The sequence below is a fragment of the Mixophyes fleayi genome, chromosome 1, assembly GCF_038048845.1.
Source record: "Mixophyes fleayi isolate aMixFle1 chromosome 1, aMixFle1.hap1, whole genome shotgun sequence".
NCBI lineage: Eukaryota > Metazoa > Chordata > Amphibia > Anura > Limnodynastidae > Mixophyes > Mixophyes fleayi.
The window spans coordinates 372252816-372396994 of record NC_134402.1 but is presented as its reverse complement, the minus strand read 5'-3'; the positions used below and the strand labels follow the sequence as shown (position 1 = coordinate 372396994).

General features: G+C 37.8%; 1 protein-coding gene across 3 annotated transcripts; it reads right to left on the bottom strand.

The window, feature by feature from the left end:
• Window positions 1-26372: 26372 nt before the first annotated feature.
• On the bottom strand, window positions 26373-101741 carry ZNF608 (zinc finger protein 608). Of its 3 annotated transcripts, XM_075178988.1 has the most exons (11): window positions 101543-101741; window positions 99582-99851; window positions 97992-99071; window positions 73686-73941; window positions 37370-37457; window positions 34774-37195; window positions 33933-34341; window positions 33137-33312; window positions 30909-31062; window positions 29217-29298; window positions 26373-27460 (listed from the first exon to the last, which is right to left on the bottom strand). In XM_075178988.1, exons 3-11 carry the CDS (start codon window positions 98856-98858, stop codon window positions 27454-27456), a joined length of 4461 nt encoding a protein of 1486 aa, XP_075035089.1. In that variant the 5' UTR covers window positions 98859-99071; window positions 99582-99851; window positions 101543-101741; the 3' UTR covers window positions 26373-27453. The 3 variants fall into 3 exon arrangements, with proteins under 3 accessions (XP_075035089.1, XP_075035107.1, XP_075035098.1); XM_075179006.1 differs by lacking the exons at window positions 29217-29298; window positions 101543-101741 and having other exon boundaries at window positions 99582-100275; XM_075178997.1 differs by lacking the exons at window positions 26373-27460; window positions 101543-101741 and having other exon boundaries at window positions 29213-29298; window positions 99582-100274.
• Between the last annotated feature and the right edge of the window lie 42438 nt (window positions 101742-144179).

Below are 144179 nucleotides of genomic sequence, written 5' to 3'. Positions count from 1 at the left end.
CTATGGAGAAACACTGGTGCAGTGCACACGGCCATGTTAGTAAGGCAGATGACAGTGGAAAATAGATAATTATCTACTTTTCCCAGTCTCTGTTCTGTCTTCTACAATGGTAAGACAGCCTTGTACAATGCACTGGCAACTCTTCATAGAGTCCAACAGTATCAATGTGAGACTTCATCTCCCTTCCATTCATCTGTTTCAAATGGTACAGGGATGAAACCGAATTGATTCATGCATCTGTGTACATAGTCCTAATGTGCACCACTGCTGTCAACAGTCACACTATGGGCAGTAGTTGACATGTGCTTTTTTTTTCCATAATCACTACTCTATGCATCAGTAGTAATGTGTATGTGATGTTTGGATGAGAGACAATATGTTCTACAACCCTGCTGTAGAACATTGGAAAGACCTTCTTAGAAAAATGCCAGCTGGAGAATCTCTAGTGAGGATCTCCCCACTATATTAATTTGAGAAATATTTAATTTCCACAAATTTAGAGTTTAGAATTTCAATTGTGGAATTTTTGCTCAGCTTATTATTGCTAAACAACAGTGCTTTGGTGTTTGTTTTGATTTCCTTTGTTACTGAAACTTTAATAAATGTGGATTGGTATCAATGGCGTTGAATATTGCTACAAGAGATACTAGTGGAAAACATTGACTAATTTGTTGCAGAACATTTAAAACTGACTTTAAAGGGTTTAAGATGTGTTGACCAGTTTTTACAGTATAATTTTCAATGTCATAGATAAGAAATAATGTAGTATTTTAACATTTCTCATTAGTCATCGTGAAATATTTTACAAATAACTACATACATTAATAAAGACGACAAAACACTTCACAAAGTGTTTACTAAAGTTGGTACTTATAATATTAACAACTATTTTAACAACTACTTTATAAAGTGTTCTATCATAACTAAAACTATAAATGCATTAATCTATCAATATAATGGTTTAATACTAAAAAACATTTTACTGTAAATTTCTAGGAAAAAATCAATTGTAAAAAAAAAAAACATATTTAGTTTGACTATGTGTGTGTTCATTGTTTATGTAATATTTATTGAATGTACACAATAAGCTTCACCTGCATCAATAACAAGTGTTGTTTTATTTTTATTTTTTTATTAATAGCAATGCATAGGAGAATAAATGGAATAAACACATTTTACACACATAGGAATGCAATCTTCACAAATAAACCAAGAAAGATATGGCTTAAATTCAGATAAAATCGTTAATACACAGACATGCTGTTGAGGTAGGAAGCGAAATGGAGCTTACTTATGTTCTTATCTTCATCTAATTGTGTATTAGTATTTATTTAGGTCAAGATGAAATAGAGCAGGTTAGAGATTAATAATGCACACAGAAATCAATAAGCCATATTATTAGTCACAGTGGAGTCAGATTTGATGTTCAATAAAGAAAATCAATTTTGATTTTATTAATGGTAGATTTACCACAGTTATGTATTAGTGCCAATTACAACAGCCTGGTATCTTTAATTGACCCTCTGGTAATGCTATGCAAAGCACATGAGACTGTGCTTATTTTAAAAACATGTTCAACCTTGCTTAATTAATAATGTGAGGATCATGATATGTGAATCTTAGTGAAATGGGCAATTATTAATTGTTTATTATTAACCACACAAATAATAAATTATTAGTAAATTGATTTTCCTAAACAAGGGATGCTTATAGCACCAGAGAAATTATTTTGCCGTTGTTTAATATATTATTGTTATTATTGTTATTATTATTATTATTATTATTATTATTATTATTATTATTATTATACTGTTTCTTTATACACCTTTAGTCTTTTCTTATTCAGATATCATCTTACACTCTCAAAACTGAAACACCAATTACATATGTTATCATCGGTCTATCACATATACTTTGCTTTATGGTAATCTGTCCTTTTTTAATCCCTTTATTCATTAAATTTATCATAGGTCTCTTGTTATAAAATAAAATAGATGTAATCAAATGTCTTAAAATTTAGAACCAAAAAACAATCATATGTCTATAATTTTCTAGCTCCCTCTTTCTACCAGCTACTACTCAACTATCTGATGTTGCATGTTTGGATTCATGTGCAGGTCCACAGATAGCCCCATAAATTGCAGTCTCCATATCAAATATATAAATTTACTCCAAAAAACTTAATACAAATTCAAGTCTCAAATCATGCATGAGGGCAAGGGCACTTAATAATCCTTTAACAATGGTACTGCTTGATTTGACTGGCAGAAAACTCAGGCATATTGCATATTACATTATTAATACTAAATTATGCATAGTAAGCTATCAACTTTCACGCAATCCTAGTCTAGTATGGTGCAAATTTTACTATAAAGCAACACAAGTCTGACAACATTTCAAGTAAGTTCATGCCCCTTTCCCAACAGGTCATGTCCCTATTGACCGCCAAATTCGTAACTTACACAAATACATTAACATTACATTAAAATGTAAGGTTTTCAAGCCACTGATTCTACTTTAATATACTTTATATAATGTGGCCACATACAGCCATCTAAAATTTAACAGCTATTTGAAAAAAATAAAATAAATACAAGAAGAAAAAAATATCTTTTTTGTCCCCTGTGGCTTTGTTGAGGAACGTAGCAAGTAATCGCCAGCCTAGTACTGAGAGACATGCCTAAACCCCAGGAGTACGATGTGAAATAGAGTATTCATTATTTGCTACCCGTCCCTTCTAGATGGAGTGGTGTTCAAGGATTTCTGTTCAGCTCCCAATCTGTTGCAAAGGAGCAATAAAGAAGCCATACCATCCAACTCTGATGCTTGATGGGTGGAAGGAGCAGTGTATTATCTACTACCAGCTGGTGCTGGATGGGGAACAAAATTATGAACCCTAGCATAAGTTGCCATTGGGGGTGGATAGACTTAGGAAACCTCTGGCCACAGGTTGCTGAAGCCTTGAAGGTTGTTTTGAAGGTTATTTGATCAATTGAGAGATAATATTCTTCAATTTTTTTTGATCTGCTGCAGTCCACAGGAATAAGGGGAAGAAATTTCAGAAAATAAAATGTAACAAAGAGAGAAAAACATCACCTCTATTCTGTGCACTGGGAAGGAAAGGCCTGAAGAGATCCTTTGATTGGTTGAACAGACTTACTAATCAGTGGTAATTCTCTTGTATTTGAAACTGTTTATCACACTGACATAGGATTTTAGTAAGAGCAGCAAATATGTTTTGCTGCAATAAAGTGGCAGTCTAGAATAACAGGAATACAAAAATATAGAAACATAAACTATCTGCAGATTGATCTTATAAAGAGTCACAATACTAAAGTATATCAGGACTCATGTCTGTTGGAACACCAAGAATTAGTATTTATGAAAATCTAATAACATAATAATGCAAGGATCTGTAAAGTGAACTGTGAGGATACCGGGATTATCTGGCCTAATGCTACCCACTTCGCACTAGCTGGCCACCCACGGTTGCCTTACTATGCCAGAGAAGTCTACCCAGTACCTTCTAGGGTTCTCAGTCACTCAGGCAATACAGTTAGAAAGTAAAACAATACATTTATTGTAATCAAAACAATCACTAGATTATAATGTACACGCAGTAAATAAATGCCAGGCAAGTTTACCACATCATCTGTCTCTTACCCCACTAGCTTAAGAAGTTACAGTCACCTGGCTGTCCAGACTTGACGACCCATGGATCTCTGTCAGCTGCATATTTAGACTTTGGTAGAGAAAAACAACTCAAAAAACAGACCTTGCATCTTCTATGAATGAAATCCCAGAATGAACACCACCTCACCCCCTGGATTGGCTCCTTATATCTAGGGTCAAATTTCTTCAGTGCTTTCCCTCCCTCAGCAAACTCCTGGGTCTCTCTCTCTCTTTTTAAACATTGGTAGGTCCTGGACCAGGAGGTTGGAGGGGGGGAGTGGAGATGAGCTGTGCTCCCACAGAAGCCCCCTGCTGGGATGCAGACAAAACATCTGGACTAGTCCTATGGGGAACAATGGATACTTCCCCCACCTCAAAAGATAGGGTAGCAGCCAGCCCCTCCTAAAATTAACCCCTTACACTACCTTGTGGTGTCACAGGGTCCCCAACTGTTCCATGCTTCCTGTAGAGGAAGGAGGGGGAGAATGAATGCAGCTCCAGCCCCCTTACCTGTATCCTGGACCCCACCTTATCTTTACCCATAACCAACCCGGAGTTACTTTAAGGACAATGAATAACAACCTCACTGCCACATCATCAATATACAATACACAATATACATATTTACGAGCTACAATCTCCACTTATCCACAAGTAATTAGACACTGCAGTGGTATTCTAATGAGCTGGGGAACAAAAGCAAGGGCTATAAAAAGTACATGCTATAATCCACTTTATGTGAGAAATGAGAAACAGGATGGTTAGTGTTATCACACTTGTTTCGTCACACGAACTACAATAGCGATAAGACTGAAGAATTACATAAAAATATTACTGTAAGACTAGGACTTCACATGTTCCAGTTTTCAGAGGACAATGTCACTGGAAATATTTAACTTAGAACTAGAGATAACCAAAATCTTTCTGATATTTCACCCATTTCAAGTGATGCATTGGCTACTTCGCAGAGGTGTAAGTTCCAACAATAGAATCTTTCAGGTCCACCATTATGCAACATGACATTCTACACTGTATGTGTAAATTACACACTTTGCAGTATTTATAGTATATGAATAGTGCTGGGACAATGATGGCTAATCAATTCTGCTGTATGGTATGGTCAGTAGGATTGGGAACTTTTAAGGCAAAATTTTGACGATCAAATATGCAACATTTTGCATCCAAATGTGGAATAAAGCACTTTTGCTGCTTGTCTCTACTTGGAGTGCTAATTAATTTATTTTCCTCAAAATAACCCATGGCAGCTATTACAATGGGTAGAATCCATTTCCAGTTTAGATAGAGACTGTTAGAAAACACCCCCAGAAGGTATTTAAGTCAGCTTTTCCTCTTCCCTTATGTATTTGAGTGACTTCCCAAGCTTTCTCTGAAAAATATAAACATGTCAAGCATGGGTGTTAAACCAGGCTACCATGGAGTATTTCAAGAAAAAGAAATTAATTATAAGCATAATTTGCATTTTTCCTCTTTGATCCTCCATGGCAGCCATTACAATGGTATGTAGCCAAGCAATGGGATGTACCAAAGGGTCACTAAAAAAATAAATTAGCCACATATGCTACAAAATCATGAATTTATATAGTGAATGTGTGGAAGACATGTCTCCCAAATTGAGAGTCAGTGGAGGATAAGATTATTATTATTATTGTTATTATTATTATTATTATTATTGTTATTATTATTATTGTTCTTTATTTATATAGCGCAACAAGGTTTCCGAAGCGCCATACACAATACAAAATACAAGATACAGTATAAACAGTAGACCAAACAGGGTACAACAGTACAGAGTAAAACAAGTATAACCAGGTCTTCAATAGCTCCAAGCATAGCAAGTACAGTGACGGAGGAGAAGAAGAAATGGTATTGAGTCAGAATGAAAGAGGGCCCTACTCATAAGAGCTTACATACTAAAAGGAGGGGAAACAGACAGCAGGCACGAGAGGAGTCAGTGGAGGGGATCAAGCACAAGTGGAGACAGGGAAGTGGGAGGTGAGGAGAACAAGGATGGAGAAGGTTATGTGGATGGCTGGTAGGCCTTGAGGAACAGATGGAATTTGAGAGCCCGTTTGAACGTGCTAAGATTAGGGGACAGACGGATGGAGGTAGGGAGGTTGTTCCAGATAAGGATAAGATATCGAGATGATAATGACTAGCAAAGGTATGGATAAATGTACATCCAGCTACTTTGCAAAGTTCTGTTGCTGAATATTTACCAAATATGTTGCTACTTCCCATGCTAAGTGGGCCCTCAGGATCTCTGGCATATTACACCCATTTTTCTTTTATGCTTATACAATTTTTCCCTTGATTCATTTGCAAATAGCTTGTTTAAAAGGGGCACACATTTTTCAAAGTCCTGCAGGAAACACAATCTGTCCTAGATAGATATATGAAAATTACCTTACCAAGTCCAAGGAGTGCAGTTTTATTTCCTTTTCATCATTAGGTTGTGGACATAAGGATGGCATTCAACCTCCATATTAATGTGGAATATAGATATTGCTTTAGGCAAAATCCCTGCAATAGTTATAAGTAAAACTTCATCTGTATAGACATTCAGAAAGTGCACCTTGCACAAAAGCAATTATCCAGCTCTGCAAGCAGAAGTAGTTGCCACCAAGAACCCATCCATCTCTAAGAAAAGCCTTGTAGTAAGTCCCATGGAGCTAAAGCATCTGTTAGAAAGATGGGCCCTTTTCACTACTTGGAAGAAACAACTAAGTCTTCTGAAGCTAACTTGATATCTAGGAATACACTCAAAACAGATACTTGTACCTTGAGTGCAGACAAAGCAAGAATGCCCTCCAGAAAGGACCATATCATGACTCCTTGAATCTCAATTCCACCAGCGTAACTAGCATCTTGGTAAAAGTTCTAGAATATGTTGCCAGCCCAAAGGACCGACAGGTGAGCTGAAAGTGCTGGCCCAAGATGTAGAACCTGAGGAATTTCTTGTGATGAACTGCAATAGGGATATGAATATAGACTTCCTGAAAGTCTATGGATGCAAGACAATGACCTTTGCTGAAGACCACAAAGTGAGAATTCACAGACTATATGCAAAAGTGTCTGCTATGGACATACTTGTTCAGCCAATTCAAATCTAGAACTGTGCAGAAGTCTCCTGATGACCTTCTGACAAGAAAAAGTCTGGAATAGAAATCTGTGCCATCCTGGGCTACAGAAATTGCACAACATTCTCTTAAGGTTTGTAGACTGTATTGCAAGGTTATCAGTTCTATTAGGGTTGACTAAAACATTGTGGCAGGGTCCTAGCGCCGGGAGGGTTAATACCCAGCACTGGAGGGGTTAAAGCACCAGCGCTAGGCACTGCATGCAGGAGTAAATGTTTAAAGGTTTTATATGAATAAAATATGTTTCTTAATGTGTGCACTGCAGCGCTGGGAAGGGAGTACCCAGTGCCGCAGCATTCAATGGGTTAAACCTGGGTTAAACCCCGGCACTTGGCGCCCGGGAGAGTAAGAGTGTTTTTAATGTATTTAATGAATTAATGACAAAATGTATATGTGGAGGCGCTGCAGCACAGGTCATTAATCAGCATGCAGCGCTGAAGGGGTTAGCTCTTGGTACTAGGCTCCAGAAGTGCAAGTATGTGAATATTAAGTGTAATATGTGTAAAATGTATTTAAATTAATGAATGGGCATGTGTATATAAAATAAAAATGCATTTACCTTGGTCCAGTTGGGGCTGCAGCCCTGGATCCTTCACCTCCCCCCTCCGGCAGCACCTCATGGGGGACCCAGGAGGCTAAGTTGCTTGTTGGCGCTCAAAGAGCTGGCTGCTCTCCCCTAGTACAGTTTTCGGCCAGGGGTAGAGCCAGACCGCGGTACAGGGTCCCTGGAATTAGTTTTAGGTGGGAGATTTAAGAGGTAAATCTCTTGTCTCAGACAGTATGGCACCAGGGAGGTAAGTGGGCTTTACTCCCTCTTACTGGAATCTCATGGACAGGGGGAAGTTCACTCCCCCCCACTGCCACTAGCTTCGCTGTTAAAAGGTGTTAACCTCTCTGGGCTGATTCACGTGTGGGCTGCATGAATTAGTCCAGATTGATTAAATTGGCAGGAGGATGGATTACCTACTGCCAAACTAGTCTCCAAACACTGTATAAAAATAGACCTGTTTTGTACTGAAATTTTTCCATCTGACCTTCTGATCACTGATACCTTAAACCAGTGTGAACTGTCCTTATTAGGACACTTGAGCTAATAAACATCATTTGCTTCAAGATCCTGCTTGACAACTTCTTTCCTGCTGTAATTCCTATGACCTGAAGATTAGACCCAAATCTAAACCGTTTTCCAGCTGTTCTGAGGTTTGCACCCAAGTGTCGAGTACCACCACTCTGCCCGCTACCCAGCAGCTCTGGCCAGTGTGACAGGCCAGGGGGGAAACCATCAAAAGCAAATCTGATCTACAGGAAGAGGGCTACCAGCCCAGGTGCTCCAGTGAGGGGGTACACTAACAGTGACAGTTAACCAGAAGGTCACGGTTCTGGATGCCGCTAAGGAGTTCAGTGGTGGCTGCAGCTTAAGCCCCTCCTATTGTGGTTAGATATGCATTTGGGATAAAGAAAAAGGACAGTGGCAAGGCAAGCCCAATCGGTCCCCAGCAACACAACAGAGTGGCATAGGCAGTCCATCCTGTTACAGAAGTGGATTGGAAAAAAAATACCCCCTGGGACACTCATGAAACTATCTTGTAACATGAAACCATTACTCTCTACGCAAGACTGTCTTGGAGAACCGTGACCTGCGCATCACTTGGCGAAAACCAGGGGTGCGTTAGACTCTACACCTCCTTGTACAGTAGTGCCAATACCGGTTAGTAGCTCCATCCAGCTCACAGCCCTGACAGTATACTTTGGCACAATGGATGGACAGGGTTACCCGTCTGCGAAAGACTTGTTGCTGGATTTAGCCCCGCGTGTGGAAAACCAAGAAGCTAATCAAGCCCAATTGCTTCAATGTATCCAGGGAGTGGTTTCCTGCCTGGATTCTCTTCAAGGATCCCTGACCACTCAGAACCCTGTTCCGGCTTTCACAGCACCTACCACTTCTACTATCGCTGCTGCCGTCAATTTCTCTCCCGCTTCCATGGGTTTGCGTATCCCTGCTCCAGAAAAGTATGATGCCAATCCTAAGAATTGCAGAGGTTTCCTTAATCAATGTTCCATTCAGTTTGAACTATCTCCAGGGAATTTTTCTTCCGAAAGATCGAAAGTGGCTTATATCATCTCCCTTATTACTGGACCTCTCCTCTCTGGGAACATATTGATGCCTCTCTATACAATTCTTCGGTCTTCATTGATAATTTCAGGAAAGAATTTGATGAACCAGGTTGTGTGTCCTCTACGGCCTCTAGCCTGCTTGCTCTGCGACAGGGATCGCTATCTGTCGGTCAATACGCCGTTCAGTTTCGGACCTTAGCCTCGGAGTTAATATGGAACACTGAGGCCCTGGTAGCCACCTTCTGGCAGTGCTTAGTTGATTGCACTAAAGATGACCTTGCATCCCGCGACCTTCCTGCCAACCTGGATGATCTCGTCTCTCTCAGTATTAAAGTAGACATCCGCCATCAGGAACGCTTCTTAGAAACTTAGAAATAGACAAGGCCCCGCGGTTCCTTCTGCATCTGGCTCCTCGTTTTCAAAATACTGCTTCTCCCGCAGAGGAATCCATGCAGATCGGGCGCTCGTGGCTAACTCGTGAGGAACGGGAAGGTCGCATTAATCATTTGTGCCTCTATTGTGGGGAATCCGGTCATCTACTCACTTCCTGCTCCAATAAACTGGGAAACGCTCCCTCCTAGGTGATGAAAGGGGGGGTCGTCCTAGCATCCAGTTTTCACACACCCCTGTTCCCTCAAGAATGCAGATTTTCTTATGCCTGTTACCCCCATTACTTCAGATGACTCCTTTTTCTGCTCTGCTTTCGTGGATTCTGGATCTGCTGGGAATTTCATTTCCGCTACCTTGGTATCTATATTCCATCTGCCTTACCATTCGTTGCCGCAAACTCTGGTCCTCACTGCAGTGGACGGTAACCATGTCAACAACGGTTCCATCTCCTGTATTACGAGTCCGGTCCGGTTGCAGGTACGAGTTTGCCACACGGAGTGGATCAAGTTCCTTATTCTCCCGCAATACATCAATCCTATAATCCTGGGATTACCATGCTTAAGGACACATACTCTGCAGTTCGACTGGACTCAGGCCCAAGTAATGTGGGGTTCCTCACTGCCTGTCCCAAGTTCTTCCTAGTATTGCTCAAGTTCCTTGTCTATCTGTATCTACCCATTCGACTCTTCCTGAGCATTATATGGAATTTCTGGATGTTTTCAGTAAAACTACTTCCGAGAGACTGCTGCCACACCGTCCTTGGGATTGTCCTATCGATTTGATTCCCGACAAAGCCATCCCCAAAAGACGGGTGTTCCCTTTACCTTTACCTGAGACCAAAGCCATGTCTGGGTATATATCTGAGAATCTGTAATGAGGCTTCATAAGAAAATCTTCTTCTCCGACAGGAGCAGGGTTCTTCTTCATAAAAAAGAAGAATGGGTCCTTGAGACCATGTATCGAATTATTGTAGTCTAAATGCATATACGATTAAAAACAGTTATCCTCTCCCTTTGATTCCAGAGTTGTTTGACCGAATTCGTGGTGCCCACATTTTTTCCAAGCTAGACCTGAGAGGAGCCTATAATTTTATACGAATCCGCAAATGCGATAAATGTAAAACTGCCTTCAATACTCTGGCACTACGAGTACCTGGTGATGCCCTTTGGGCTTTGTAATGCCCCTGCGGTTTTTCAAGAATTTGTAAACGAGATTTTTCATGACCTACTTTACCACTCTGTGCTAGTCTACTTAGACGATATTCTCATTTTCTCTCCCGACCTCATCTCCCATCGCAAGCAAGTCAAGGAGGTTTTTTCTCGTCTACGTTCCAATCACCTTTACTACTAGCTTGAAAAATGCCCGTTTGAACTCTCTAAGGTACCTTTCTTGGGCTACTTGGTATCTGGATCAGGTCTTCAGATGGATCCGGCTAAAGTGGAGTCAATCCTTAACTGGCATCAGCCCAGCAGTCTCAAGGCTACTCAACGCTTCATTGGGTTTGCAAACTACTACCGCTAGTTTATTGAAGGTTTCTCCACATTAATTGCCCCCATCACCACCCTTACTAGGAAAGGGGGTTTTTGTAAGGTATGGCCTTCTGACGCAGTAACGGCCTTTAAGACTCTCAAAGAGGCTTTTATTGCCGCCGGTTCTCAAACAGCCTGACCAAGATAAACCTTTCTTTCTCGAGGTTGACGCCTCCTCTGTTGGCATTGGAGCAGATCTCTCTCAAAGGGCCCCCCTCGGGACTTTTCAAACCCTGTGGCTTCCTTTCTTAAAAAAATTCTTTGTGTGAGAAGAATTACGATATTGGGGACAAGGAACTCCTGGCCTTCAAGTTTGTATTGGAAGAATGGCGCTATGTTCTGCTCAACACCCAGTTACTGTCATGACAGATGACAAAAACTTGGCGTACCTTCAGGAGGCCCTGTCTTAATCCTCACCAGGCCTGCTAGTCCTTATTCTTCTCTCGGTTTGATTTAATTTTGACCTATTGTCCTGGCAGTAAGAATTTGCGAGCTGATGCTTTGTCAAGATCTTTCGATCCCTTTGACGGTAATCCTCCTGCAGCTCCTCAGACCATTCTTAACCCAATCAAGGTTGTGGCTTTGACAGGTTCTTCGGTGGATCCCAACTTCATCCCAAAGTCTTGAAGTGGGCCCACAGCTCTAAATTTGCCGGCCATGCCGGGGCCAAGAAGACCATTGCCCTTATTTCTAGACATTACTGGTGGCCTTCTCTTGGCTCTGACGTCCGTGAATTTATACAAGGCTGTCATATTTGCGCTCGGCATAGAGTTCCCACCCTCCAAACTGCTTCAACCCCTTCCTATTCCAAATTTTCCTTGGCCCAGTATCTCTATGGATTTTATAACATAATTAACTCAGAGTCAGGGTTACAATACCATTTGGGTGGTGGTGAACCATTTCTCTAAAATGGCCCCCTTCATTCCATGTAAGGGTCTACCTTCCTCTACTGAACTTGTATCTATTCATCAAAAATATATTCAGCCTCCACGGTTGTCCACAAGATATCATCTCAGACCGCGATGCACAGTTTATCTCAAAATTTTGGAGGGCATTTTGTAAAAATCTGGGAATTGATCTTAAATTGTCCTATGGTCACCACCCACAGACTAACAGGCAAACCCAACGGGTTAACCAAGAACTGGAAGCTTTCCTACGGTATTATTCCTCTGAGCACCAGTCATCCTGGAGTAATTTCCTATGTTGGGTCGAGTTTGCCCACAATAATCACATTCATTCTCCTACCGGATTTTTTCCCTTCTTCACTGTGTTTGGCAGACATCCTGTCCTTCTCAGACTTGCAGAGGTTCCCGTCTCCTCAGTTCCTTCAGTCGATACCTTAATTCGTGCCTTTTCTCAGATTTGGAGTAAGACTCAGACGAGACTCACGGAGACTGCTCAAAACTACAAATGATCTGCCGATTACCATTGCATGAATCTGCCAGTTTTGCATGTAGGGGATCGTGTTTACTTATCTACTCACAACCTCAGACCTCGTGTTCCTTCCATGAAGCTGGCTCCTCGAGTCATTGGTCCTTACTCCATCACCCAAGTCATCAATCCGGTCTCCTATAAGCTTCATTTACCTGCTTTCCTCAGAATCCACAATACATTCCATATCTCGTTGTTCAAACCATTGGTCATCAACAAATTCTTTAATTAACCTTCTCTCCCTCCTCGTGTGAAGACCTCTAGTGGCGAGGAATATGAGGTGGAAGATATCCTTGACTCTTGTGTCCTTCAGGGTAAGTCTCAATTCTTGGTCCACTGGAAGGGCTACGGACCAGAAGAAAGATCATGTGTCGATAAAGAGAATTTGCATGTCCCTCGTTTATTATCTAAATTTCTGAAAAAGAGAGAGGGGGAGAGCACTGTCAGGCGCCATCCCTGCATCGCAATCAGGAAATGAGGACAGCTCTGTCGCCTAGCAACAGAGAAGCTCTCTCCCTCAGCCGTCTGGAAGCTCTGTTTGGGCAGGCGCAGTAGTGTGCCCAGGTGCCAGGCAACGGGACGCTATGTTCTAGCACTGGTCAGCGGTCTATGATGCCCTGATCACTGACCAATCATTCCCTTAGTCCCTCTATATAAATCTGACTCTGGTACCATTAGCGTTCTCTGTATGTTTGCTTCCTTTCCTGTATTGACCCGGCTTGCTTGACTTCTCTCCTGGATCCTGTTTTGGCTCCTATGCTCTCCTGGCTAGACCTCAACTGTTCTGACCATTCTTGTGATTCTCCCTCTGTACTGCATCGTCCTCTTGGTTTGACCCGGCTTGAACTGACTACCCTATACGCAATTACACCGGTGATCCCTTGCAGCAAAATACAAACCTTCTTGCGGTGGTCCCTGGTGAAAACCAGGGATGTGTTAGAATCCGCACCTCCTTGTACAGTAGTGCCAATACCGGTTAGTAGCTCCATCCAGCTCGTAGCCATGACATCCTGACAATTGTCATTGTGGTGTCTTCTGATTTTCTCCTCCCTTCTTTAAATCTGAAAGCCCCAATGGACTGTTTAGTTATAACAGGAATATTCTGCCTGACATATAATCTTCCTGGCTTATAACTTCTCACCTCTTGCTGATGACCCGAGGAAGATTAGAGGCACTTAGACCCACTTATGACAAGTGGCTAGAATTGCCCCCCAAAGACTTCTGTATGACAGTGTCCAATTTGTATCCAAAGAGCAGGGACCCTTCAGATGGGAGATTAGTTAGACTTTTATTTGACTGAGCATCTGCTGCACAATTATGCAACCAGAGAGCTCTCATAGCTGCTGCTGTTGCCATATTGCTTGCTAAGGAAGCAATAATAATAATAATTATTTGCCTCTTAGCAAAACCTGTATTGTCTGCTCACATTTTTTCTTGGACATCTTTATAAGGTGTATGTCCCAACATATGGCCACTAAGGCTATAGCAATGCCAGATTTCATCTGGTTCCAGATGAAGTTTGAAGCTTCTAAAAACAACTTAATCTTCCTATACATAGGATCATTCAGGAGACAATCATCTACAATAGATAGTAGTAGTAGTAGTAGTAGTGAATGACAAACTAGCTACAGATTCATTCACTTTTGGGACCAAGCCCCTTTTCTGAGCCTCTTCATCACTGAATGGACACATATATTCTAATCTCTTTAAGTAGGACTGACATTTTCCACCTGTGCCCATGCCTTATTAATAAGTTATTTCACCAACTCTTCGATTTCTATTGATATCTTCAAAAAGGAATTTACGAGTCTCTGTAGCAGTTGGTTTCTCGTCTATATCCATTGATTGCTATATATGCTTAGGTAAAATCTCTAAATTATCTAAATTAAACATAATATTTGTCTCTTTAATTTCTCTGAATTCATTACTAGAGGCATTCCCTGAAGAATCACATTCCCAGTGAAAGTAAATAGTAAGTAAATCCATGCTTGTTTGACACCTTGCTCTCTTCTACCCTTGTATAGCAAACAGATCTCCTTGGTTATGGAAGACTCTCTCTTACTGGTTATAAGCTCCGCCATGGTCTGAGATTCAGCACCAAATTAGAATATCCTACACCAGATCTGCTCCCATAGGTAACAGCCTGGAAGCCCCAGGTAACCAGCCCCATTATCTGATTACAACATTTGATGCTGTGTTGCTGGAACCCAGGAGAAGGTAAGCCCCTGCACTACAGAACACAATAAAACGTTACCTGACCCACTATTATTATCATCATCATCAACATTAATTTATATAGCGCCAGCAAATTCCGTAGCGCTTGACAATTGCGATTTTTACTAGAGACAAGATAAGATATAGAGGAATACGATAAGCTGCCATTGGGGAAAAGGATTTACTAACCTGTCTCTACCAAAATTGGAAAGGTATTCTTCCCACTGAATGGCTGCTAATTAGTATTGAACAGGAAAAATGGTTTGTGTTGCTTTGTGATTCTGTCATTGCTACTGTGTACAATGTAAATCAACATTATCAGACTCCTAGGCATCACAAATATGCACCCTTATATCAAGTGTCTCCAGCGACACTACATACTCGGCATAAACTCAGACTTGAAATGGTATCATCTCCATGGACAAGCAATCGGCTCAATTCCTTTGTAGCACCCTCTGACACTCTCTCTTCATTTGATCCTAAAATGAAGAGGAAGTTTCTACTCTCTTCTCATCTCCTACTCTACCTCCTGTCCTCTTGATCCCATTCCCTCACAAATGAGTAGGTCCATGTCTCCTGTGCTCATTACCCCTCTAACTAAAATCTGTAATCTGTCTCTTTCTACTGGTATTTTTCCATCACTATTCAAGCATGCAGTGATTACTCCCATTTTAAAAAACAAAATTCTGAACCAAACTCTCTCGCAAATTACCGCCCCATGTCTCCAAGCTTCTCGAGAGAATTGCCTACACTCGCAAACAACCTACTGGAACCTCTTCAGTCAGGCTTTCGCTCTCAACACTCCACAGAGACTGCACTGACCAAGGTTGTCAATGATTTGATCACAGCAAAAAGTAAAAACCATTACTCTCTTCTAATTCTTCTGGATCTCTCTGCTGCATGTGACACTGTTGACCACTCTCTCCTCATACAAATGCTACAATCCCTAGGTCTCGAAGGCACTGTCCTATCCTGGTTCTCATCCTAAATATCTAATTGCTCTTTCAGTGTTAATTTTTCTCGATCCACCTCTACTCCGCTTCCTTTATCAGTTGGAGTAGCACAAGGCTCAGTCCTAGGTCCTCTGCTATTCTCTACACCACTTCTCTTGGAAAACTAATAAGCTCCTTTGTTTTTCAGCATCATCTCTATGGGGATGATACACAAATCTATCTATCCTCTCCTGATCTTTCACCATCTGTGTTGTCACGCGTTACTGACTTTCTTTCTGCCATTTTTCGTCTTGGATGTCTTCTCACCAACTCAAACTCATCTTTCAAAAACTGAATTAATAATATTCCCACCCAAAAACAGAAGCTTCCTGCCTGACATTTCTATTTCTGTTGATAAGAGGACCATAAATCCCACCCCACAAGCTCGTAGGTGTAATCCTTGACTCACAACTATCATTTATTCCCTACATCAACTCCATATCTAAATCATGTTACATACATCTAAAGAACCTTTCCAGAATACACACATATTTCACCCAAGACACTGCAAAAACCTTAATTCATGCACTCATCATATCCTGCATCGACTATTGCAATTCCCTCCTTACTGGTCTTCGCAAAGTCAGACTTGAACCCATACAATCTATTATGCATGCAACGGCTAGATTGATTTTCCTTGCAAACCGTACTTCCTCTGCTGAGCCACTCTGTCAGTCTGTATATTGGTTGCCTGTATTTCAACGAATCCAATATAACATTCTTCTACTAACATACAAGGCTGTCAACAAAATTGCACCGACATATATTTCCTCACTAGACTCAAAATATCTCCCAACTCGCGACACTTCTGTTCTGCACAAGATCTGCGTCTCTCTTCCACTCTTATCACATCCTCCCATTCTCGGTTACAGGACTTTTTTCGGGCTGCACCCACTTTGTGGAATTCCCTCGCACAGTAAGACTTTCCTCTAGTCTTCAAATCTTCAAGCATTATCTGAAAACCCACCTCTTCAGAGAAGCTTATGATATTCCTCAACCACCATCTTAATCTCCTCTATTACCACCCTCTACACAGCTAACACAAGACAACAACCCTCTGACCAACATTGGTACACACTCAGCCCACTCAGTACTTTTACCTTTGCATTCTAGCTGGTCCAGTGTGCAATATGATGTAGCACATGCGCTTGTGTTTCAAACTCCCATTGTCCCATAGATTGTAAGCTTGCAAGCAGGTTTCTCTTACCTCTCTGTCTGTATGTATTACCCAGTATTGTTTTATAAATGTTTGTTCCCAATTGTAAAGCGCTACGGAATTTGCTGGCGCTATACAAATAAATGTTGATGATGATAAGGAGAAGTCGGAACACATCTAAAAGACATCTATCTAATTATGTGTGTACATTTTTTGTGCATAATTGCTGACTGTGTACACTTGTGAAACCAGCAATACAACATATAGACTTATGAGATCCCTTGGAATTGGGATGTTGCCTTCTGATTAAAAAAGTTTTCTCACATCTCCCCCATAGCATTTTTTTTTTTTCATTTTTAATATACATCTTGCTCTTGTAATAGCAATAGCTCAGCCTTACTAGTAAGAAATGAAAAGGAATAATGTGTGTACTATACTAGATTTTAAATATTAGCTATTAGATGGAAATATTGAAACATACAGTACATTGTAGTTATATTGTTGTAAAGAAAATATTACAGCTGAAGTTTTCCTTCAGCGCTTATTCTGATTTCCCCCAATGAGTGGACACAAAATGGTTAAACAAATGTAGATACCTCTTCTATTTAGTGTGTTTGGCCATTTCAGTCACACCAATTGCTAACTGGTGCATAAAATCAAGCATACAGCCATTATTACCTCCATAGTCAAACATTAGCAGTAGAATGGGTCAAACTGAAGGACCCAGTGACTTTCAACGTGGCACTGTCATAGGATGCCACCATTTCAACAATACAGTTTGTCAAATTTCTGCACTGCTGGAGCTGCCTGGCCAATTGTAAGTCCTATTATTGTGAAATGGAAACATTTAGGAGAAACAGCGTTAGGCCACATAATATCACAAAATGTGACCACTGAGCCCTGAAAAGCATAGCCATAGAAATCAACTGTCTTCGATAGCAACACTCACTGCCAAGCTCCAAACTGACTCTGGAATCAACTTCAGCACTGTTAGTCATGGGCTTAATGTACTGGGTTTCCATGGCCAAGCAGAAGAACTGAAACCTTAGATCACCATACTCAATGTCATACGGTGTAGTGTAATACATACCACCATTGGACTCTGAAGCAGTGGAAACCCGCTCCCTGGAGTGATAAATTACGCTTAACTTTCTGGCAGTCTAATGGATGAATCTGGGTTTGGCGGATGCCAGAACGCTTCCTACTTGAATGTGCACTATCAACTATAAAGTTTGGTGGAGGAGGAAAAATGGTCTGGGGCCGTTTTTTATGGTTTGGATTGGGCCTCTTAGTTCCATTGAAGGGAAATACTAATGCTACAATAAACACTGACTTTGTGGCAACAGTTTGGGGAACGCCCTCTTCTGTTTCAGCATGATAATGCCCTGTGCACAAATTGAGGTCCATCAAAAAATGGTTTCCAAAGTTTAGTGTGGAATAATTTGACATAGCCCTAGCCCCAACACCATCAAACACTTTTAGGATGAACTGAAACACTGACTGAGAGCCATGGCCTTATCACACAGCATAAGTGCCCAACTACACTAATGCTCTTGTGACTGAATGGATGCAAACCATGCAGCCATGTTCTAAAATCTGAAAAAAATATAGATTGTGTAATGGGCGCAATAAGGGATAGGAATTTGGGGTACAAATAAGGGAATGATTTCTACTGATGATATATATACCCCTGAAAAATATGTATTCCAAAATGTATATATAAAAAAGGGGGGGAATTGTAATACGTTATAACATTTCTTAGTATGACATTAATAAAACACGTAATATTATTTCAGTCTCATAGAATATATTGCAAACTATGTGCGACTTATCTGATTGACAGATCTATGTCAGTCCAAAATGTCTTTGATCTTCATATGTTGATCAAAATAACATGCTGTGCGGTTCAAACTGCTTCCATTCCCATCGGAGCTTGTGATGTAAAATGTACTCGTGTGTTAGAACATGGGGAGAAGGAAGAGCAGAAAAACATATGATGGTATAGTACGTTTTAAAAAAGGTTTATTAAAACATTAAAATCAGAACTCACATTATATGTGAAGTAACGTTCCTCAAAAGGTATCTTTAGAGTCCTTTCTGTATCCCTTTACATGCTCCTCCAGATAGCGACAGAGCGTTCACCGGAGCCAGCCGTGCTGGCTGTGTGTGCGAGCATCCAGGGAATCCCGTGATGTCAAAGGGGCGTGTCAATTGTCTGGATTGGTCCAACGCGTTTCGTCACTCACTGTGACTTCATCAGGGGGTGTGACTCCCAGGTATAGGGGTTTACATCTAGCAAAGGCTGGCTGGAAGGTTTTAATTTTTTAAGTTATGTTCTAAAATCTATTGGAAAGCCTTTCCAAATAAGAGGAGGCTTCGATAGCAGCAAAGGGAGAATCAATTCCATATTAATGCCCATAGTTTTGGAATGAAATGTACATATGGGTGTAATGTTCGGGTGTCCACATACTCTTATCCATATAGTGTATGTAACAGAGCCAGCTCAATGCATGGTCTGACAGGGGGGGCACCCTGTAAGCGCTGCATGCTGGGGGAGCCAGCATCAGGACTTGCTCAGTTGTGAGTCTGACTAACAGTAGAGCAGATATGGCAGCACTGGCCATATGCTACATATTATAATGATACACTGCCATTTTCTGAAAAAGTGGAGATGTTGCCTATAGCAACCAATCAGATTCCAGTTGTCACTTTGTAGAATGTAATAAATAACTAGAATCTGATTGGTTGCGGTAGGCAACATCTCCACTTTTTAAAACCTGCAGCTTGATAAATTTACCCCCTTGTCTGCATCTGATAACATGATGGTGCAGCTCTCAGTCAGAGAGAGGTCAGCACAGCACTGAAAACTCCAGTCCATCAGCATCTGGCAGCTACATCATCATCATCTGAATATCAAATACAAACAGAGTCTCCTAGGTTGAGAGACATTGACATGACGTTACCTTCCTCCTGCTACTCCCCGCTCTCTCTGCACCTATTTCTCACTTTTCTTTTACTACCTCTTTCTCTGTGACCCTCATTTACCTCACCCATCTCTTCCCTCTTCTTCTCCCCCTCCCTCCATCCCATTTCATACTTTCTTTTACCTTCACTCTGCATGGGCCGGGTCCAACCTCCATGTTTCTGCACATACAGATAAAGTAAGTGTAGTGGTGAGTATTACTGTTCTATGGAGAGTGGGGCAGGGTATTAATGTAATGTAGTGTAGGAATTGGTGTGGCTATCAATGAAATGCAATGAGGCTCTTTATGTAATATGGGAGTTTGTGGGGGCTAGTAATGTAATCTGGTAGAGGATATTAATGTAAGGGTTATTCAAGTAATGTTTCAGCAGGTTGAGCATATTAATTTAATATGTAATCCCTATTAAGTGAAGGGATAACTAATGTAATGTGGAGAATGGGAGTCATTAATATATTGTAGGGGCTAATAATGAATATTGGGCCTCTGTACTATATATAGGGAATAATAATCTAAAGATGGGGCTAATTGGGAGGAAGAGAGCCTATTTATTAAACGTAAATATTATTTATATAATTTTGTGTCTGGTTGTGGGGGAAGATTGAAGCCTAGAGTGTTCATTTGCTGGTCAGCATTCCAGGAGTTGAATTACCTATACCTTTTTCAAACAGGGCACCAACATTCTGGAATTTGACGAAGCAGCAACAGAGCTTAAGACACCAGTAGCAGCAGTCAGAGCTGCAAGAACAGGTAGGAGAGAGCAGGACAGTTTGCCAACTGTTCTGATTTTGGTGGAACAGACCTGATTTTAGGGAACTGACCTACACAATCAGAAATTTGGCAGGGGGCATGCCCTGCTTTCTGCTGCAGTGGTCTTCCCAGCATGTCCCATGTCTGCAGTTCTAAGTGGGATGGCAGTCTAGCAGGAGTTACCAACACTCTGCACAATGGTGACACCAATGCTACGTACAAACTGCCCACATCATGGAGTCAGAGTGCTGCACTGTAAACTGTGTAAACAGTTAATGTTGCTATTACAAGAGGTGCTCAGTCTGTGCACAGCTTCAGTAACATCATCAATAGGAGTCAAAGGCGCCCTGCACAAAGTGCCATCCCACATAGAGCAGATGTGGGAGCTGCTGTGAAGACCTCACAGCAGGAAGAGTGTCGGTGACACCTACGGATGATGTCACTGGTACTTTGCAGACTGTTCACAGAGTGCAATCTCACATGGAGCAGCACAGGTGGGAGCTGTTCTAAAGACCAGAGTCCTCCTCCAATGGATATTGCTGCAGATAGTGTTGGGGGATGTTACTTTTGCACAAAGGTCTACTACACCCCTGGTTGCAGGGATGATGAAGGGCAACAGGAGTTGGGAATAGTAAATAAGATTGGAGGGGGGAGATTAAGGGAGATAATGAAGGTCTGATTAATTATTGGGAAGGTGGTGATGATAGAATTACAGGAGAGGATTGTTGGGCTATAGGGAAAAAATCATTGAGAGTGAGATATATATAACATTTTGCACAAAATGTTATATTATATATACTTATTTATCTATTTGGCAGTGTATGATATATGTCAGTGTAACCAATTTCCCCCTATTTGTTTTATTATCTGAGGAGTTTCAAAGGGGAGATGTGACTTGAGGGAGGCCATTAACATCATAATGACATTCGACAGCAGGATGCATTCTTCTGTACCAACCATGATGAGGGGAGCAGATGCCATGACTACACCACAAAAGTTAAACACTAAAAGCACTCTCCTGAAATAATTGCATTTTGGGCAGGGGGTGCCAAAAGCACTTCCTGTCTCAGGCTGCAATGGTCTAAAAAAGGCCCCGATATGTAGCTATATATTTAGAAAAAAATAGCATTATATTAAATGTAATTTTTACTTGGTATTTTATTTAGTGGATAACACCAACCAAAACTAAATATACAGATTTGGGTGAAATTGTGCAAGATAAATAAAAGAAAATCTCAGAACCTAGTTTTTATTGTTTGTTTATTTATTTATTTATTTTTTTAATATGTACTCTGCCTTTTTATGTGTATGCAGGACATAACTTAGGGTTCAGGTCGCCCTAGGCTAATATGCTTGTAGTACCCTTTTGCTTTTCACGACAGGCTAAAAGTAAAAATTAACTCATCCTTTATTTGAAATCAGTCGTCTTTCACCTCCCAACCAATGTTTAGACTTGCATGTTTTTGAAACTTAGAGCCACTTGGCTTTTTAAACGGGTCACAATCAGGGCCCTCTTAACAACATTTTGGGCCCCCGGGACCCTATATATACATATATATAAAAAAATAAAATAAATGATTATATATATGGGCCCTGCAGCCCAGGGGGGGCCCTCGGAGGCAGCACAAAAAAATAAAAACCTGAAAAAAAAAAGAGGAAAATACTTACCTCGCGGTCAGCTGGCGATCCGGCTCCCTCCCTGGTCTCCTCCTCCATCGCGCTCCGCAATGGATGTCGGGTGGGCGTGATGACATCACGCCCGACATGCACTACGAGCGCCGCACAGAGGAGGAGACCAGAGAGGGAGCCGGATCGCCAACTGACCGCAAGGTAAGTATTTTCCTCTTTTTTTTTTTCAGGTTTTTATTTTTTTGTGCTGCCTCCGAGGGGCCCCCCTGGGCTGCAGGGCCCCCGGGCACCTGCCCATTGTGCCCAATGGGAAAGACGGCCCTGGTCACAATAATCTTTCATTCATTTCGTTTTCATGAAAATCAGAACTGTATAATGGAACAGAGGAGTGAAACTGAGTGCAGTGGGCTATTGCACCTGCACCTGTTACAGTCCTTGTCTCTACTACTCACTGATCTTAACTTGCCCATCTGAGAATGACTCATTGTCTTTAGCCTTTACCTTGGGAATACGTCAAGAATAAAACCTGACCACATTTTTCTTTCAAGTTTTCATTTTACTTTAGAGAACCACCTCTTATATATAAAATGAATTTCAGCTTATACCTCCCTCTGTCAGAATATTGCACCCCAGGCTGCAGCCTAGTCAGCCCATTGGATAATCAGGCCCTGGGTGTGTATGGTCAATATACCCTTTCTATTGTGTGATCTTACGAATTAGCATTGGTTTCCAAAACTAACACACTGTAAACAGCCAAATGTCAGATCAAGAAGAGTTGCAGTGTACATATTGCAAATTGAATGGTTTTCTGTAAATTATATATTTCTTACCTATTCCCAAATACTGTACTACATCATTCACAAATTGCAGATTTTAGCCACAAGTGTTTTAGTAACTTTTTCATATTTAACTAAAGCCCAACCTAAACATTAATTTTAACTCTGCATTCAACTACACTTACTGGAATATTCGCCATAAATCAGACTAAACAAAAATAATATATTACTAATTTAAACTTTTTATCCTGCAATGAAGCTTTACAATTGATAACGACAGACACTTTTGCCAGTCATGTGATGAAAAGATTTTAAAAGCTGGGCATTTTAAAGAGATATATAACATGTACTTAATGATGACAGAAGATGAATTATTTTTTTCTGAAAGACTTTTTGATTCATACAGCCATGCTCAGCCATAGCCTGCAAAACAAATCATAAATTATTGATTCATTGACAAATGTGCCCCAAATCAGAAAAGGCTAGGTGACAAAAGGCTATAAAACCTTTATATCAGCAGACAGCTAGTGTAGGTGTGGCCACATCCTTTATCCATTATTAATTTAATCTTTGCGCAGCTTAACCTTCAATGCCACTCTGACATTCTCAGATCCTGAAAATTAAAGCCCTAAGTTTAGAATATGGATATTTAAAATTGTTGTTAAAAATACTGAAAACAAAGGGGCTAATTATCAAGGGACATAAATCAGACTTGTGTAAATGAAACAAAGGAAAGATATCAACACATACTCAAATGTGGAAATGGCTTTGGAGCACTTAGATGCAAATGGGAATTTGCTTGTATTGCATAATATGAAGAGAGAGACACAATGTTAAGAAGCACCAAAAAAAAGTGAATTGTGAATACATACACATAGTTAAAGAGCAAGTAATAGATCAAAGCTTATACTAGTTAACTTATCTATATATATATATATTTATCTCTATATCTCTATCTATGGGGCATATACCGCGGAACCTGCGCAGTATTGATGGTAACACGGTACCGCAATAACGCATATTTTCCTACGCAACCCTATGGGGTGTGCACGAAAATCCACGTTATTGCAGTACTGTGAATTGACTTTGCGGCCCGTTCCGGCGCGTTCCTGCAGAACAGAAACCTAATTGAATATGCCCCAATATACATATATATATAGATCTCTCTAGGAGAAGTTTGTTTTTAGGTGAATATCTTTGACACCGCTGCACCGATTGGGATGAAACCAACGTAAGTTGGTCCAGTTGAATCCCGGGGAGGTTTTAAGGGGGTTAGGATCCCAGTTGGACGCTGGGCAGAACTTTGACCTAGGGAGCCTGTTCTGAGCCTTCCACTGGATGGATTTGGTTTGTCTGTCCTGTCCGGTCATGCACTCAGACTCCCCATCACCGATTGGGATGAAACCAACGCGAGGTGGTCCAGTTGGATCCTTGCCAGATTTTAAGAGGGTTAAGGTCCTGGTCAGACCTCCCGTTCGTGTACATGGGCCAGAACTTTGACCCAGAGAGCCTTTTCTGGGCCTTCCACTGGATGGATTTGGATAACATTTAATATAAAAAATGACACTTGGCAGCCACCTAATAGGTGTTGGAAGAGCTTCTAAGCTGTTAATTATTTTTAAAATGTTGACAGTTACATTCAACTCATTGTTAACTTAATAACTTGAAGATTTAAACACAGACAATGCCGGGTGCTTCAGCTAGTTAATATATAACTGAAACAACAAATGTGTTTTTGAATAAATACCACCACCATTCTGTTTGTTCTATTGTTAAGAGAAATCAGTAAGTGTTGTGGTGCTTCTCCATCTAGCAGCACAGCAAAGCCAGAGGATTTGAGATTGGCTTCCAAGTCTCAGAGGTAACAAAAATACCCTGTAAAGGCTGCAGATTATTGGATGTATATAAAGGGGTCTGGCCACTGATGTCACAGGAAGCCTACACAGCTATTGTGCAATTTTAACTTTTTTCTTATACCAGATTAGACAGTGTGGTTTGGCTTCAGCTATCTGTAATTCAAGGTGGAGGATCTGCTCAATCCTACTTTACTTATACCCCATTCATATTGCACCAAAAACCCAGGTTTTTGCAGAGGCACGCTGAAAAACCCGGGTCTTGGTGCAGTATGAATAGTCCAACCACAAAATCCCGGGTCTAAAATCCCGGGACTTAGACCCGGGATTTTGCGAGGGGTAATTCCCGGGTTGGACCCCGCTCGCCTGCAGTATGAATGGTGCAACCCGTGTAATTCCCGGGTCTCACCATTCATACTGTAAAAAAAATAAAAATGGGGAAGTAAAAAAAAAAGATTTTAATTAATAAAAAATACATAACAAATGTTTACTTAACTTATTTTCAGCCAGCGGTGTCTCCGGTGCGTTGCCGGCTGTCAGGGGGACCTCTGGGTACTAAAATGACGTCATTTCTAATGGACTAGAAATGACGTCATTTTAGTACCCAGAGGTCCCCCTGACAGCCGGCAACGCACCGGAGACACCGCTGGCTGAAAATAAGTTAAGTAAACATTTGTTATGTATTTTTTTTTAATTAAAATCTTTTTTTACACTTTTTTTTTTCTAAAACCCGGGTCAGGCAGGTGCAGTATGAACCCGCCCGACCCGGGAATCTTCTTATCTATACTGCCCTGTGCCCCGGCAATATCCCGGGTTAACAACCCGGGATATTGCCAGTGCGGCAGTATGAAAGTGATATTATTAACAGAACTGCAGGAGATTATCAGGGTAAGACTGAACAGTAACTTTTCTTCACATAGGAAACCTTCAGTTTTTGGGTTTAGTTATCCTATACTGGTTAAGTATTTATAATAGAGCAGTAGGAAATGTGGATATATTTATCATTAGAAGTTGTGAATACTTGCAAAAGACCATGCAGGGTAACTGCCATGAAGTTGAGAAGCGAGGGAAATAATAATAATAACAATTTTAAAAAAGTGAGGAATGAGAGCAGGAAGTTTCTGTTGGTAAAATTTTGAGGCTATTGAACCCAAGTGTACAAACATGAAATCTAGGTTCTTTAACATTTGTGTGAATATTCTTCCATGTGGTCAACTTACAGATAAGTCACTGAGGAGGTGAGCTCCAAAAAAATACTAGTAGGTATCAAAATTGACCCTAGTCTCTCTCTCCCTCTCTCTGTTTGTGTGTGTGTGTGTGTGTGTGTGTGTGTGTGTTAGGGAATTTAGACTAAGCTCCAATGGGGCAGGGACTGATGTGAATGAGCTCTCTGTACAACGCTGTGGAACCTGTGGTGCTATATAAAAAAACGGTGATGATGATGATGATGAGCTGCAATGAGTATTTAGACAGATGAAAGGGTAAAGTTTGCATTCTTATTCCAGAAATATTTTACCCACAACCTGAGGGCTGCCCTTGGCGAATATTCCTATGGCAAACAGACAATAATTATGTATGCTAAGTCTCCGGGACTAATGTGGTCCCCTTTGCTTGAAAAAACATGCAGATGTGTACATCAATATGTCATACTGCATAAATATTTACTAGCACAGAAAATCAAAGACTAGCAACAATTAAAGTAACAAAACCACAATGGACAAGACCATACAAAAACAACTTCTTTTATTCTGATTGCCAAATTATTTAAGGCAGGTATAAAAAGAAAGCATTCAATATACATTTTACATAAAATAAACTAGATTACAGCATAAAACAAGTAACCAGGCAATGGCATTATATTCTCTTTTCTAAAACCGGATAATTGTAAACATTAAAAAAGACTGCAGGACTATTCAAGTAATAGAACAATCACAGATGTCTTGTGGTATGCAGGTTTTCGGGTTATTTGTCATTCAAGATTAAAAGACATATTTTATTATTCACAGATGTTCATTATTTACTTATTTTTACGTTTATACACTATGTACAGTTTAATTTTATTTATTTACTTTTTACTGTGGTACTGGCAACCCTATGCCTTTCCGTATGTATATTATCACAATACACAATTACAATAAAACATTTATTACAGTAACATTTTACACTGATGCATCTTAAAAGGGAGCCACCAAATAGACATCTACATTGTACCAAAGTGTCGTCATTACAGCCTGCCTCTTATAGCCTATGGCAAATATGATTAGTTTCTGCAAATTTCAGGCACATGGATACATAACATTATTTACAGTATAGGGAAAAATTCAACAGCAATTTGTAGTAAACACTATCCAACATGACAAATACACTTTAAATGGGTGAGGTGCAGTTTTAGCAGCAGACCCTACAAGTGTGCGAGCCTGGTTACAAATACAAAAAAAAGTAAAGAATATATATATTTAAATATATATATATGTATATATATTTTTGTGTGCATGTCAATATACAAACATAAAGTCGTGTACAGCGTGTATGTATATGTATATATATATATATATATATATATATATATATATATATATATCACACAGACACTGTACTTGCACACATACATCTAATTACAGAAACATGTTACTCTGTTATAAAACAAAAAATCTGGAATTTACAAAAAGAAAAACAAACAAACAATTAAATGACTTTTTTTTGCCTGCCACTTAGGCATTCTTAGATAAACACCATGGAACTGATGTCTGTAATAAATGACTCCCATGTGATCCAGTCACATGATTTAATGTACATTTTCAATATATTCATTCCCTAAAATAGAAAGAAAAAAAAAGTAACATTAGTTATGTTAGTCTCCTAGATTTCGCACACATTTGTAACGCACAGTACATAAAATATGCAACTGAATACGTGGGGACCTATATATTTATATCAACGGCACATAACTTGTGTCTAATTACAGAGAAAGCATTTGAAGGTTGAAAAACACATTCCCTCAGTCTCCGGGCACTCTTTACCCAGTCATAACTACAGGCAGATAGAGTTCCATGGTTGGAACAGTTCCCATCATAGATACAATGTGTGTGGTTCAATCTGTCAGTACTTGTAAATCCAAGTGACAAAGTTCTAAGACCATATGGAATCAAACAGTGCAAGGGAGTTTGAACTAGTTCAACAATGATCTAAGGTATAATTTAAATAAATTTGTCATTTCGGAAGACAAATTCAGTGATGTTTTATTAAGTCATCAAGGGTTTTTTTCACTGTTATTTAGGACTATAGTATTTGTCAATACCCTAAAAGTGTGAACTTATTTGGCATATATCTTTGTCCTTATTTATTGTTTTTTGATTAGTCTATATGGATTCACATAAAATTTTACACAAGTGTGTAACAGCACTATAAGCACTTTATGTAGTTATTATGTGGTTATGATGTATTTGTACCCTGCAGGGCAAAGACTGATGATTCCCCTTCTTTAACTGGCTCACTCCATCTAGCCCCATTCAGTTGTGTCTCTTATGGGACCTCTGTTACTTGTATTGAGGTCCTGTTTCTGCCACATCCATCAGCATGGAGAAGAAAGAACCATTCATACTAGTGCAATGAACCCATCTTAGCTGTTTAAACAGCTAGGATGGAGGTATGCGGTATATGCAGAACCTAACTGGACTGTCCACATCCTTTACTATTAGGAACGACAATCAAATTACACCTTCAGTGATGGCCTTTTAAATCTAAGACACCCCATTAGTGACATCTCTCCCCTCTACATACTGTCAGATGCATAGACACTAAGCCCTTGTATAGAACTGCACCAAATGGCATCAATGGGAAGGGGGGGGGGGGCTGGTATGAAAGTGGACAAACCCTGCAAACCATTATTGTTCTTGAATGCCCAATTCCACTTTATGTTGGGGAGTCCCATTGTAAAGTTCAATACTGGTTTTTGTACGATACTCAAACTACTCTGCCTGGACCATTCTCATTATTGCAGGTATGATTAACCCAGTTTACATTGTACTACACAAACAACTGTCATCTTGTACATTTGTGTTCTATCAAATGTTCACAAATTACATATAGGGAACTTTTAAGCATTTCTTTTAACAGTATCTTAAATTACTACTGCAGAATTTTTATTTTTTATTTCAAAAGAAATAAAAATCCTATAAGGTTTACAAGTAGCTGTACAGTAGCATAAAAGGATGTCCTTGACAGGATTCACTGCTTACGTTTTGCTTAACAAAGCTTACTGCTGCTGAATAAAAGCTTACATTGGTATTCCAAAAAGGGAGATCTTAGAAAAGAAAAAAAATACTCTAATCAATGGTGCTCATTTGCATCTCCTCTGTGACTGGATGTCTACAGTTGACATTAAAAAAAAAATGCAGAGGACAAGCAGTTGCACTGAAGACATTTTTTTATGGCTCGCCAATTAACCAATACTGAAAAGTTCCACCACTCACTCATAAATGTGTGAAAGAGATAGCGAGAGAGAGACAGAAAAAGAGAAAGAGACAGAGAAAGAAACACAGTGCCATTTACTAAGATACACTCTATTTACCTTCTTTGTGTAGGAAACATACCGGATGCAGATGCCTGAGCAGCCACCTGCTGAGTGGCAACAAGGGTAGCAGAGGTCAACCCTAGAGGAAAAGCCCCGTGTGAGTACATTCACTTGAATGCAGTGCACATGCATCACAAACTCTGTTCCCTTATTTACAAATAAGATAGTCACACCATCCAAAAAAGTATTTTTGGAGGCTGGTGGACTATGGAGACAATTCACAGAATCACTGTACAACTATTTTTTGGGTGGTTGTGAGATTTACTTTTAGTTATTACTTACTGAAATAAAAAAAGAGTGAAGTGTAGTTTTGTGTTCTTCATAATGTAGTTATTATATAGTTTTTAATCTGAATTTTGATTGTTGATGAATACTTCCATAGTTTAATTTTTTCTTATGTTTGCACTATTTCTTATTAGAAGCATAACATGGACATATTCAATATGTTAGGATACATTTGAACATACATGTCTTGCTGCATGCTTCCTTAAATTTATATTATAATTCAAAGTTGGGTGGCAATGGTGGCACAATTGTTAGCATTGCTGCCTCACAGCACTGGAGTCATGAGTTTGATTCTGACCACAGTACTATCGGTGTGGAGCTTGCTAGTGTGGGTTTCCTCCGGGTGCTCCACTTTCTTCCCACAGTCCAAAATCATGCTGATAGGTTATTTGGCTTCTGACAAAATTGACCCTACTGTGTGTAGTAAGGGATTTAAGCTGGGTATACACTACAGTGTTTTCAGCCGATTATTAGGTCAATCATAGGATAAACACCTGGTTGGCCAATATCACATTAGTATGTACACTGCAACAATGAACGATCATCGTTCCAAAGCCCATCATATCGTTCAAGGAGAGTTTTAAACTGGACTAAAAATCTCTTTCAACGATGGAACGATGTCCTTCTAATTCTGCAGCATGTCTGTACTCACGATCAGGATCTCCATAGAGTTTACAGCAAATGGCTATGACCGATGAAGAGCACAGATCTGAGGGTAAATATTTTAAAACATGTATAGTGTGTACACATAAATTGGCATGCAGATCGGGACTTTTTTTTTGGTCGTTTGTAAAATAGATACTGATATGTCAACGGGAGAAAATTTCTGTAGTGCGTACCCGGCCTTAGAGTGCAAGCTCCAATGGAGCAAGAACTCAAGTGAATGATTCAATACGCCCTGGAACGTATAAAAATATGCACTCTTTAAAAGTCTATAGTGTGATAGTGATGCATATTTTAATTTACTCTACTAGTTAGCATGTGCCACCCAGGCTTCTATGTGAACAAAGAAAGACAGAGCTAAATTATATTTTAAAACAATAAATATCAAACACCCATGATAATGTGATACAGATGCTGCTGGATGTCTCCAAGTCATTAAACTGGCAATTTACTCTGCTTCCTGCACTATTGCTGACATGCATACAAATGATTACACTTTGTATGTGCTTGCTTTGTTTTGTGAATAAGCAATAAGAAAGCAATAACCTTTTAGAATGCAGCAAATATCAGCTTGTTGCATTCTAAAGGGACTTCAGTATCTAATACTCAGTGATTTCTGGTCAAATACAGCACTAAGCAGAAATAATTGCAAAACAGAACTGCTAAAAAGAGTTAACCAACCATTAACTAAAGGCAATGATCTGTGAATGAACACATATTTAGTAGATAGATGATACTAACCTTGAAATGGGTCATACTGTCCAGGTATCAGAGGATATCCCATCCCAACATGTGTGTGGTGATGCGTATGAAGATGCCGCTGGCTAAAAGGGGAGTGACGATCTCTCTCTCTTTCAGTTTCTCGCTCACGTTCAGATGAAGCTTTTTCTGCCAGCTGTGAAACCAACACAATAACTATATAAACATACAATTCGGTATTCTGACAGAACAACCTTAAGATGTAGCCCTTATATGAAGTCTAAAGCTGTTCGTTATTGTCAATAAAGGATCTTACCTCGGGCACAAAAGACAATACACAGAAATATATTTTACACAGTCAATATTAAGACTGAGTGGTCAGCTGAGTTAGGGTGGTGACCTAGTCAATTACAAACACTCATAGAATGACCATGGGATAGAATTTATTACATGTATAGTTCATATTTGTCTACTCTCCCAGGAGATCAGGCCTCCCTCCCAATTCACTACTGAAGTGGGCAGAGGCGGGGCTTGATGATGTGATCTCATCATCATAGACTCGGTCGTCATCGCACCATGCACCAAACTAGAACACGAAAATGCGCGATTGTATTGAGATAGTTGTATAATCAAGGTTCACATTTTGAATTATAATAGCAGGCAGCTTTAACCGCTATGCGGGAATCCATCTGAAAGTTTCTTATAGATTGGGATAATATGTGCATTCTCGGGCAGTCCTGATATTTCTAGTGGGTAACTCATTTTGTCCTATCTGTGTGTATATCTCACGGCTGGGTCAATCAGTAGAGAGACTCTCTTTCACTTGTGGATACTTTCCAATTATACCTATAGGCACTCTTCATGTATATAGTGCCCTTGTGAAATTATCACGATCAATAAAAGCCTCTATTATTACCACTATCTATTTTCAAACAAGCCTAAAACAATCTCTTCCTCTGGGTAAAGGATGTAGAAATAAATACATGAAAATGTCATATAGATATACATAATCACATCCTTACCCATATAAGGTTAATAATTATGGCTGTATAATTATGTGTGGAAGTATTACTTACACTTATTGCCATTGGTTGGGGATATAGTGTCCTCATAAAGTGACAGATATAAATTTCTGCCACTATCAATTTGCCATAAACCCATGAATCTCTTCCTATAGAATATAGGATATCTCAATATTATATGAGAGTGTCCTATATTATATATGTATATGTATATATATATATATATATATATATATATATATATATATAACAGCATCCCAATATATATGGGGCTAATAATAACCCTATGATAGCTACCAAGGTAGCTGTATCTGCTATGAACCAATACCGTGATTAGACACAACATATTAATCTACAGTGGTCCTATATATAAATAAAGAATCCAATTGGAGATTAGATTAATCCTTATGTATGAAACTAAAATACGAATCTGATATATAATAAGGATAGCCGGCTTTCCCTATGGGTCATTTTTAATTCTCTTACACTTTATTTCAATCTTTTCACCTCTATATTTTAAAATTCGCAGACTCACAAGATATCTGGTTATTTATCCAATTCTCTTTTTAATAATTGTTACTAATAAAGTTGATTTTACATTCATGACTTTCATGGACAGGAGTGCCTCACATACTACTTTGTTCAGCTGATACTTAGTATCAACTGTATCCTTTCGATATCTTGAGTGGAAAACACAATGCCTGGCCAAATTTCATATTTACTCAACAAAATATTTAATTCATGAATCTCTCCAAATTTGCCCAAAATTAGGCAAATACCACCTTTAAATTCTGGCAACGCCATCCCATTTACAAAGCAGCAGTGATCAGCCCCCTAGGTGGTGCTTTTACGGGAAAGAGGGGCTGTGAAAAATGTTATTTGCTGAACTTTTGGCAAATCTCCGAAAATTCTGACAACTTTCAGAATCAGATGAATCGATTCACCCATGAAATATACGCATGCCGATTTCAAATTATAATCGAAGGCAAAAATAAAACAATTTTAAAATAAGTCTTACAGAAAATAATGATGAAAACTGTTGTGTTTATTATGCTTTCCAAAGAAAAAGATACAAGGTCGACTGTTATTTTGCAGACCTAAAAAGTCAAAACATTCACAGTAGAGGAAAGGCGATGGACTAAGATTCCATTGAAAACTGGTATTAAATTACAAAAATATGTCAATGCCAAGGGGACAACACAAACTTGATCAACATCACAGAGCAACAAAACAGAAAAAAAAACTCACAGCAGGGGACTTGGTGCGGTACTGATTGGCATGCTGCTGCAGTAAATCTAGTGCTTTAGATTCAGAAGATGATTTTGAGTTAATGCTGGGACTCGTGCTGGCTTTCTCTGATTCATCTCTTCCCGACACCTTCCCATAAACAGAGTAATGAGGAAAGCCGGGAGACAGGTAAGCTCCTGTGCCCAAAAAATAAAAAATATTATTTTTTTTATACAACAGTATCTTTACTAATCAATTTAAATAGTTTGACTTTTACCACTCCGACACTTCACAATGATTTCTTAATTTGACAAAAGCTTCCTACATGATAAGATGTGAAAGACATTTGTGCTTCTGTAGCGATCAAGATAGCCATGAAAATAAAAAATAAAAATCTAGGAAATTGCTTTTGCACTTGAAACATGTTATATGCAAAGAATTTACATTTTATGCTAATAAGTTTGTACATATTTTATGACCACATTTCTGTAGTAAGGAACTCTGCTTATGGTATATCAGAAAATAACTCTGGCTGGGGGAGAAGCAAAACTCAGTCGGGTTGAAATGAAATTTTAAAACAAAATAATGAAAATTGTTTTTATACCTGAATAAATAACATTTATATATAGTCTCCAAATGTTTAGCCATATAGGCTTTATATTGTATGCATTGCTCATAATTTTAGGTGATATTTTTCTTTTAAGTAGTATAATTGATAACAAAACTATAAAAACAAAACAAAATAATACCTAACCCCTCCCACCACCACAAAGGCATTCAGTTCTGTCACCACTTTATTAAACAGTTAAAGACTTACCTGGATAACTATGCATTAATACTGGAGACACTGCCCGATATGCTGGATGATTTGGGTCATACATCTGTGTATATGGGTAGGCATGCAAATATTGAATATATGATTGATGCTGACTCATAGGCGAGGAAACTGCAACTCTGGCATTTCTTGAATCCTTCCAATTTACAGGAGTTTTCCGGTCATCGTTTTTAGTCTTGTTTTCTTCTACTAACTGAGATTCTTGGCGCTTGACCTCTTTGGTCTCCTCTTTGGTGACTGATAATGCAACTGGTAATACAGTCTCTTTATTAGGAGTTTTCCTTGAGCTTTCCTCTTTTGCTTTTTTCTCTCTATCTATTTCTTCTGACTTTTGCTGCTCAAGGTACTTTGACTGGTAAATATAATGATGCCAAGATCGTGAATCAGAGTCCTTAAGAAGAAAGAGATGTTTACATTAGGCTGGGTATTCAATGTAGATTAGCATGTAGCCAAAAGTGTATGGCACACGTTGCATATAGGGAAATATATGAAATGTCCAACTATATAAAACTTTTCTCTTTTTCTTTTATTATTATAGAGGGCATAGCTCATTGAATAAGTACCAACGAAAACAAACACTTGTTTAATGTCACTCAAAGACTTATCAAGGATTATTTATCTGCTGATAACTCAAAACACTTTAAAATAAGACAAAGAGAAAAAGGTTCACATTGTGGTCAGCCATTGAGTCAACCGCAATATGCCCAGCATATACAATCCATCATTGTTCTAAGGATCAATCAACATAAAATAGAGCAAGATTTTTAAGTTTAACACTACTTTGAATACAAATGGCTAAATAATTGTTACCTTCCAATCTTACCTGTTTAAATCTCGCCGTGGGATCCACTCCAGTCTGTTTCATTGAGTCCATTACAGATTTCATTTCCACAGCCTCCTTTATAAGCTGATGGTTCTCCATTTGCTTTGCCTTGAAGCTGTCACACTGAACTTGCTGATGATTTGGCAACATCTGGCTTTTCACAGTCTCTTCTGGTTTATTGGCAATACTCATTTTCAAATTCATCTTACTTGGATCTGGAGTTGAAGGTGCTTTTGAAATTGTAGCAGATGGTATATTTTTAAGTTTGCCATCTTCTTTCCCTAGTTCCTTAGTTGAATTGTCCGCTTTCCTTTCACATTCTCTTCCAGTTTGTGCCATTTTTTGCTCAGCCATTCTCTGGTCTTCGTAATACTTCTCATACTGTTGTCTGTAGGCAGGGTTTGAAGCAATTAAAGACTTTTGGTCCATATAGAGTCCATATGCATACTGTCCATAGTAAAGTGACTGGGCTAGTGCAGGATGTCGCTGAGTGATAACAGACTGATGTTGAGGTGGCAAATTACTAGAGCTGACTTCATTCTTTTTGCAATCTAAACTTTCACCTTTATCTTTCTTTTCAACTTCTTCCTCTGCTTCTCTTTTGCTTTTCCCACCCTGTGAGGGATTAACATTACCAGTTACAGGAGTATTGAGCTTTCCAGGGTGCACATAGGTTGGTGAATAATAAGGGTCATAACCATGGTAATATGGAGAATGAGATTCTTTCACTTGAGAGGATTGTGAAATGGGTGTAGAGTGACCCTTAACAATATTGTCTTTATTACATACAATATCTGAGGGAGAGCTGGCCTTTGACCTCATGCCCTCTGATCGGCTATCAGAGCCCCCGTCATCAGCAGCATCTGAAATATCAGAGTATGCTGGACTGTTTGTTTTAGTAGCAGAACTGTCTCCGCCGTTTTGTGTCAAAACATGCAATGGTGAAATAGAAGATTGTCCATTTATCACAGTGCTGCATTCAACCCTAGAGGCACTTCCTATAGATGGGCTTGGTGCATTGTCCGTAAATGTATAGACCTTATCTGCCTCGGCTTTGATACTAGCCATTCTGCTTTCTGTAGTTTCTGTCAGTCCGTTAGTTAGAGATTCACACTTAAGATGATCTTTTAAAAAATGCCCAGATAAATCCTTCCCAGATCCTTTTAAATCCTCTACTTTACAAACTTTGTCTGCTTTAGGGCTTACATCATCTTTACTTTCCTTGTCCTTCAGCTTCCTTTTTTCCTTTTTCTTTTTGTCTTTGAGTGATGTGAGAGACGGATTTACAGTGCTTGGCTCTCCCATAATTGTAGGCTTTGGTTGAATAGGTTTTAATGGGGGGCTCTTTGGTGTTGACTGACCAATAGTAGTTGTTAAAGAGGGTATTCCTGATATTGTGCCTGTTGTAGTGTTTGTAAAAGCTGCATTAGGGATAGCTATTAACTGAGGAGGGGTGGGAGCTGGAGCTGGAGCAATTGGCCGAGTGGCTTTGAGCTTAGAAAGGTTTTTCTCAACTTTACAGTTGTTGGATTTTTTACCCTTTTCATTTTTCTTGTCAATTATTCCTTCAGCTTCCAGTTTTGGCATTTCTACTGTTAGACTGCCATCTAATACTGCACAATTGTCCAGTGTAACCGACATGTTAGAAATCACAGGAAGGCTATTAAGTTCCACGTTTAGACCTTTCTTTTTTCCAGAATTTTTGCCAGTTTTTGAATTGCTAGCTTGATTTGGACAATTGTTTGCCAACTCTCTTTTCCCCTTTGGTGTCCCAGGGGCACTCTGTGAACCCGGAGACATGGGCGCTTTCAGTTGATCCAAACTTGTGCTTAATTCATTGCATTCAAGTGCTACATTGCTTAGTGCTTCCTCACAGTCTGAAACTTTGTCCTCGCTGTCTTGCTCAAAATCCAGTTTGTTTTCTGAATCCAAATGTGCATGTGCCTGGTGATACCGTAGTCCATTGATGTGCTTGTACTTTTTGTTGCAATTTGGATGTGGACAGTCTATTAAGACTGGAGAAGAGCAGCCTTGGTCCAAAAAAGTAATATCATTTTTTCCCTGTGGTGTTGTTGGCATGCTTCGAGAGTTTGTTCGAATCCTTTTCCCTGATTTGTTGTCCTCTGAACTGGAATTCAGATCTAGCTCCATTGGAGGCTTATTTTTTCTTTTACTAGCAGGAGAAGGACTTGCTTTAACATCCTCCATGGCACAGTTTGGTGGTGTCCGGCGCCCACATGTATTAATACTTCCACGTCTCCCTTTCCCATTAGCCCCACCTCTGTTTTTATTTTGAAGTCCTCTTGCTTCTGTAAAATTTGTATCATTGCCTGGAGCAACAACTGTTGCTGTGGACCTTGCCCTCTTTCCTCTGCCACGACCTCCACGCATTTCAAGGTCACTTGTAGGTGAATCACAAAACCTGTGCAAAAAATGTCAGTATTTTAATAACACTTTATCCATTGTTCTGTATAAGATTTAACAGGAAATAAAACCACATCATAAAATATGAATTAATATCATTTTTAGCATGTTTAAATATAGATCAGCACTTTATTTCTGGACCTCTATGCTTTTTCGGAAGTCAGTAGCTTACCTAGGGGGAGCCCAGTCATGTTTTGTGCAATCCAATAAAGTTCCAACGTATGTCTTATTCCGCCATGTGACATTCACAACCAAGACACCTGCAAGTGGAAAGGAAATTCTATTGAGTTTTTTTGCATTTTTGGCAGTTTATGAGCACATACAGAGGTTCAGATGAATAGGTTTTTAATAGCTGTGGTTGGCTTGCTTCCTTTTTTTGGTTTTAGTGGCCTCCCACAGGAAATTGTGTATATGTATGCACAGTCAAGATAGAATTGACAGCAGGAAACAGTTTTTGCCATATCCTATTGTAGGAGACTACCTTTTAATGTTACTATTATTATTCATAATTGCTTTCACTTAACAGCCAAATCTAAGGGCCAGCATAAATAGGAACAATAAACATGATCTCTTGCTTTTAGCACACAAAGGTGAATTAATTTTTTTCCATATGAATTTTAGCCCACACAGAAACAAAACTGCTCTCTGGATACAGCATAGTGGGTGTGTGATTAAATGACATCACTGTGCAACAAATATATACATACTTGTTTGTAAAAAATATTTTTTATGCTTTTAATGCATGTTATTAGGGGATTATTTTCCCATACATAAAAAAGGTGTCTATTGTGCCAAAAAAATCCACTTTCTGCATATTATTGCTACAGTCCTGCATTAGACTTTATAAATAATATTTGCACTGCTGTTAATAATTCTTTGTAAAAGGTTTTTGTTTTGATTTTTACATAAATGTGTATAACTATCTGGCAACATCTGAGCACATGCAGCTTAAACATAACATTGGAAGGCATGTCTATACCATGAGTTCTTCACTGATCGCTTAAATGGTTGTAATGTATACTTATATTTTATTTATATCATCATCGAACCATGAGATACCTAGTGTGTGCCTTAGTGTCCACTGTATTTCAATGCGAAACATATAATCACTTCCTAAATAACCAAAATGCCATGCAATTGTCATGCTAAAAAAAATATATGTATTTAGAGTTAAAACAAATCCCTGACAGAACAGAAAGTAAAATATACTTTAATATATACTGTTTCCTTAATATTAGGGAACATAAGCAAAGCCTTTTAAATAGTCATATATAAAAGATAACTGCACCCCTTGAGTGGAGAACTAGCAAATAAGCCCTCGTCCTTTTTGTTCTCCCTCATCATAAATGTGTGGGTCTCAGCCATGTAGAGGCTCATTAAGCGCCAAGCCTACACAAAGAAGGTCCAGATTTGGAGTAGTGTGCAAATAGCCCTAAATTGGCCCCACATCCTGTTCCCATCATCACACCGCTTCAGTAGTCAGATGCAACAGTACCCTGGAATCCTGGAAGATGGCAGCCATAAAGGCAAGGACAGAAGTGGTCGGTAATACTCTGTTTGTGGCCTACACCTAATTAGGCTCTCCTTTGTGGGGGCACAACTTATTTGTGGAAATCTACAGTGCAGAAGATGAGGGCCCCAGAGGAGGTATTCCGGTTGTTAAGGTATGTCTTAGGAAGAGGGGTGGCAGTTTACAAACTATTTTATCCAAAACAGTAAATTTCTCCTTTAACATCCCACCCTAGCTAAGTGATGACAAAGATCTGGAACATTTGCTTCCCAGGCCAGTATGGAGGCCACACCACCTTCCAGCTTCTCATTCCTAGACTCCCTTCATATTTATAGCACAGGAATACATTTATGCATTTTTAACTATAGATACAGCAAACTGGATTTCTGTGTTACAAAGTCTCTGATCTAGCACATATGTATAATGAAAACTGCTTAGAAGAAAACATAAAAGACACAAGCACACCATTCAAAGACTAATAAAAACCAGAAAGCTTGCAGAAATACTTAAGCTGAATCCTCCGTAAAAGGCTTTTATTATTTCCTTTTCCCTGAGGGCTTCAACATTCTCAACATAAGCCAATGAGAGATTGGTCAATGATTGCTGCAAACAATTCATTGTGACTTGTTGGATTAAGATCTATAGCTGAAGCCACAACAACAAGAATATACAACTGTGATATTTAGGTTTTGTATACAAAACAATATTATTGCTTATAATCCCAGTATACAAAGTTATGCTTTTTACCTAAAGATAAAAAATATATTTATCATGTACAAGATTCTAAAAAAGGACAAAATCTGAAAATGTTCACATATGCCAAATAGTGCTATATTCATTGTTTTTGACAGCTAGTAACGAGACATATTTTGACAATACAGATTTTCATTTAAAATATACAAGCTCCTAATTAACACAAATTTGCAAGCCAATATATGCTTACAATCTACCATTGAAGGGATGAAGATAGGGTAAAGGAGGTATCTGTGAATCCTAGAAGGTCTGCAGGGTCATCAAACCCTTGTAATAATGGCTCTTTTCTTTGTTACAAACAGCCACTTTCATCAATAGAGAATATATATATATATATATATATATATATATATATATATATATATATATATATATATATATATATAAAAATAAATAATCTTTTTTTATTATTATTATTATTCTTTAATTTATAGGGCGCCACAAAGGGTCCGCAGCGTCGTACATGACATATACAGAAAACAGTGATCCGTGACACAACATGATAAAGAAAGAACAAGAATGAAGAACAAAAATATATACACACACAGCCCTGTGAAAGTCCTGGAGATGGGAGTGAGAAGAGGTGTTCAGTGAAGTAGTGAAGCGGCGGTCACAGGCAGAGCGGAGTGGGCGGCTAGGAGTGTAGGTAGAGATGAGAGTGGAGATATAGGGAGGCGAGAGATTACAAGCGAGTGAACAAGGGTTTTCGTAGCTTCCGTGGTGAGAAAGGGGCGTATCTTGGACATATTCCGAATGTGGAAGTAGCAGGGTTTTCAGAGGGACAGAATGTGAGGCTTGAAGGAGAGGGAGGAATCAAGGATGACCCCAAGGCATCGGACTTGAGGAATAGAAACGAGGGTAGTGTTATTAACAGAAATATAGAGGGGGAGGAGGAAGAGTCCTGGAAGGGGGGAAAGACGATAAGTTCAGTCTTGGAAATATTGAGTTTAAGGAAGCGTTGAGACATCCAAGATGAGATGGCCGAGAGACAGCAGGAGACACGAGACATTCAAATACAGCACTTATGATACCCTTTATATATAAAATGCTTTTTTACATTGAATAAACGTGTGTTTTAAAGACCTTGTAGGACTAGAGTGACAATTGTTTTACAACAAAAATAACGGCAAAACTGTGGAAGCATACCTATGTCACACAGGACCAGCCCAAATAATGCTGATTGTTAGACTAATAGCTTGCTAAATAAACACAATGATGCTTGCACTAACAAAGCTTTGCAGGGAGGTGAAACTCCTGCAATTTATATGATTCCCTACAGTGCTGTTCAAATATCAATCTAAATATATTCACAACATAGTTACTCTTTTAGAAAAACCCAAACATATTTGTTTGTACAAATTGCTCCTATTCCCTAGACTGACTTTTCTGGTTAAACATTTTACAAAATGCTAACTCTAAAAATTAACAATATTTCTGCTTTATTTCAGTAATAGAAAGCGAAGCACTTTTCAGAACCCAGGAAATATTTCAGCTCTACATACCCTTAGATAGCAGACAATGAGATCATAGAGGAAAACAGTATATTCACCATGTGCATAAATAATGCTGTTAATTACAAGAATGTATTACATTCTTCAACCCTATAGCACTTATTTGTAAATCACAAGTATTTTATCAGTGACATGATATTTTAGAAGCCATCATCACAAACTGATAATCTGTTGTTGGCAATAAAGATAATGTAAGTAAATCACATACAAATTAAATCAGATCTTCTTCCTTTTCCTTAACTGCATGTGATGCCATTTCATTTTTAATCATTTCCATCACATAAACAACATTCAGGACCTCCAGTTCTTAAACAAAAAGCAAGCAAAAGTGGGAGGAGGTGCAACGTATTGATCAATAACCAACCTAGCTGGCAAATACATCAGATTAACCTTTTCTTCCTTCAAAAAGATGCTTTGCTGATGTGATTTATCGTTTCAGAGATCAGAACCCATACCATAGCAAGCAGTATCAAATGCTGCACAATTAAACATTTTTAATACTAATGAATACAATTAAATTATTGTATACATTTTAGACTCAGAAACTCCGATTTATGTTTTAAATATCACAATTTTAGTACTGAGAAAATATCTGAATTAGAATATAATAACAGTGCGCTGTGAAGTGTGACCCAATAAATGGCAACCATTATATATGGTATAATGCACTCCCTACTATAAATAAGTGGAAGTTAGAAATCAGAAGGATTTCTCTGACCTTATAAAGGCACAAGGCTGTACGCAGAAATTCAGAGGGGACTTCCAATAACCTTTTTAGAAGGAGGGACCATTCCTTATAATACATAAGAGGATATATAATATATAAAGGCGTTGACAGCAGAAGTCACTATTCATACAGATATATGAGCTTATACCTATATTAACATTATTTGTGTATTACAAGTCAATATTTGCCACATCTGGATGCAAAACTGAAATTCCACATACAAGTGAAGCAAAATGTTAAATGTGCCAGGTGACCAGAAAGTGTAATAAGGCTTTTTTTTTTTTTTTTAAAGAGCCCTACTGCTGAGCCAAGTGTTTGAAGAATCATTTTAACCACATCCTGTAATCAAACCATCTGGAACACAGTGCTGCGATTAGTCACCCTGAACATTGGGCTTTATCTGAACAAATAATGTACTGCAATGGAGCTCAGGAGATAGGGCAGAGCTGACAAAGAGAAGTATAATGACACACTTTATGCCCTAGTGAGCTGCAGCTACTATAGTCATAAACCTTTGAGACACATTGCTCTGGTGTTAATGTACTAAGCACAGAGGGCTTAGGGCTAGAAATTGCTGGTTTAGATAGATTTGCACTGTAGGTGGCTAGAGAGGATAGACTTTATTCGACGTTTATTAATTACATCTCCTTAAGCAATGAATAGGCTAAACTGTATAATTCTCTATATTATTGTAAATAGCCAATTTATAACATACAAAAAAAGGCAGGCAATGAAGTGCATAGGGATATTTCTAGAGGCTTGTCATTTATTATTTCAATCCCTGTACAAGAAGGTAGCCAGAAAACTGCATTGGTTTTATACAAAGAGAAAAATAATAATAATAACAAAAAAAAGCCTTCCCAGCCTTTATGCATTCTTTACAACAAAAAAACAAGATCTTTGAAGACCTCCTCTGAAAGCAACACACAGAGAAGGCAATGAAAAGCATAACACAGACTTAGCTTTCCCCTGGGTCTGCCTGCTCTTAAACACAAAAGAACCTATCACCACCTCAATCACTGTCGCATCCCCCGCAGCCTTTGTTCTGAAGCCTGATGAGCTGTATTGATTTGGGAAAATCGTTCAGCTTCTTGGAAAACTAGACTCAAGCTTATTCACTACCATCTATTTCTTCCTCATGAAAAGACAGTTGGTCAATATCCAGTTGACTGGTCAGCTAAAAGCATCTCTTGCTGCTTTCCTTTTTCCCTGCTTCCATAGTAACAGTATCCCCATCCACAAATGTAATGAATTACATTGTGTCAATAGGGAATGTGGCCTGGTGGCTAAAACACAGTGCACTATACATCTTGCTCAATATTAAATGAACTAAGGGAAGACTGCAGTCTGTCTAAATTAATAAAACATACTTTTAATGGAAATTATGGATAAAGCATAATATGCTGGTTTTGATACGGTCATCAAAGTAATTGCTAAAATGTAGCCAAGAAAAAGACACCAAAAGGAACAAATTGAATGCATTTAAACAGCAACATTGTATATTTGTAGCTAAAAAGGTTGATGTAAAGCAACTTGAAAGACAGTCCCGGTACTGAAACGGTTAAAGTGGTTTGTCTAATTATCTCTTTACACAGTAGAGTGCTTTAGCATTTGGTGATATTTTATTTATTTTTTCACTTGCACTAAAAATTTATTTTTCAAGACAAGCTTTCGAGAGATCCTCTATCTCCGTCAGGTCAGCAATACTGCTTGCCTGTAATTTGTACACCAATAACTACCTTTTGTCCAATAATCGCTCAAATTAACGATGAAAGTCAATGTTACGGAGGAATGCATTACAAATGCAATACCCATCTACGCAAATGTACGCACATATCAGCAGATGCTCAATACTTAAACGATGACGTAATGATGAAATTCTAGAAAGAACAAAGCAGTATCCATTCTAGCAAGAAGCCTACTTCCCTGCTGCAGTGCTGTGAAACACATGGTTTGGAGATTTCTGCTGCAGAGCAAAAAAAAAAAAAAAAAAAGCACACAATGTTTTCTCCAGAGTCCTGGTCCCTCAAGTCTTTTAAGACAAGCAATAAAATGCAGACCCATCAGCTTATCTGACAGACTAGTTTCCTGTACTCTGCATTAATTACAGGATCTTTATGGCCAGATATTCCTCTATCACACAACATCCTTCTTATAAAAGAAACATGGAAGAAAAAACAAAGTCAAAGGGAAATTGATTTTCCATTTCACATGTATGGAAAAACTCCTATAAATTGAAAGATAACTTAAGTAATCAAACTCAAAACTACACAAATTATAGCTTAGAGAATTAGATAATTGAGTTTCTCATATTACTGTGGCTCATGTTTTTGCAATAATTAATAATAAATGGATACACTCATTAGTTTTACTGTACTAAATAATTGGCAGTCAACTAGCCTCCTTAATCTATAAATCTGGCGATAAAATACAAAGCAAAACAAAAAAGCATAACACAAAAACTATCAGATCCATTAATTTATTTTGTATTCTACGTGGAGTAGTGCCTATACAAATTTGTTAGATCTACTTATTGGTGATTTAAAGCTTCAAAAAGTATTATAACTATGCTGCAATGACTTCTGCTATGCAAAACATTCAAGAATACCATGAGTTAGGGTGGATTGGCATAAATAATGCCAATCCACCCTAAGCACCGGGCAGCACGATAGCTTAGACATTAGCACTTCTGCCTCACGGCACTGGGGTCATGCGTTCAATTCCCGTCCATGGCCTTATGCATGTTGAGTTTTTATGTTCTCCCCGAGTTTACATGGGTTTCCACCCACACTCCAAAAACATACTAGTAAGTTAATTGGCTGCTATTAAATTGACCATAGTTTCTCTCTCTGTATGTGTGTGTGTTAGAGAATTTAGACTGTAAGCTCCAATGGGGCAGGGACTGATGTTAGTGAGTTCTCTGTACAGCACTGCCAAACTAGAGGCGCTATATAAATAGATGATGATGATTTATGACAGGTTTACTCTATGAACCATTATTGTAAATGCTTAGAAGGATCACTCAAAGTTTACAGTAAGGATATAACTTTATTCTGTTCCGGGAAGTGTTACCGATTTTTGGAATAAAAGTTTCCAAATGCCTACAATGACCTAATAATGTTATAAATCTGTGTTACATTTTGTGTAGGTGGATGTAAGAGTAAAGAAAAGAGCCACTGGATGACAGACATGGAAGGTATCATAAGATGGAGGTGGTGTGTTATTAATGCATGTATGCGAGAGATGCAAGTGGAGGGGCTAGGACATAAAGCTCCATAAACATGTACACATTAATCTAGTACTCCTCAGTACGAGGAAGTGGAGGCCCAGCATGTAAAAGGAGAAATGCTCAGGCAGTAGAACTAATCTTCCTTCCCAGCCTATTGTAGACCAAAAAAAAAGATGATATAATCATGAGGACATTCAAATGAATACCACAGAAACACATTGTTAGCCTTGTGTATTTAGCGACCCTATGACATAATATTTCCATACATTCTCTAGAACCTACTTTTAATATTTAGTGGCTATTTTTTTTTTTTTAATAATAATAATTGACTGATATAGTGTATTAATCCACTTGATAACTGACTTTTCAGTACTTTAAATTGTTTGAAAGCTGGACAGTTCTGGCAAGAAACCGCTTTTAAGAATCAGAGTCATTTGAATTCTAAGTAAAGTAGTTTGCTGATGTCTGTTTTGATGGTTGAAAACCACTGAGCAGCTTTTTTTCCCACTCCTTTGACAGAGTATTAAGCTATTATATGTCACTTTTCTATTCACTCCTCAAACAATCTTGCAGGAAATTCTTTAAAAAACACAGAGTTCCATCTGAGTGGTTTCTAATGTTGGCCACACACACTGCAACATCTCTGTGTATACGGCCCTGAAACCAATGCAAGATAATGATCTGATCAAATAAATACGATCATTACTGGTCATTTTTGTAAATACAATTTGTAATATGAGATCAAAAGCTGAGTGAATGACACTTATCAGTTTGGCCGAAGAGGCAGGATCGCTTTTGTCAAAATACCTTAAAAATGTAATTCTTTGGAAATACATAAATTATATATGCTCAATGAACTAAAAGTCAATTTTACTACAAGCTTTATTATTTAGCTATATTAGTTTATACTCCTTGCTAAAGCTTGTACATAGACTCCATATGCTAAAAGCAGTCAGTGTTTATTAAACTCTGCAGAGCAGAAGCAATGTCTTTTAAACACCTCCTGCTAAATTATCTACCCCACCAATTCTGTGCTTTAAAAAAAAAAAATAAAAAAAACAACTAAAATCGGAACACTTATCCTACTCTAGCTATGAAACATTCATTTTCATGTTGGAAAAGAAAGACATTTGGAGCTCAGTATAAAAAGGTCATGTTGAAAAGCAGCAAATATTCTGTGCTAAAGCTGTTATCTATTCACGCTGTGCTGGAGAGTGTGAAAGCAGTCTCATAAATTATGATGTTTTAGTTAAAGTCAAAGCATTTATTTGCTTTTTTGCCAGTTCTAGTTCCTTTTCATCTTTTTCTACCAAGCCCCAGAGAACACATTCCTAAACCTCTGCTGGCAGCCAGCTGAGACCTCGCTGAATCATGAAGGCTCCTAATAAGCAATTCTTTAAAGAGCTGCAATTGCATTTACTAAAAATGATCATTCTCCATTAGGTCTTTAGGTGGAATTCAGAGCAAGGGAAACATTGTGTTGAAAGAAAAGAAGCTTTATTTGTCCCACACAAAGAGAATACTGCATTGTGAAGTTTGAATAGATGGTAATAGTTCAGGAAAAGAGAAACTATGCCACCATTGTGCCATGGGGAAAATAACAGTGATAACATTGGGCTGCTTATTGGAGCATTGGTCTCTTAGAAGGAAAATGCAGGTTGATGTAAAAGCTCTCTGAATAAAGCTGGGTAAACACTATAGGTTTCTCAACAGATTATCGGGCTAATCACACGATAAACGACTGTTAGCATGCATTAGTGTGTACGTTCCCACAATCATGTTTTATTGTACCAAAGCAAATTGTATCGTTTGATTTGATTTTTATAACCAAAAAATCTCTATTAACGATGTCAAGCATAATTTTGAAGGGTGCATGCACTCACAACCAAAAGTGTAGGAAGATCTCCATAGAGTTTACAGAGTCAGGATCTTTTCAGCCGATGGTTATGACAGATGAAGAGCACAGATCTGAAGGTAAATCTTGTAATATGTGGATAGTGTGTACACATGAATCAATCAGCATGCTGATCGGGAGAAGTTTTTTTGTAGTGTGTACCCAGCCTTACAGATCACCCCCCAATAAAGTAGCTAAAGGTCTCTGGGTCCCAGTACAACATTTGAGCAGAGATCCCCCAGCTATGTGAAATCATCTGCTTGGCCTGCTTAGTAGAAGTGTTTCTAATCATGACTTCTCACATCATCATCATCATTTATATAGCGCCACTAATTCCGCAGCGCTGTACAGAGAACTCATTCACATCAGTCCCTGCCCCATTGGAGCTTACAGTCTAAATTCCCTAATATAGACACACACTGACACAGGGAGAGATTACATTCAATTTTGATAGCAGTCACAAACATGTTGTGTAGTGTTGTCATTGCTCAGTGCTTCCAAATTAGAAAGCCTTCTAACTATCCATGATAATACCACAGTTGCAACCATCTCCTACATATTATACAACATCACACAATGTATGGAATTCCATTTGCAATAGCAATGATGTACAACCAGTGTTTGTGTAATTTTAAGCATCTAAGATAAACTATTTAAATCCTATAGCGCTCAGTGATAGAACATATAACTTCACATATACAAACTGCATATCAATTAACATTTGTCAATGAAAACGTGCACTGGGTGGACCTTGGTTAGACCCATGCACTTGCTAACATGCAGCAAATACCTCTTTGGGGTGATCTAGTACATTGTTTGAATTAAATGTGGAATAAAAGCTGAAAGAAGCATGAACCAGATAATAAATGGTTCCGTTATAGACTAAAGTCTAGAAGACAGTGTTATGCCACACAATAAATCACGGGAGAAGCCTTGATGCTGGCAGGAATTTCTTACGGATGAAAAGTACATGGATATAGAGGACATAGAAGAAAAACTGGGTTCATGTAAAAGCACTGTCGGTGGTTGTGATTATACAGTGTCCAACGCTGGAGGATCTATTACCATATACGAACTACATTACCCAGCATTACTCACGATCCTTGGATTGGACACTGAGACCACCAGCAGCGCTCACCACCGGGAGGTTGAATTTCTATCCAGGAACACAGCTCGCCCAACCGGATGATACAGCTTCACGGAACTTGGAAGACTGATTTATTGTGTGGCATAACACTGTCTTCTAGACTTTAGTCTATAACGGTACCATTTATTATCTGGTTCATGCTTCTTTCAGCTTTTATTCCACATTTAATTCAAACAATGTACTAGATCACCCCAAAGAGGTATTTGCTGCATGTTAGCAAGTGCATGGGTGTAATCAAGGTACACCCAGTGCACGTTTTCATTGACATATGTTAATTGATATGCAGTTTGTATATGTGGAGTTATATGTTCTATCACTGGGCGCTATAGGATTTTAATACAGGATTAATATTGGGTTCTTGGGACAGAGTCTCTCTATGTGCTGCTTGTGATAGGGTGTGTGTTTTTACTTCTGGATTTGAGCGCTTGTTCCCATTATATATATATATATATCTAAGATAAAGTAGACTAAGACTACAGACCTTTGACACAGGAAAAGCTGGCTGCACACACATTATGAGGGAGCAGAGTTCTCCATGAAAGAAATATTTAAATACCTGAAAAAGATAGGTTGTGGCTGCAATTAAAGAACATGAGTGTGTAAATATATTTGAATTACTATACATTTTATATCTTTTCTTTAGAAACATACTCACAAAAAAACAAAAACCCTCTTTACTTTACTAGTAGTGTTTATATAGCCGGCCAACGGTCTCTCAAAGAACACTTAATGGAATAAGTAGTGTAATCCCCCAGGGGCAAAAGCTAAACCCCCTTTGTATATAAATGTCATACTGGTCATGTGAAGAGGTCATTATTATCAGTGAATATTCTCCATGGTACAGGATTTGTTTTCATTTATTTGAACTATAACAAGACCACTTGACAAAATGACTAACTACAACTGCTCAGATTCCAGTGGCTTGGCTACACAGTTTGTACCATAAGTAATACTGGACAATAATACTTTCAAAAATATATTTTGAAACACAACCACACACTTTTGGAATTAAATAAGCTAAAACAAAAAGCTTATACAATATAAATGCATGACTGATTACATTCAGGAGAATCTAAATAGTCAGGGACTAATGGTGTAAGAATGATGGAAATATAAAGTGTTCTGCTGGTTGGTGGAGAAGGGACTTTTGCTTTGCAGGTAAACAAGTTTAATATGCACTTTAAAGTATTCCCATATGTATATGTGTGTTTATGAATGAATAAAAATTCAGCATGATCACCTGTTTTTAAGACATGAAGAAGACTGTCTGGGTAAACCAATTGATTCCTTTGTTCCAATTAATTTAATTTTTTTGTCTAGCAGACCCTGTGATTTATGACTTGGTCATTACTCCCTCACCCAGTCCCCAAAGGCAGCACCACTAGCAAAATTCATGAGCATTATTTAGCTATTTAATGTTTTGATTTGTTGTAGTTCATAGGCCCTTAAGCAAGATATTCACTCTTGCGCTACGCCTTTAGTCTACTTATTAACACATTAAGCACTGTTTATTTTAATTTCATATTATAGGTAATACTATATGCTACACATTACTGAGAAAGCTGCTTAGAAATTGCGTGAAAATTTCCTTTATAGCACCATCTACTTGAATTCCTTCCAGCCAGCAGCTGGGTTGTTCTATAGGGACAGATTTGTGGGTATAAGGCCAAGAGAGCAGTACATGATAAAATACAAAATAATAATGCCCTGATTTTTTCATAATTGCCTAAACACCTATGTAGGTCTCCACACAGAGGTGCCATTCTACTCGATACCCTAAATTTACCATAAACGAAAGTTCACAATCCATTTAAAAACAGTTTTTTCTACTTCAGATATTCTCTACAATAGAATCCTCTAAGTGCCGTCTCCAACAAGCATCCACATTCCAGACTTCCTTATCTTTACAAGAAAAACAGCAACACATATCAATACCATGCTTAGGGACTAGTTCTACTCTGTAAACAGTACTAATGACCTGTGTCTAATTGTGGTCATCTGAAACAAGAAAAACAAAACAATTACTGCCGATACTACAGAGTCTTCGTAGCAGCAACAATAGGACAAAAAGTAACCCATAAATGTTTTTCAAAAACATCAACGTGGGTATACATAATTTTGGGCAAAAAGTCATAATTTACGGCATATTTGCACTTATTAACATGAAGACATGTAGTGAAAAAGAAAAGTTGACTGTCAACAATAGATTCCAACACAACAGTGGTCCTGTAGACTAAATATTATATACAATGTCAGGACTGGCTTCAACAATAAATAAGATTTCCTTTTTATAAGTGAAGTTTCAATACGTTGTTCATTCAAAGAAAAGCGATAAATAGAATATATGAGGTTCCCAACAGCAAAACATTTCCCAAATTTCAGATTTTCTCAGTCTCTGTAGCCTATGTAAAGATAGATTGGTCCGCTTAGGATCAAATTGTACTTTAATTAAATAAATAAAAGCATTAGGGGTACAAGATGTTCTTTCAATTGTAAAGTCGCAAAAATAACAAACATACCCATTTTATAAATCATTCTGTATATATAAAGATCTTTATAAATATTATTTACATGTTAACAGTAGACTAAGTAAATTATTTTCTGTTTCGTAGACAACAATGCTGATACAACAGATTCAGCTGGTTAAAGAACATTACAATCTCATACCGCAGATGGAAGGCCACAGATAAACTCACTGGTTTATCATTTAAATATGCCCAATGAATTTCACAATGATTAACTTTCGATTTCCTTAATCAGCACAATCTTGTGAGGCAGTTTCAGCTGGATATTGATATACAACTCTCATGTGAAGGCTTTCAGATTCATACATCCATACTACATGCCTACTTAAATGCTGAATAAAAAAAACAATAAAGACATTTAAACTAAATAAAACCCAACATCAGTCAGCAACTTTGTTTTCAGGTTTTGCTGAAGAAAGAGATCACAGGAGCACAGCAGGTCTATGTTTTGTGACTTGCTCATTTCTATTGGAAAATAAAACATTATAGGGAATTTTGGGGAATTAGGGATGTTAAAAACAAGCAAATTGTACAGTTATTTCTATTGCTATTACAGATTATGATTGACTAATTGAGGACAGGGTGGCAGAGAAATGAGATAGGCTGAAACATACTGGGCCATAGTAATTTCAGTAAGGATAGATTTCTGGCACCAAAGTGCTAAAAAATGATCTTGTGGTTTTCTAGTATGTATGCGAGTAATGCTAACTCTTCTGGCAGATGCACTCCAAGCACTTACTGTAGATAACAGTGCATTATGGGTAGTAATTTAGACTGAAATATCGGCTTTTCCAGCAGATAATCTGTAACACTGAGTGGCACATGAAATCCTCTCAGAAAGAAAACAAGAGCATTATTACTTTGCTCTGGGGACTGCAGAGTAGATGCCAATCAATCAAACCCTTTGACAGTTTTTAAAGCCTTGTCCTATTAGGCCTAACTTAAACTGCAGGGTTTCTATTCAGATTATTTCTCAGTTTCTTGGATAAAGTTAAGGCAAGTCCAAGGCTTCAATGAGGAACAAAATAAATCTGCCATTGTAATCCGCTTACCCTGCACTGATTTAGCCAAAAAGCCTTCCCCTTGTGGAAAGCAAAAACCATAGGACTTCTAATGAGTCATCCCCATGAGAACATGTAACAGTTTCAAGGAGAATTCAAATATGTTCTTTGTAGCTTTCATTTGTTGGTAAGGTCTCTGCTGTATTGATTCTCATGGAAATGTATTTAGGTCAGCGAAGGAAATTAGTGATATAAAGTGCAGTATGTCCTAAATAATATTTCTGAAGGCCTAGATTCACATGCAGATAGCTGAACATGCTTAGTGAAGGTTTAGGTTATTGCTACTGTTGAAGTGGTTTTGGTATATTTCAAAATACATTGACAACACACATTTACAGGAAACAGAAGTTACAGATATAGTGTGTGTGTGTGTGTGTGTGTGTGTGTGTGTGTGTGTGTGTGTGTGTGTGTGTGTGTGTGTGTGTTTCCCTCTGGCTTTATCTCAAAATATTGCCTTATGCATTTTACTCCTGTTTCTCACAAAGGAAAAACAACCTAATTTTTGGGCATTGTAAAAATAATGCTCTTATAACCAACTTTAAATAGTTTCTTTAGTAATACTAAACCTAAATTTTGAAATAATCAAATGGTGATGTAAAATTAGCATAAAACAGTATGTATGCACCTCACCAAACTTATGACTATTTCACACTTATTCACTGATGCTGAGATTTTCAGCTGCTAAAGCTGGGTACACACTACAGCAGGCCTGTCCAACCTGCGGCCCTCCAGATGTTTGTGAAACTACAAGTCCCAGCATGCCCTTCCAGCTATCAACAGGTTGTCTACTGGCAAAGCATGCTGGGGCTTGTAGTTTCACAACACCTGGAGGGCCGCAGGTTGGACAGGCCTGCACTACAGGGTTTTCAACTGATTATCGGGCCAATCACACTATAAACGACCGTTCGGTCGGATATAGCAGTTACACTCCAATGATGAACCAATTGTCATTCCAAAGCACATCCTATTGTTTGATTTGATTTTTTGAACTGAACTAAAAATCTTGTTCAATGATGGAACAATTTTGTTCCAATTCTGCAGTGTGCATGCAGGACTGGCAGTGTCCATAGTCGATGGTTATGACATATGAAGAGCACAGATATAACTGTAAATCGTACAAAACATCAATAGTGTGTACACAAGAATTGGCATGCTGATCAAGAGACTTTTTCTTTCCAGTTATTGGTAAAATCATTAGCTATATCGCATCGGGAGAAATTTTCTGTAGTCTATACCCAGCACAGTACCTGAAAACTTCTTTAAAATAGGATGAATGGATTCCGATTGGCACATTCCCACCACTGCATTCTAAAATTTTAATGCCACGATTAAAATGTTAGAACACAGCATGATCTATGCCTTATGTGTTAAACGCACACTTTCAGTATGATGGATTGTATTGGAAAAGCGCATGGAAAAATGTATTAAAAGCTTCTCTCTAGCACACATTTATTGTATGCATTAGTTTCTGTGCGTTCTACCCTTTTTCCCAGCACATGCGCAGAAGTCCACAATGACCATGAATTAAGAGGTTATTAAAACCTAGACTTCTAAACAAAGCCACAAATGCAAAAAAGTGCTGCAAATTATAACATTACTTATTGTACGGCGTCAGGCTGAACTTAGCAAGAAGTGAAGATGTACAGTATCTACAGAGATTTGTACAGCAAATGGAAAAGTGAGGGTGGGGGAGGGGAGTTGTCAATATCCCTTGAACAGGAGAACAGTTGAAAGGTATGGAGACATGCTAATGCTTTGTAAATAAAGGCTATTATTAAACATTGTTTAAATATACTGTATAATTTAAATACACTGTGTAATTATAGGCATGTAGCCATTAAATTTCCTCTACTTTCCCCTACAGATATGGCATTAACTGAGCACTTTTCTTTCTAATATAGGAATTGGCAGCCTCTCAAAGGGTTTTCAAATTGGAAAGTGCCAAGAGAGATAAAGTCTCCTTTAATGTTTCCGGAAACCAAAACTATTCCTTTCAGCCATCATTCATCACGTGATTCCAGTAAAAAGAGGATCAACTAAAACCTTTAAAGCCGAGCATGTCCTTCAAAAATTAAAACACCATGACAACAGTATAAGATCAAAATGATACACTCACAAGCAGTGCCTATAAGATTTAATGTTACTCTACATGATAAGTGCTTCTGAATATTTTTCCCCCACAGTAAGTCTTGTTTCGTTGTTCTGCTTTCATTTTTAAATGAATGAAATGAGACATGATTTTAAGAACAATATCCTTCCTTATTCAATCAACTGAGGATTAGTGCAGCTGCATGCATGCCAACATTTTTCTCATCTAAACGGGTTTTTACAAAACAAATGACAGAAGCTTAAGACATAAGAAAGCTTTTTGTTTTCCAAATTAAATACATATTAACTGGATGCACGGACATTGTATTTGTCAGTTAATGCATACAGGGCTGGTAATAGTCTAGCTAACAAATACTGGAATGTTGTATCCATATTATTTTTAACTGATATTTTTATCTGATTTATTTATTTAACAATTCATAGAGAACAAAAAGGGACCAACCTATAAAAGGGGCATAAACCACAAAACAAAGTCAAATCTCCAGTCTTATGCTGTCCCCATACTAGGGGCGTTCAGTGCTTTTCAGCACACTGCTGCACTCCTAGGACTCTGGTCACTCACTGCAGGAGAGAGTACGGTGGTGGACACAGGGGGCCCAAGTCATTAAGGAAAACAAAGCATAAAAAAGGAGCATTGGAGGGGGAGGAGGAAATTTAAAATGTGGGGACAGATTAATAGCTGGGAAAGGGCATGTCCTAGATCAACTCTAAGTTTCAGTGTAAACATAAAGCTATCAAGTATGTGTGTGCTACGTGGAAAAAACAGCCAGTATTTAACTTATTTGCAAAATAATGAACTAATTTGCACCCCTTACATTGTAACATGGTTTGTGCAGGAGCAAACTTACTCCTTTTTTGCTTTGCTCTCCTTAATGACTCAATGAATCCCCTCCTCTTTACTCCTGTCAGTCACAGCAGGAAGGAGAGGTGGGGAAATGCGTGTTGTGGGCCAGGAGGCAAGAAAAGAACTCCAACTCTGCAGTCCCTAGATTGGAGCCATCTGGGACAAAGTTTCTAATCCTCTTCTGGGAGGTGTAGTCATGCCCCACGAACATAGATTGAGTTAATTTCTTAGGTAATTTTTTGTTGCCAAATTGGCTAACAATTGAAGACAGTGTGACCTTCTTCTGAAGGATCAATATCAGATCTCATCAAGTAGCACAGAAAACCACTCAGCCTATAATAACCCCCATCTGTGAGTGTACGTTTATCATATCATTATGTCTGACAGGCTACATCAGTATACATTAATGTACTGATATAGAATTGAATGCAGTTTACACTGAAATCATAAGTGTTAATTGCATCCTGTAACCTACACAGGATTTCAAGTTGCACATATCTTTAGATTCAGGCAATGTAGAATACTATGCAAATTGCACAAACACACCCCTTTATCTGTCTTATGGGTCCACGTGCACGATACACTTAAGTATCCGTTCCACCAGCCCTGTACAGCAACTAAATAAAAAAAAATGAAATAAAAAAAAAAAAAAAAAAAAAAAAAGTGCTTCCCTCCTTTCTCCCCCCAAACAGCACTAGGGCTGGTGAAGCTGTTTTTCTTTTTTAAAGTATAATTATTTAATTTTACATCAATTGTTTATATGGAAAGGTGTGTTGCACCAGGAAAAAGCGCCACAAAAGATACGTCTCCTATCTGCGGCTGCTTTCAACTTAACATAGCGTGTAAGGAGCGTGAACATGCCTTTATATTGCTAGGCTCGCCCATCACCATCCCTGTCCTCTGTACAGCGCTGCGGAATTAGTGGCGCTATATAAATAAATCATAATAATAATAATAATTTCTCGAAGCGCAGGGAGGTGCAAAGGGGAGATTCATCTCACTAGGAGTGACCTTTGGCTAAAAATGCTTTTTATGCTGATCAGTTGGACTAGCCTCCAAATCTACAGGATGCCCTTAGTGTACATGTATATTTAAATATTTAACTAAAGAAAAAAAAAAAAGAATCAGACCACCTGAGAGGTATAACAGGTAATGGGCGAGCCTAGCAATGGCCAGCACGTTGGCTTAGTGGTTAGCACTTCTGCCTTACAGCACTGGGGTCATGAGTTCTATTCAATTCCCCCGTGTTTGTGTGGGTGCTCTGGTTTCTGGTATCCTCCCATACTGCAATAATATACTGGTAGGTCAATGGCTGCTGACAAAATCCAAAATTAACTCTAGTCTGTGCATGTGTGTTGTGTTAAGAAATTTAGAGACTGTTAGCTCCAATGGGGCAAGGACTGATGTGAATGACAAATATTCTCTGTACAGCGCTGCGGAATTGGTAGCGCTTTATAAATAAATGACGATGATATTTTGCACATATTTGCAGATCTCAAACATTATAGGTAGTGACATGTTAACATAAACCACACAATCTATTCACTGACGTATACACACACTTTAAATGTAGTTCCCATTTGTATAGCAGTCATATAAAAACAGCTTGTATAGCACAGCATGGGTTAGAAGAACACTGTTAGAAAACCCACTTGCAAACAGATGTCTGGATCTACTAGATGTAGTTTGCATTAGATTGTAGGCACCAGCAACAGAAACAATGTTAACATACATTACAAAATATAACAAACATTATATAAAAACACTGTTACAATTCATTGATGTTAAAGGGCGTTATTCATTATGCCTTATTTGTGTGGAGTTTGTATGTTCTTGTTGTGATCTGTGTTTTTTCACCAAACATGGCATTGTGCATCAACTCCACTTTGGTCTCATTTGTCCACAGAACATTGTTCCATTCAGAAGCTAATTTATAAATCAATGCCTTGCTTGATTAGTCTTGCAAATAATATTACTAATGTAGACTTGAATTTCTTTGTAAATGGCCTTTTCTGACCGATGACCAGCAACAATTGCTGAGATAACTTCAGATGTATTTTCACAAACACAAACCTGAATGCCCTAGATCAAACTGACAAAAGGTTCTGCTTATAATCAAATTATCTTCTTTATATGGAAGCAATAAGGGTGTACTTAACTTTTTCTCATATGGCAATATAGAGCAAAACAAAATAATGTGATCAATATACAATTCTGGTTCTCAGAAGATTTAGGACAGAGCTTATTCAGAAAATATATTTGTTGTAACTGCATGTTTAATAATCTTTCTTTTGAGTAAATTTGGGGTATACTTAAGAAAACTGGTGTACATGACAAAGGTGATATGATCCATAGCAACAACGTTATTTATTCTAATTCAGTTTAGAAACTGAAAGCCAACTCATCCCCTAGTAAGTGTTCAAGCACTTTATCCCCCAGAAAATTCAGTTTGAATTTAATGTTTGATATATTGTAGTTGTTCTTGGTACATTATATTTTCTGTCACTAACACTGACTAATACACCAGTCTTATTATTGGGTTTGTCTTCAATAGTAAAGCACTACAGAGTATGTTGAGGCTATATAAATAAATGTATTTGCACTTTATTATTAATAACAATACACACAAAATTAATGAAAATGTGAACTATTTCTGCAACACATGAGATTTGTTTAGAATGTTTGACAAATGCAATGATAAAGATTAAGAACTTGTACATCAATCATTTTAAAGCTTCTAGAAATTGTGTTCCTAGAAGTGTGTTTTTCCTGACCTTGCTTTACTTTACTAATCATGTAACCACGATCTAACTATGTTTGAACATTATACACGATGCAGCTGCATCAGAACAAAATATACATGGGGAGTGATGGCACAGTGGCTAGCATTGTTGCTTCAAAATAGCACTTGGTCCATGGGTTTGGTTCCAACCAGGGACCTATCTGTGTGGAGCTTGTATGTTCTCCCCGCATTTGCGTGGGTTTCCTCCAGGTGCTCTAGTTTCCTCGCACACTCCAAAGACATACTGGTAGATGCGAGTGAGTTTTCTGTACAGCGCTGCGAAATTAGTGGCATTATATAAATAAATGATGATGTAGGTTAATGTGCTTCTGGCCAAATTAACCCTGTGTTTGTGTTAGGGGATTGTATGATCCACTGTGGGAGGGACTGATTTGAATGCTTGATTATTTTTAAAGCTCTGGTTAATATGTAAGCGCTATATAATTGTTAAAAAATAAATACAAACCATTTAAAAGAATGGTTTATTTCCACCGTTTTAAAAAGCTATTCAATGACTTCTACAAGTATATCATGATCATTTATTTATACAGCACCAGCATATTGCACTATATACAATAATCATCATCATAGGATCAGCACAATGTCTTTGTGGTTAGCACTTCTGCCTCACAGCACTGAGGTCATGAGTTCAATTCCCAACCATTGCCTTATCTGTGTGGAGTTTGTATGTTCTCTCCATGTCTGCATGGGTTCTTCCCACAATCCAAAAACATACAAGTAGGTTAATAGGCTGCTATCAAAATTTACCCTAGTCTGTCTGTCTGTGCGCGCTAGGGAATTTAGACTGTGAGCTCTATTGGGGCAGGGAATTAGTGGCGCTATATAAATAAATAATGATGATGATCAGAGCCTCAGTGCTTCACTGAGCAAGTGAAAAAGAAAATCAATTATTAAATAAAAACAAAAAAACAAACACCCAAAGTAGTAATAGAATACGTATTTTGCTTGTCAAAGCAATGACTAATAATATATGTCATGGACATGGGATTATATTAGTTTAGTTTTATTCACCAAGAAATGTCCTAGAAAATGTAATAGTGTTTCGTTAAAATGTCCCTTCAGTGAATCCCAGCAGAGCTTCTGACACACATATTGTATTACATATAGACACACACACCATGCGAGTGCATAGTTCAACCTGCTCTAATTTTTGTGGCTATAACACAGGTCTTCAAGATTTGTCCCCAATAGAAGATTTGCCACATATCTTGTTCAGTAGTTGTGATATGTCCAATTCTCAATATCTGTTCATGTTATTTAATGTTCGTATTTAAAATACTATATTGTTATGTTCATTTGTTATACCGTATTGAGAAGGTTTAGCTGCCATTTGTAATGTGAGTACTTGCATATGTTCAACAGTGGCCCCCAGAAATGTTATTCAATTATTGACAACTATATAAATAACTATATAAAACTTCAGAAATAATTTTCAACTAACAACTGTTTATAATTACACTAGCCTTGTGTAAATAACTAGCAAATGTCAATAATTCACGGCTCAATTTTATATTCTAAGAACACAAAAACACTCCACCATGTATTTATTAACAAGTGTTAAATGTTTATTTCATTTGTTGGCTGCATTATGTTGAACAAAATCTTTATAGGGCAATAAAGTAATCATTTTTAAAAAAAGAAGTAAAAAAAAAAAAAGTCAAAGGCAAAAAATAAAAAAAAAAATATATATAAAGAAATGCCATATCAACTAATATTCAAAGCTACTGTTTAATAGTACAGAACAATGGGATTTACACTACTTTCTTTATTGCAAAACCTTTACAAATATTATATTTTCTGAATTTGTTATATTTTATTTTCCAGTCAGGTTTGTATACATTTTCAATGTGTTCTATAAACCCAGCATAATACATACTCATATCCGAAATGTATATCATTTCAAGATATAATTTTGTCAGTTTGCAGATGTAATCTCAATGCTTCACATGAGGAAGCGAAGTGGCAGTTAACCAAGGCAGTTTGCAGTCCGCTTTACCAGGAATGACTGACAGCCACAGATTAAAACCACAAAGGTTTAACTTAAATATATCAACATCATTTTCTTACATGCAAATCCTTCCGACTAATAAATACAACATTTTTATTTTCAACCCTAGCACTTAAGCCTTTCAACAACATGACTCACTGATACAGAGGGCTGAGAAATTAAAATTGTCTGGGCACCCTGGAGTGTAGTTCCAAGTATGTAGGCAAGTTTGCTTTAAAGGTTTAGCCACTAATGGTTTCTTATTTGATAGCCTATGTTTCTTTTCCTTCTTATTTAAAGGGGAAACACATTTTAATGCATTTTTTTCCTCTAAGGGACATGCTACTGAAATGTGTTCAATAGATGATTTGTTCAAAAATTACCAAGGAAGTGTACTACTATTTACATTACATTATTGGTCCCTGGGAGATGCTTCATAGGAGTTTATAGATGGCGCTTCCCTTTCTTTTCAACTGATGCAGCACCCATGTGAGACACATGTGAGAAAATAAAGATCTCTGTTTAGATGAAGTTATGCCCATGGGTTCTGCTTAACATTCAAAGAAAAAGAGTGTAATTATAGTCTATTAAAAAAAATAAAGGTAATTTAATCAGCAGTTTAAAGGTAATTTTAATAATTGTACTTAACAGGTTTCAAGCAAACATGAGTCTTCAGATTTCCTCAAATGAATGTGAACACCTACAAACGTATGTATGGCTACAAGATTCTGTAGGAGTTGCTAAAGAGTTCTGTAGATACGTCTCCATATAAGACAATCAGTCCGATTCTACATACAGTATAAACTGCTGAATGCAGTGGAAAGTACTAGGGATGGAAAGTAATGCAATATACACAGCCCAACTCTCTTTATTTATCATGTACTCTTCTATTACCCAAACATTGCATGGATGTTAGGCTAGGGAGTTGAAATAATAAGAAACAATCTTTCAATCATACTAGTACACTCTGAACGTGTCACATTTTTTTCACAGGATTTTCCTGCAGCTCCTAATAAGACCTTTGAAGTGTGAAGACATCAGAACACACCCTTCCCCCACACATGCCCCTATTTCCTGCCAAGGAACTCCTCATTTCCATCATAAACACATCCTTGACTCTCTCCAAATTCCATAGTAAATTCTGTTGCATTCCGCAAACTACTCAGCAGAAACTAAAGGATACACCACGTACCTATATATGCAACAGCATGGTCAATATTTGATTGAGAACCATTCTCAAAACAGCTGACATTCTTGCTGTAGCTCCATTATTATTAGCATTGTTTATATAGCACCAATCATATTGTGCAGTTCCGTACAGAGGATACATATTTTTAAATCAATAAGGACTAAGTAGATAAAAGATATGCTTAGAGGGCCTATACTACATTACTTTTACATATAGCGTATGGTAAAGAGCTTTATGTCTAGAAAGGAGATGACAATATATCAGAGAGCAAATGGAGCAAGACAGCATTCTGCTACCAGTTTCATAGCCTAGTAGTGCTATATATATATTAAAGAGGAACATCCTGAAATAAAGGGGCATATCGGATTACGTGCATAGGTTTAAAGGTTTATATTTTTCAGAATTGTCAAGAAAATAAAAGCAATTTGCAGCCAGCATATACACGATTGTTGCTTGAAAATATCACTATGGCTTTCCTGTGCTAATGAGCTCATTATTAAATAATAATAGCTTTTGCATAAATGCTAAAATACTAGTATATTGCAGTGAGTAAACATTTTCTTATTCAATTATGTCAAAACGTACCTTTATTTTATACAAAGCATTTATTCCTTTAAAGAAAAAAGTTCAATATTTAGCTAATTTTATTTTTCCCTGCAAGTATTCTATTATATTTAAAGGGAAGATGGCTCCTACCATAGTAGTATTAATAAAAATGTCCATTTCAAATTTTTAAATTACTAATTAACCTAAAAAGCATAAAATTGGCACCAACTTCCTAAGTGCATACTGAGTTGATCTTGTTTATCTCTGTAGTTGTGCAACAGTGGTCAGGTGACTACTACAACCTTGTGTCTAACACTGCAACATTAGTAAAGTGTATGTTATGTTCTGACACAATTTATCTATATCCTCTCTGTATTTTGTACTTGCACTATTGTCTTTATATACATTTCACAATATACACTGCGGTGGGTGATGCCTAATGTTGCTAGGCAACAGTTTGGCACTTTTTTTTTTCCAATAGGGGAGGGTAAAAAACTGCAAGGGCTATATTTCACTTATTTAAGTTCTGTGAGTCCACTTAATAGGCAGCACGGTGGCTATGTGGTTAGCACTTCTGCCTCACAGGACTGGGGTCATGAGTTCAATTCCCAACCATGGCCTTATCCGTGTGGAGTTTGTATGTTCCCTGTGTTTGCGTGGGTTTCCTCTGGGTGCTCCGGTTTCCTCCCACACTCCAAAAACATGGTGGTAGGTTAATTGGCTGCTATCAAAATTGACCCTGGTCTCTCTCTGACTGTGTGTGTGTGTGTATATATTAGGGAATTTAGACTGTAAGCTCCAATGGGGCAGGGACTGATGTGAATGAGTTCTCTGTACAGCGCTGTGGAATCAGTGGCGCTATATAAATAAATGGTGATGATGATGATGTCTGAAAGTTTGCAATAAAAAAGTAGCTGAGAGGACCGAGAATGATTCTAATACTATTTATATATACTAGGTGTAATCGAATTTCATCTAGCTCCAGTTTACTAAAATTATTAGCCAGGGCTATTTGAGAATCTTTACACACATAACATGTAGGATGTCTTTTTAAGTGCACATGCTAAATGCATTAACGTTGTGATTTAACAGTATATGAAAAACTATCTATATTCATTGTTGCTCTAAGGTCCATACATGCCTTCATTTTAGAGTAAAAAAAACTTTATTTAATTTGTCTTCCTATTTATTTTTTTCACTTCTGTCATCCAAATGGAAAACATATGCAAATAAGAAAAATAGATTATTTCAGTAGCATTCTGTAGTGTTTACTGAAATGAAGAGGTAATTTCAACAATTCCTTTCTGTATTTAAATATAGAATGCATGACCTCCTATGTAAAAAAATAAAAAAAATGACAGGGTCCGTTATATTGTACATTAAATTCCCTAAAGCATCACAATCATATTAAGTAGACTATTGTGCCAAGTTGAGAGAATTTACACCACATCTGACAAACTAGGTGTTATGTTTAGAAATACAATCAATCATTCACAGTAGGTATAGTTCTGTTTTGTGGAAACAGATGTCTGATATTTTCAACATTAGTTTTACAGTAAGGAATGATAAATAAGGAATGAAGAAACACATTTGTGTGTTGAAAAATAAATAGGAGTGTGCAATACATTTAAGTAACAGCTCAGATGCATACCAGAGGCTTTACAGAACAATACTATTAATCCATCAAACCCTTATCAACTTAAGTAATTTGGGCTCTATTTACAATTTCGCTTCAGCTACTTTTCCACTTAAACCTTCCTCCTCCTTTATCTGCCAGGAAAATGTGGTTACCATAGTTTCTGTGTCATGCTGAGACTTGATCTGTAGAGCTGCTATTAAGCTGCTGATAACAGTGTTTCTGTTGCAATTTATGAAAAATGTCAGTTGAAGGCACAGAGAATTGTACACACTATATTTTCCCAGCTGGAGACATCTATGAATGGAAAGGGAAAACATGAATACACATGTTCTGTAGGTTAGAAAAGGCAGCAGCCTACATTTGCTGGGTGGTTGATTGTACAAATAGTAGTGAATAGGTTTAGGAGAATTACATTTTTTTGTCACATTAACACAATTTAGTGTGTGTTCACGTGGCTTAGCTGTCCGAGTTATCTATGGTTTTCATTGTATACATTGCTGGTGTATTTAAAAAAAATATATATTTCTGTATAAATTATAGCATATGCTAGATACTTCTAGTATATTATGGAAGCTTAATCTACAGAATGTTAAACATTCCATTCAGAACTCAAGAGAACAAAACTTCAAACACTAAATCACAAATCTATTATATCAACATTTAGGTTGGCCCCACATAGTGCACTTTTGATTTGTTAGCTTACGATATTCAAATTGACCATCCAATGTACCATGTGTAGGGAAATTAGTTCCAATTATAATCTTATCATTGCAAATTGACCATCCACAACTATGGGACCAAATTAGCCAATGAATTGCAATATGCTACACCACTGTATGTGTGGGGTTTAAAACCATGGTAACCATCCAGCCATGGGCATTTCCACACACACACAAAACACATTCTCCACTTTTTCTTTGTTGCCTTAAGTATATAGGACAGTCTTGCTCTGCAAGTTACCCAGTTAACCCCCTCCCCTCCTTCCTGAGGCTGGATATTCTCATTAATATTTATAACACATTATAGGCAAATACTGGATACTACATTTAGCTTTTCTATCAACAGTCTGGCATTAGCTTGTGCAAACCATACTAATAATTATTAGTATAATGTGTACATTACAAAAATAAATGATATTGGAAACATTAGCATGTATACAAAATAATAGTATTTTTCCACCCATATGACCTAAGGAACATCTCATTAAGCTAAAATGGTGAGATCTCAAGTAAACTAAATTTAAAAGTGTTATTTACTAAATAGTAATAAGTCAAAGCAATATAAGTTGTTGGTGGTTTTGATTTGAAGTTTGCTATTTATTGGAATTATAGGAAATAAACTCCAGATCTGTGCAGGCTATTGAGCTCGCTGATGTCATACACTTCCACAATTCAGGGTCAACATCTATTTAACAAGAACACATTTTACAGGAAACCAAGGATTAGCTTTCCTGCAGACCTTACAGGAAAGCTCTTGCAAACAGGGAAAAGGAGAATGGTTACTTATCCGTACAAATCAAAACACACTAAACGGTGGCAAGCAGCCAGCAAAACTATTTCTGATTTCTTATCCCATCTGGTTGGCTTGTAAGTCATTGGAATATACATGCTAATATCTACTTTAGAAACAAATACTCACTGGGACTCATAAACGTCTTGGTGTGCAGTTTATTATGACTGCATAGCTTGTGATCCATAGAGAACAGTCTTCCGGCACTTGCGGGGATCTTAAGAGTTAGCCAAAGTACCTCAGCAGCAGAACAAGAAAAGATGCCTTGACTATTCCCATGGCCAAAAGCCAAGAAGCTCTCACAGATCAAGCAACAAGTAATACATTTTCAAAATTCTGTTAGCAAACCAAACCCTACTCTCAAATCCTGTGGTCTTAGTATATTGTAATTGAGTGCAGACTGTTCATTTATATATACATATGTGGCATAAATTTGGCAATCATTTCATGCTACAATGCAATGTCAACAGCTGCTTAAAATAGATTACACTGGCTTTAATATATTACATATAGTTATTTATTTTTACTTTTATGAAACATAACCTTAACTAGTTCTGTATAAAAGGTAGACCAACCAGAACATCTGCTCAATCCCAAAACCATATCAAAACACTGAAGCCATTTAATTGCGTTCATACTGTATACCCATTTTGATTACCATCATCAATTCTCTCTTGCCGCCTGGATAAAAGAATATGCAGCTATTCTTAGGGATACTTAGAATCAGGGACCCATGGAATCCACATAAGCTGTTATTGCTATAGTAACACTGCATTGATTCTTCTACAGTCACATCAATATACAAATCAAGGAACCAGGTAGGATCACATTTTTAACAAACTGACCATTTTGAGGTAATAGGGTAATGAATATAGTGGGACAATCCCAATTTCCTATTCAGGGGGCATGGACATTCAAGTTATGGGTGTGGCTTAGGTAAATTGTGAGCACACCTTGGTAGTGTTTGGGAGAATTTGAAGCAGGCTCTGGTTGTATTATCTTTAGAGACAAGCCAATAACCAATATAAATGGAAAAAACATGTGTAAAATATGTCTAACTAAATGGCGAGTTTAGCAGCTAAAAGATGAGAGGAACGAATGCTTAGTAGAACAATTATTTAATCCTTTAGTTATGTTTCATATTCTGAAGCACTTTATTATCATGTATTTTAAAGAAAAACCAAGAGAAAATCCCTACCAAGATATAGCTTTAACCTAATATGTGTTATTCACTGGTGCTTTATAAAGGGAAAACATGACAGTCAAACAAATATTACTACTCTAGAAGGAAACAACTGCTTCACGGTGCTATATACCACTGAATAAATTTGCCCTGTCTTCAATACAGATATAAATGAAATTAAGTGACCCAGGCACTAAGGAAAACTAGATGACACATTTACAGCGTAGAACAATATGTTTAGAATAATGATGTTCTGCTCTAGCAGTTTTGCATTAGGGAGCAGTGAATACAGTCTAGTTATATCACATTTGTGATTTTGATGACACAAAGAAAATGGTTTATGTAATAAATTTACCAACACAGGTACAACAAAATATGGTCTGGTCTTTCAAATGGGTAAATAGTTCCTTACTAACAAAAGTAGCATGGCTGAACAAGCTAAATTATTAGGTTATAGAAAGATGAATAGTAGACACAATATTAAATTTCTAAGGATGTAACTACTCCGTTATAGTACACATTGGATTATTTTTGTATTAATTTACTACTGTTCATCAGCTTGTTAAAAATTTTTTTTAAAAATGGACAATATAATCATTATATATAATATCTGTAATAGAGACAATATTTGCCTGTGTTTTTCCTTTAATATTGTGACCCAAGAAATACCCTTTGCGGGAGGTCTAAAGTAACCTATTAGCAGTTTTTGGGCTTTGTATCTTTTCAAATGGGGGATTGTCAGCTTGACCTGTGCAATGATTGTGGAAATAAACTAGACCACCATAAACTATTTTATTCATAATTAATTTTAAGGAAACTAATCAAGTAATTAATAGATAAAGGCTATTATCTGTGCCCAAAAAACTAACAATCACTTAAATTAGTGACTAAAACAATTACAATTGTACATAAAAGTACCAACATTCTTAATCCACTGGAGGTCCTGAAATGAGCAATTACAATGGCTAGACATACCAGATTATCAAACAATTGAAAGTCAATGTGATTCTGTGAAAATAAAAAGAAGTGAAATTTTAATTTTATGATATCCTATAAAATTCATATAAGTTTACAATAAATCTTAAACTGCAGCAAAGTAAAAGTCATAACCCAAGCAATTCGAGGGTAAAATGTGGTACAAAAGTGGAAGCTGCTCAAATCAATTTATAGGCCATAACAGGTGCTTGAAAGGGTGGGGTTATCCTGCAAGGAACATACACACAACATTTTTCCCCCCAGCACACTGCTATAGCCAGCAACAGATCTGCCATTTCTACTGTAGATAAAAATGCAAAAGTCTTTGTTGGACACATTTGCAAATGTATGTTTACAATAAATCTTAAACTGCAGCAAAGTAAAAGTCATAACCCAAACAATTCGAGGGTAAAATGTGGCTCTGCATATTTCATTACCGAAAGTCTACAATATTAGCATTAGCAGTAATCCAGAGTCAATGGATCCACTGAAACTCAGAACCCTTTGTGGAAGCACCCCTCAAAAGTCTGTCCTCGGTGGCAGCCACACCACAGCATTGTAACTTGCAGACCACTATGGGTGGTGTGTCCAAAACGCAGGTGCTTCTGGGCTACAAGCTGGGTTGTTGATGTGGTTTAGATGCGTCTACCTCAAACACCAACATTAGATCCAGGGTTATCTGGATCAAATAGAAGCTCACATTTAAGACGCTATAAGAATCAGTTAACAACTAGTAATCTTACCATGTAGAGGAGATCCTTCAGAACCTCACTTCACTTTTGAAAGGTCTCCAAATTTAAAGAAACAATAACATAAAAAACCCAGAATAAATCAAAAATTTCTTAAATGGCTTCCGCCTCCTGATACTTGTCCTTCCACTCTCTGCCCTAAATAAGATTTAGGATCTCTTTGAAGTCACAAAAGGATACTAGCCGTGATCCTGCCAAGTGTATTATGTTATTTCCTGCAGGGAAGGATCTTCAAAACAATGCTTTTCATAATCCATATTGGAGAAGATCTCTGTACAGATCTATAACTAGTACACCTAGGCCCATTAATTTACCTGTCAGATAGTTTAGAGTGCAGTTTGAGATAAATCAGGGAGTAACTGAATACTTATTAAAAAGCTCTTGAATCAAATCTTTGTGGTGTGTGTTTAATAGTGTGTGTGTGTGAGGAGATTTTAGTTAATTTTAGAGAAACCATGTGGTTTGGTTGATTATTCCTTTCACCCCCAACATGTCTAACATGCCCAAGTGGATGTTGTCATGACACTAACTAACTAGTAGAAGAATCGTGAAAAAGGGAATCTTTTTCTTACTTTTTTCCTACATAATGCCTACAAGACAAATATATTTATTCTACCATATGGAGGCTCTGTTGCCAAAAAAACCCAAAAACAAATAAAAACTCCATAATATAAAATTCACTAAAGTCCCAAAAAATTGAATTACCTGTAAAACTTGATCATCACACAGAACATGAAAATTGATATTATCAAAAATGGGAAAAAATCACCTAGTTATGACGGTGTTAATATTAAGTTGATTTTTTTTAATATAAAGCAAAGATTGGTTAGCTCACCTCCCTAATGTTCCCAGCCACACAACAGTATGTTATACCAACTCTACAACTTCTATGTGAATACATAAGCTTGGAACTTGTGTAAGTTCTGCTATTTTGCCCTTTTGACTTAAGATAATATAACATTGTCTCAGCTTGTGGCAAAATTGACATAAAAATACTTGACACTTTTTTTTTCTGCTCTCCTTCCTCCGACTCCAATAACAGTAACAGGCTATGCTGAGAGAAGAAGAATGTCAGTCTGTGGATGTGAGAAGTGTGAGGCATGCTGACAGCTTGTTCAGCACACAAAAGCTGCAAAGTGAAAAATGGCTGCCTGCTGAACAGTTTTCAAACGCACAAATTACCAGACATGCTAGAATTCAATCCGAGCCACAGAATAGCTCAAGCGATTGGATGGATGTTTGTAGCCATAATATTTTCTATTATTTTGCAGAAAACACAAACAAACAAACTATTCTTTTTTTGCAAGCTCTAATATAAGCATTACATTTAGAGTTGTTAAACTTACTGTAGCACACATACTACTCAAGTAAATAATTCACAGATTCTTGGTAAATGTTCGGTGCTCTTTACACTAACCCCTAAAAAAACAGATGTTCTGGACACAAAGAGGCTGATTCAAAAAACTGCATGTTACCGTGTGATGCTCAGAGGTGCAAGAAAAAGTTTCCATTACCGTAATGTGCATATCAACGTAGCTATGAGGCAACTAGAGAAATGAATCAATTCCAAAGACTAAACATATGCAATAGTAGAAAGCATACAAAATTCTATAATACTAGCAAACCCAATAACCAAAATGGCAATGAGCCTCAACACCATCCCCCCCACTAGCTGATCCAAAGGAATCTGGGGACCCATCCCATTATCCCATTTGCAGAATAGTCACCTTCTCCCTAAACCATTAGTTGCTCAAAAGTCAAGTTGGAAATTCAAGCATTCTAACACAACTGTTATGATGAGACAGCACCAGCCATACACTCAGTTTTTCCACACAAAAAAAGTTCTAATGTGTCGAAGGGCTTGAAGTCTGCTTCAAGGCTGATAATTAAATGATGCAGTTGGACAGACTTGCCATTTACTCACAAAAGTGGTTTTAATTGCTTTATATATATTCACTAAACACCACTCAGAGTCAGCAATATGTAGGCTTCATATAACATAAAAGCCCTTTGCTATATAAAATCTTATCATCTCATATCAATTTCTCAAACTAGGATATGGGTGGGGGCACAGGGGTTAAGTTGGCAACATATATATATTTCTAAATAATATACTCAGATTCTAAATACTCTGTACACTGTAATTTTACTCAGCACATGTAATTTTATATGCAGAAAATCCAAACCACTGGTTATAAACAAAGTTCTGACTAAAGCAAAGAAAATGGACTTCCCCACAACACATGGCCATGCGAAGGATAGATTATTGCAGTGGGAAAGATTACAACATGCCAAAAATAACATGCTTTAAAAAAGGAACAATGGACCTGAAATAAAAGAAAATACAAAAAACACAAATAAAATAAAATGTTAAAATATACAAAACAGTAACAGTTATTAGCACTTCTGTTTTCTCTCCTTCTTTTGGGGAGCTTTTCATCACTGATTAAGCTATGTTTGTGTTAGATGCATTTATAAATATTTTCATATCACAACAGAAATAACTTCAGTGATTTTATGTTTACAAAGGCACTTTGTAAGCAGGTTGTAGAAGGACAGTGCAAACTTTTTTTGCAAGTCCTTAAAGAAAAACACACCCTCCCCCCTGTACCAATTTATTATGCATTGCTATTGTGTGGACATTGTGCTTTGAAAAATAAACCGATGTAACTCTAAACTTAGGCTTCTTTATCTCCCTGAGGGAAAATGAGAAATACAACAGTGTGTGACAAGGCGAGTAACAGGTCTCATTTAATAGGAAAAACCTCCAGCGTATTAGATTCCCAAGCCCAAGTCTCTGACAAAAGCAGGCACTGGATTTAGTGGAGGTCAGAGAACCCTCAAAACGCAGCCTTTTATTTTAGAACACAGTTCTTGAAGTTGAACAATTTCATGTTCCCAGTAACTGTAAACAGGCAACTGAATCACAGCTCTGAGCAATCATATGGTTTAGGATCCCCTTGGCCCAGATACAGAAGCATTTTAATTAGCAGTAAACAACTCATTTACATAACTTCAAACGGTGCAATTGGATTTGCACAGATGAAGTGGAATAGGCACAACAGCAGTTAACATCTATGGTGATCAGAGCTCATATAACCAATTCAGTGCTCAAAGGCTTGCAGAAAGAGGAGATAAAAAAGAAGGGTTTGTTAATAACAGGACAACTGCTGAATTGTATTGTGTTTAAATTTAGATTGAATAGCAAACCAATGAGCTAAAAAAAAAAAAAACGACCAAGGAGAAGAAGGATAAGAATGTATTAGAGTATAATGTGCATGAATTAGCCAGTACCAGGAAATCTGGCTACACATTTCTACAATGCCATGTGTACCACAAATGTTACAGTGTAAACGTTATGGAAATTCTTCTATGCATCTGTGAGCAATTTTACACAATATTTTCTCGTGCCAATGTACTTTTAAAACAGAATAGATCAAAAAGCAAGAAAATCCAAAACATCCTCAGACAATTTTGTGTATGAGCTGAAGAATTAAATTGTCTTCCAAGTTAGAGTTTTGTTCTCTCTCTAGAGCAACATGAATTATAGAGATGTCTGCAACAACTAGTTACACTTTGACACAGCAACAATTTAATTGTCATTTGCCAACCCGTTTTACTTAGATCCTATAATCATTCTTTGCAGTAGAAAGCTTAGAGCATTTAAATAGATTGTGGTGGGATAGAAAGTAATTGAAGTTCTCCACCGTATGGAAAATACAGCACAGATGGAGCTTTAAATTGGCATCATTGATCTCTGTGCCAAATAGATCGCCCGCCAGACGTTAGAGGAAATACATGACAAAGCACTGATGCAACTTGCACTATTTTCTTGCCACATTATTTTGTCCCATAATGTTGTGTATGGACCATCCATTCGGTACCACATGATTAATATATCCCCTTTAGACTCTGCATGTGAACTCAACACAGCTCTGATACATTGGACGTGTTTCAATTATTGTCACCTGGCCACCTGTAAATAGTTTTAGGAGGCAACATTGTATAATACTCCTAACCTTTTTAAACCAAGAACCAAATTATGTCTGTGAACCAGCTTTGCACCCCATTGTTCCGTTTTTAATTAATAACGTACTTCCTTTAATTTATTTTAGTGCATATCAAAATGTGCAAAGGGAGAGAAATCGGGCCAAAATAAGCACAGCCCCGATTCCTCAAGACAGACATACCCCCCTCCCTCCCCCCTTCTGAGGTCCAAACACATGGACTGTTCCACAAGAAGCTAAGCATTCTGAAGGTGTTTTATGGTTATCTTCAAATTAAGAATACTTCTCTGTAAAATACTACACACCAGAACTTAGAAAATAGCAATATTAAAGCAGTACATTAGCTGGCCATACACAATAGAATTGCAAAGAGAGGAAGATCATGAGGACCCACCATATACTATATGGCTTGCCAATCACATTTTCACCCATTGGGTAAGAACCCCTGTTATACACTATTAAACGCACCATTCTGGTCTTATCACATTGTTAAGTCAAGCACTCTAATTGCATCAAATGCTCCTGCTCTCTCTGCTAAATTGCAGGCTACAAAGCACAATGCGATTTGCTTCTGGCACATCTGTAAATAGAAATGGTCCAGCAAACAAGCACTTTTTAATTCAATAAAAGGTCAGAACAGTTTAGTGTATTCAACTGGAACGACTCCTCCAATAGCTAACCTGCTTTTTCTTCACAAGAGTAAACAACTGCTTATCACAGCACTGATTAGCATAAGACAACAGAGAAAGCAAAAAGGTCAAACCCCTATTTTATTAACTTCTACGTTATAAAGACAAACTAAATGCATTTTTTCAGTACTGGGGCATAAATAATACAGAATTCCCTCTAAACATAAAATCTACAATTCCCACTTTCTAATTAATTAAAAAGAAAAATAAAGACTGGAAAGAACACAGTACATTGTTCAACATTATAAGTCACTTCTCAACCGAAAAATGTCTGTTTTTTTATGTTAGATATTATCAGCAAAATCAGACAGTTTTTTGGCAGAAAAGGTATTTTTAAAATTGTGAAAATTTCCGCCAATACAATCGCTGAATTCTGCTTTTGCGTTGCCATTCTCCACAATGTCATCCACACTATATTTGTAATTTACAGTCTATAAAGAAGGTTAGAAACATTATGGTAAATGCAAATTGCTCTTTTGTGTTGTTGGCGTAGGATTGGGAACTCAAAGCCAAATTCCGCTGGTGAAATGGTCAAAGTTTTGCTGCCAAATAACGAATGCGGTAAATATTTTGCAGTATAGTTGATGAAGAATGTTGCCTCTATTAACCTGCTGCTACAATGGGGAATAAATTCTCATCCAGCCTTTGTCAATACTTGTTAAAATGGACAAAATAACCAAACTGATCAACCAAAAATACACTGTATGTTGCCATCGTCAACATCTCAAAGGGTGTTTTAAACAAGGAAAAAAGAGTGTATGCTATATTTAGCACACATCTACACTTTTACAATATTCATACATTAAATGTAATGTGTCCTAGATTTAAGTAAACTTTCTCAAGAATATAGCTATAAATATGGATACATATATCAAGCTCACAGATGAAGCATATTCTGATTGAAGTTTTGGCACACATCATCTCAGGTTTGGCATTGGTAATACTACCAGTGCCGGACTACCATACCAAATTATGAGAGTACGCAGTTATGTTATTAGCTTAGAAACTATACATCCTTGACTCCATAAAGGCACTCACATTAGAGGAAGACACATTAGAGGCAGACACCCATTTTTAGGGCTGAAGCAATATTCATGAGAATCACTAGGTATCAGAAACCTCACTGAAGCACTTCGTGACCAATATTCATGAGACATGACCAATATTCATGAGACATGACCAATATTCATGAGACATGACCAGATTTTATGGGCCACTGGTTCACAGGCAATGGACTGCAACTATCTCATGAATATTGCTTCTGCCTAGAATATAACTACCTCTATTATGTGTAGGCAACAGATGCTGTTTAATTATTCCCATCTGTCAAATGTGCAAAAAAATAAATCAACTTATTTTGAAATATTAATTTTACACTACTGTCAAATCTGTATTATGCATAAAATAACATCACAAACAATCAAAATGTACAAATGGCAGATTAAACATTCAATATAGAAATTAAACTACAAGCAGAATCAAATTGTGATACTTAAAATTAAATTCTGGAAGCTGTCTCCAACTATCACAAAACACTAAACATGCACATCACTGTCAATGCATTGCTGACCAAATTCACAATGAGGCAATTCTTGAACACTTTGATTTTTGTTAATATCTTATTAGTTCTTAATTTACAATATTCCTATGATTGCTATTCTACAAAAATTCAAATCATGCCTAAAATGTACGATCAGCTAGCTTCCTTTGCATAAATTAACTTAAAAATGGTTCTCGAAATCACAAACCAAAAACATAGCAGTGGCTAAATAGAATATACTCAAAGTATACTCAAAGTTCCTTAAGCAGCTAGAACACATTTTTTATGTGAATTAGTAATCACTGCATGCAACAAATACATCTAATAGGACTTTGAAATAATTCATATAAGCTTAAACATACCTTCTTCAGTTTCATGCCAGACAATCCCTTCCAAGTTGACACTGGTGCCAGGTTCACAAGGTCCAAGGCATTCAGGTTCGGTTACTAGTCCAACATCACATGTGTTTACACCAACTGATCGAGTCCGTACTAACAGCTGCTCTACTGGTGCAGCGATAGTTGAAGATGGTGAAAAGTAGGATGGCAGAATCTGAGAAGAGATGCTGCAAGAAACTGGTGGCGGCGGAGGGGCAGGCACTGTAAACAGGGGGTCAACCTGGTGAAATAAAACACACAAGTTGTTTGCAACATTTACCATTAAATACTTATATAGATTTTTACTTAACATACTACTTCTTCACAAATATTATGAAATGTTGGAAAACTAAAGCTAATGCTTGAGTCTTGTTGGTGTGTTGAATACCATGTCTCTCCCCAACATATGCACCTTGGTAACAGGTGACAATCACACTAAATTTCCTGAGAATTTTATAGCATTCTGTTGGAAGCTATGGAGCATATATACCGTATTTCCCCATGTATACGACGCTCCACTGTATAAGACGCACCTATATAAATCATGTGAAAAAATTGAGGATAAACATCCTCAATTTTTTTTCACAGAGTATTTGTGCAGCTTATACAGAGGAGAGACATTGCTATAGTGAATTCTGACTTACCCTGTCAGATTATTCCTCTGTCTGGTAAAGTCTTCTGTCTTCTCTGCTTGATCCTGATGCTGGAAACCCGATTAAGGTCCTCTCTGCGATGTCCGGATGTCCTTTCAGGACCTTGACAATTCTTTCAGGACCTCAAGGATGCCTTTCAGGACCTTGTCAAGGTCCTGAAAGGACATCCGGACATCGCAGAGAGGACCTTAATCGGGTTTCCAGCATCAGGATCAGACAGACAGAAGACTTTACCGGACAGAGGAATCATCTGACAGGGTAAGTGCTACTACCCCTGTATAAGACGCACCCAGTTATTAGACCCAAAATTTTGGGGGAAAAGGTGCGTCTTATACATGGGGAAATACGGTAATTTGTCCTAAGCACAGTAAACATAAAAACACCTCCAAAGTTGTATAATTCTTTGTACATAACACAATATGTAAGTTTTAATAGACAGTTATAGATAACTAATGTAGGAAACATAGTTCCTGGGCACACTTCTGAAACCGGAGACCTTCAGTAACAGATCCCACTGTGGCAGGAGGAAAGTGGCAGCATGATGTTCATTCATAACATAGACCCATGCACCCTGTTGCTGAAAGGTAAAGGTCCATAGTACAGAATATAGAATTAACATGGGGTGGGTAGGAAGGGTTATGTTACTGTCTTTACTTCTTAATAAACATATTTGAAGAGCTAAAAACAATTTGAACCTACAGATGTGTACAAATGTTTTGGCAACACTGGTCAATATACATGTTTTTCTGAATCTTTAAGCACAACACATCTGTAGGGTGGAAACTTAAACATTACATATTTCTGCACAATCTAATGTACAATTACTATTTGTTTGAGGAATTCAATAGATAAAAAAAGCATAAACAAAACAAAAAACAAACAGTGAATGTGGCACGTACAACAATTTGGGAACTTTGGAATATTTCTGAACCACTGGTTGCAACACAATCACAACACCTCCGTGCTTAGCATTGGCTGGGTATTCTTTTCTTCAAATGCTTCATTTGGTTTTCTCCAAATGTAGAGATAGTTTTTGCATAAGCTACAACATACAGTGACCTGTGGACCATTACTTCAGTGGTCAGTAAAATGTTTTTGCAGGCCCTTTGCTACAATCAGTGGTGTTCTGCTTTGCATTTCTGACCAGTTTTTAAGCCCATCAGAGAGTATTCTGGGTCTTCCAGAACCTGCATTGACTTCAACTGTTTCCCTTAAAATCTATTTCTTATATATGTTGCAAACAGCTACAATTCTAAGCTGGAAGTATTTCACTATGTTTTTTTATAGCCTTCCCCTGCTTTTGCACAGTCATATGTCTTTATTTTCAAGTCCTCATATAACTGCCCATAAATGTTGAGTAGACAAAACAAATTTTTAGGCTTTAAAAAATAAATGAATTATCTGTAAGGGTGCTCAAAGAAAGTCACAATCATGATTGTCTCGGATCAATCTGCTATCTTCAGGTAATAAATTGGGCATTTTAAATGTGCAGAAAGGTTGTGTTTATGATTTTACCCTGCAGAGGTTTTACAGATTTCTATTCACTTAGATGTTCAGTCAAACATGCAATTTGAACTGAGGAGCCCAAATGTTTGCATACTTCTATGTAAGAGTTTTGTTCTAACAGGTGGTTATAGGTCTGTCTGGGGCGCATTGTCAGCATTGGTAAGTGCTTTAAATCTATTCACTGGGTGTTTAAAAAAAAACAGACAGATTACGAACAGATTATTTGTTCAGTCTGTAGTTTGTACTCATTGTAGTCTTCAAAAAAACAAACAGAGATCAGCGATATCTACTTTGTCCAAGGTTCGATATGTAGCCATGGACCGAAGGATGGACGACGACACAGTACAAGCACATGTGAAATGGTTTATTGGGCACACTCCCTAACAAGTATCATTGTGTCTGGACTTGCAGCTATTTGCCTGTAAGCAGAGATTAATATTGGTAAAATGTTCAAATCTTTGTCTTCATTAGTTGTATTTTCTTTAATTGTAAAAAGTCATGTCAAAGTAAAAACACCATACCACTTGCATTGCATGGAGGATAATATTTTGAACATAGGAAAATAAAATGAATGCAAAACACTTTTACAAATCCGATGCCATTGCTAGTGTTGTAATGAGACTTAATCCATTTGGAAACTGAAAAGATGAGTAGTGGACGGCAGCTATCCAAGGTGGAAAATACACAACAGCCTAACAGCTGCCAGTGGTAATGTGACAAACCAAGCAAAGAAGGGGATAAAAAATACACAAAGAAAAAACCTCTTTATAGTCTTTCACTGTTATTTTTACTTGACAACTGCCAGGTGTTTATGTACGCTGAGTAGTAGCCGAGTGATTTATCAAAGGATTGTCAACATACAGAGTACATACACATGTAGGTGTTCACTGAATATAGATGGACAGGTTACTTACACCACACAGGACCTGTTGTACATAGAGTAAACTTATGCAGAAAAACATTGGTAAAAGGCAAAATTTACGATACAATGGCTTTTATGTTGCATAATAAGAGTGACAATTACAGGACCACTATAAATTGAAACTACTTTATACTTATAAACTACAAGTAATATATATATATATATATATATATATATATATATATATATATATATATATATATATATATATATAAAAATTGATTTATACATTTTACAAAGTAGAAAGTATAAATCAAAGTAGAAAAGTAAATAAAGTAGAAGATTAATGAAGTCACTCAAAGACAAAAGTCTATGAAATGATATGTTGTGAAATCTACTAGGTTCGGTCAACAAATGGAACTGATATGCAGACTTAAATGTCACAAGATAGAAATAAGTATTAGGTCATCACTCCAGTCTGTCAGTGGCGATAATACAATAAAGCAGAGAATGCCAGGTGTTGGGTAACAAAAGTTAGAGATTGGCAAAGGAAATTTATTTATATTATATAGCACTCACAATGTTATGTAGCGCTTTAGACAAAGCTGTACAGGGATAGTGTTTCTGCAATCTAAATTTTGGTTCCTGAGACAGAGGAAGAGAAAGTGACATGCCCAAGGCCATACGCAACTGACAACAACATTTCAAGCTGGTCTCCACCAAGCTTCTAAGCGTCATTGGTCAGTTCTCCATCGCCCCCTTTCATCAAACCGCTACTGCATGAGACAGCAGCTAGATAGCTGCTCAGCGATGGAACTAGTGTTTAATACGCTGCATTGCAGAAGAAGCATAATGCTTAAGATTTTCACTAGTAAACCAGAAAAACAATTACAAGTTTTTATTATTGCACAGATACATCTATAATATGAAAGATCAGGTAATTAAATGGCAGAAATATTAAAGCCAATGAAGGAATTAGGATTACAAAAGGCATGTGAAACAAACTGTTTCTAAGTTACATTTGTCAGGGGATATGCTAATTAGTTTATCATACAAGCTGTAACGAGAAAATGTATAACAAATCCAGAAAATGATAAAAATGCAGCTAATCCATAATCACGTAATCATGAACTGCATCAGGCTTTTATTTTTACTTTACACACATACTTAACTATAAAATAATATATATATATATATATATATATATATATATATATATATATATATATATATACACACACATACATACATACACACACATACATTCATATATCTCATTGTATGTAAAGTAAAAATAAAAGCCAGAGGTAGGGTGTGCATTAATTAGCTGTATGTGTATGTATTATATATAAAAACAAAACAAAAAACAATAAACTATACAGAAGGCACGATACCACGTTATATAAAGTAGAATGTATAAGCAGCACTGACTGCAGGATAACAATGATGTCTAATTATGAGTCAGAGAACAGCTACGTGAACACATCAATTACGGACCATAGCTAAAAGCCCTTGAGATCTGGGAGATTAGCATCCAATCCTCTGATTTACAAGCTTGCATCATCAAGAATATTAAGAAGGGGAGGGCTGAACTGAATATGTGCTACAGTATCCCAGGCACTCAAACAGGGCATCCTACCCACTACGCCTTAAAAAAGTTTAAGGAACAAACGGGCATCATTTGTGAATTGGGGAACTTTTGCTACAATATGAGAAAACAATAACAAAGGATCTATACGCTTCTATTCATTACCAACAAAATCAATATGTACAATAGTAACCGGGCATAAAATAAACCAAATATAGTACTTTAGTGCTTAGAAAGATAGAGCAGAACTTGTTGGATCTAGTGCAGATATTCAGTTACTAAAACTAGCATTTGAATAGAAGGTAAAAATAATACTGTTTATACTGTTATTTGTTGTTTTAATTAAAAAAAATAAAAAAAATTCTCTCAACTGTTTATACTACGCATATGAACCACCAAATGCTTATGAGAGGTGACTTAATATCTTTATTGGAAATTTTAAGCAAATTGAATATTCAAACCAGTTTCCAGTTATTTGAATTTTTGTGTTATAAAATGAAAAAATTATAATTCTTTAAAATAGTTGAAGTCTGCACACATCTTGCTATTTCAGAACAATCCAATCTTAAGATATTTTGGCTACAACAAGATGCCCTGTTTTCCCCCAATGTCTACTGCATTGCTGGCCACACACACACTTACAGCCAATAGCTGGTATGTGGCTAGAAAATGAGAAGATCATTATCGGACATGTTGGTAAAAAGGGGGGGGGAATGACCGCACACACAAATGTCAAAATAAGTTATATTCCAATTACATCAGACCCCAGTCATGCCAGAAAAGGCAGGATCATATCCAGTTTGGTCATCTACATGTGACTATTTTGGGTACTTATTTTGCCAATCAACAATTGTATAAAGCAGCTAAATCGGTTCCTATGTGGCCCCGCTTTAATGTCAGAAATGGGCATATTATTTTTTCTCTATAAAAAAAAAAAAAAGTTACAATTGTCCAAATGTGGCAGACTTCCAGGAATAACCTTTAGTTGCCCATGGTTGGTAATAGAAATCCTCAATTATTTTTCTAGCATTATCCAAAAATTAAGATGCAAAAATAGTAAATGGAAACAAAACATATTCAATAAACAATTTACTAATCTTATTACAAAAAAATAAGATAAAATACATAATATAAAAACTAAAACTATTCTTTGATTAAAACAAAAATGCTTCACTTAAGTTAAATATATCCATTTAGTTATAAGGCCCTTGGCTGCAAGCCGGTATATACTGTTTAGAGGGGATAACCTCTATATTGCAGGGAGGAATAAAAGGCAGGGTGGAGGCAGGGCACCAAATTCTCCTTGCTTCATTGATCTAAGGGACTGGCCAGTCATTTTCTAGGGGATGCAAAAAAAACCCTCTACATATTGGTGAGCTCAAACCTTTGGAGTTATTTGATATGTTAGTAACCTCAACAGCCACTTAGTCAATGGCTAGAGATAGATATTAGGATGTATTTACAACCATTTGAAAATACTTACATTGCACTTTTTAAGAGCTGTACTAGAAAGTCAATTTAAACATTTCATTTTCCATTCATGCTTTCTAGGTGAATAATTATCTTTTTTCCTTTAAATGCCTTATAAACTTCTTTAAAAAAATTAAAATAAAAACTATTTTTTTATAATCATAGAACTTGCCATACAGTGTTATTGTTGTAGTCGAAGGTCTCAACTTTAGAAATGGCAAGCTAGCACATTCTTATTTTTGTTATTCATTCTTCAGCCTTGTGAAACATGTAAGAACTTTTCAAATCACATAAATAAAACAGTATGTTATGTTTATGTGAAAAAACGAGGCAGCTAAAAACAAACATCTCCACGGAGAACTAAAATATATGAATGGGTGGATACTCTTCTACATACAACTGAGTAACCAGACTGATGTATCCATTCCATTCTATAACTGGGATATAATTATATTGCATGTATACACATATAATCATATATATATATGCACATATGCACCAGACAAGAGGCAGAATGTGCGGTTATCATATAGAAGGGAACAGCTGTCACTTCACAGACCACACAATCCCTTTAGGGCTTTTACAGCCGGAAACTAATGGGGTAGACATGAAAGCCCACTAACCCCTGTGCAGTTGGCTCTAAATGTTTAGTAAATTATTTTTTAATGATTTTCTTTCAAAGTGACCAGTTTTGTGCTCTTAGCAGAAAACATAACCCCCTCCCCCACCCCCCTCCATGCAACATAAAAGAATGTCTTGCTACATTGGTGAATTCCATACATTGATGATAAAATGCATTCTATCATTTCTGGTAAAAATGACTGTTCACATACATAGATAAATACATATACAGCAATGGTCATCTTCTGAAGCTTTTAAATCAAAATTTCCATCAAAGCATTCTTTTCACATAAACATTAATCACTCTAAAACCAACAATATGTGTGTCAACCTCAATGGCTAACTGCAGGATTTTACTTTAGCTACACTAAACTCATCATTTGTAAAGCAATAATGATTAAAGAAACATAATTTAAAATTAAAAAAACATTGGAGACGTTTGGTTTGAATGTTTTATTATGCAGGTCCAAGAGCCAAGCTACATGACTAGCTCATATTTTCAATTTAGATGCATATGGTGGGCAGCATGGTGGCCTAGTGGTTAGCACTTCTGTCTCACTGCACTGGGGTCATGAGTTCAATCCCCTACCATGGCCTTATCTGTGTGGAGTTTTTATTTTCTCCCCATGTTTGTGTTGGTTTCCTCCCACATTCCAAAAAACGTACTAGTTAATTGGCTGCTATTAAATTGACTTTAGTCTATCTGTGCGTGTGTATGTTAGGTAATTTAGACGGTAAGGGGCATATTCAAATTGTTTTTTTTCCGCGCCGCGGAAAAACTTACCATTATTACCGTTAAGGGAGCTGCGAGCTGAAATCCAGCGAGTAAATTACCGTATTAACTGTTTTTTCGCGCACAATTACCATAACAACGGTAATCGTGCGCGGACCGCTGGCTTATCGGCATTTCCGCCGACAATTGAATACGCCCCTAAGAGTCAATGGGGCAGGTACTGATGTGAGTGAGTTCACAATGAGAACAGCTCTGCGGAATTAGTGGCTCTATACAAATAGCTGCTGTCGATGAGGATACCGCATTAAGATAATGACCAGGAAAGCTCCAACATAGTCCGCAATGTTGTTTTATTTCCCAAACAGATTTCAACAATTGCATTTAGAAACTGGATGAGACATAGTATAAGACCTTAGTCATACATTGCACAGTGCTGCCTGAACTCTACCAATGCACCCATACAGAGTTTCCAAATGCCCTGCATAAGAGGATTGAACAGGGTTAATTCCCAACCACTCCCTGCTGAATGGTGAGCAAATCTCCTACAGATTATGAGTGCTGTGTACTCTACAGTTGATCTTGAGAAAACTGGACACGCTCATTAGCATTGCAATGCTACCAACTCTCTGTGGTTTCTGTCACAACAATAAAGAAAATAAGAATTGTGTATAACTCCTGAAACTTAGAGCAAATAGTCTGTACACTTGCAGTACTGGACCACAGAATACCATTCACAAACGTTTTAAAATCTAAAGTTTAAACCAATAATCTTTACACTAATTTATGTTGCAAAACTGGATGTATAGGTACAGTCTGTTTTTTTTCATCAGGTTAGTTCACAAAGATTGTAAAAGAAAATAGAGAACTCCCTAGGCAGAACAGGAGACATGCCTCTTTGCACAGCTATCTTTGGTCATGCCTCCATGAACAGACAAGATTGCACTACTTAGAAAGACTATTGTGTTTGTTCAAATTCACAAGCATTCCCTTTTCTCACTTTTTTGTTTTAATTCAGACAGTTAAACAAAAGAGGCCGGCCACCCTGCCAATAACTGAAGTGCAATTGCTGGGAGTAGCCAGGCTTATCTGGTTCCAGTCAGACAGCATAAACAAACCAACACATTTCCCTGCCCCCAACCACTTTGTTATTTTAAGAGACACAGAAGACTTAGAAGTAGTGTGCTCACAATTTATTACCCCGCCTCCCTCGTGCAAAGAGGGAGCAATACCACAACAGTGACACAATCTATAGTCCGACATTCATTTCCTGCACCACAGCATCTTATTCTTAACGTCTTTGTCCAAAGCAGTTGGCTACCAACTAGGTTTTAGTCTGTAAACAAATGATTTGCTCTACAATTAAACTATTCATTTCTTTTTTTTCTCCCCTTTCTTGTTGTAGGTGGTTGGCAGCTCTCCAATCTGAAGACTCATATTCATGATGGTTAAAAGGCAATAAGCTCATTTAGAGTTTATAAAACTGTAAGCCGTCAACAAAGGCATTTAATGCTTCTCAGAAGCACTGTGGCTTTTGCCTGCAGAATTAATAATGTACAAAAAAATGTACTTGTACTTGTCAAAGTGTTTGGAGTCGCTCTGTCAATTATTGCATATAGCAAAACCATCTACTTAATCTGTAAAACATCCTTTTGTTATTATTCAAAACCAGAGAGCTATGATACCTTAGAAGTGTGGTGGGGGCATGACAGAGAGGAAGCAGCATCATTTTGAATGGCAAATACATTTTAATATGCAAAAAGAGAGAGACAGAGAAAACAAACAAAAGTGATTACTGGTATTATATGAGTGCACCTGTTTGACCATATTGAAAGAGATTTTACAAATATCCTGTCTGTCACTGTGATAAAGGAGAAACTATGAGGGTGAAAAAGCTGACTAGTTGTAATTAAACGTGTGTACAAATAACATATTCTTTCAGTTACAAGACTATCTCTTACTCTAGATCCACATGGATTTCAGGGGGTATATTAACTAAGCTGCAGGTTTGAAAAAGTGGAGATGTTGCCTATGGCAACCAATCAGATTCTAGCCATCATTTTGTAGAATGCGCTAAATAAATGACAGGTAGAATCCGATTGGTTGCTATAGGCAACATCTCCATTTTTTCAAACCCACAGTTTAGTAAATCTAGCCCCAGGTGTCTTGGCCATGTTTAGGAGTGAAAATGAGTAGATAGAAGTGTTGGAAAAACATGGATATGTCATTTTCACACTTCCTCCTGCTCCCATAAGGACAACACACACAAAAAAACATTTGTAAAGACAGCAGTTAATCCAATTTTTTATAGTTATTTGCTCTCCAGGTGCCTGTAAAGCATTATTGGCAACATTTACCACTCAGCTTGATTTTACAGTACATCCTTAGGCAAGTGCATCTTAAAAGAACCTAACACTTGCACACTAAACACTGATAACCTTTGTTATCACTCCATTTTATTTACTTAGCAGGACATGAACCCATCTGTGGCTGGGTAACTTGGAGCTAACTAGAGTAAACATACTGTAGGGTTATAATCCCAGACAATCTGCATAAACAGCTGCTGGATGGGATCACAAGTAACTCTTGTTACCTGTGCTCCTTCTGTTTCATGGCATGTTATAATTCAGGCTATAGTCAACCTGTCTCCTTTATTGCAAAGTGCTGGAATATGCTGACACTACATAAAAGCTATTATAAATACCCCTAAAAAATTTAGTAGGTGACTGTGGAAAAATGCTGATAAGAAATAGTGTGGAGAAGAATATGAAGGATCGTCCTAACTTTGAAGTTTCATTAAACACGTTGACAATATACTTTATCTCCATCACCGTTTCATTTTCTGCTATTAGCATAGTGTTGCCCAATAATGTAAAGTGGACCTAGCACCTACATACAGGAAGACTAATGGTCACAACACAACTTCAATCACTCACCCCAAAAACACCTATAAAAAGCCTAAAAACACTGGCCACAGACTGAATGGCAACGCCCCTCCCCTGCTTTTCATTTTAGGCTTTAATGAATTATGGCTACCTCACAGACTGCAAGGTATCCCAGATAAGCGAGTTGGTCCATCAATGCATTGCCCCTAAAATTATGCAACCCTAACCAAATGTGACCTTTCCACAGACATACTTTAGAAAATATACAGTATTTAAATACTGTACATATATTTGTAACACGGTTAAGAAATAATGGTTACAAACTAATGAAAAGTCTTTTGTGATGCAATAATCCAAATGTATTGTGTGAGTGTGTGTCTATATTAGGGAATTTAGACTGTAAGCTCCAATGGGGCAGGAACTGATGTGAATGAGTTCTCCGTACCGCGCTGCGGAATTAGTGGCGCTATATAAATAGATGATGATGATGATGAAATGTATATGTTAAAAATAAAAAGCTTACTTAATTTTTCAGCGGCTGTAAAATGTTCAGTCAGTCAAGCCAGCATGTTGAATTATTTTGTAATCCATTGGTCTAATAACTCATTACAAGCCAATTTATCACAAGCTTATGTATGTGTACTATTTCTATTGTCATCAGTCAGGTAATTCTTAAACTGTTACGCTTCACTACATAATTTACACCTGCAAATGTTCAGTAGCAACCACTTCATTCCAGTTAAAAATACACAACTTAGGACATATTTGCACTTAAACTGCTCTTGTCCAACAAGCCAGCATGGGGCTGGTCATTCACAGTGTGATTTAGGAATTGTAGTTGTATCACTACCACCTACTGAAAATTGTTTACTACTGTACTCCTCCCATAGTTAAAGCCCTGGGGGGCTGCTACTTGCAGCCATTTTTTTTTCCAAGGACTCCTCCATTCTTCTCACAAGAGATTGTGACCTGTGATTGGTCCTCCTGGTTGCATCCTCCAATTTTACAAATGGAAAAGATTTCCAATTCTCCATTACTGGACAGGGAGAGAAGCACATTAAAACACATACATCATTAGGTATTGCACCTTTTTTTAAAAAGAGTAATGAAAGCCATCTCAACGCCCATGTTTTAAAATAGATTACATTAAAATTATAGCAAACATTATCAAAATACAATTGTATTACAACAAACTAGAGCATCAATTCAGTTTGAAGGATTCTTGAAGACAAATCTACTCAACAAATTAATCCAATAGTTGGCGAACATTCCAATTTGAAATTTAACTAGTTTCCAGAGTTAGTACCATAACCACTCCCTCTTACATTTACCAGCAGAACCTCCATTTTCCTTGGACTTATTAAAGAACAGGAGCTCTCTAACTGGTCGTCACTGGACATTTTATGACCTGGGGTGCTACTAAAAGATAAAAATCCAAACATGAGTGTAATTCATTCATCTAAGCACAAAAAAAAAATCCTTTTTTCTACAAACAACATTGTCCTAGCCTGATCTGTAATGTGTGGTGCCTAAGAGATAAATCCATTAGGATTTTCTATCAAATGACTGAGCTGTCTAAGTTGGCTGTAATGTGTGTGGCCAAATTTGGTACATTTTATCTAAATGATCATATCTTACTTAACATGTTGCCACTAGTATACTTTGACATCATCAGGAGAAATTTCCTTAAAATCAGACCTCTTAGCTCCTGGGGAGTATAGCTTTAAATATAACATCTACAGATTATATTAGTGTAAAACCAGATTCTATCATTTTCCCCCACTCCCTAGACCTTTGCTGGTTCTATACAGCTCACTATCTTTAAATGGAGTCAGAGGGGATTGTTGGGAGGGAGGAAGAGAGACCAATCACAAGCAGACATCTCTTGATCTTCATGATAAAAATAGAGGGGGATGGTCCTTTCAGTGTATTTTGCAAGACTGCTGTTAGGGAAAGTTGTAGTAAAATATTGTCTTAGGTGATAGTGCAGCATTAGGAATGCCCATGTACAAATTTAAATAATCCTTTTTGGAATGAGTAGCGATAGGTATTAATTGATGAATGATAACTAGATCTTATTTTCTGAACCAAAATATAAATTTAACAAAAATTCTATTCCTTTGAAAAAGAAAGTACATATTTGCTCTTTTGATCAATTCACAGGAAAGGCTGTTAACTCTTAACACTAAGGGGGAATTCAATTCCCCCCAAAGTAGCACAGCGTTAAACCTATTACCATTATTACGGTAAATTTAACACGGCTTTCTGCTCGCAGCTCCCAAAAAGCCGGCATTGAAACTACTGTAGTAACGGTATTTAAGCGCACTATTACCGTAATAATGGTGATAGTGTGCAGGCCACGTCAGTAACGGGGACAATTGAATTCCACCCAAATTGTGGTATCTGGGCACTTATCTCCAATGATTTAAGAAAAAAGTTTGGAGTCCCTTTAAAATGCATTAAAATATATTTTATGTTCTACTTAAAAAGAACAAATTAAGGCAACACCCAACAACAGTTACCAGATTACCTCCTTAAATGTTCGGAGATGTGATGCATGCAATTAATTAAATCAATAACATCAAAATGACCATACTCCCATGAGGTAAAAATACTTTAGATTCAAACATGCGGCACAATTCTTTTATACTTGAATTATTAATTAATTATACAGTTTAATAATGTTAGGGGTAGGTCAGAACAAAAGCATTTTACTTCTTGTCAACGTCAGAAATGGAAACCAGGTTAGTCATTTAAAAAGCAGCTGGTTACTTTCAGGGAAAATAAACATGACTGATTCCACAACAATAAAAGAAAGCATAATAAAGAAATAAAATTATTATTTTTTTCTTTTTTTTAAACTTATATTTTTTTCTAGTTAAGTGCCTGCAAGTAACAAAAACAGCAGTTAGAATGTGGAAATTTCAGTCACATTTTACAACTAATTGGAAGCAGATTAGGATTCTGCCTCAGGGGAATGTTGTCAAACTAGGAACTGGAGCAAATGAAGAAAGAGGTGAAAGTATTGTGAAGAGCTGACAGATTTACAGTGCTCAAGGCAATAAACGGGTACTAGATGAAAATGAATATGCTTTACTGTAATGCATGCAGTTCTGTCAGTCACATCTAAGCAATAACAGCATATGACTAGGAAACAATGACTTTTAGCTCATAAAAAAAGGAGGGGACAAGGCTCAAGAGAAGACTCTGGCCTGCATGTTAAGCAAAATAAATTGTAATACAATACTGTGCAATGTTTAAACAAACTAGGGAAACAAAAAAACACAAGCAACACAATATTGAGTAATGGGTATATAGCAACATCTCTGCAATGTGTGAGTAAGAGAGAAAAAAAACAAAACCATGGAAAACATTGAGCAAAAAAAAAAAAAAAAAAATGTACTATGATACTTCATCATCATCAGCTATTTATATAGCGCCACTAATTCCACAGCGCTGTACAGAGAACTCACTCACATCAGTCCCTGGTCCACTGGAGCTTACAGTCTAAATTCCCTAACATACACACACAGAGACAGACACAGATAGACAGACAGACTATTAACCTACTAGTATGTTTTTGTGTGGGAGGAAACCGGAGCACCCGGAGGATACCCACGCAAACACAGGGAGAACATACAAACTCCACACAGATAAGGCCATGGTCGGGAATCAAACTCATGACCCCAGTGATGTAAGGCAGAAGTGCTAACCACTGAGCCACCCCATATGAAATACATGTAAAATGCACGTAGTGCTGAGAAGTAGGCAGAATTGTCAACTGCACAAAATATATATTAAAAAAAGTATGAATGCAGGAAGCTAGCAGAAACACATATTGTTTGTTATAGCCAGAGTTCATTCCAGATTTCTACATATACACAAGGGGGGGATTCAGGGCCATCTTAACAACATTATGGGCCCCCGGGCAAAGCAGTGCACTGGGGCCCCCACACACACACATATATATATATATATATATATATATATATATATATATATATATATATTATATATATAGATATAGAGATGTATAGAGATACATATATAGAGATAGAGATAGATAGCTGTACTTGCTCAGTGACCTTTTGAAGGTTTTTTTTTGCAGGTTTATTCTTTTGCAGGATTATTTATTCTAATTAAGAGCCCTGCCTCTGGGGCCCCCGGGCACCTGCCCATCGTACCCAATGGAAAAGATGGCCCTGGGGGGATTCAGTTGGCGTTATTACTGCCAACAGTAATGCGACCTGCACACTATTACTGTCACTACTGTAATAGTATAGTAATTTTCAATGCTGATTTTTGCTTCACAGTTCAGGGAGCCACAAGCAGAAATCCGGGTTACAATCACCGTATTAACAGTAATAGAGCGCAGGCCGTGTTACTTTCTGCAGTAACGCAGCCAATCGAATTCCCCCCAAAGTATCAATGTTCTGGGCAGGTACAAAATATTAATGCATAGCGTCTTCAGAATTCTTTATCTCTTGCTAAACCATAGGATGTGTTTGAGCCTCTTGATTAGCTGAGAGATCACATAACATATTTCACCTAGCTGACTGCAAGTGTGTGTGTGTGTGTGTGTGTGTGTCTTTCCAACAACCAGAGTGCAATCCACATCAATAGCACATTTATATATGTTGCGGAGGCCATATTAGCAGTAAGTACAAGGCATGAAAGCATAGGTACAATTATGAGCTGTTTTCTTGTATGGGATGCATAAACAACTACTGTGCAGTTAGGTTTTACTTTTAACCCTGTATTACAGATGCTCAACTAAGCAGAGGACTGCATAACACAGCCTTGCATTGCAATGTTAAATAACACTTAAAATATCCTTCATGACTTCTACTTGTAATCCTTTAAAAAGCTGCAACTGTTTTAAAGTACTCATTTTATTTACATCAGAGATAGAGCTGGCACGTAAATGAATCCCAGGCAGAACACACAACAAGAAAAGTGCTTCTACACTGCAGTTATAAGCCTATAATAAAGACCAGATTTGATAGCATTATCCATGTAGTGCGGTGAACCACACACAAACAGTTCTGTATGAAGAATGAGAAATGAAAGACCAAACCCTTCCAATTTAAACATCATTATTGCTTTTTAACCTGAGCCATCCAAAATTACCCAGCCAAAGAGGTAAAAGGAAATCCAAAAATAATTAATTTGGCCCAGGTGCTTGTTTTGAAAAATGAAACTACAAGTTGCTAAATAGAACCCAGCACTTAGTTAACCCCTTTTACAGGTTTACAACATGCTCTATAAATGTCATCATAGGGAGCAAGAGGTCATTGTACCTAAATGCTGCTAACACCTTATCATAATACACTTCAATTGCCAAGCTATTAAACTGGAAAATGTCATATTTCCAGAAACTCAGCTTTCAGTGACCAAACCAAATATTGTAATGTGCGCCTATGCCTCTCTGTGCGTATCAATATTACATCTGTAAGTTTAGTCTTGAAGAGAAAGTGGTTTCAAAGGTTTTTGAAATGATTTTCTTTGATGGGAAGCTATTTGATGGTTGAAAGGACATTTTTCAGAGAGACCTGGAGATCATTATGAAAGGTTAAAGTGTTCTGAAATCACACACACACACTATGATATTCACTAAAAGATTTTTTTTCAGTACATTCAATACAAAGTTCAGCTTCATCCTATTTTGTACAGTTTATTATTCACTGTTAATTTTATAAAAATTAAAGTTAATTTACATGTGTCTTGAAATTAAAACACATTATAGACATATAGGGGCATATTCAATTAGCTTTTCGGTTCGCGGTAACGCGCGTTACCGCAAAACCTGTGCAGTATTGCCGGTAATACGGTACCACAATAACGTGGATTTTCGTACGCAACCCTATACTTTATTGCGGTACCGTGGATTGACTTCGAGGGCCGTTCCGGCGCGATCCCGCGGACCGGAAAGCTAATTGAATATGCATATTCAATTGTCTGCGGGATTTTCAAACCCGCGGACCGCGCAAGATTACCGTTATTACGGTAATCCTGCGTGGAAAAACCGTTAATACGGTAATTTACTCGCTGAATTTCAGCTCGCAGCTCAGGGAGCCGCGAGCTGAAATCCAGCGAGAGATTACCGTATTAACGGTATTAGTTTTTCCGCGCTCCATCCCGCGGACAATTGAATACCTCCCATAGATTAATAATGAAATAGTTTAGTAAAATATTTTCTAACCGTAGGTTCAGTGCCATCTTAACAACATTATGGGCCCCCGGGCAAAGCAGTGCACTGGGGCTTCTATATATATATATATATATATATATATATATATATATATATATATATATATATATATATATATATATATATATATATATATATATATATATATATATATAGATAGAGAGAGAGAGAGAGAGAGAGAGAGATACAGATACAGTGACCCTTGAAGGTTTTTTTTGCAGGTTTTTTCTTTTGCAGGATTATTTATTCTAATTAAGAGCCCTGCCTATGGGGCACCATTGCCCGTGGGGCCCACGGGCATCTGCCCATCGTGCCCAATGGAAAAGATGGCCCTGCATAGGCTGGCCTAATTACCAGGCTTTAAAAGCCTGGAATCATTCCTATTTGATCCTACAATTTATGGCACATCTAGAGCTTTGGTTGTTCACATATCTCGGGAACAGATCACCAATTGAGCATTAGAACACATCAACCTGTGATGTGTGAATGTACCCAAAAGGTTGTAATAAGCTATCAGGATGTAATCAACCCGTAAAAAGGAACAGGGCTTAACGTATTTGAAATACATATGTGCACATACACTTGTAAATGTTTTTTAGCACACATCCATTGTGTAGTTTGTTCCTTCCAATGGCTTTCTACAGAAACTCTCCCTTTTGAGAAAATATTTTCTGCCACGTCCATAGGAACTCTGATCATAGAGCTGACCTAAGGCCTATGAGGAATACAGGCTCGGTTGGGACAGATCAGAGAATAGCTTGGGCAGATTTGGTCCATTATTTAAATTGTTGGGATTTATGGAATTACACTGCATACATTTGTGTGTATGGTTTCAATCAAATCATACAGTTGTGTAATAAAGAAGACGTTCAACAACATCATCTGCTTTTATGTTGAATGCAGTCTCTGCAAACAATAGAGATACTATCATTACCCTGTGCTACTGGCTCCACAGTGTAACAGGGTGTTTATACCTGGGTAGAGTTATGTCCCTGTATTCAAATGCAAAACATAACATTCCAATTACTTTAACTGCTAAATGAGGACTAAAGGTGCAATCAGCATTTTTATCCTCTAAATCATTCACAACACAGGAATGTACATAACACTGCTGGAGGTAAAAGTTTCTGCATAGCAAGACAGATCAACTAACAGAGAGTGGAATGTGCTCTGTATTCCCAGAATGACAAAACCACAGACACTTTACTGAACAGTCAAACACAAGATAGAGTTTGCAGCAATACTTAGAGTAACTGCCATGAACGATCGTCACTGTAACAGTGATATCAGCATACGTCACTTGGTAAGCTACAATCTAACCCTGGCAACACTCATCAATTGTGTGGACTAATTTTGCCTTTTTACACCAGGGTGTAAATGTGTTATGCTCCGTTTTTTTTCAAGTCGGCGACTTTGCAGCTAAAATGTAAAGCGCCGATGGCTTGTTGCCTTTACAAGCCATCGCCGCTTTAAATTTTAGCTGCAAAGTCGCCGATTTCCGGCGACTTGAAAAAAACGGAGCATAACACATTTACCCCCAGATTGGGTCAAATCTGTGACTTCTGTGTATTTCCATCACAGGTCAAAAATTAAAAATCTGATCACATTTTGTTTTTTAAAGGCCTGAAAACAATCAGCTGATGTATGTGTGCATACGCCCGACATCACTGTGTAGCCACCTCGGGGTACATATTCACAGATGGTTTAACATCAGCCTGAAAACGAAACCCAGTGCCAGCGTTTGACAAACACTGGAACAATATTTAGTTGTGCCAGACACTAAAGAGAACAAAGTATGGTCACGCATCATTGGCAGATATTAAAAACGCCCTATTCAAAATGGCTAACCAGACAGTGGCCACTAATGTGAAGAGTCACCAAAGAAGGTTTTCATTAAATAATTGCCTGAAACAAAGAAAGCCATCTCCATACAATAAATTGGAGCATTAGAATATATTGCAAACCGTGAAAGTATTAAAAATGAAATAAAAGAAGAAGTAATGACAACTGTTTAAAATTCACAAGAATTTCCTGAAAAACTAAAAATCTGCACAAAACAATATTAACTGTAAACAAGTCAATATTAAAATGTCATAGACACTGCAAATGTGATGAAATTGACCTACTAGAAAGATAATTGTTGTGTGTGCCTGTGTTTACAAGCGAATATACAGTTTTTGTATAAACCCATTAATACCTTGCATTACCCTTAGACATACTGTTCTACATTTGTTAAAAAAAAAAAACGGATTCCCTATTATAGCTATGTCAAAAGATCTGTTTTCCTCTTTTGTTATAGCTATGACAAACCCTCCCTGCAGCTTCACCATTAACATGTCTGTTGCCTGTCAGACCACTCAAAGATAATGTCATTTATCTCAGGGTGGCACAAGACCAGTCATTAGCCTCAATAAAAGACCTCAAACAAAGGCCAGATGATGTTTTCCTTTTCAGGGCTTGTATGCTGGCAGGTCACAGTTGTAATGGATGAATGACTAAAATTTAAGTCTGCAGAAAAAAAAACCTCAACAGGGGAAAAAAAAAAAAAGTGTGGAGAGACTTTAACATTTTTATTAAGCGATTTGCCACTTACCAGACCACAAACCTAAAACATTCATTTTCCCATTGAAAAGTTGACAGGACATTTACCACATATTTGTCATTTAAAAAAATAAATAAATAAAAAAGGTATCACAAACAGATTATGCTATTCAGAAATAAACGAAATGGGAAATTCCCTCACTGATGTGGTCTCCAATTGTAATAGTAGAACTATATGCAGGATCACAAAATAACCTAGGACAAAATCAAAGCCTTGTGTGGTTTAAACACAGCAGTGGAAATAAAAAGCAGATGGAACCTATGTAGTAGAATAACATTAACCATCACTGAATGCAGTTACCCTGTGGATATGGTCAAGACATTTACACACAAATGTAACTGATTATTCTGTGAACCATTAAGTATATGCCAACACTTTCTACTTCAGGGAAGAGAAGCAGTGGAACAAGTAAACTTTATCTTCATGTAAAGCTGGGTACACTACAGAATTTTCCACCAACTTTTTATGCTGATCGATTTTTACATGCAATCGATGGTCCAATCGCTCGGTCCATGGACTGCATACACACTAGCCTTGTTTTAGAAGATAAAGGGAAGAGCGGATTTCCCTTTAGCGACTTTTTACAGCCATGTTGTCGTGAGCAATGAATGCAATTTCGTACACATCGGTCAGAAGTTTATACACACTACACAACGGAAACGAGATTGGAACGAAAATATTAAACGGTACGACCAACCAAATGAGGCGACCATCGTCCATTTGGGCAGACTTTCGACCATCGTGTCACTACACACACTGACCCGACTTTTGAACGAGCGGTCGTATGTTGGCTGATTGAGCCGATTATTGGACGAAAACCGTGTAGTGTGTACTTAGCTTAATTTATAACTGTATTACAGAAAATCGAAAGTACGTCTATTTACCCATCCCACTCAGTGTTGAGACCATGATGTTTGAGACTTAGGCTGGGTACACACTACAGGTTTTTCAGCTAATTATCAGGCCAAACACCCGATAACCGTTTGGCCCGATGTCGCATTAGTGTGTATACTTACACGATGAGCGAGAGTTGTTCCAAAGTACCAATCACCGTTTTATTCGATTGGTCGTACGGTTACCAATTGGTCGTACGGTTTAAAAATCTCAATCCAATCACCTTCCGATCCTGCAGTGTGTACGCACTCACGATCTCCATAGAGTTTACAGAGTCATGATTTTTTCAGCCGACAGTTGAAGAGCACAGATCTAAGGCTAATCTTTTAAAACATCTATAGTGTGTACGCATGAATCGGCACTTTTTATTTTTCTTCAGTCATTAGTAAAAATCGTTGTAGCGATTAGTTGGCAAATTCTGTAGTGTGTACCCAGACTTAGCGCAATGTTTAGGTCACCAAATATCTGTGGTGTGAAAGGGATGATCCAAAATAAGCCAAATACAATCCCTCAATGGCGAATGACCTACACAACTTTTTTTTTTTTTAATGTATAATCAAGTCCCACACTGATTAGAGTAACTTATTATTTACTCATTTACTAATTCTAAAATGCATTAGCAGTGCCTGGAAACTAAGTGTCAAGATAAAGCGAAGGACACAGGATCAATGGTTATTTAAATTTATAGATGCGGTTAGTCAATGGTGAAAACAAGAAATTATTTTGACTATAATAACTTTGATCATCTAGTCATCTACCAAACTCAGCCACCAAATAATTAAATACACTTAGAATGAAACAACCAACTAAGAGTTTGAGCTGGGCTTATTGTTAGACACCCAAATTTAGCAGTGCCTTTAACTGCTAAATCCCTTATGTAGATTTAAGAACTAGCAGCTGTGAAGCCTCAATAGACTTTGTATTTCAATTATAGAGACTGACCTTTTTGACCCATTGCTTTAGTCTGAATAAACTACACCTTATGTGCAAGGAATTTAAAAGACAGGCAACAATAAATACCACCAACTCATTAATTAAGCTGTAGTTGGACACTCTAGAAACGTAAAATGATTAGTGGGCCAAAGCAACATTATATTACGTCTGACGAAAAGTCCTAACTGTTTTCGAAAGCTTGCAACTAAAATTTAATCAAAACGTTTTATAAGGTAACCCTGCACCTTGTTTATATTGGGTAATAAAGTACTGGAAGAAAAGTAAATTCTTTATGACTGCTAAAGATATAATATTACCTACTGAACTTTGTAACCTAACCCTTGACAAACATTGCTTTGGTCAATCAAATAAACAGAATAACAGAACTAAACGTAACCCTCATTGTTACTTCCTTTGACATAAAAAGTAGGTTTTATCAAACACTTTGTAAGCCGTAGTGTTTTAGTTGCTTTGAAGTAAGGATAAATGTTTCTTTAAGGGTACAATTAAATTCTAAACGGTCATCATTGCTTCATTTTTAGAAATGAAATGACCTACTTTTAGTAGAGGACTCTTAATGCACGCACAATTTAGTTTTTCTATGTACACCTTCCGAAACAGCAAGCAGGCACTTGCACCAGTTGTGCCAAATTCTAATCCAGAGGAAGTCTAGGTTTTCTTAATTGTTTTATTTTCTTATAAACCATTAACAATGATTTAGTGCCTTGTGCTATATATTTCAAATTTACATAAAAGCTATTAACACACAGTGAGTACAGTCTACAAATAGCAAGTTAAATCTAGACAGGTATGTGAAAAAAACAGTGTCAGTTTGTCTATTTTATCTGCCCATGTTAATATAATTTAAGCAGGAAACATTGACCTGCACTTGAAAAAAAATATTCTCCCCAAGATCCAGCATTTTTTTTTTTATATAAAGTGAGGTTTAAATTTTCATTTTGACTTCTTTAGTGAGACTGTCACAAAAGTATTTGAGAATTTATATTATTTATGTGATCTTAATGACTGCAAGCATTACAGTTTTATTATGTAAAGGTTTAAATGACGTCTGCTCACAATTTCCATTCAATGGAGCATATTTAGGAAAAAACAAAAAATGTTTATATATAAAAAAAATAAAAAAAAAATTATCCATAAATTGAATTATGAGGACATTTAAAAAAACAAAAAACAATAAATAAAATGTCCCCACTAGTCCAGATAGGCTTTTCTATTATACTTAGTTGGTAAATTATTATGGAAATTCAGATGGACAAGAAAAGAGATCACACAAACATCACTAGTTTAAAAGGAAATATTTGCTTAAGGCGGGCAAAGGAGGGGAGGGGAGGGGGTCTACAAAATGTTTTCTTGTAAAACACGATTTTACCCTTTCATTGCCAAATAACATTACAGAGATTGCCTGGTAATTGAATTTACTGTGGAGTTAATAGCTGCAGCCATAAAAACACAACAATGGATAAAAATATGATTCTCACACACATTTTATCTCTGAAGGAGCATTGTGAAAGGAATCATTAAGAGAAGCAGGGAAACCACAGCAGGCTAATCTTTGTTGCCATGACAGCAGCTTTTGAGATACTGAAATGTACAGATTGCCAGCTAAACAAAATTGTTGATTGTGAACATTTGGCTAGAAGATTAAAAGGCTAAAGGGGATAGAAAAGGGCAGTACCTCCCACATTCCAGGAAGCCACTAAATCCAATCGAAAAGACCTGACTTCTTAACCAGTGCTATTATAATCACTGGATTAGGGCAATTTATCTGGACTGTTAAGGCTGATTAAGAAACTGCACATTAAAGATTATTGACAGACAAAATACCTATGGTAAAAGAGCTAAAGTATAAACAAAAGGCTACAAATTTATTCAGTACATAGATTGTCGCTGTAAAATGTAATTATCTTTCTGAATCTCCCCAGGAGCACTGACTGTGACACACTTAATGTGCTATTTGTTAATACATCAAGAGGGTACATGACATAACCCTAGTGAGTCAGATTTCAAACACCAAAAGCAAAAGGTAAAATTTTAACAGAAATAAAAATGATGTCTAAAAACAAGAGAGAACATAAATAGCTCTTTAAATCGCATGCTGGGTTTTTCTTACTTACATCAATGCATTGCATCTGCCAATATCATACAGGCCACCACATAATTAAATAATTCTGATTAAAGTGTAGCTTATTAGTTGGCTTTTGTGTCAAAGGGGTTAAAACAATTGATTTTAACAATGGATACAGAATGCATGATTGCCACAGTACTTCATTCATGAAGGAGAAAGAATAGGGGGGGGGGACACATCACACACACAAACACACACAAGGGTTCAGCCTGTAGAATGCATTTGACCCTTAATTATCAATCAACAAAAGCACTGGTTCCCCAGAGAAACCTTACGCCCTCTGGATAACTGCTAGTAAATAACCTGCCTCAATGAGCAGCAAGAATAGCCATTCTCTATAACCAGTCCTAACATTTGATTTGCTCATGTGCTTTCAAGCTACTTAGCATTCACACAGTTCAAGACAGACTGGTTGAAATCAAAGGAGTGCCTGAAACAGTGCTGTCTTGCATTTCTTGAAACAGCTCTCTAGTTACACCCGTAGAAAAAAAGATAACGTAAAGACATTTTTTTTTCGCAGTGCAATAATATCTACTACTTCTCTGCCAGTGCAAGAGGATCCACTAATAACATCCCCCACCCTATGGGCAAACACAGCAGATTATTGTAACCATGTCATCTCTCACTGGTTGTTTATACTCTAGCCTGTTGTGCAAATAGAGCTGGCTGTGACAGGCAATAAGGATTATGGGGGAGGGGTAGAATAGTAGCTACATTAACACCAGATAAACACAGGAAACAATACAAGAGGAGGACAGAAAAAGGAAAAAAAAAGCTTGTTAAATAAAACCCAATGAATGTAAATAAGTAGGAGATAATTTGTAGACAAGTTAAAAGGTGAGAATCTGCTTGCTAAACAGTCAGGTCTGGTTAGTGTTTGAAAAAAAAAAACCCAGACAATAGCAGCCTCCAAAAATAAATAAGGCATAAAAGCAAAGACAGACATTATAAAATAAATAAAAAAATGGCAACATTTTTCTCCACCCAGAGAACACGCCGAACACTATGCAAAATAAACGTGGGAGGCTAACGAGATTAAAGTTTAACATACCTTTATATCTAAGGGAGTAGAAGTAACAAAGAGTAATCACCCCATAGCATAAATGCAATGTGTACAAACACAATCAAAGATAATAAAAGAAGTATCAATCAGATAAAAAAAATAAAATCTATTGAGCAGATTTTCTTACCTTTTCTGTTTTCAACTTTTTGCTTCGCCTGTGGCTTTCTTCTTCTTCATCTTCTTTTCTAGCCAATACAGAGTTCCCCATAATCCCTGAATCCACTGCACTCTTCGCCAACTCTCCTACAAGGCTATTGCCACAGTGAAAAGGGCTGCCATTCCCAGGGGCCTTTCCACCTCCAAATCCATACAAATGCACAACTGCTTGGTTATTGACCCCCGTGTTGGAATGCCCAAGGTCATACAATTTATTACTGTTGTCCTTTTTAGACTTTCCAGAATCCTTATCCCTCTTGGAGCCCCTGGTGCTTTGGCTTTTGCTTCCATTTCTTTCCTCTTTGACATTTTTTCCACAAGTAGTATTTGCAGTAAGGCCAACTCCATTAGTGTTGTGGCCCAGTGCTGCACTCATGCCAACTGAAGATGCGACCTCCCCAAGGCGTCCTGTCTCCTGCTGTCTTTTGCCAGGGCCACTGCTAATCTCAGGAATCCCATACAAAGATGCAGAAGGCAGTGACTTATTAACATCCTTAGAAGTTTTACTCCTTTTCACTTTTGATTTGCTAGTCTCTTTGTGGCTGTTCCCTTGGGGGCCAGATGGCTGCTGCACAGAAGCAAATTTGAGGCTGTCAGCTAATCTAGAGGAGGTAGAGTTAACTGGTCCACTGGATGCCAGGCAATGTCCACTGTCCTTGGAAGCACAGTTGCTGTTTGTCGGGTTGCTCATCTCAAATTTCTGTCTGTCCTTTTCCAAATCAGCATCCAAATCAATAATCAAATTTCCCACACCAATTTCCCAGTCATCACCACTGTCATAGGCATCAACAGCACTCGGATCCACACCTTTCCCTATAGTAGAAGTGCTCACTGACATCCTGAAGATAAAATGGGTGGTATTACATTCCTATGAACTTGTTTGGGGAGATAAGTGGACATTCGTTTATTTCTGTGGGTTGGTGTCCCAATTTTCCTAATAAAAAAAATAAAAATTCTAACGCAAATCCAATTGATTCCCAGGAAAAGTTACGTCTTTTGTCCTAGGTATTCCAATACCAGTCCAAATGTGACTTTAGCTGAAGTACTCCTCCTGTGGGGGAGGGGAAGATGAGCAGGGTTATACAACCACTTAAGTGAGACTGAAATATATTAAAGCCTTAAACATTTAATATATTTTACAACATTAGACAACACATGTTCGTTTTACAGAGCACAATATTTTCACTTGCAGCAGTGTAAAACAATATAAACAAAAAAACATTAAAAACACATTGTATCAAACATATCATGTGGTTGCAGCTAATGTATCAACTTAATTGCTATGTTGTCTTTTTTGAATATATAACAACTGGTATGAGGGGGGGGGGGAGCAAATTGCAGTGTGATCAGGCAGTAGAGAATTGCTAAGTGTGTTAAATATAGTATTACTGACTGCACAGGAAACTGATTAAGACATACACTTTAAGTGATCTGCACCAAGGTGGCCTCGGTGACCGCAAATCAGGCAGTGTTTGACAAAGATGAGTTAAAGGGATTTTTACAGGGACAAACGTTATGCCAACACCAGAGTGATTGTAACAAATAGAGACAAATGACTTACCTTTTTACTCCCGTTTTGTCATTTTTTTTTAAGTTAATAAGGCCACCAAGATAGAATCCGACAAACCATGTAATCTTTACCAGCTCGATTCCTCATTTTACTTAAATGCCAGGAACAATCAAGGTGAAAGCAAGTCAAGTATCCCGACCAAAAGGTAGTCATGGAATTTACAATATTCCTTGTTGGCAAAAACATAAAAATCTTTCCACTTTTTTTTTTTTCCTTTCTCGATAGTCTTCCCTCTTTCCAGTTTTACATCTGGGATTCACACTGAAGACAAAATCACACGGAGGGATTGTTTCACAATTTCATCCATGGAAAAAAAAAATGCCAAAAAATGGATGGGGGGGGGGGGGAGGGTGTCAAATTGTAGGTTTTATTTCAGTGCCACTACTTCAATCACGTCTTTCCTTTAAACATAGATTTCACAGCCATCCTGATCAGTTAAGTAATGATCCCTATGAACAAACCTACAGGCGTCCGGTTGTAACAAGACAGAATGTGCTAACATCGAGATAAATTAGTGAAAGGGAGAGAGAGAGAGAGGGGGGTGAAGAAAGAGAGAGAGGGAGAGAGAGAGAAAAAAAGAGGGACTGAAACTGTGGTCTGGATTCAGCTCTCTGCTTACTCAGGAAGTGGCATTTCCCACACCCTCCCCCCAACCACTAGTTTTCCTGACAGATCTGCTTTCTTGAAAAACACATGAAGAAAAAGGGAGGAGGGGGTGCTGGTTGGAACAGTGATGGATCTGTGATCTGATAAACCTATTATCAAAATATTTTTAAGTGTGATGTTCAATCTTCAGAGGGATGTTAACCTTATTCTCTGCACACTGTAATTTGTTTGTGCTGCTTCAGCAAGTCATTGTGGCTTTTAACTGTTTTATGCTCATGAAAACTACAGTTGCCATACTGACAAATATATTACATTACTGCTAGCTGGGGAAAAAAAAAAAGTAACTGTGGATTGTTATTCTGATGTCAGTCAACGCTACATTTAATTTTTCTTGGATGTTTTTCTTTTCCTGTGCCAGTGAAATGATCTCAGCGCATGCTTAGCATTTTTAATTAGCTGACATTCCCAGTTAAAAAGCTGTAATGAATTGTTGATGGATTGGAAGTTTACAGTGGTTTGTTAGAAATGGAAGAGGAGGCAGGGTGTGTGGGGGGAAGGGCAGCTAGCAACATGCATCTGAAAGCAGCTATTTTGTTGCGGCTCAAGCTCTTACATCACGTGAGGATCAAGAGCTCAACTGCTTGTCGCCAAGTGAGAACACAAAATGGGTGACAGGCAATATCAGGGAAATGCTCGTTCTTAACACAAGCGTCCCCTCTTTAGGTGCTGCTTCTCCTTCCTCCCCTAACACAACTCTCACTCGTGAATGTAAAACAGTTCTCTCTGCAGCTGTACATCTGTGTCAGGGAAAAATGATCAGACAACGTGCTATGCATGCACAGAATATGGGCTGTATGTATATATATATATATATATATATATATATATATATATATATATATATATATGTGTATATATATATATATAATCTCATACATCAAAGCCAAATGTTTAATGCATCTTAAATGTGCCAGTAAAGCTCCCTTTAGGAAATAAGGAAGACATATAAACAGAAGATTTAATCCTTGGAAAAACACTGCACTAAAATAGCCTTTGAAATGTTAATTGCAGATAAGCTCTATGTATGGATTGTATTAATGAAACCGTTTTATAGGTTTTAATATGAGGTTTGACGAGAGGAGGAAAAGTCTTAATCCTGCTAGTGTGGGTGCATTGAGTATATAATACAATAAGAGCTGCACCCAGGCTATATTGTAGATAACACAATGTATTATATTCAGATCTATGGTAGTGGTGTGGAGTTTGCTTCCCATAACCCCAGGGTAGCCTGTATTAAATACCCTGAGTGTTCCACTGAGAATGTGTGTGAGGAGCTGCACACTCACCCTTTTATTCCTCAGAGCTCAGTTTGATCTAAAACAAACAGCTTCATAGTTCTTTTACTGGACGAGTTAACAGTTCAGAATAAATCACTTGACACGGCGTTGCACACATCTGTACTCACGATCTGAATAGAATCAAGATGACCTTTGCTTCTAATTGCATCAATGTTTTATGCTGCTGCCGAGGGGGGGTTTATACACATATTTGTTCATGTTTCTTCCTGTTTGTACATTCTAGGTACAGAGAGTTTATACAATAGCTTCTATTTAATGATCAATAACACAGCTCACTAGGCGAGCAGCAGAAATAGGAGAAACCAGAACTGAATAAGAGAGGAGAGAATTGAACAGTATTTCTACCTGATAGGACTGTTCTTTGTTCCTAATGCCCTTTCTTATGTGGCCAATCAGAGTCGAGCATTTGTGGAACTCGGCTCCCTGATTGGCTGTGTCTTTCTTTAGCTAGAGTGGGGGAGGCTAAAAGGAGAAGCCAGCAAGCAGTTACACGGCATGTGGCAGGGAAAAAATTACCCTAGCAATAAACACATGTTCCTAACTGAATTATGAGCAGTGTAAAATACAAACCTGCTCTGCAGAAAGGGATTGTCTGTCAGAATACAGCTCTGACTGTGGAAAATGAATTGAAAAACAACAACTTCCATTTACTGTATATATTTGGCATCCAAATAAAACAAGAGTTGATGTCTATTTACTAAAGGGTGATTGCAAGAATACAGTAAATATATAAGTTTAAATAAATATATATGAATACATCTACATAGAAATGTAATATATTAAATACGCACATAAGTGAACTTGGCAAACACTGCAGCATACATATACAGTAATTAAGCGTATCAAACACATAGAACTTAGCATGTTATTATAGTTTTATGTTTTAGTACTATATACCTGTTTAGCATTGTGTGGCTTTAATACTGAGTCGTAAAACTATGCAAGTTGTTTTTTCCAATGAAAATTGTAAAAATGAAACGTCAATAAAGCTGCTAGTAAAAAAAAAGTTTCAAATACATTAAAAAATATTTTGATAAAATGTAAAAAAAAAAAAAATCTACAGTGTATGGCCTTGATCCTGTGGTTCAGGTACCTGCCATAACACCCGCATTGTAATGCAAAGCATGTCTGACTGAATTTAAAAGCAGATTAGTGACTTCTCACAGTGATGGAGATTAACATTCAACCTAATTTTCTGTTTTACATTATTACATGCAATCTAGTTGGATCTGATTTTATTTGTTCATAACAGTTGTTCTGGAGCCTACACATTCTACAGTGGTTGACCTGACTTGATTTCACACCATCTTTGACCAGGTTTATCCTTGTAAATATGATACAGATATTGATATAATATTTAGACATATTTTGATGATGCATATTTTCAGATAACATTTTTCTTATGACCACTCTGTTCAAAGTAAACTTATGCTAATAAAAGAAGCATGCAACAATAAGTAAATGTATCCCAACATATTGATACACACAACATGGTTTCTTAGCGAGTTAAACATAGAAGCTACATATAGATATCCTCCATCTTAGATTTTGCTTTGCCAATTATGTTTATGATTAATTTGCAAATTTGTGATTGGTATCAAATTACAGTCTTACATAAACAACTTTATATTCTAAAAATGATAATACTGACATTTATAGATGTATTTCACTAGAGCATGTTACCAAGTGTAGGTTGATTTTGGTACATAGAGAGATTTTTTTTCATAGCTGCAGAATTCTGTAGTTTAATGAGAGAATTATGGTGGCCTCTGAGCAGTAGACGGGGGCTGCTTTCAAGCTGTGATATCTATTGAATGGCGGGTCTTGGCGGGTTTTGTCGATCCTGTATTAGTCCATCAATAGCCCATACTTGCCAACTCTCCCGGATTGTCCGTGAGACTCCCAGAATCCGGGTGGGTCTCCTGGACTCCCGGGAGAGTATGGCAGCCTACCTCATCTGCCTATTTCACTAGGAAGTAGGCAGAATTAGATCCAAAATGCATGATTCTCAGGGAATCGCGGCAGTTTGCTACGTTTGCATCATTACATCATGGGGCGGGCCATAATGATGCAGGGTTTTAGCCCCGCCCCCACACACCCACCACCCCTCGGCAGCTCCCGGATGCCGACTGCGAGAAGTTGGCAAGTATGCAATAACCCAAGGCTCCATGCAAATTAATCTGCAATGTTTCTTGGTAGAAAGCAAATTATTAGTCTTGGCACGTGAACTTGAACCTAGATTTTTTATCACATAATATAATGTACATGTATTAAGGTGCACTTTCCTTTAAAGGGACATTTTAGAGGGAAAATACTTTTTTTTTCTAAAGTGCAGTTGGTTTGTAGATCTTTACAGAGAATATTTAGTCATTTACATCAGTCCTTTCCCCTTTGAGCTTACAATCTATTCATAGGGTTAATTTTGTCAGAAACCATGTAACCTCTCATATATGTCTTTGGAGTGTGGACGAAAACTGGAGCACCCAGAGGAAAACCATGTAAATACATGGAGAATATACAAACTACCACAGTTAATGCCCTGGTTGAAATCAAACCCATGACCCCAGCGCCATGAGGCAGGAATGCTAATCACAGTGCCACCACCCACTTATATAAAATACAAGCGATCTCAAATCTTTGTACTTTTTAAAAATAAATCACTTGGCAAATCAGTAAAAGTATTCTGCCATTTTCTATGCTAGATGCCAACAACAACAAATGCACATTTTTGCAAAGGCATTTTTGAGACCTTCAGCTTTGTTTTCCTTAATTGAGTTTTTGGTCATTATCCTTCTGCAGTAATGATTTTTGGTAAAATGGGAAGTGTTAGTTCTTGCCTACAATAATCAAGTTTCACAGGAAATTAGTTTAAACAAACCTGGGGGTATATTTACTAAACTGAGAGATTGGAAAAGTGGAAATGTTGCCTATAGCAACCAATCAGATTCTCATTATTATTTATTTAGTACATTCTACAATATGACAACTAGAATCTGATTGATTGCTATAGGCATCATCTCCACTTTTTCAAACCTGCAGTTTAGTAGATATACTCCCTGGTATCTGTTCTTATTCTTATAAATGTATTCCTTATATTTGACCTATGTCCTTCTTCAAACAACTCATGGAAAGTACACTGGTTATCCATTAAAGCATTAAAAATACATTAAAATGGTATAAGTAGATTCTAATGGTGCAGTTAACTACTTTGAATTCTAGAATCTTTATACCGCTGTTAGGTATATTTGTGGAATGACAGCAAAAGTATGTTGGGTTCCACTGATCTCTTTGTCTATTTGAACTATTGGGAGATATGTTCACAGTTCTGTGGATTTAATTTCAGATATTTATCTGAAAGAAAGTCTTTGAAATATTTTCTATGCCTTTGTTTAGTATATACAATTGTTTATTGTTGTTCACACCATTATTATGCAAAAACATATATATTGAAAATAAAACATACTGTTTTATCAAGTACATCTGTAAATAATGTCTCAATTCCGTGAGAGTAAATCTAAAAGGTTTCTTAAATGAATGCATCAATGGGACATGAATGCATGACATAGTTTCTTATTTGCCTAGATCAAAAGCACATTGAAATGCACCCACAGTACAGAGACTGGTTTCCACTGGCAACCAAAATGTTTGACTAAAACAGCATACTAATTAGACAGTTATTCAAATTTATTATAGGAGACATTTTATATTTTAAGGATTTCTAATATTAATACAAAACAGAACCAAGGGCACCATGTTGTTTCTTTTTTAGTGTACAGTGACTTGTAATTCAGATGTACTTTACTTTACACCCATATATATCAATTCACATAATATGACCTCTGCTTAAAACTCAATCAGTGCAAAAACAATAGGCGTTGCCTGAAATGTTCGGCCCCAAGGTCATGCACACAATATTTTTTACACCAGTGATCAGCAGATGTGAGAGTTACTGGCAAAAAGGTCAGCTAAGAAACATAGCATAATCAGACAGGATAGCTCACACCAAACAGAAGAATAGAGCTTAGATCTGCTAAGAATGTAACAGTCTCAAGGTCAAAGTAGGGAGCAACGAGCAGGGTCAATAAAGAGGTCAAGGTCAGAAACAGAACAGTAATACAATTTAATATGACCTATATAAGACAGAACTATAAATGTGCACAGAGGGTAAGATTAAATAGCCAAAAAGACTGTGTTACATCATCAGGAGCTGGCTGTCTGGGCGGGGGGGCAGGGGAGCATCTGCTCCCCGGGCCGGGCACATAGTGGGCTACCTTGGGCTGGGTCGCTGGGCCACCTGCATTTTTTTCCCTTAAAATGTTCCTAATAGGCTGCTGAGTGGAATCTTGCCCCCCTAGGCTAAAATTTCCCAGCCCTCCCTTTTACATCATACAACAATGGGCAAATAAATCTATAGTGCAATACTGCAATAATTTATACACAAACATGCATAAATGAATGCAACGCAGAGGATGTGACTGCAAAACTGGTGCATGTTTAATAATATCCTCTTTTTTAAGAGAACAGATTGAATTCCTAGTAGATTTGCAAGGGAAGAGCTGATTAAATATACAAATAAGACTTGAACTTTTGCATTCTTTTGGACCTAATCAATGTCGATATACAGTGAGCAGCATGCTCTTCACTGATAGCAACCCCTTTCAATTGCAAAAAGGTGCACTTCCTGCTAATCAGCTACCCCAGGAGTTATGCAGTAATCAGATGTACTTATTGACAAGAGATATAAGCTAGTAGACCTAGAAATCCACAGAGATAAAATAGGATCTAAGTTTAGAAACAAAGAAGGTAAAGTCAAGGTCAGAGCAGTTGTAGCAACAGTTAGACAAATGCAATACCAAAAGAGCATCTGTGATCTGTGAAAGTGTCTATATTCCAAGGTCAGGTGGAAAACAGGCAAAATCAGGAGATATCAGTGCAAGTTATTGATTACTTATAAACCAAAAAGAGCTTAGCACAGGCAGTGCACAGTGTGTACAATTTACTTATATAGGTGCATGGTAATGATATTAGTCATAACCATGTCACCTGTGCACCAATTTCTTCCATCCTTTCAGCACCAAAATCCCCTATCATCTTTGAGGTGGCTGAGGTCAGCGCTGTTTCATTTTTGAGTAGAGCTACATAATATATAATACCTAAATATTACATATGGTGGTCGTGCCAAACATATATAGTGGTGTTCTAAGTACATAGAGCTCTCAGTCATTTTACCTAGAAAAGCAAAGCATTCATAGTTACTCAATCTCTACTGTGGTAACATTTTTAAGTAAAGGGGGAATGTTTCTTGCCTGCTAGCAAAAGTGATTCAACTTTGAAAACATTCCATGACCTTCACAGTTTAATTGCTCCTGTGTGACTGGAAGATAACAGTCCTTTTCACTTCAACCTATGGGTGCATTTGAGCAGTTACACACCCTGCACTTTTCTAGATGGAAATGTGCAGCGTTCAATATGACATCACCCCTAGTTTGAACAACAATCAACCTTCTCCATGATGATCCAGAAGAAGGAGACACAAAAACCCTAAGTGGAGCATTTGGGAATTTGACCCTAAAAGATGAAAATATTTTTCCTGATGTTTAAGATGTTTAACACAACTGAGATTGGGTGGACGAATTGAGCAGTTTGGAGGACATCAGCTAGGAAAATAAAGAATATAGGGCATTAATGAAGAGGCATTGATCAGTTTGGAAGCCAACAAGAATGAGAATAAGGAGAGTGAAGTCCCAGCACTGAGGATAGTGGAAAGCAAAATGAACTGATTGGAAGTCAGCAGTGAAGATCAAGGTGGCAAGAAGTGTGAAAAGAGAGATTGTATCAATTAATATATTCTCATATAGCTTCAGTGTCTTGTGATAAGCTAGTGGGTATATTGTTCAGAAAATCTATTAATGACACAAGAGGATACAGACAATGAGTGAGATAGTAAAAGTTCTATTGCAGAAACACACTAGCGGCCCACTTGACAAATGGATTGTTATGGTGAAATATTAATGTAAATTATTGATTAGTTGTCAATTAAAGCAATATTTGTTCATGAGGCAAGTAGCCTAAGTCATATGAAACTTAATTGTTGCCATATTGAATAACATATAGTAATTAGAGGGAGGGAGTAAAGTTTCCTGGGTGACTCAAGTGGACTTGTATATTTCCATATTGCTTTAAAATCAGATAAAGGCAATGCACACATACACATATATTTAGAACAAACCTAGGCTACTGTTTTTAGAAATGAAAGTGGAAGAATTCAAGTTTTTAAGGACAATCCCATAATTCTTAGATTATTTTGGGCAGAGGAATGGATAACACTGTGTGAACTCATGAGCAAATACTGTGTGTGCCCTTGTCATCATCCAATAGAGAGAAAAAAACAGGTCAAAGAGTGACCCCCTCGATAAGTATGTGAAGTTAGTAGATCTAGGAGGGGAGGGGAGTGCACACTAAAATCAGATTACACAGGCCAGTCCCTGAATCACCTGATTTGTGCAGTTTGACCACTATATGTGTATGGTAAAATTGCTCACACATTTAGCCTTACAGATATCAGTCAGCGCAATCACAACATGTATTTCCATATTTAATACTCTCATCTCTCTTAGATTACGTGATCTATTTTAATGGTAAAATGGAGTAAGCCCTTGACCGAGCTGGATTTAGCAATAAGCAAAGTAGTCCTGTGCCTCTGGGCAACAAAGGCTGAGAGGAAACTTTTTGCATTAAGTAAAACTGAAGGAATGAGAAAATTCAACTAAAGCCTTGTTGCAGTCTTGCAGTACAGTAAATTGAGCTACAGCATATGGGGTATACTACATCCAGGAGGTAAAAAAATAAATTACACATTGCCCTGAACTATTGTGCCTCTCTCTATGAGACAGAAATCCCAACACTGAAGGTACCCCGATAAAAAGCCCAACATTAATATCCACTCCATGAATTGGGAATATGGTATTTAGAGTCTATAGATAGCTTAAGTTAAGTGCAAGAGCTTGTTAAGGGCAATATGTGCATGTAATACTCAACTACTAGAACCACTTTGCGAGAAACTCACCTTTAGCAGCCCCCTTTCCAAGGAACTATATACTAGAGATGTTCACTGACCACCTGTGTTTTGGTTTTGGGGTTTGGATTAAGTTTGTGTTTTGGTTTTGGATTTGGCAAAACCATCCTTGCGTGTTCTGATTTTGGTTTTAGATCTGTATTTTTTAGAAAAAATAGTTATAATATGCTAAAATCACATAAATTTGCTTTTTTTTTTGTTCCTATTATTAACCTCAATAACACTAATTTCCAGTCATTTTCTGTCAATTTTGAACACCTCACAGGTCATAATATTATTTGCATCCACTTTCGGATAAAGACTGCAGCGAACTGGCTGGATGCTAAGCAAAAGAGCAACGACACAAACACACAGCAGTTCATAGCACATCTAGGAAACATTACCACACAGCAGTAGCAAAAAAGAAAAGTGATGCAAGATAGAATTATCCTTTGGCCCTCCCACTCACCCTCATGTGGGAGGGCTGACTTTAGTTAGTGATTCCACACCCCCTGGAAAGCATCTAAGTCTCAGTGGCTATAAAGTACTGAAAAGTGGAAAAGTGTTGGTTCTAGACAAATGAGTATTTCTCAAGTTCCCAATAAAATGTAATGCCATTGACATGACAATCAGGCCATGATGACTGGACCTGAAGTTGCACTTACATTGTCAAAACAAGCTCACATTCAGGCTAAACAAAAGCTTAAATTTGCCTCACTATACAAGTGTGTTAGACTCCTGTGTATAAGGATGTTTTTCAGTTCTGTTAAGAAATAGGGTGATCACTAAAGCTGGGTACACACTACACAGTTTTCATCCAATAATCGGCTCAAACAGCCGACATACGACCACTCGTTCAAAAGTGGGGTCAGTGTGTGCAGTGACACGATGGTCGAAAGTCTGCCCAAATGGAGGATTATCGTCTCATTTGGTTGGTCGTACCGTTTAATATTTTCGTTCCAATCTCGTTTCCGCTGTGTAGTGTGTATAAACTTCCGACCGATCCACAACAGTGAGTACGAAATTACAGTCATTGCTCACGACAACATGGCTGTAAAAAGTCGCTAAAGGGACATCCGCTCTTCCCTTTATCGTGCTAAACAAGGCTAGTGTGTATGTAGTCCATGGACCGAGCGATCGGACCATCGATCTCATGTAAGATCGCTCGGCATAAAAAGTTGGTTGAAATTTCTGTAGTGTGTACCCAGCTTAATGCGATATCGGGACGAATGATCGTTTATTGTGTGATTGGCCCTGATAATCGGCTGATAACCCTGTAGTGTGTACCCAGCCTTTTTCTTTTAGATGGTGTTTTGCAAAACAGACATCTAGGCCTACCCCTGGCTTTAGTAACATACTAAAGTTCTGGATTGTGATACTCAATGTATTCTTTCTTATTGATTCTCCTGTTTTACCTCCTGCTTTGAGAGCTTTGTCTCCAAAACCTCTTTGTCTTTGGCATCGGTTGAAAATCTTGAGGGTTCCGTATACTGACATGTTCAGTAATCTCAAAACAAAGACTCATGAGATCATGTGGTACAACGGTACAATAATAAGTGTCTGCAGGCAACAGTGAAGCATGGTGGAGGTTCCTTGCAATTTTGGGGATACATTTCAGCAGTTGGGGATTTGGTCAGGATTTATGGTATCCTCAATGCTGAGAATTACAGACAGGTAATTATCCATCATGCAATACCATCAGGGAGGCATCTGATTGGCTCCAAATTTATTCTGTAGCAGGGCAACAGCAACCCCAAAACATACATCATTAAGAGCTATCTTCATTGTGTAGAAGAATAAGGAGTCCTGGAAGTGATTATATGGCCCCCACAGAGCCCTGATCTGAACATCATCAAGTCTATCTGGGTATACATGAAGAGACAGAAGGATATGAGAAAGCCTACAATCTATGTTCATTCTCCAAGATGTTTGGAACAACCTTCCCACCAAGTTCCTTCAAAAAACTGTGTGCAAGTGTACTTAGAACAATTGCGTTTTGTTACCTGGCTAAAACTGCACAGTAATTATATATATATATATATATATATATATATATATATATATATATATATATATATATATATAATATATGGGATTAGTAGGTGTAAACTTTTTCCATAAGTTGCATTAAACCCGACCTCACTTTCTTTAAAATCTAGTCATCCGGACCAATTCGACAATTTATCTTGAACACAAGCACAAATAAAAAAGTAAAAAAAACACTTATAGTTGTGAACTGCAAACTCTTGTGATTAAACAGTGTGTGTAATCAGAGTTTATATGCAAATCCTGACACAAAGGTAACTGGTGGATGAAGAGTTGAACATGTGGGAACAAAAGCCTGCATTCATGTGTTGTTGGAGTTTCGTCTGATCCTTGAATTAGACCCTTTAGACACCTCATAATTAACAATTTCACACAACCTTCATAGGTCTGCAAAGCAGGTTAAATGGTCCTTACAATTAAGCTCCATTGTGATTGTGGGAATACTGCATAGTGGCTAGATCCCAAAAAATGTGCTGATAGACTTGTATTCATTGCAGGCTTTTATTTCACTGACATATTCACCAAATGTCTTTTGTATACAGCTTAAACCAGATCTTCAGCCAGACTTGATTAGGCATATGGATCTTCCAGGACATAAAATATATGAGAATGTATAGTTTGAACAATGGAAACCAGATTTTTATAACTCTTTCTTTCTTCATCAAGCAAATGGCAAATGTTATCCTATCTCATACAGTATTTATATATTATATATATTATCTTTATTTTGTTTTTGCTAAAACTATACTACTATCTCAGTAGCATAGCTATGAAAGAATGGTGGATTATGTTTAATAGGCTGAAAGAGTTTCCAAAGGTTTCTCTAAATATTTGTATGGTTAGCTAGTCAAAACATTTTAGGACATGCACAAAATGTTTCAGATTTTTTTTGTAGATTAAGCATGTAATCACTCATACACTCATAGTAACAATGTTTCCCTTCCACTGCTGATGATCTGGTTTGTGTATTTTTAAAATAAATACATGCTAAATCTTGGGAAGAGTTTATAGGACTATAATAAGATCCAGCTTGCCGGTGTCATTTTTTTTTTGTTGTAATATATATTATTGCTACAACAATAGCCGAATGGTATTAATCATATCCTAATTCTGGAACATATCAATTTACAGATTTAGACACATCATGTAAATGCTGAAAATAGGAAAAAATATATATGTGCAGGTTGTATACTACAACCAAATATCCTGGTTGGCCTGGGGCAACTTTTTACCACTTTATTAAAATGTCACTGCTAGCCCTTTATTTTCTGTTTTTCTTGGGAGATTTCTAAACCCTCCTATGTTGCTAGATTTCTAAACCCATCATATGTTGCTATTTACCTAAGTTTAACAAATCTTGTAGGTCTTTATTATTGTTCACAAGTTTACATAATTCTGTGTCTTCTGCTACATTTAATACTAAACTCTATATAATTTATAAACAATTTAAACATCATTGGCCCTAAACCAGAACCATGGGATACACCACTAACAAAGCAGAACACTTGTGTACACAAGACCTTGAGCTATTGATAACTCTCTAGGTACATACAGTCTTTCAACTAGTTTTCTATGTAGGTGAACAAAATATTCTCTAGACAACTAAACCTTAACTCATACAGAAGTCAGCCAGGGAACAGCACTAACGGCTTAAGAAAATATAAATATGCTACATGCACTGCTCTCCACTGTCAAACTTTGTACTTCTTTCATTATAAGACAATGGTAGATTTATTTCACATGATTGGTATTTCATAACTCCACATTGGTTGTTGCTGAATGTATTGTTTTGTAAGATTTTTTTAATGATTTTTAATGAATTTGCTTAAACTATACAGTCTAGGTTGCCACGCTTTTCAGTATCGGTAAAGCATTTATTTTTCATCACTCCATGCTGCCATAATGATCAATTTACTTTAACAATGAGAAATAACTGAATTAACGGATAAATTCTGGATATAAGTCATAAGGCCGGCATGCTTTAATTTTAATATATAAATTGCACAGCAATGTGGTCAGCTTTCTTGTTGAATATATGCTCTCCCTCTGTCTCGTTCCCTATCTATCTATCTATCTATCTATCTATCTATCTATCTATCTATTTATCTATCTATCTATCTTTCTATCTATGTATCCGTCAATCTATTTGTCTTCAATCGCTAATCCCATTTTATGCACATTTATTACCTTGCTTGTCTTCACTCTGAATTTACATTTGACATAATTTTGTCACCTCAAAATGAACTCATAGGGGGGTATTTAATTGTTCGTCCGGACCTCAGAAAAACTTGCGCTCTAAAACTATTACCGTTAATACGGTAATATTGCGCGTAAATACTGTTCATATGGTAATTTACTCGCTGAATTTCACAAGCTGAAATTCAGCGAGTAATTACCGTATTAACGGTAATAGTTTTAGAGCGCGAGTTTTTCTGAGGTCCGGACGAACAATTGAATACCCCCCATTGTGTTAATAAATAAATTGTGTAATCATTTTTGGGCCTAGTTTTCCAGTCATCATGGTACTTTGGATAAGGAATGAGTAACCTTACTATATCAGTGCCAGTTCATAGTTAATGATTTTATGTACCCTGACATATGTCAAAATGTGTGAGCTAGGAGAGACTATATTAGAAAGCCCATTAGAAAGTATGATGACAGATGGTGTAAAGTTTAAAGGCTAATTCTACATCTGGAATTTAAAAGTAATCATCACATCCTTGCTCTCCTTTACCTGAGCTGTTAGGTCCCTCCTCTTGGATTCCTTCTTTGCGCTGATAGAGTACTCAAGAGAATTGAGATCCCACAGAGGATGGATGGAAATATATTAATGTGAAAATTCTGCTGGAGAGGAGCAGTGTGCTGAAGGAGGGAAGCAGTGTGATGAAGGAGGGGAGCAGTGTGCTGAAGGAGGGGAGCGGTGTGCTGAAGGAGTGGAGCAGTGTGATAAAGACGGGTAGTAGTGTGATGAAATAGGGGAGCAACGATGAAGGAGGGGAGCAGTGTGATGAAGGACGGGAGCAATGATGAAGGATGGGAGCAGTGTGATGAAGGAGAGGAGCAGAGTGATGAAGGAGAGGAGCAGTGTGATGAAAGACGGGAGCAGTGTGCTGAAGGAGTGGAGCAGTGTGATAAAGGTGTATAGTAGTGTGACGAAATAGGGGAGCAACGATGAAGGAGGGGATCAGTGTGATGAAGGAGAGGAGCAGTGTGATGAAAGACGGGAGCAGTGTGCTGAAGGAGTGGAGCACTGTGATAAAGGTGTATAGTAGTGTGATGAAATAGGGAAGCAACGATGAAGGAGGGGAGCAGTTTGATGAAGGAGGGGAGCAGTGTGATGAAGGAGGGGAGCAGTGTGATGAAGGAGAGGAGCAGTGTGATAAATGCAGGTAGCAGTGTGATGAAATAGGGGAGCAACGATGAAGGAGGGGAGCAGTGTGATGAAGGACGGGAGCAATGATGAAGGAGGGGAGCAGTGTAATGAAGGAGGGAGCAGTGTGATAAAGGCAGGTAGTAGTGTGATGAAATAGGGGAGCAACGATGAAGGAGGGGAGCAGTGTGCTGAAGGAGGGGAGCGGTGTGCTGAAGGAGTGGAGCAGTGTGATAAAGACGGGTAGTAGTGTGCTGAAGGAGTGGAGCAGTGTGATAAAGGCAGGTAGTAGTGTGATGAAATAGGGGAGCAACGATGAAGGAGGGGAGCAGTGTGATGAAGGACGGGAGCAATGATGAAGGATGGGAGCAGTGTGATGAAGGAGAGGAGCAGAGTGATGAAGGAGAGGAGCAGTGTGATGAAAGACGGGAGCAGTGTGCTGAAGGAGTGGAGCAGTGTGATAAAGGTGTATAGTAGTGTGACGAAATAGGGGAGCAACGATGAAGGAGGGGATCAGTGTGATGAAGGAGAGGAGCAGTGTGATGAAAGACGGGAGCAGTGTGCTGAAGGAGTGGAGCACTGTGATAAAGGTGTATAGTAGTGTGATGAAATAGGGAAGCAACGATGAAGGAGGGGAGCAGTTTGATGAAGGAGGGGAGCAGTGTGATGAAGGAGGGGAGCAGTGTGATGAAGGAGAGGAGCAGTGTGATAAATGCAGGTAGCAGTGTGATGAAATAGGGGAGCAACGATGAAGGAGGGGAGCAGTGTGATGAAGGACGGGAGCAATGATGAAGGAGGGGAGCAGTGTAATGAAGGAGGGAGCAGTGTGATAAAGGCAGGTAGTAGTGTGATGAAATAGGGGAGCAACGATGAAGGAGGGGAGCAGTGTGCTGAAGGAGGGGAGCGGTGTGCTGAAGGAGTGGAGCAGTGTGATAAAGACGGGTAGTAGTGTGCTGAAGGAGTGGAGCAGTGTGATAAAGGCAGGTAGTAGTGTGATGAAATAGGGGAGCAACGATGAAGGAGGGGAGCAGTGTGATGAAGGACGGGAGCAATGATGAAGGATGGGAGCAGTGTGATGAAGGAGAGGAGCAGAGTGATGAAGGAGAGGAGCAGTGTGATGAAAGACGGGAGCAGTGTGCTGAAGGAGTGGAGCAGTGTGATAAAGGTGTATAGTAGTGTGACGAAATAGGGGAGCAACGATGAAGGAGGGGATCAGTGTGATGAAGGAGAGGAGCAGTGTGATGAAAGACGGGAGCAGTGTGCTGAAGGAGTGGAGCAGTGTGATAAAGGTGTATAGTAGTGTGATGAAATAGGGAAGCAACAAAGAAAGAGGGGAGCAGTTTGATGAAGGAGGGGAGCAGTGTGATGAAGGAGGGGAGCAGTGTGATGAAGGAGAGGAGCAGTGTGATAAATGCAGGTAGCAGTGTGATGAAATAGGGGAGCAACGATGAAGGAGGGGAGCAGTGTGATGAAGGACGGGAGCAATGATGAAGGAGGGGAGCAGTGTAATGAAGGAGGGAGCAGTGTGATAAAGGCAGGTAGCAGTGTGATGAAATAGGGGAGCAACGATAAAGGAGGGGAGCAGTGTGATGAAGGACGGGAGCAACGATGAAGGATGGGAGCAGTGTGATGAAGGAGAGGAGCAGTGTGATAAATGCAGATAGCAGTGTGATGAAATAGGGGCGCAACGATGAAGGAGGGGAGCAGTGTGATGAAGGAGAGGAGCAGTGTGATAAAGGCAGGTAGCAGTGTGATGAAATAGGGGAGCAACGATGAAGGAGGGGAGCAGTGTAATGCAGGAGGGGAGCAGTGTGATGAAGGAGAGGAGCAGTGTGATGAAGGAGAGGAGCAGTGTGATGGAGGAGAGGAGCAGTGTGATGGCTATCTATCTATCTATCTATCTATCTATCTACACATACCAAAAATTAACACGCAGGGTGCTGCTAGATCTGGGGGTTGCCCTGAATATCAGCATAATCTGGAACCTCCAAATGAGGAGAGGATGTTGTGCTGGCTATCCAGCACACCAATGCTGCACTTATCCAGTCCACTGTATACTTTTATTATGTGAGCGTGACGTGTTTATGACACCTAGCAATTTATATGAAACGCTTTCCATATCAAAGTGTATTTTGCCCTTTTGCATTCATATAATCAATCTATTGTGGAATGCTTTGAAATAAAAAAATGTCATGTATGCCTACTTATCAAGTATGTACAAACAGACACTTAGATCTGGTGAGGACTTTAGAAGGCTTATATAATAACATATAAGTAAACTGCACAGATTTGCAGTAACCCATATAATCTAATCAATTTAGCTTTCGGCATAAGGCAAGCTAGACTAATGAATATTATGTTACTGGTTGGTATCCATACAATACATTTGCCACATGTTATTAAATATGCTTTAGGTGTGTTTTTTTGCTAAACACACCTAAAATGAAACTGGTGACAAAGCCACACAACAACAGCAAGACTGAATACACACAGTCCAAGGATTAATACCTAAGTAAGAAATATGTTACATGGAGGAGGTCACATCACATTTAATAGAGGCACGTTCTGTTTACACATCACATATATACTAAGAGGTATATTTACTAAACTGCGGGCTTAAAAAGTGGAGATTGTTGCCTATGGCAACCAATCAGATTCGTACACGCTACAAAATGCTAACTAGAATCGGGTTGGTTGCTATAGGCAACATCTCCACTTTTTCAAACCCGCAGTTTAGTATATATACCCATAAGAGAGTTTTCTATAATCATTGTGACATTTAGCATAACTATTGCACAGTAATTGTATTTGTATTGAGTCAATCCCTTCATGTCATCATTATTCTGCTACAAAGTTACACACTTTGCAGTCTCATTCTTCACCACATAAATATTATCTTACCAGTATGCTTCTGGACTGTGGGCGTAAAACACAGACACCTGGAAGAAACCAGGGAGAACATGCATACTCCATACTGTAGGTGCCCTTGTCGGAATGGTGCCTATGGCATCAGTGCTGTGAGGTAGCAATGTTAGCCATTGTGCCACCGTTCTGCCCTGATAATTCACATAGGATAACAAGCAGTGACTTAAAGACAACAGCAAAGAAAAATGTAAAATAGATTTAAAAATATCTGTTTATCTTATATATTATATTTCATGTCACAGTGACATTAGCATTGCTACCTCACAACAAGGAGACCTTAAGTAATAGGGTAATAGTCTGTGACCCGATGATTTTCCTTCAGGTGCTCTGGTTTTCTTGCAAAGTCCAAAGACATATTGTAAGGTTAGTTAACGCATGACAAAATTATCTCTGGATTATGTGCGTGGGAAAATTGATAGTAAACTGTAATGGATTAGGTAGGGACAAACCTGCTTGAATATGATTCTAATTATACTGGTCTGCATTATATGTTGGTGTTATACAAATAAGACATTATTTATATATTGTAAATTATATTTTAATAGAGACAATTGAGAGAATAATAACTGTTTTATGATTTCCTAGTTATTAGAATAGCTCAAGTCACCTAGGAAATTATCTTTGAAGGCGTTACTGGAAGTTGTCATACAGAATAAAAATAATTTTCAGAATTAGAGATTAGGGAAGTTTCCAAAATGTCCAGCTAAATATTTTCTTTATTTCGCATTTGGCTGCAAAATTTTGTACATTTTTCCAACAGAAATTGTACTTTTGTGTTCCCAATTCCAGCCCAAACCACCATGCAGAAATAATTGACCATCATCCTCCGAGCATTATTAATCATACTTGCCAACTCTCCCGGAATGTCCGGGAGACTTCTGCATTTCGCATGCGTCTCACGGACTCCCGGGAGAGTGTGGCAATCTCCCGGATCTGCCCACTTCCTAGTGAAGTGGGCAGAATTAGATCCAAAACGTTTGGCCCTGCCCCCTGCTGTAAAATGACACGTTTGCATCATTACATCACGGGGGCAGAGCCAAAATGACGCGAATTTTGGAGCCCCACCCCCCATTTGTGCAAAATTTTGCCACAATATTGCTCATCTCTACTCAAAAGGAAAATTTCCCAGTGACATAGTCACTGTTTCTATAAATGTCAGTGTTTGAAACTGAAATTGTTGAGCAAAATCCCTTATATAGAGAAGCACTCAACAGCAGATTCTTAAAGCAGCTCTCTAGGGTGGAGGGTTATTAGACTAATATTTTCTTTCTTTTTTATTTGTAGATTACTCAGTTATCGGAACGATTTAATAAATACATAGCATTGCTAGTAATCTATAATACACAATCAGTGCACAGCTCTCATGGTTTTTTTTGTAACTTGTAGCATCATTGCTATTTTTATGTTGTCCTACTCAATCTTATTATACATAAAACAATGTATGTTTTCTCCACCCCCATTTTTTTTATTTTTAGCTAATGAATATATCTCTGAAATGTTTTAAGGTACTTTTATGCTTTTACAGAATCAATTTAGACTTATGTACTTGTTCCTTGAAACGTTTTCCCCCATTTAGTAAGAAAGTGTTAAGGCTCCCTCCTTACAATTATCACATAATGATGGCAAACACTGAAATTTTAGTCTTGTGAACCAATCACTATGATGTTTAATGTATCTCTTCTTCCACTTTGCATTTGCATTCAGCTCTGAACACTGATGCAAATTAACTTTACCCACTGAGTCATTGTATTCCAGCTGATTAGAATTTTGCTGCTATGGATTCTAACATATTTTGCATTTTCTTTTATCTCCTCCATAGCCTGATAATGTGTTGCTAGCTGAAAGCGCCTTTGGAACAGCAGACTCCAAACACAGATTCTAACAAATGCAAATGAGCTATCTTTCCTATAAAGAAAATATGAAAAATTGAAAAGAGAGTAATTTTGCTCATTTTGAGTCGGAGGTATAATGTCTTTATAAAGTAATAATTAAGAGAAAAACAATTACATGGGTCTTATCTGGACCTTGCAGCTGTACTTTTTTTCTCAGCTTTAACAGCCTAGATTCTAAGGTTATGACAAAACCATGGAAATAGCTTCTTAAGAGGAGTTTTATTCCCTTTTATATGATTTGTTTGTTATAGCCGGCTCTGTTTTGTGTATATATAATTAGACAGTAAACTAGGCTTTGAAGGCAGATTTCCATTTGGTATGTGAGTCACGCAAACAGCAGCCTTTCATTCAGCAGCCAAAGACTGATCTTTTAAATGCCTCAACTCGCTAAGCAAGCTTTGTAAATGCTGCATGTTTAAAAAGGGTAGAAATAACATTGGGTCTATTGTTATTTTATGTTACTTTCCACACAGCAAACAAGTAGATAAAGCAATCTTTGTAGATCTCAACCAACAGAAAATTGATTTTTTTTTTTACTGTTGTTTTGCTTTCCTTTTTTTTTTTATTGTTTTAAAGGGAGTGTATATTGCACCAGACCAGAACATTTTTAATCCCTTCTATTAGTATTTTTTTAAAAAAAAAAAAGAAAAGAAAATTATGATAATGTGATAATGAAACAGCAGTCAATGGCTTTAGTATGAATCACCACTCAGCTGTCCTTTGGCAAAAGCATTGATATCCCTTTGCTTGTATTCCCTTTCAAATGCATGTGTTCTCATTTAAAAATGGCAACAAAGGAAGGAATTGAAGGAATGTGATCATATCCTCTGAAAACAGCCTTCCTTCCATTAGTTACTTTAGTTTTCAGAAGACAGTAAAATAATCCGTTCATACTTGCACATGTGTTATAGCAGAATTTACATGTTTTGCAATTATGGTTTCCCCTTATTGTTTTCCATAACTCTGGAGCTTGTTTTAACTCAAGTTTGCAGTTATACAATTGATATAAGGACCATTCCGATGACTTGTCACTTACTCTCATATCAGTCAAGATATTTCCAGAGGTCTATTTATTTCTCATTTTCATTCATAACACACAGTTGTCAACATTTTAAAATAATTCCAGGGACACTTTGCTGCAGAGTCGGTGTGTCTGAGCTTGCCATGCATACTATGTAGACTTTCAGTCTCCATGGACCTTGGAGCATTACAATCTCTCAATGTTTTGCATTTTAAATACTCATCTGTAATAAATATTAACATATAATGCCCAGAGGATAAGAATAAATTCAGAAAAGGGAGGATTTTATTGTGTAGTTAGACAATATTGAAAAATAGGGAGATTTCTGGGCACAAATATTTAAAACCTGAAACTGTGTCTGGAAATTAGAGACAGTTGACTATGATTTAAATAGCTACGAATCAACTTGTTTGCATTTAATGAAATCTATGTAGTGTCATGTGGATTTCATTTTTACCTAGGAATAATAATATATATGTTTAACCCTTTATATGAAAAGTGATGCTAGGGTCTTAGAGTATATTTACGTGGAGGCAATTGGACGCACACCCAGAGTATGCAGCAGCACTTCCCATGACACAGTGATAGAACACATTTAGAAGGTTTGTTAGGCTTTTTGAAAGCAAATATTTGTTTGTAGTCTAATTATTTCTGGGTTTTCAGGCTGAACAGCCAGGTTATAGTGCAGAACACGCAGGGGCTGGCTGGACCGGGGGCAGGGGGACACATGACCAAAAAAAACTATTTTGCCTAGTTTCACTTACTTGGTCGCTGGCCCCTCCTCCGGGACCAGTCACCTTCTCGTTGGCCTGCAGATCTGACTGCCCTCCCTCCTAATGGTTTGGCCGGTTATTGCTGTGATAGGTGCCGTCTCATGTCAGAAGACACATATGTGTGTGTGTGTGTGTGTGTGTGTGTGTGTGTGTGTGTGGCAGCATATTGTATATGTGTGTGTCAGCATTATGTGTATTTGTGCGTTTCAGCATATTGTGTGTGTATGTGTGTGTGTCAGCATATTGTGTTTGACAGCATATTTTGTATGTGTGTGTGGCAGCATATTGTATATGTGTGTTTCAGCATATTGTGTGTGTGTGTGCATGGGGCCAGTATATTGTGTGTGTGAGTGAGGGGCCAGTATATTGTGTGTGTAAGTGAGGGGCCAGTATATTGTGTGTGTGTGTGTGTGTGAGTGAGGGGCCAGTAAATGAATGCAGTGTGAGTGGGGTCCAGTAAGTGTATGCAGTGTGTGTGTGTGTGTGTGTGTGTGTGTGGGGGGGGGGGGGGCAGTAAATTAATGTAGTGTGGGAGGGAGGGGGTCTTAATATAATGGCTATTAATTTAATTGTGGAGTGCAAGTGGGGGCTAATTATTGGGTGTTTTTTTATTTGTGGGGTGATGGTGGGGCAATTTAATTTAATAGTTGGGACTATGAATTATAATGGGGTAAATGGACCTTTAATTTAATGCTGGGGTGGTTTAGGAACAATTTAATTGATTGTGGGGCTGTTTGTGGAAAATGAGGTTTATTTATTAAATGTGATTATGTATTATTTAATGCCTGTGATTGTTGTGAGAAATGGTAATATTTGTTAAATGTAAATGATATTTAAATTATTGCTGGAGCTGTTTGGAGGGAGGGAAATATGTTTAATATTAAATGTGTTTGCTATCTATTGTCAGGGTTGGTTGGAAGGAAAGAGATCTATTTAGCAAATGTAAATATTATTAAATATTATTATTTTAATGTTATGGCTGGAGAGAGACCTAATTATAAAATGTGGGTGCTATTGATTTAATACTGGGACTGGTTGGAGTTTTTTTTCCAAATAGGGCCTCCAATATTCTAGAATCCAGAAAACCAGCAAATGAACTAAAGTAACCAGCAGCCACAAGTGGTGAAAGTAACATCTGGTGGGACAGTCCCGAATTAGGACAGTTGGAATTTATGTCCCACTTCACTGTGTACTGCTCGTGAAGGCAGAGCTGCGTGTACCTAACAGTAGTGCACACAGTATTGGCCTGGGCATAAAAATATATATATCAATTAAGCAACACTAAAATAGCCTTTTTTATATAGATAAATATATATTGTACCAAAAACCACCCTTTAAGGATGGGCCGCTACTTATGGGCTAGTGCTGTGTGCTTGCCCTCCGGGCTATAGTCTGCCAGCCCTCCCCTGAGAACATGTCCTAATTATTATGAAGAAATAAAAATTGTACACATTTGGAAAATGACAGTCATTACTAAACACTGTTTTCTGCTATACAGGATTGAATCATATCAGATTGGACTTTGATCTGGTATAGTAAGCCCTCGCACAGTGGTCGGTCCATTCGGTTTAACTGACTGAATTAATCAACTAAAATCATACTATAGCAACTGTATAATTTCACTGTCAAACTCTGTTAGTGTTGTCTTCGGAACCAATAACCCCGGGGAGTAAACCAATATATACAGGCATTTCCTTGGAAACCACATTGCACAAAGTTTGTGAATAACAGTTATAGACTACAGGGATATCACCAACACATTCTGCCATTTTTTTTTGCCCTGTAACTGTTACCATTGCAACGTGTTGTTAAACCTTGGTTCGATGGCCTTGGAGGCCAGGCAAAGTTTTCACTTTGCTTGTCAAACCTTTCAACAAGTTCTGTCCAACCTGCTTTTCCCTCATATCTTTGGGAGGGATCCTGCACACATTAATATATTATTTTCATATTTCCTGATTAGGTCATAATCATGATAGCCACAAAATTTTCCTGCAGTCTACGATATTTTAAAACATCTGTTATTTCAAATGATACATATGTGTGTTATTGTAAAGCGTAATTGCCTTTTTCTGTAAAAAAAAAAACACTAAACAAAACAAAAAAGAACTGTATATAATTTATCCAGGACATAACTGAACATGAGAGACAATGTATGTCTTACAGGCCAAACATTTGTATAAATAAATAAAAAAAACATAAAGGTTCAGAACTCAGTCCAGCCGGACTCCAGATGTTGTGGTAAGTGTTGTCGGTGTAGTCAGCATCGATATGCTGACTACCACCAGGCCACTCAGTGCCATTTTATTTTTGTCTCCCCTTGCCTCTAAGATGGCCCTTTTTTCTTCCTACCAATGTCTCTCCAGCCCTATTTCTCAAGCCAATGTTTCTGGGCCCAGTTCTACTTTATGCAGGTGCTATTTATCACTTATACACACTGTCTTGTCAATAGCGGATCTGTAATCCGTGGTCAAAATGGAAATTTAGAAGTGGCGGTATGATAAATGTAATGGAAAATGAATTTGATAGTTTTACAATGAAAGCAGTAGGAGAAGTGTCGGTATGGCATACCAATATACCAATTTACACCCCCCCACTTCGACCACTGCCTGTAATTGTATGTACTCTGTTGTACTCTGTTAATTTGTTGTTTACTGGTTACTGTATAATTTAGTATTGTGTAATTATGTATTATTTGTCTGTGGATAATGCATACTCTGTTCACTACCTATGTACTGCACTGCAGACCTTTATGGGGCGCCTTATAAATAAAAGATAAAAGTGAATCATTTACAGCAGGTCCCAGGGGCCAACACCTCTCATAAGTAAACAAAACAACATAGAAATATTTTAAACATTTTAAACAAAATTGTGTTTGTAATTGGTACTTATCTACTTTTAAATATAAGTAAATTAGAAGTAATAACCACTCAATATTTTGTTCTGACTTGATCAGTGACCCAAAGAGCAATATGTGTAAATGACAGAAGAGATAGTTTACAAAATGCACCAGATTCGCGTGGCAAAAGAAAATTACACCTAAAATATAAAATCAGTTGAGAATCTGAAAAAAAAATTAAAAATACACCCTGGTTTTGCACTGGTTGGTCCATCTTGATGGTCCACCTAGCTCACGCTAACTCACGCTATCTCTTGGTACTTTGAATTATCCTCTGCAAAGTAAAAGCGTACCATGATGAGTCAGAAAATCTTTAGGAACTGCACCGTGGGAAAGTGTAAATTCCCAACCTCCTATCCCTTTTCAATTGAATAAACGTTATGGTTTTTCTCGTAACATATTACAGTTTAGCTGTATTTATGGCATATATAGATAATGAGAGTGAAGGAACATTGGGAATGTTTTAATACATATGTCACTCTTTGTGCGTGAAATCTTTTTTTAACATTGCTGAGAGTATACCTAGAAATGCATTTCTCTGCCAAAGGGCTACACTTTTTTGTGTGACCAATTTGGCACAATTGCCAGTGCACTCATCACTATGTATGAACTGTCACCTACATTTAAAATAGGTTGGCAGCAATAAGTGGGAATGACCTTTTCAAACTTTGATTGGCCAGTTAGATGAGTAGTAATTATTGGTATTTCTAAGCATTTCTATTTATTAATAAACATGTATATTAATTTAAATTGGCTATTGAATTTTGAATTTTGCAACATTTTGAGAAATAAATTCTATATTTAATAGAAACAAAATAAAAAAAGATACCAGTACAATTAAACAAAACACACTAAAGTTAATTCTTACCCTGGTATTACATTGAAGGGCAACATAGAGCTTGTAGTTATGGATTTACGCCATATAGTGGAATAATATATCGATAATATATGTGGTATATAAATCTGATGGTTTTATGAAGTTATCAAACTTCAGTATCACACTAAAAGTTAGGTAGAATTTAAATATTTGCTCTGCTTACAGATTATAGAACAGTTGGAGGTTACATATTATTCTGATTACACAAGTGTAGTGTTTCATACATTTATAATGATTTTATACATTTTACAGAGTTCAAGGAATAAATTAAAGTGAATCAGTACATTAATATAAATGAAACCTTGGGCATAGATAGTATAGTTAGAAAAAACTGGCATGAGATTGAAGAGATTGTAACTGTAGCCCTTGGCATATTCCCTTTAATTTTACATTATGATAAAATATGTAAGGTTCTATTTTACAAAGATTATATGATGCTTGGTTTTCTCATTTATTTAATTCCATCAGGTCTATAATATCTGGCCTTGATAAATTTATATCACCCTGATGATTTTTCTGACTGTGGAATTGTGCTGCCTATGCTCAGATGCTAAGGACGAGCTTTGCGGTATGCTAACTAATAATGAAGACTATACAAAATAATGGCGCTGGAGGGGGGATAGTCAATCATCCAAAAGAATTTAAACAAGATTGGCTCATACTTCAAATAAAAATAAAGTTTACTATTGAATAATGAAGCACTGAACAGTGTGTTTAGCATACACTGAAGATGTAGTTGACGCTTACAACTAGAGTGCATGGTCCATTCTAAAATAATAAGGATTCACTTAATTTTCAATATTTCATAGAAAATTGTTGGAAAATGTAATTATGATGCTAAAACAATTTCTATTATAGGCCTTCAACTCTTAGACAACCTAGATGCAAATTTGGAGAAGCATGTCCCTAGCTCAACAGAAGAACTTTGGCAAGAATTTGTTTGATTGGATCAGGTGCTGCTTCCAGATCACGTTCCTGTTGACAACACTTAAATGTTTACCTATCAGATCCTTCTCTCCAGCAACTGTGGGACTCAAAAGATGGTAGGCAACAATATAGTAAGTGGAAGGGTACTAAAGGAGGAACCTGCACAGGATTTCTGCCAGGGTGTGTAGGGCTACTTCTTAATGGGAGAAACACTACTTTTGGGGGGAATCAATGGTCTATCCTCTATTGCAGTAAACATGATTGTCTCACACAACGGCCCCGAAAACGTGCACCAGCGTCCTTTCCCTCTCCCTGCAGGAGGTGATCCTGGCGTTTCGGCCGCATCCTCTGATGGCGACCGCCATCTTGCCGTCATGACTGCGCAGGTGCAGATCCACTCTTGAGCTACTGCTGTTCCTGTGACTCCATTACTACTACTATCCAGAGTTACCACCGTTGTGTCAGCTACGGTTCTACCTCTCCACGCCGTGGTCTATATTGAACTACCGCTGTTCCAGTGACTCCATTACTACTACTATCCAGAGTTACCATCATTGTGTCAGCTATAGTTATACCTCTCCACGCCGTGGTCTATATTGAACTACCGCTGTTCCAGTGACTCCATTACTGCTACTATCCAGAGTTACCACCATTGTGTCAGCTACAGTTCTATGTCTCCACTCCGTGGCCTATACTGAACTACCGCTGTTCCAGTGACTCCATTACTACTACTATCCAGAGTTACCATCATTGTGTCAGCTACAGTTCTACCTCTCCATGCCGCGGTCTATATTGAACTACCGCTGTTCCAGTGACTCCATTACTACTATTATCCAGAGTTACCACCATTGTGTCAGCTACGGTTCTACCTCTCCGCGCCGCGGTCTATATTGAACTACTGCTGTTCCAGTGACTCCATTACTGCTACTATCCAGAGTTACCACCATTGTGTCAGCTATAGTTCTACGTCTCCACTCCGTGGCCTATACTGAACTACCACTGCTCCATTGACTCTATTGCTAATATCCTGAGTTACCATCATTGTGTCAGCTATAGTTCTACGTCTCCACTCCGTGGCCTATACTGAACTACCACTGCTCCATTGACTCTATTGCTAATATCCTGAGTTACCATCATTGTGTCAGCTATAGTTCTACATCTTCACTCCGCTGCCTATATTGAACTACCAATGTTCCAGTGACTCTTTTGCTACTACTCCTCTGCTTCTGGCTCCTCTTACCATTCTGCCCACTACTCTCTCAAGGGACCACGACCTGCGGGTTAGGGGCTGCTAAGAACATGCCTCCTTGCGGGGGTTCCTGGTGAATACAACTACTCATTAGACTCCGCACCCTTGAGTGAGCCGTGCCAAACCTGGCAGATTCAGGGGATCCTTAGATAATCCTTGGATTTCGTGACAATGATAAATAAAGCAATCAGCACCATAAAGACACTGCTCCGGACCGCAAGTGCTGTTTACCAGAGCCGTAACTTAAAATATTAGTGCCTGGGGCGAGAAACAATTATGCTGCCGGCCTAGCCCTCAATTTTAATCAAATGCTCCTAAATATTCATCAACTGTACACCCCTTCAGAGTTGCACGCTGGGCGGTTGACTCTATCGCACAGCCCTAGTTTTGGCCCTGCTGTTTACATGCTTTTATTAGGGCTGAAATATGCTAGTAAAAGCATACGTTTTAACACAACTTGGTAAAAAGCCTTAGGGTATTTTACTTTATTGAGAATTAGTAGAGGGCAGGCAATTCTCTATTGTAAGTCTACCAAGTGGTTCCCTGCAGTTAGCCTACACAGAGAAAGTCCATGTATAACAAAGACCCTTGCAAATATCTTTTGTTTTGACAAGTCCCTAACTGTTTTACACATACAGGGCCCTCTTACCTATCTGTCTGTAATACACAGTCTTGTTTTAAAACTAGTTTTTTTTCCCTAAATTGTAAAGCGCTACTGAATATGTTTAATAAATAAAATCACTGTTACAACCAGACTAAGCAGTCACATAATAACTAAGTAAAAAGTGAAATACTGGCAGTTTATACCTCTTCACATGCACTGAGTAACTAAATAAATTATGAATGTGCCACTTTAGTTTTCTGTCAAAGGTTACTTCTGCTAATGCATCTGCTTGAAATCAGCTAAAGAGCACTGTATAAACACACCTTAATCACTAAACCAGTTTCCAGGACTCCTTTGGTATTTATTGAATGTCACATTCTGGATACAGCACTTATCACTTCATGAATCACATACTTCCTTAACAATTATTTAAAACGTTTCTGCATTAATGTTTTTCAACACCTATTGAATGTAGATATGTGCATGTTTTAATTATCTGTGAGCATCACAGGAATATCCATGGAGACCTGAATCTACTTTATGTTTCCCCAGCTATTTAGCAATTGCAGCTGTGCTTTTACTGTGCTGCAATACCAGGGAAATGTCAAGTTTTGATCATCATCAATGTTTATCTTTAAGGAGCTACAAAACTATGGCAGATTGTAGAGGAGAAAGGTGGGTGAGGGGAAGGATAGATAATAGGAGGTTACAGTAGGCAGAAAACGAGAGAATGAATAAGTGTTTTAGTAATGTCCTGAATGCATTCCGGCAATGTTTTCAAGAAGGAGGCGGTAAGGCAGCTCAATGGTTGGGATGTGTGAAACGAAGATAAGGGTGGAGTCGAGGATGACATCAAGGCAGCGGGCTTGAGGAATAGGGGAAAGTGTGATGTTATCATCTGTGAGGGAGACTAGAAGAAGGTAGTGACACTAGGAGGGGTACAATTATGAACTCTATTTTGGACCTGTTGAGCACTAGATAGTATTGGGAAATCTAGATGGAGATGCCATAGAGACAGTTGGACATTTGGGATAAAGGAGAAGGAGGAAGGTCTTTGTTGGATTGGTAAATTTGTGTATCATCTACATAGAGGTGTGAAGGGAGGCCAAATAAAAATATTAGTTAACTGAAAGAAAATGCATAAAGGGAGAAAAGAAGAGGACTGAGAACATCTGAAGGAACATTCAAAAATGCTGTAAATACCTTGTTTTCAGTAACAGGGGAGAAAGAACTGATATTGGGTCAGTAATTGGAAGAGAAGGTGGTGTGGGGTGATTGATCTGGTGAGAGAAGATTTATTGGCTGATGGTGTTGATTTGGGTTTTGAAGTAGGGCCAAAGTCATAAGCAGTAAGGGAAGATGGAGAAGGTGGTGGGGGTGGGCATGTTTTCAAAAGATGCAACGTGGTTTTGTTGACTGGGTTGATATTAGGGATTTTGAGGTAGGAAGTTGTAAGAAGACAGGTTAAAATTGGGGAAGTCAGTATTGGAGCAAGATTGTCTCAATTGGTGCTTGTAAGTGTGGGACAACTTTTTCAAGTGGAAGGTCTGTTTGGAGTGCCAGGGTTGGGGTTTTTCTAGTCAAGGAGATGATGTGTGATGGCTGGAACTGCCTTATCTAGGTCTGCAGTGAGTGTAGCATTGTAGAATGGACTACAGCATTAGGACAGGCAGGCTAGAAAGAGAAGAGAAGAATGGGTCAAGAGGCTGAGTAGAGGATCAAATCAGGGCAATTTAGATGCTATTGTGTGTGCATGAATTTAGGTGCAGGTGGGAGTGCATGAAGCAAGGTGAGATAGAAGGAACAATTGTGGTCAAAGAGTAAGATGTCAGAGTTTAAAAAACTGGATATGACACAAATATGGGAAAACATGAAGTTCAGAGAGTGTCCATCATGATGGGTGGGAGATGATGTTCACTCGAAGAGACCACAGGAGGAAGTAAGCGTGAGAAGTTTAGAGGTGACAGGACCACTAGGATTTTGATGGTGATGTTGAAATTCTTTAGAATAAGAGTGGGTAGTTCAGTGGAAAGGAAGTGAGAAACCAGGTGGCAGAGTTGTCAAAGAATTGGGAAACTGGGCTTACTCCTGAAAAATGGCAACAATGCCACAAATGGTATGTAGAGTAGTGATGTGTGGTATGGACTTCAAATTATAAGGAAGGAGAGGGTTTTTTGGGGGTAACATGAAGATGCAACCAGTGATAGCAGGAAGCCTAGACAACCAGAACAAATGTAACTGTTGATTTGTAGAAAAGTGAGAAAACATGTAATATCTGCAAATAAATAATGTTAGTAAAATGAAAGAAATACATCAATTTACAAGGTCCCAAACAGCATAGATTTTTTGTTGGGATATCATGTCAACAAATTTCTTTCTTTTGGTGACTAAGGTAATAGATCAAAGTGGAGCTGTAAATGTAGCATATCTGCATTATAGTAATATTGACAGTGCCTCACTTGAAGGCTGAAAAATTGGAATACCGGTACTTGAGATTGGATTAAAAGGTAGTTGAGTGGATACAATATTAGTTGAAGGATAGATAACAGAAAATTATCATAATTGGAATGCATTCACAAGAAGAAGAAGTTACCAAAGGTCTGTACTTAGACTATTCCTCATTGATATCTTTAATGGCACATTACTATTCATATTGAAGGTAAAGTCTGCAATTTTAAAGATGATATAAAGATATATAACAGGGTATACATAACAGGGTTGTGACCAAAATGATTGATGATCTAGGTAGATTACAGGAACAGTCAAGAATTTGCCAACTACAGTTCAGTGCCTAAAATGCTAAATCATTTACTTGGATCTTAAAAATCCATAGGCTGAATATAGTTTTAATAGCACAAAAATGGCAACTACTGAGGAAGAATGGAAACCAAGTATTAGATTTACTAAAGGGTGTTTGATGAAACTGGCAGTTTTTGGCCATTTTTCCGGCAGTTTTAAAACTGACAGATTTACTAAAGGCCAAACCGCCGGTTTAAAGGCTGAAAACCACAGTTTTACAAACCACCAGTTTATAAATCGCCATCCCGATTTTTAAAATGCTCAGATTTACTAAGTTGCTGTTTGACAAACTGCTGGGAAAAGCGCTACAAAAACATCTAGAAAAAAAGAGGTGGTTGTGACAAGCGAGAGTGCTCAGAGTGCATGCTGTTTGAGCTGTTTGAGCTGTTTGAGCTGTTTGAGCTATCTTGCCATTCAAAACATAAGAGCAAGCCCCATTAACGTATAAATTATGGGGGCAATCATTATTTATTGATTAAGGAGCAAGATTAATATATTATTAACTTGTGGGGGCAAATTTTATTTTTCATTATATAAAAGGGACACTATTATTGTATTTCATCATGGGGCAAATATGAACAAATATGAAAAACCTGTCTTTTCTATGTCTGCTTTGATAGCGGGTTTCACCCAACTGCTGGCAGTTCTGACTAATCTACCAGGTGTTTAACTGTTGTCAATCCACCACCCATCGCCAGTCATTTTACATCTCAGCGTCAAACCACCATATAGTAGCAGTGGTTTGGAGCACTAAATCACAGGCAAAGTGTGCCAGTTTAAAACCTCCACCAAACAAGATTTCCAAGGTCCCTCTTTTAAATTTACCCCTCTATTTAAGGTAGCTTAAAAATAGTCAGACAGTGTAACAAAGCAACAAGAAAGGTCAAGTAGATGCTAGATTTCAGAATTGGAAAATAATTCAGGTTCATGCAGTACTGGAGAGTAATGATTCGATTTCTTGTAGTCTAAAGGGATGAGACCTGCTGAGGAAATGGACATTTTTTGATATTCTCTTAAAATATGCACACACTCTCTTGCCTGTATTTTTTGCTACACTCCAGATTCTACTCAAATGAGTCATCTGTCATGTCACATTCTTTGTGTTTTTCAGTTTATATTTTGTTATTACTGTTGAGTTTAAATTAGATGTGTTAGCTATCCATCCTTGTGGTTGAATTAGCTTTTTTTTTTTATTCTTAATAGGATCTGTGGCAGCCCATTGCTGTCTGTAGAGAAGCTTAACAGAGTAATACTCTTTAGTCACATTTCCAGGCACATGCTTTTTAATAATCTCACATTGAGAATTGCTTGACTGATATGCCTCAAGCAGTAGCATTCAGTTGCTTAGCTGGGCTCTGTACAAAGGAAACAATACTTCAGTGATAGCTTTCTTTAACAACGTTAACATATTTTGTTACAGTGCTTTCTGTCTTTTAGCAAACGTCTAATTTCAGATCCGCCTCACATGCTTTCTTTGCAGGGTTTAAAGTACGTGATTAATCTTGACTTTACTTAATACTGTTAGGAATGTGGCAATGACCTCAGCTGAACACTGGCAAAGTGATTAATGTTACATGAACTGGGATACTTTTTACCCTGGATCCTGAATAAACACAGACAAGCAGTATTCTGTTTCAGACCCTTGCTCAATTGAAAATGCACCACGGTTGCAAAGAGTAATGTTTTCAATGCAATAAACAATCTTGGAAGAAACTTATTTTGTCTTGTTAAAGAAAATGCTATTTCAGTCTAAAGTCCCAGTGATCATAAAAAAGAGATGATGCAATAAACAGAATGAAACACAGGCAAGGCAGCATAAGTAAGTGCAAGGGAGCAGTACAAGTGCCCAGTATTCCACTGAAGACTAGACTAATGATTAAAATATAAAGGAAACTGGTGTACTCCAATTTTAAGACTGCTCAAGCATTTGCACTAACTCCTTTTTGCAGGTCACTGTGATTTTTAGGCTCTTCCAGAGCAGGACTTACATATGATCCTCTTTATCATAATCCCATGATTGCCTCTGGGCTGTTTCATTTTATAACTAATTGGTGTCTTTGTTTAGTGATCAATGTGCATAAGAAATAATCATTTTACCCAAAAATATTCAAAAGGTCAAATAAAATTGTAAAAATACAAAACAAAGAAAAATAAAATCCTAAGAACTGTTTTTAAACTGACTCTATAGTGGAAATTGTAATCCTTAACTACCCTTTTTACAATAGAGATGTGTGCTACTATGCACAAGATGAGATTAGTGGGGTTTAGAGATAAACCTATAGATACTTATCTTAGTCATTATGCAAACAAATTCTAAGAGAACTCAGACAGGTCACACTCAGGCTTTAACTAGGGTAAATTAGCTGTTTAAAGCCAGCACATATGACATACATAGTAGGTCATTTACAATGTGGTTTTACTCTTGAGCAGATAAAAAGTGATACAAAATATGTGTCATGGTAATTGTTACTCAATGGGATATGAGATAGACCTTTTCTAAATTATTTAAAAGTGTGGGCAGTTTCCATAGCTGTCACTGTGACTCTGTTGACCCTTCAGAACCAATCACTGTCTTATTATTGTGAAATAATACCACATTTATTTGTAATAAACTTTGATTCAAAATGGGAAACAAGCATTCTCATAAAGATAAAAACAGAACATGTTGATCAGATATTTTGTAGGAAGCCAGTGACTCTTGATATATGCATTTAAGGAAGGAAGCAGGAAGGAAAAAACAATAAAGATATGGCTGATCTTAAAGATAATGCATCTTGACATCTGTTTTAGTCATTGGTTTTCAAATTGAGCGCAAGATGTTGTTTTAAAAATCACTTATTACATACATGGTGACAAGATGAGAAATGCAAGGCTTGGCTAGTAAGTCATGACCCAGACATGTCTTGGATTACAGATTTTATATGACCCACAGTCATTGCTTGTCAAGTACAGACTCTTTCTAACAGCATTAAGGAAGAGAACCCCCCTGGGTAACTATTGTTCATTAAAAAGGTTCGCTTATTTCATCAACAAAGACATGTTTTCAATGGTGAATGACATTCCAGATAACAAAAGGCAACTGATCTGTGGTTAGACAAACAGTGATCCACAAAATTTAAGTTTAGGCTATGAAGGCACATAATTAAAAAGTGTTTAAGCGTTGTATATGCAATAATACATTGTTTTTCTTTGTGTGATACCAAATAATATAGTGCTATATAATGTGTCTGTAAATAATATTTGTATAATAAAGCAGTGGCACTGATATTTGTATTAAGTCCTGTAAATAATATCTGTATAAACACTAAATTCTGATGTTATTGCTTATAATCTGTAAGTTCTAATTTCACACTTCTGTGTTCATTAGGAAACCTTATATATATTATTTTATATATGCAATATTTGTAATAACGCACCTACTACTGTAAATTTTTACTTTTATTACTATGAAGAAATAAATCTATTACTAATAAAAAAAAATTGGGTTACCAAAAAGGAGGTGTGTTAGTATGTCAATGTCTGAGTGAATCTTTACATATGTTTGTGTGTGTGTGCGTGATAACAAAACTTTCAATGATTTCACTGTTGTCCACGTGTGTGTTTGTCAGTGTGCTATGTTACTATGTGGGTTGTTTTTTTTTTAAATATAAAACTTGTGTTATAAAATATGATGTTCAATTTCAACCAGATTTTGTACAGACAGTGCAATTTTTAACAGGTCACACATGTGACAATGCTTAGCCATTTTGATTAAAGCACCAGAAAATGAAACATGTTGTTTGAGTAACCAATTTGCCAATTTCATTCATCGGCTATTTGGTAGTGTGGTAGCATCATTGAAAATGAAAATGTGGGTGGCTATCATGGTTTTGCATTTTGAGGTATAGTGAATGGGAAATTTGGTGTTGTGTGTTTTATATACCAAAATGTTACCAATAAACACTCCAGTCTAAAAGACAAATACAAAATCAATACACTACAAAATTTCTCACTATAATATTCTATATGACACTTGTATTAAAATATACTTGAAATGTTTTAGATATGATTTGTAATAATCCAAAAAATGTGCACTGGATCTAGTCATAGCTCACAAAATACATTCTCCATAAATTGTAAAGCGCTACGGAATTTGCTGGCGCTATATAAATAAATGATGATGATGATGATGGATGAGTGAAAAGATGCAGATGAACCAGAACCCAATCTCTTGGTTTGAGAAGAATAGGTAACAGAGTACTGAAAGCTTCATGTGTAAATATACATGTTGTTGTTTTTCTCTATTACCAAGTATAAAGCTGGAGTGTTGAAATCAAATGATTGTGGCTTTATTAACAATTTTATATCTGTAATCTATTTCGATACTGTATTGTATTGTAGCTCTGGTCTTATTATCTTATGGTCCTTGCAGCTCAAGGATAATGTAATAAACTATGTAATACTAACCTTTAGACTAGTCACAATTGTATGAGCATTGTCTAATTTATACAATCTGTAGGAACCTTCACTTATGTCATAACAGCAATAGTATTTTATGATGACAATAGGATTTAGTAGAACTAAAAGTTGGCACAATTATTTTCATCCTGTTTTGCAACCTCAATGTTTGCTTGATATGCTATAAACATGAAATACTGATCTAGTGGATGTCAGCTCTACTAACTTCACTGGTAGTGATTGTTTGATAACAGTGATTTTTGGGCTCACAGAAAGTTGTTGAGCAGGTTGTGGGGGATGGGTGTGGGCTACTGCAGTAGTTGTAGTAATTCACAAAGCTGTCTGGCAAGTACCTATTCACTTAACAGTATAACTACTACAATAGACTATGCATGCTGTGTTGGGAGGTATTTTACAGGCTACAAATATATTGCCTTTTGTTATGCATTGAAATGACATAAGAGGTAACTGGTGCTAAAGGGGTCATAAAGTTTTTAAAGGGTTTTTTGGAGACACAAAAGAAGTTTTCATGTATAAATTGCAGTTTAGGAACCATTGCAATCAATTAAGAATATCGTTTACACCAGGGGGTATATTTACTAAACTGCAGGTTTGAAAAAGTGGAGATGTTGCCTATAGCAACCAATCAGATTCTAGCTGTTATTTTGTTGAATGTACTAAATAAATGATGGCCACAATCTGATTGGTCGCTATAGGCAACATCTCCATCTTTTCAAACCCGCAGTTTAGTAAATATACCCGCAGATCTTTTAATTACCTCATTATAACACTGTACACTGAACATCCATTGTTTTATTATTCACTTTGCAAGTGTTTACCCTTTATGACCACAACAATGTTCACACTTAAACTGGGTACACACTATTGCATTTTACTTCAGTTGCAATTTCTGTAATGATTTTGCCAACGACTGAAAGTCACAGATTCATACATACACACCTATACAATTTACCTTCAGGTCTGTGATCTTCATCTCTCATAACCATCTGCTGAAAAGATTGTCACTCTATACACACTCTACAGATACCTGCCTACGCTGCTGGTCGTGAGTACGCACACACTTCCACATTTGCCCAACATTGTTCTACTGTTGATCGTTATTTTTAGGAAGTTCGTAAAACTAAATAAACAGATGCAGTGTGTTTTGGTAAGATAAAACATGATCGTGGGAGTGTACAGATTTTTTGCAATATCTGACCAAACTGTCGCTTATCGTGTGATCTTGCATCAGTGTGTAGCCAGCTTTATGCCATTTGCTACACCAAAAATTACTTTTTTATTGTATGAAGTTTGGATACCACAGTGAATTTTACAGTTTTATATATTTTTTTCAGTTTTACCTTTGACAGTATATTGGGAAAAATGCTTTATTTTATTATGACATCATAGGAAATAGGACACAGGAAATAGAAAAAACATACTTTAGCATTTAATTTTGACAGCGGGATTACACTTTTACTGTGTATACACTGTACACCAAAATTCAGCATGAATAGCAAACATTATTAACTACTTATATTCCTCCCTAAAAAAAAGCAACAAATCACTGTGCCCTGCAAAAAAGGGACCATTGCAACTGCTATTGTAGTGCTAGAAATGGAAGTACTACAGCCTGTCTTTATTTTTTACACGGTATATTGGTCTTCATATTGTTCCTGGGCACATATAATGTCCCCCCTGTTCTTATTTATGTGATGTTTGTTATTTTTACAAAGAAAAATAGAGAGTTGTGCAGAATCACTGAATAAATGTTTTAATATCGTTGTAACAAATACATACAGGTATTGCCTATAAACAATAAAAGCTACATATAAAAAATGGAATGAATGGAATAGTGTGCACATGCACATATATTACCTTAAATTGACACATATAAACGTAGATGACACAAATAGAAGGAATACGCCTTGTGCAGAGTAAATGTACAACATGAGAGATGTCACATAGCTATATTTATAAAGATATATGCACTTGATCTTAGTTAGTGTAAAAGGATATCCAATTTATAAACCATAACCATCGGAAAGATGTCCGGATGAGTTGTTATACGAGAAATTACAGAGATGATATTTATATAGATCTGATCCACTCTTGTATAGATGTATTAAAGAGCCGGTAATCATCCGCTTATAGTGAGAAGAAAAGTTAACTCCTTTATACCATTAATATGGCTGGCATATATATAGACCCTGTGGAGACTGGTTATTCCTATTGCTGGAGCACTTGGTAATAGTAACCTGTTTGGTAGATCTTCTTACCGACTGTGCGGCTGAAATAGAGATAAAGTCAACATACCTCCGGGAATTAGAGAATCTAGTATTGCTCCCAGCTCTCCTTATTAAGGGTCAAATGAATGTATTAAAAGGGTTTACCTTCTCCTCATTCGCGTGGTTCACAGCTCTCAGAGGGTTGTGATGTATTGTAACTCTTCGGTGCGCACCTCCAGGAGATCCAGACAGGATACAAGTATCAAGAGAAAAGTTCCGCTTGTTACCAGGTTTCACTAGCATAAGTGAGCTTTGAATAGTCCGAGTGGTCCGGGCAGCATAGGCAAAGCGACGCGTTTCGTCTGAAACACAGACTTGATTCAGGTGACAATGTGCCCAGTCTGACCCCTATGTCTCCCTCTGCTTCCAGCTGAACATCCACTCTACTGTCAGGGGACAGTCCAGACCAGTCCCCAATACTGAAAAACAACAGCTGGGAAGAGATAGGTGATGACAGTGGGGCAGAAAAGGATGTAGTTTCCCAGGAGCCAGATGACAATGTCGCAACCTCACTGGGTTTGTTATTTTTACACAGCTAGTGTAAGTCCAGAAAAAATCCCCTAAATTTATACTAGAAATTCTAACACATTTATCGATATGAACGCTGCATACTTTATTACAGAGTCACTTTTTTTGTTTAATTATTTGAGTAATTGATTTTTGTATTTAACAGCATGTGTTTGCATGCAATTAGACAAGCTTAAGCTGGGTCCACACTACACTATTTTAAGCACATTATCGGGCCAATCAGACGATAAACTACTGATTGGCCAGATATCGTATGAGTGTGTATACTTACACGATAATCGAAAGTCGTCCCAAAGTGCCGATCATCGTCTTATTTGGTTGGTTGTACTGTTTTGATTTTTGCCGTTCCGATCACCTTCCGATCCAGCAGTGTGTATGCATTCTCACGACCGTCGTCCAGAAAGGGGAGGAGAAGACCCTTCATCCTGGGCTATGACAGCGGATATAATAGATAATCCACGGGACAGCTCAGAGTGTGTTGCCATGATTTATAACAGAGACTGTGCGCAAAGTAGAGATGCTGCTGGCTGGAGATGTACCTGCTGCTGCTTCTGATCACTGGGTAGTGGCTGCCCAGAGCTCAAAGTGCTGCTGCCAAAGACCTAGCCTGCCAAGAGATCACTGTGCCTCTATCATCATCATCATCATCATCATCATCATCATTTATTTATATAGAGCCAGCAAATTCCGTAGCGCTTTACAATTGGGAACAAACATTGATAAGACAATACTGGGTAATACATACAGATAGAGAGGTAAGAGAACCCTGCTCGCAAGCTTACAATCTATAGGACAATGGGAGTTATAAACACAAGGGCATGTGCTACATCATATTGCACAATGGACCAGCTAGAATGCAAAGGTAATAGTATTGAGTGGGCTGTGTGTGTTGCAATGTTGGTCAGAGGGTTGTTGTCTTGCGTTAGCAGTGTAGAGGATGGTAATAGGGTAATCTAGGGAAATTAAGATGGTGGTTGAGGAATATCATAACCTTGTCTGAAGAGGTGGGTTTTCAGTGAACGCTTGAAGGTTTGAAGACTAGACGAAAGTCTTACTGTGCGAGGGAGGGAATTCCACAAAGTGGGTGCAGCCCGAAAAAAGTCCTGTAACCGAGAGTGGGAGGATGTGATGAGAGTGGAAGAGAGACGCAGATCTTGTGCAGAACGGAGGTGTCAAGTTGGGAGATATTTTGAGACAAGTGAGGAAATGTATGTCGGTGCAATTTTGTTGATGGCCTTGTATGTTAGTAGAAGAATTTTATATTGGATTCGTTGAAATACAAGCAGCCAATGTAGAGATTGACAGAGTGGCTCAGCAGAGGAATAACGGTTAGTAAGGAAAATCAATCTAACCGCTGCGTGCAAAATAGATTGTAGGGGTTCAAGTCTGACTTTGGGAAGACCAGTAAGGAGGGAATTGCAATAGTTGATGCGGGAGATGATGAGTGCATGACAGCTTAATGTTTTTGCGGTGTCTTGTGTCAGATATGTGCGTATTCTGGAAATGTTCTTTAGGTGTATGTAACATGATTTAGATATAGAGTTGATGTGGGGAATAAGCGACAGTTGTGAATCAAGGATTACACCTAGGCAACAAGCTTGCGGGGTGGGATCTGCGTAAGGGCATCGGCTACAATTACATACTCGCCTGAGCTGAATTCTTCCTGTGCAGCATGTACCCTCCGATCTGCCTGGAGAACTACAAAAAGTCGCTGTCACCTTTCCAAAGTATGTGTGAACTGATCTGGGCAGGCTGCACTCTCCTAAACCCTAACAGCCAATTAGCCATTAGATTTCACTGGTCCAGTGTCAAGCTGGCAATACATTAAGAAACTATGTTAGGCAAATTGGTTGATTATGGGTATAGAGTAGCCCATAAGGGCCTAATATACCATCTGTTCCTTAGTAACCCCCCACCCCCCCCTCCAAAAAAAAAAAAACAAACAAAGTGAAAGGTGACAAAACAGAAAGTGAAATAAATAAGAGCCAAGTGAATATGGCATAAGCCTCATGGCCAGTTAGTATAAAAAGTCTCCCGCCCACCAAATTGGTATAAAGTGCTCGATGCCATACTCCATAGTGACGTTTACATTGTTTTTTTAGCACCCCATGTCTCCAGTATGGGGGCACAGTCTTTCTTAGTTGCCTCACACACTGGCTTTAGGATCAAGGTAGCCTGTACTTGAACAGAGGAGTCACCAACCCCTACTAGTACAAAACTAAAAGCCCAAAAAGCAATGAAAATGCACCCATATCTTAAAAAAAGGTAAGACATTTCACATTCTTTTTCATATTGTATTTATATAACGTTTCACATGTGTGACTGCTCAAGCTGGGCCCTGCCTCACATCATCTGATGTGACCGGAGCTTTACCTGACATATGGTCTGTTGCTCCCATACATCCCGGTAAAGACGTGAATGTTTAACTGGATGCCCCTTGCCACTTTGCAATATACCACAGTTCCCAACAACTGACTCTGCTGACTGACCTGAACACCGCTGGAGGGCACAGCAACTCTAGACCTCCGATCCTGCAGTAGTATGTGAAAACACATCAACTCTGCTTGTTGAGGTGGGCATGCTGAATATGGGTTGACTTGTTTGAGACCTCCACCCCTACCGCATTGCATATTCAGCCTGTAGCGTTTGGTTGCCAGATACACCTGATTATGCCTGGCCACTGATAGTTGTCAACTCCTGCATCCTTGATCTTCACACTCTACTACAAGGCCTGTCTTACACTGTAACTGCCTGCTAGCGCTTGGCAATATGGCTCCTTAAAAGCTGAAATCCAATAAACTTACACCTCCCATCCACTTTTTCAGGCCTCAAACCGCAACCACTGATACTGGCGCGTCCAAACTCCCAGAGGCCTCTGGTAATACATCTGTTTCTCCTTGCACAGATGGCCCTTCTCCTGTACTATGTAAGGCCTCTTCTACCCAAATCGACCCTGATGGTCCCATCACAGTCAAAACTATGCAATGTATGCTTACCACATTCTAAACAAAGCTGCTGTCTGATATATGCTCGTCAATTAAGGAGATTAAATTGGAGGTCACTAAACCCGGGGGGTCGGTTCCCATAACAACTTAATCGCAGAACATGAAAAGCTGGAAACTGAAGTCCATACGCTACATGACAAGGTTACAGATATGGAAGATCGGTTTAGACAGAATAATATTAAGATCTGTGGTATTTTGGAGTTTGTCTTGTCCTCTGACTTGCTTCCTTTCTTAAATGCTCTATTGTTCAAGCTGCTTATGGTCAGTGACTGACCACGATTTGATAATTGACCGCATATACAGGCTCCCTAAAACAAGATCCAGCTCAGAGGCCCTTCCCAGAGATACAATTATGAGAGTTCATTTTTTTCAAATCAAAAAGCATATATTGCAGGTGATCAGGCTCAAAGAAAATGTAGTGACCCTACAAGACATATAAGTCTTTCTAGATTTCTCCTCTGCTGCAATTGCCAAGCAATGATCTTTCCAAATGGTCACAAAGGCTCTCTGAGACCAGGAAATACTCTATCGATGGGGCTTCCCGATTAAGTTGATTGTCCGGAGGCTCAACACTACAGATGTGATCTCATCCGGATATGATGGCATTACCTTGTTGAAATCTTGGGATTTCCCAGTCCTGAAACCAGTCACTACATAAAGAGTGCGCTGAAGAGTGAATGGTCGAAATAAAGTTTGCGCTGACACTAATGCTTGGGAATTTTGTTGCAACATGCATCTCCCTACAGGCCTCTATGTTTGATCTCAAGTGAAGTTCTACTCTGGTTGTGGCCACTGTAAGGAGGGCCCTGGCTTCCACAGGTCCCGGCCTGCTCTTATGATTAAGGTTTAGATATGTTCATTACTGTGCTGTTTATGTGCTCTGCATTTCAGGTGCTTCAGACTGCAGACTGCTCCAGATTTTCTACTCTTTCTGAACAATTGACTTTGGTTCCTCACACTTTTTTAGAAGATTTAATGTACTTTCTTTATCAATGCCATCAGGTTTAAATGGTTACTAATTGCCACGTGTGTCAGGATGTTACAGGTTGTAATGACTAATGCCATCAGCATGGGTGGGGGCTTCCCCTGTCTAGGTCACCATCTCTAGTTAACTAGTTTGCTGGATCTTCTCCCTCCAGCAAATACTCTAACCCAACACATTGTGTTATTTGAGTTCGTTGGTCCCTACTTTTGATCACCCCTCCCACCCATTTTCCCTACCCTCCCTCCTACTGGACATATCACCCCCAGGGCCGTCTTTCCCATTGGGCACAATGGGCAGGTGCCCAGGGGCCCTGCAGCCCAGGGGGGCCCATCGGAGGCAGCAAAAAAACCAAAAACCTGGGGAAAAAAAAAGACAATACTTACCTTGCGGTCAGCTGGCGATCCGGCTCACTCCATGGTCTCCTCCTCTGTGCGGCGCTCGCAGTGCATGTCGGGTGTGCCTCCGACGGGCCCCCCTGGGCTGCAGGGCACTTCACAATATAAGAGGTGTCACTTACCCTTTTGGGTTAATTTATGTTTCAATGTGGAGAAGATATGTCCCCACACATTAGAGTTGGATGGAAATTCCAGGAGTTATCCTTATTATGTATATTTATAATTTTCAAATGCTCAAGTCTGGAGAATAATAGAGGAATTAATAATAAATTTAATTCTATGGATCATTGAAACTTCAATCCTAAGTTTAATCACCCATTATACACTTAATGTAGGTCTCTTATGAGTTTGCATATTATAGTGTGGGTCAGTTGAGACCTCTAATATGAAACACATGTTCCTCACTTAAGTGTATAAAGCTTCTGATATGGATTTTGACATATTCTGGTCCATCAGCGTTGCATACCCTCAGATGAATTACGTAATTATCAAGTTTATCTGTTTTATTGCGGAGGATATCTCATTACATGTATTATGTATTCCACTTAAACTGGGTCAAATATGAGGATTAGCAGCCCGATGTTTCTTCTCTCCTCTTGCCTTTTCCTTAAACAATGAATCAATATCGATAAAAGATCCATATCCAGCAACCCAATGGTTGCTATAGCGTTACTAAGGAAGTTGTCATTAAGGGGAGTAAACTTCAATAATCATTTCCCGGAGTCCAATCAATGCAACCTTGGTTGCTACAACGTTGCCAAGTACCACGTCATTTTGGGGGAGGGCTCTCTCCTTTATATACCCTACCCAGCCGTAATATCGGCTTGCCTTGTCAAAGCTACTAACGAAACACGCGTCGGCGGACGCCGCGCTCGCTACTCGTGCAAACTTCTAACTATTTCATTTAGTGTGTGCCTCTTAAGCAGTAGATAGAACTCAATTTATAGCGGCCAGCAGTAGAGGTCTAAGGGGTGTTATAGACAGCAATATAGATCCATCCTACAGGACTAAACCATATAGACAGTTCAATCCTGAGGGGCAATACTATAGAGCCCAAGGGTAATCTTTAACTCCTCTGATGTCTTGATCATCCTCATATGTAGCCAGTCAGTAGGTTCCATGGGAAAGGATATCCAACCTTATAAATTCACGAGCAGACTATTATGAGCTTGTTGAAATCATTAATACCCAGTAAGGGGTCTGAGGGTTAATTATAATCTATACCATTTAATGCTGGATTTTATATATGAGAACACAAATGTATAATAACAGAAGCAATTAAAAGTATTTATACTTATAATTTACTAGCTGACTATTAGGAGCTAGTCAAAACCTTTCATAACCAGAAAGGGGTTAGTGGGACAATTTGATTCTATACCATCCAATGCTGGATTCTATCTATGAGAATTTATTAATAAAGTGAAATAACAGAGGCAATACAAAGCATTTATATTTAAGTTAGGAGTTTTGCAATACCAAATAAGGTGGATCTATTACAGATTTTATTCAAATAAGTCCTTAAGATACACGAGTAGCCTCGCGGCTAGACAATTTTTGTCTATCTTAACTGAATTTGTGTTTATATCAATCAATGTTTCAATCACCACTTTTAATATTTCGTTACTAGGTAACTGTTTTTAATCAGATAACCAATAAAGATTGATTTTATTACATCCAACATATAAATATAATAATAATATATATGCTTATATCCATTAATGAGTGCCCCATATGGTCATTTCTTTTTCTTGTCTTTATAAAGGTTACTACAAATCTATGACCGGGTGCACCCCTCCTTATTAGTTATTTTCACCATATTAATGGAGAAAGAGGTATTCATATTATAAGAGGAGGTTTAATGGTACACCTGGTGCAGTTAACTTTTCTTTCTAATACTTACCTTGCGGTCAGCTGGCGATCCGGCTCACTCCATGGTCTCCTCCTCCGTGCGGCGCTCGCAGTGCATGTCGGGCGTGCCTCCGATGGGCCCCCCTGGGCTGCAGGGCCCATATATATAATATTTTTTTTTTTTTATATATATATGTGTATATAGGGGCCCCGGTGCACTGCTGTTAAGAGGGTCCTGATCGCCCCTTCATGGCTAGCACCCACAGGTACATATATTTTCCCTGGCTTTGCCAAGCTGCTCCTGCAGTTTTCATACCCTCGCAATGCACCCCATATCTCTGATGAGATGGTTAAATTTTTATATCTATATGTCCATGGCCTGAAATCACCCTTTCTCTGCCCCCCCCCCACCTTGTTCCCTCTCAGTCTTTTCCTCCGTCCTCTGTGCTCATCCTCGCTGGCTATTAATTTAGCAGGGGTATGGGCTATTAATTTATTGGTGTGTTTATTAATTTAATGAGTTAGAGGCTATTATTTTATTAGTGGGTGCTATTAATATAATTGGAGCAGAAGCTTTTAATTTCTTGGTGGTTGATTATGGTTGTGGGGACTATTTAACAGTGGAGTGATGGCGGTGCTTATTAATATAAGCTGGGATGACAGTCTCCCTATATATCTGTAGAAAAATACAAAAGGACAAAAAGAC

Coding starts and splice junctions, on each gene's coding strand:
- ZNF608 (XM_075178988.1), bottom strand. CDS start 98,858: ATGTCAGTGAGCACTTCTACTATAGGGAAAGGTGTGGATCCGAGTGCT. Junction 34,342..34,773: donor CCACGGCGAGATTTAAACAG/GTAAGATTGGAA, acceptor TTTCTTCTTAAG/GACTCTGATTCACGATCTTG. Junction 33,313..33,932: donor ATTAATGCATAGTTATCCAG/GTAAGTCTTTAA, acceptor TTTTGGGCACAG/GAGCTTACCTGTCTCCCGGC.